Raw genomic sequence first — 139,564 nt, 5'->3', positions numbered from 1 at the left:
GACAGAGCTACACCCAGGATGGGCAGAGCATTGCCCCCTGGCGGGCGTGCCCGGTGGATCCCGGTCGGGCGCATGTGGGAGTCTGTCTGACTGTCTTTCCCCGTTTCCAGCTTCAGGAAAAAAAAAAAATTTTTTTTCAGGTGTACAACATTACAATATCTGTATACTGTATTGTGGTCACCACCAAAAGTCTAGTTTCCATCCCTTACTATATTTTTAATTCTCATTTTTAGTACTTGCTATGTAGCTGGCACTGGGGATAAAGTAAAAAGAAAACAGACAAAAATCTGTTTATGGTGGTGAAGAGTACCTGAAACCATTTTAGAAAAACTCAAAAGTGAATTGGTGTGACAGGAGGGTAGGGAGCAAAGAGGAGTGTGCATTTGGCCAGACAGTGAAGGGCTTTGGGGTAAAAGTAAGGAGCTTGGACTTTGTCCCCCCAGTAGTGGAGAGCCATGAATCAGTCTAGAGCAGCGGACAGACCAGGATGGGACGTCAAAAGGATGCGGGACGGCCCAGCCACCAGAGAATTTGCTGATGAGTCGAAGACTAAGGTGCGGGCAAGGTAAAGTGTTGGGCGGGGCAGGACAAGGGCAGTGAAAGGGTGGGCTGCGATCGCCCAGGCAACGTACGCTGCGCCAAACTACTGGCTGGCCTTCCGCGGCGTCACGCACCGCTCTGCAGCGTCCTCCTAGGAATCCCCGGGGCGCGGCCTCCGCAAGTGGTTCCGACCAGTCCTCCCGAAAAACGGGGTAAGGCCAAGTGTAACAGCCTGTCTTGCTCCGCGATGGGATCCAAGCCTGGTATAGAGGGTTCAGAAAACAATGCCGACGATCTTGGAGCGAAAACAGTAGCTGATTTGAAGGAAACAGTTTTCTGGCCCCGCCCCCTGGACAGTCAGAATCCTTTAAATGGTCCCGGGTGCAAGGATAGGGAAGGGGGGGGTCGGACGAAAGGCGTGGCCCCGCCCAGCCAATCCGCGCCCCGCGGCGGGCAGGATTCCAGCCAATCGCGGCTTGAGGCCCGGCTCCGGAGTGGAGCTGGGTGAGCCTGAGGCCAGACCAAGAGGCCGGAGGAAAGGCTAGGTAGGCCCCTATCCAGCACTGGAGGGTCGCAAAGTTGCAGACGTTTCCGGAGGTAGTCCTTGTGAATTTGGCAGCTAAGGTGAGAGGCCGCTGCCCGGTTTGATACTTGCATTGGGTTGGGGAGGTAAAGGCGCGCCCGAGAGTTGTGGAGGCGGGGTCTGGGTGGAAGTGGAGGACGCAGATTCAGGGTGACTGATAGGGTTTGGAAACCGGAGACTGAATTCGAGATCCTGGACCGGAGACGAAGTTGTTAGGGCAGGATCTTCAAGTGGAGAGAGTTTGAACCTAGGACCTGGGGTATTTGGAAAAGGGAGACAACCAGGGACGGAACTTTTGGGGCAGGGAATCTGGAGATTAGGACAGTTCGGGTCTCCCAGACGGGTTGAGTTTGGGGTTTTATGGTTCTGGAAAAGGTGAGAGGGTTGAAGCTGAAATCCCGGACATTTTGGAGAAGCGAGAGAACTAGGGCAGGCAATCTTGGTTTCCCAGACGCAGTGGCAGAGAGAGGGTGTTAGGGAAGAGTTCCTTGTTCAGGTCTTGGAGCCGGAGGGGGTAGTTTGGAAGTGAAGTCGAGAGACGTTTGAAAGACAGGAGGATAGAAGAAAGTTGGCGGGGAAAGGTCTCAAAATTGAGGTACCTGATGTCCGGAACAGAGCGGATCGGAGAGCATTTGTAATCTTTGAACGATGTGTTGAGGCTTGGGTCTCTGAACCCGAGAGCAGTTTAGGGAAATAATCCAGGACTTTCTGGGGTCCGAAGGACCCGGAGAAAGCAGAGTTAGAGCCGCAGTCTAGAGTGGGGGAGGGGTGTTCCGGGCTCGGAGCTCGGAGCAGCAGCAGCCCTGGTAGCAGCGGAGGGCGGGGCTCGGGGCTCGGCGGGCGCCTGGCAGCTGGACGTCCGGATTCCCTACCCCCACTCGCCCCGGGCGTTTGTGCGCATGCGGAGACGGAGGGTGGGGGAGGTTCCTCCTTGTGGTTTGCCGTGTTCTCCGGGGATTACAGTGCACGCTCAAGGTCTACGTGCGTACCTGGCGGCTCTTGGCCCACATTTCCCAGAAGCCCCTGGGCCAAATTGGGGAGTGCCTGGCTGCTGAAGGGAGATCCGTGCAGGGGGCGTAGCCTGTAGAGAGCCGAGGTCTGGTTGGGTGGATCGGAAGGGGGCGGGGCTTGGCGTGGGTCGACTTAGAGCAAGTTTTTCTGTGGGGCCTCGGTTTGGGGGAAGCGTGAGGCGCGAGCTAAGGTGATGTGGGAGGTCCTTCCCTGCTTTTGGGAGCGCTCCCAGTTAGGGAAAGAACGTGAACAGAAATATACTCTGAGCGCATGCGGGAGTCTGTCTGACTGCCTCCCCGTTTTCCAGCTTCGGAAAAATGCAAAAAAAAAAAATAAATAATAATAATAATATATATATATATATATATATATATATATATACTCTGAAAGGAGAGTCTCGACATATAGATTCCCTAACAAGGCTCCAGTCCAGGAATATATTAGGCACTTGAATATATTAGGTGCCTTGAATATATTAGGCACTCAAAAAAAAAATTATTGAAGGAATAATGGCAGTTAACTCTTGTTCAGTATTTCCTGTGTGATGAGCCCTGTACTGTAGGTGGGGTCTTCTTGACAATGTGGTGAGAATTTTTACAATCCCCATTTTATAGAAGAGGAAACTGAAGCCCAGAGAGTTAATGTCAGGTCACTTCCCAAGACCACATAGCTGAGCAGTGTGAAAGGCAAATTTCAAACCGGGCATTCCCTACTTCCAGTCTAGGTCTCTATATTCCACACCTGTCTTGTATGTGTCACATTTGAAGAAATGAGTGCTGTGGGAAGAATTGTTTTAAGGCTCAGAGGAGTTGAGTTAGGATCCCCTCTCACAGATGAGGAAATTGAGTCTCAAGGAGGAAAACTCACTATTCCAGGCGACCCAGGCAAATAAGTGGGATATAAATACAAATGTATCCAGGTCTTGTTTTCTTTGTTACATTTACTCTCCTCCTCAGCCTTTTAGGAGTCATATTATCTCTATTTTAAAGGTGGGAAAACTGAAGTTCAGATCATTAGAAATCACCAACAATCACAGTGGTCAGCAAACTCATTAGTCAACAGAGCCAAATATCAACAGTACAACGATTGAAATTTCTTTTGAGAGCCAAATGTTTTAAACTTAAACTATACAGTGGTACCTTGAGATACGAATTTAATTCGTTCTGTAACCTAGCTCGTAAATCAGTCAACTCGAAAATCAAACTGCTGATTCTGGACCCGTGCGCCAATGTGCCAACTAGCAGCAGCTTGCCGAATCATGACTCGTATCTCGGAATTTCGCTTGGATCTCGAACAAAAATACGGACAGAGTTGCAGCTCGTATCTTAAAATTTTTTTTTCGTATGTTGGTCTGTTCGTATCTCAAGGTACCACTGTATAAGAAGGTAATTCCTAAAAAAAAAAAAAAAAAAAAAAAAAAAAAAAGAAGGTAATTCCTTATCAAGGTAGCGCCTGCATGTGGTATTTTGTGGAAGAGCCACACTCAAGGGGCCAAAGAGCTGCATGTAGCTCTCGAGCCGCTGTTTGCCAACCATTGATATAGGACATTCAGGATTTGAACTAGCCTGACTATATCTGACTTGCTCCTCTTCTCTCTACAGGGCATCATGGTAGGAGGCTTGAAGAGGAAACACTCTGACTTGGAAGAGGGAGAGGAGGATGAGAAGTGGGGCTGGGGTCCAGCAGGCCTGCGAAGCTACCAGCAAGCCCTGCTCCGCATCTCCCTAGACAAAGTCCAGCGAAGCCTGGGCCCTCGAGCACCCAGCCTCCGCAGGCATGTCCTCATCCACAATACCCTACAGCAGCTCCAGGCCGCACTTTGCCTTGCTCCAGCACCCACCCTCCCTCCTGAGCCCCTCTTTTTGGGTGAGGAGGACTTCTCCTTGTCAACAACCATTGGCTCTATTCTCAGGGAGCTGGAGACTTCCATGGACGAGACGGAGACTCCTCAGAATCTAGTGGCTCCCCCAGGCCCTCAGAATGAAGTGCTACCCCAGCCTGATCCAGTCTTCTTAGAAGCTCTGAGCTCCCGGTACTTGGGGGACTCAAGTCTGGATGACTTCTTTCTGGACATTGACACATCCACAGTGGAGAAGGAGCCTGTGCTGGCCCCACCTGAGCCTCCTCACCTCTTCTGTGCCCCAGGGTCCTGGGAGTGGAATGAACTAGATCACATCATGGAAATAATTCTGGGATCCTAAAACTTTGATGATTAGGAGGTGCTCCTTCCATATCTCAGCCTTGGTGGGCTGGATCCTAGATGCAGTTTGTATGTGTGTGGGTTTTGGTGGGGGTTTTAAGCAGTGGCTGACCTCCTTTTGTCCCATTTCAAGGTTCCACAAACTGTCTTGCATGTGTGTGTGTGTCTGGTTACCTCAGCCTTCTGTGAAGGTGGGTCTTCCTGAATTAATTTATCTGTTCCAAATGCCTTAATGAGACTCCGTTTCTGGGAGTCTGATTTCCCACTTCCACATTTCTTCTGCCTTCACCTCCAGTTTCTACTCCTCTTATGAACACTGTGGCCTCAGGGAAGATAAGTTGGGCCTGTCAGAGGGTAACAGGGATGTGTTACCTGGTTGCTATGGAAACCCAGCCTCTGCCTTTTATGCCTGGAAGGAGTAGGAGGGGCTGGCCTCCTCCCCACAGGGTGAACCCCACCTTCTTAGCAGGACTCCAGTCCAAGCAGCCTCCTGATTCATAACCAGGCCGGACCACGTGCAATAGAGTGGAAACCAAACTGCTCCATGCCGCATTATTTAAAAGAAAGGCGGGTTTGTGGTGGTTTGGGTGGGGTTTGATTGTAATTTTTTTTTTTAATAAAAGTATTTTGGAAGGGATGGTGTTTTTTAAAATTTGTAAACTTTCCCTGAACACCTGTACCCTTTCCCTGTCAAAGGTGAGGTAGGTATACTATTTAAAAGTGACATTTATTGAGTACTTGTTAGAATACTGTTCTGCCCACTTTACTTGAATTAAGTTATTTAATCCTCAAGAAGTAGCTACTATAATCATATTTTATATAGGAGGAACCTTAGGTCAGAGAGTCACTTGTTCAAGGTCACCCAGCTAATAACTAGTAGTAGGGAGCTAGGACTCAACTCAATTTGCCTCTAGCCTGGTTCTCCTCCTTCATTGATTTAAGAGAGAAGGGAGGGAGAGAAAAACATCAACTTGGTTGTTCCACTTGTACACCCATTGGTTGCTTCACATACTTGCCCTGAGGGACTCAAACCAGTGACCTTGGGTCAAGCTTGTCTCCTTGGTGCTCTGGGACAATGCTCTATCCAATGTGCCACCAGCCAGGGCTCCAGAGCCTGATTCTTAACTGGCTTCCTGATAAATTTATATTCCCCAGCCACATAGGTAGACACAGGAGGGAGAAACTGAGTCACATGAATTACATGCCAAAGGATGTAATTGTGCTTTAAAAGGACTTTCTGGTGCTTAAAAGTCAACACTTTCAACCGTATGAAATGTGCTGCTGAGGCCAGAGGAGAATAAATAACATTAGCTAAAGTTCATAGTTCTCTGGATTTATTTGTGAGGTGCAAGCCCAGGCTGTTGAGAGTGAGGGTAAAAGAGAAGGGAGCCCAGGCCCTGGCCGGTTGGCTCAGCGGTAGAGCGTCGGCCTGGCGTGCGGGGGACCCGGGTTCGATTCCCAGCCAGGGCACATAGGAGAAGCGCCCATTTGCTTCTCCACCCCCACCCCCTCCTTCCTCTCTGTCTCTCTCTTCCCCTCCCGCAGCCAAGGCTCCGTTGGAGCAAAGATGACCCGGGCGCTGGGGATGGCTCCTTGGCCTCTGCCCCAGGTGCTAGAGTGGCTCTGGTCACGGCAGAGCAACACCCCGGAGGGGCAGAGCATCTGCCCCTGGTGGGCAGAGCGTCGCCCCTGGTGGGCGTGCTGGGTGGATCCCGGTCGGTCGCATGCGGGAGTCTGTCTGACTGTCTCTCCCCGTTTCCAGCTTCAGAAAAATACAAAAAAAAAAAAAAAAAAAGAGAAGGGAGCCTGACCTGTGGTGCCGCAGTGGATAAAGCATTGGCCTAGAATGCTGAGGTCGCCAGTTCAAAACCCTGGGCTTGCCTGGTCAAGGCACATAAGAGAGTTGATACTTCCTGCTCCTCCCTCCCTCCTCTCTTTTTCTGCTCTCTAAAATGAATAAACAAAAATTAAAAAATAAAGAGAAGGGAGACCAGGGAAGATACAATGTGATAATCTTGCTACTGTACTGCTTGTGTGTCCACACAGCCTTGAGGACATGTGGTAAGTGCTTTAAGGACGTTTCTGGAAGGGTTGCAGAGAGGAATCACACTTGGGCATAGTCCACAGGCAGGGAGAGGAGGGCGGTTTTGCTTGTGCTTCCCGGCTCAGCCAGATCCTTAACCTAAGGATCATTGCATCTACCGTATTTTTCACTCCATAAGATGCACCTGACCATCAGACACAACTAGGGTTTTAAGGAGGAAAATAAGAAAAATACTACTCTGAACCAAATGATGTTAAAATACTTAATAAAATGCCATATTTATCGCTCCATAAGACACACAGGCATTTCCCCCTCCACTTGGGGGGCTTGGAGGAGTGCGTCTTATGGAGCAAAAAATACGGTAAATCTAAGAGAGGGCATGGTCAAGAAGATCTCAAGAAGGCACTTTTTTTTTTTTTTCCTGAAGCTGGAAACGGGGAGACAGTCAGACAGACTCCCGCATGCTCCCGACGGGGATCCACCCGGCACGCCCACCAGGGGCGACGCTCTGCCCACCAGGGGGCGATGCTCTGCCCCTCTGGGGCATCGCTCTGCTGCGCCCAGAGCCACTCTAGCGCCTGGGGCAGAGGCCAAGGAGCCATCCCCAGCGCCTGGGCCATCTTTTGCTCCAATGGAGCCTTGGCTGTGGGAGGGGAAGAGAGAGACAGAGAGGAAGGAGGGGATGGGGGTGGAGAAGCAAATGGGCGCTTCTCCTATGTGCCCTGGCCGGGAATCGAACCCGGGTCCCCCGCACGCCAGGCCGACGCTCTACCGCTGAGCCAACCGGCCAGGGCCTTTTTTTTTTTTTTTTTTTTTTTTTTTTTTTTTTTTTTTTTTGTATTTTTCTGAAGCTGGAAACGGGGAGAGACAGTCAGACTCCCACATGCGCCCCACCGGGATCCACCCGGCATGCCCACCAGGGGGCGATGCTCTGCCCATCCTGGGCGTTGCTCTGTCGCACCAGAGCCACTCTAGCACCTGGGGCAGAGGCCAAGGAGCCATCCCCAGCGCCCCGGCCATCTTTGCTCCAATGGAGCCTCGGCTGCGGGAGGGGAGCCAGAGAGAGACAGAGAGGAAGGAGAGGGGGAGGGGTGGAGAAGCAGATGGGCGCTTCTTCTGTGTGCCCTGGCTGGGAATCGAACCCAGGACTTCCGCACGCCAGGCCGACGCTCTACCACTGAGCTAACCGGCCAGGGCCAAGAAGGCACTTTTGTTGTCCCCATCTCAATAGGAGTCTTCTTCCTACTTAAAACTTTCAGTGATTTCCAGTGCCCTGGTGGGATAGCTCAGTTGGTTAGAGCATCATCCCAAAGCTCTGAGGTTGCTGGTTCAATTTCTGGTGAGGGCACATACAGGAGCAGATTGATGTTCCTGTCTCCCTCTTTCTCTAAAGTTAATACAATAAACATTTTTTTTAAATAGTAAATTTTCAGTGATTTCTCACATAGAATAAAACTCCAACTTCACCAAATCCTGTGCGACCTGACAATCTTGTTCCTAATTTGCCCAGTTTAATCTCTCACTTTCCTCTCCCTCCCTCACTTCCAGCCACATTAGTCTCCTTTCATCCCAAACTTATTTTGGCCCTGGAGCCTTTGTACTTGCTATTAACTCCCCAGAAGACACTTCAGAGAGGCCTTCCCTGCATTTCCTAGCTCAAAGTGTCCAGATGCACCACCACCACATCATATTCTGTTTGATTTTCTTTCTTTTATTTTTTACAGAGACAGAGAGAGTCAGAGAGAGGAACAGATAGGGACAGACAGACAGGAAGGGAGAGAGATGAGAAGCATCAATTCTTCGTTGCGACACTTTAGTTGTTCATTGATTGCTTTCCCATATGTATGCCTTAACCGTGGGGCTACAGCAGACCGAGTGACCCCTTGCTCGAGCCAGCGACCTTGGGTCCAAGCTAGTGAGCTTTGCGCAAACCAGATGTGCCCGCACTCAAGCTGGCGACCTCGGGGTCTCAAACCTGGGTCCTCAGCAACCCAGTCCGAGGCTCTATCCATTGCGCCACCGCGTGGTCAGGATCTTTTTTTATTTATTTTTTAAATGAGAGGGGAGGCCTGACCAGGCGGTGGCACAGTGGATAGAGCATCGAACTGGGATGCTCATCTGGTTTGAGCAAAGCTCACCAGCTTGGACCCAAGGTCGCTGGCTCGAGCAACGGGTCACTCGGTCTGCTGTAGCCCCACGGTCAAGGCACATATGGGAAAGCAATCAATGAACAACTAAAGTGTCGCAACGAAGAATTAATGTATCTCATCTCTCTCCCTTCCTGTCTGTCTGTCCCTATCTGTCCCTCTCTCTGACTCTAATAAAAAATAAAATAAAAAATAAATGAGAGGGGAGATAGACTCCTGTATGCGCCCAGTCCAGGACCCATCTGAAACTGATGCTCTGCCCATCTGGGGCCATGCTCATAACCAAGCTATTGTTAGCACTTGAGGTGGAAGCTCCACAGAGCCATCCTCAGCTCTCAGTGCCTGGTGCTGGAACCAACCAGAGGGGAAGAGAGATAGAGAGAGAGAAGGAGGGATGGGGAAGGGAGGAGAAGCAGATGAGGTCACCTCTCCTGTGTGCCCTCATCAGGAATCGAACCCAGGACACCCACATGCCAGGTTGACACACTACCACTGAGCCAATCAGCCAGGGCCTGTTTGATTTTCTTAGTAGCACCTACACAATCTCAAGTTATTACCTATTTATGGTTAAGATCCTGGTCTATCAAAACTAGGAGGAAAGGGTTGTGTCTGCCTTAGCCCAGCTGTATACCCTGGGGCATGGAACTATGCTTGACATAGTGGGCGCTCAAAATAAATTACTTTTGCTATTGTTGAAAAAAAATGAACTCCTGACCTTGCTATGGGCAACCCTCCTTCCCACCTCTCCAGACTCACCTCCTCCAGCAGTCCCTCACTCCTATGCTCCAGCCATAGCATTGTCTGCCATTCTCCAAACTAGCAGCATGTCCCAACCTCAAGATTTGGAGTAGCTCTGGCTGGACTGCTTGGTTGGTTACAGTATCGTCCCAATATGCAAACGTAGCAGGTTGAACCCCGTCAGGGTACATACAGAAACAGACTGATGTTCTGTGTCTCTCTCCCTTCCTCTCTCTCTCTAAAATTAATTAATTAAAAAAAAACAAAAAAACACCTGCAGTAATAGCTGCCTCATTGAGTGATCCTGCAAAGTGTGTAAAAGGGGGCCTGATGCACAGCAAGGATTTCAGTAATTGCTCAAATTTATTGACTGCCTACTGAGGGCCTGGCACTCTTCCCGGCACAAGAGTAAAATAGTTTCTGTTTTCATAAAACATCTCAGTGTGTTTGGGGGAGCCCAAAATAAATACAATAAAAAAGTAACATGCAGTCTCAGGTGGTAAATGATGGGGGTATCACTGTATAGATGGAATGGGTAGTGAAGGCATCATTGGAAAGGTGCCATTTGAGTAAAGACCTGAAGGAGGAGAAATGAGCCAAGTGAAGCTGTGGGGGGCTGATCCTCTAGCAGAGGGAACAGCCAGTGCAAAGTCCCTGAGAACAGAGCATGTTGGAAAGTTTGGGGACTCTGAAGAGGTCAGGGTAGCTGAAGCAAGTGAGCAAGAGGGAGAGTTCTAGAAGATGAGGTGAAAAAGTTGAGAGAAACAAATTGTGTAGGGTCTGTGGGAGTCCTACAGCAAGGACCTGAGCTTTACCCTGAGTGAGATGGAAGTCATAGGAAGGTGTTGAGCAGAGAGGTAATAGACCTGACTCACTTTTTTTTTTTTTTTTTTTACAGAGACAGAGATAGAGTCAAAGAGAGGGATAGATAGGGACAGATAGACAGGAATGGAGAGATGAGAAGCATCAATCATTAGTTTTTCGTTGCGTATTGTGACACCTTAGTTGTTCATTGATTGCTTTCTCATATGTGCCTTGACTGTGGGGCTACAGCAGACCAAGTGACCTCCTGCTCGAGCCAGCGACCTTGGGTCCAAGCTGGTGAGCTCTTGCTCAAACCAGATGAGCCTGCACTCAAGCTGGCGACCTCGGGGTCTCAAACCTGGGTCCTCGGCATCCCAGTCTGATGCTCTATCCACTGAGTCACCACCTGGTCAGGCGACCTGACTCACTTTGAAGTAGGCGTGTGTGTGTGTGTGTGTGTGTGTGTGTGTGTGTGTGTGTGTGTGTTTCTGAAGTGAGAAGCGGGGATGCAGAGAGACAGACTCGCCCATGTGCCGGACTGGGATCCACCTGGCAAGTCGACTAAGGGGCGATGCTCTGTCCATCTGGGGTGTTGCTCCGTTGCAACCAGAGCCTTTCTAGCGCCTGAGGCGGAGCTCACGGAACCATCCTCAGTGCCTAGGCCTTGGCTGTGTGAAGGGAAGAGAGAGATAGAAATAAGAGGGGGAAGGGTGGAGAAGCAGATGGGCGCTTCGCTTGTGTGCCCTGGCTAGGAATTGAACCCGGGACCTTACACACGCCAGGCCGACACTCTAGGCCAGGGCTTTAAATAGGTTCTCTTTGCCCTGGCCGGTTGGCTCAGCGGTAGAGCATCGGCCTAGCGTGCGGAGGACCTGGGTTCGATTCCCAGCCAGGGTACACAGGAGAAGCGCCCATTTGCTTCTCCACCCCTCCGCCGCGCATTCCTCTCTGACTCTCTCTTCCCCTCCCGCAGCCAAGGCTCCATTGGCCCTGGCGCTGGGGATGGCTCTGTGGACTCTGCCTCAGGCGCTAGAGTGGCTCTGGTCGCAATATGGCGACGCCCAGGATGGGCAGAGCATCGCCCCCTGGTGGGCAGAGCTTCGCCCCATGGTGGGCGTGCCGGGTGGATCCCTGTCGGGCGCATGCGGGAGTCTGTCTGACTGTCTCTCCCTGTTTCCAGCTTCAGAAAAATGCAAAAAATTAAAAATAAATAAATAGGTTCTCTTTAACTGTCCTAAAGATAACCACAGTAAGGCCAGTATGAGAAGCACTCCCACTTTACAGATGAACAAACTGAGGCTTAGAGAGGCCCAGCTCCTGCCCTATTGAACTGGAGAAAAGTGGAAAGGCTGGCCCAGCAGAGGAAACCAGGACCCTGAGGGCAGAGTCCACATTTCCCAACCTGCCCTCCTGCGCTGTCCCTCGGTGGGGGATGGGCCGCGGGCCAAGGGTGGAATACTCAGAGACAGCGGCATCCTGGAGCCCGGCTGGCGCCTCCTCCCTCCCCAGAGGCCGGGTGGGGCGACCGGCTGGGGCGGGGCGCTATCCTTACACCGCTCCCTCCCCAGCTGGACTGGACTCCTCCCCGGGCCTCCTAGGCCCGGCGGCTTCGCTTCTGGTTTCATTTCTCAAGATCCAACCTCTTTCCTTCTCCCTTCCCCCAGCCCTTTGAATTCCTAGCGCTTTCTCCCTTAATGCCTCAGCTCCGAAGTCACCTTCCCACGGGGGCTTCCAGGACTGCCTGGCTACTGGCAGCTCTCCCCGAGCCTCTCTATTAAATCCCATCCTATTTTGTTTTCTTCAAGTCACTGAACAAGAAGCATCTTAATCATTTATTCATCATCTTCTAGGCCCTAGAATCTAGGGTCTTCTCATCCTACTCAGAATTAAAAAACAAAAGTCCACGGAGTGCTCTGAAGGGTCTGAAAACTTCTCTGACTTCCTCTTGACAGCATACAACCCAGCTACACTGGCGAGTCTGGCCCGCCCACTGCGAGCACACTCCAATTTCTGGGCCTTGGAACTAGCCCTTCCCTTTGGCTGGAACACTCTTCCAACAGCCTTTCTACCCATCTGTAAAGCCAGCAGCCACGGCCAGGGCCATTATCACAGCAGCCACCTGGCCCATGCAGGTTCGCATTGGATTCGGACAGTCGGTAAAGAAACCATGGAGCCAAAAACTGGTGGGCCATAGCCTTTAATCCTAGCTTGCACCCGGCGGGCAAGTAAAAATACACACTGGGCTCCAAAACCCAGTCACACTCAGTGCTCACAAAGCCACTGACTTATCCGAGTTTCCTAGAATCAAAGGTTTCTAGCTCACCAGCCTTATTTTCCTCAGTTCCCCATCTCCTTCCTTATCCCAGATACAAACTCTGTACAAACTGGCATCTCACTCAGCACTCCACCATCTTGGCTGCTTTTCCTGGCCTCCTCCACGTGGCCGCCTTCCGCTGCTGGCTCTACTTTCTCTGCTCTCTCATGCTAATCTCAGGATCCCAGAGTCAAGTCCCGTTCTGCCCCCATTTTATAGTGTAGCTTCACAACCTTTAATCCAATATACAAAATAGGGTAGTCTCTAATACAAAGTCACTTCTCTGAGGCATGATTGGATTGTACCGCCCTACAGCAAAAAGGGTGGGAAAGGCTTAATCCCAAAACCAAGCCCCAGGTTACAACGATCTCCAACACACATTAATATCACCTGGGCGATGGCCTCTTTAACAAAGTGAGCATAATACATTTTATCTGCCCAACACCATCTCATTTTACCAGGTCTCTACTCCATGTCACCTCTTTTCATATTTCTTTACTCTTTCTACCCCCTCTCCTAATCCATAAGAAATGAGACTATGTGAACCTTATCCAGTGCTGTACCCCATCATCTACAACAGTGCTCACCACATAGTAGGTGCTCAAGATACATGTTAATCAAATGACTCCTGTGAGCTCTTTATCAGTGTATAACCCGGAGTGAGCCTCTTGGAGACTCTGAGCTTCCTCCCCCCAGCCCCCACCAAAAAGATACGTTGTGGGGAAAATTGTATCATTTGCCTAGCAGGGTCTTGTATCTACTTTTACACTCTTTTTCATTTTTCTGAAGCTGGAAACAGGGAGAGACAGTCAGACAGACTCCCGCATGCGCCCGACCGGGATCCACCCGGCACGCCCACCATGGGGCGACGCTCTGCCCACCAGGGGGCGATGCTCTGCCCATCCTGGGCGTCGCCATATTGCGACCAGAGCCACTCTAGCGCCTGAGGCAGAGGCCACAGAGCCATCCCCAGCGCCCGGCCATCTTTGCTCCAATGGAGCCTTGGCTGCGGGAGGGGAAGAGAGAGACAGAGAGGAAAGCGCGGCGGAGGGGTGGAGAAGCAAATGGGCGCTTCTCCTATGTACCCTGGCCGGGAATCGAACCCGGGTCCTCCGCACGCTAGGCCGACGCTCTACCGCTGAGCCAACCGGCCAGGGCCTACACTCTTTTTATTATGAAAAATTTCAAGTACATAGATATTTTTAAAAGTATGTATTCGAGGCCCTGGCCGGTTGGCTCAGTGGTAGAGTGTCGGCCTGGCGTGCAGGAGTCCCGGGTTCAATTCCCGGCCAGGGCACACAGGAGAAGCGCCCATCTGCTTCTCCACCCCCTCCCCTCTTTCCTCTCTGTCTCTCTCTTCCCCTCCTGCAGCCAAGGCTCCATTGGAGCAAAGTTGGCCTGGGCGCTGAGGATGGCTCTGTGGCCTCTGCCTCAGGCACTAGAATGGCTCTGATTGCCGCAGAGCAACGCCCCAAGATGGGCAGAGCATCGCCCCCTGGTGGGCATGCTGGGTGGATCCCGGTCGGGTGCATGCGGGAGTCTGTCTGACTGCCTCCCCATTTCCAGCTTCGGAAAAAATAATAATAATAATAAATAAATAAATAAATAAATAAATAAAAGTATAATAAAAGTATGTATACGCTGCCTGACCAGTGGTAGCGCAGTGAATAGAGCCTGGGCCTGAGATGCTGAGGTCCCAGGTTCAAAACTTTGAGATTGCTGGCTTGAGCGTGGGATCATCGACATGACTCCATGGTTGCTGGCTTGAATCCAAGGTCGCTGGCTTGAACCTAAGGTCACTGGCTTGAGCAAGGGGTCATTGACTTGGCTGGAGCCCTCCTACTCCCCAGCAAGGCATGTATGAGAAATGAATCAATGAACAACTAAAGTGCCACAACTATGAATTGAAGCTTCTCATCTCTCTCCCTGTGTTTGTCCCTTTCTGTCCCTCTCTTTAAAAAAAAAAGTTTTTAAAATTTTTTGATGGAACAGCCCAGTTGTGCTATAGATGTCCCACATTCTGTATTTGTCTGATTATGTTTAATTTGTTCTTATTTCCCATAAGCTGAAGTTGGGGTGTATAGACTTGATGAGATTTCATTTATGCAATTTAACAGGGAGACTCTATAGAAAATGTTTGTTTGTTTTTGTTTTTGTTTTTTTTTCAGAGACAGAGAGTCAGAGAGAGGGATAGATAGGGACAGACAGACAGGAATGGAGAGAGATGAGAGGCATCAATCATTAATTTTTTGTTGTGACACCTTAGTTCATTGATTGCTTTCTCATATGTGCCTTGAATGTGGGCCTTCAGCAGACCGGGTAACCCCTTGCTCAAGCCAGTGACCTTGGGCTCAAGCTGGTGAGCTTTGCTCAAACCAGATGAGCCCACGCTCAAGCTGGCGGCCTCAGGGTCTCGAATCTGGGTCCTCCATATCCCAGTCCAATGCTCTATCCACTGCGCCAGGCGGCCACCGCCTGGTCAGGCAGAGAATGTTTTTATTTCTTATGCATCCTATCAGTTAGAACCGGTGTCTGGGTGTCCCAGTGTGGTGGATGCAGAGTTTCATTACCTGATTAGAGTAGTGAGTACCACAGCTTCACATTGTAAAAGGATGTTTCTTCCTTTGCAGTTAGCAATTAACCTGGGCAGTGATGCCTTAGAACAGTGATGGGCAATCTTTTGAGCTTGGTGTGTCAAAATTCACCAAAAAACCGAGCATAACTCAGGTGGTGTATCACTTCTAGAAAAACCACAATTTCGCGATATTTATAGTTTAAATAACAAAAATGTATAATTGTAATATATAACTGTATTTAATAAACCAAAAACTATTTAACTTACTTGCTTAGTGACTTCTTTGTTCATCTGTTAGTCAATTTCTTTTGTTGGTCTTGATATTATTTAACTTGTGTGGGGTGCCGTGAACTAAGATAAGTGAGGGGGAGGGGAATTCTTTAACTAACCTGCCTTTCAGTGACTTTTTTGTTGCTGAATTTCACTGGCTAAATCTTCAATTGAAGGTTGATATTTTGTATACTTCAAGCCCAAGCAAGTGCTACTAACTTCATCTGTCAATCTGTTTCTTTTGTTGGTTTTAATATTATTTAACGCTGAGAATAAGGTCTCACAAAAGTACGTAGAGGGAAAAATTATGAGTAAAGCCATTGCTATATTTTTCAGGGTGCTAAAAGTGTCTGGTAATCGGTTCCAGGCACTCCAAATTTCCTGTTCATAGTGGCACTCCTCTTGATTCTCCAAGCGGCACCTTTCCAGATTCTCAAGCTTTGACCTCAAGTGGACAAACACCTGAGCCCAGAAGCTGTCTTGAAATTCTGCAAGTTGCATCTTATGTAAATTAAGATGACCGCCGCTATTTCTAATGGTGGGAAATGGCACCCATTGCACAGGCCCTCGCCTCTCCCAGCCTCCCCCTCACTTATCTCAGTAATGATGGTCAATTAGAAATCCACGACACCCCAAAACAGTAGATTGGATGATGATTGCTGTGGTTATGTAGTTGCTGGTAATGGCAATTACAGGGCCCCCAGAGATGTGTCCCCCTCGGCATTCCACTGTTCCTTGCTCCGCTGGCCGGAAGTGAGGTCAAAGATCCCCTACCGGCCTAACCGGAAGTCCCAGAACTAGACTGCACCTGGCTGTGCAGAAGCTGAGAATGAAACGTCCTTCTTGGCATGCAGCCCCATAATTCTCTGGTATGCGGCCACGTGTCATCGAAAATGGCTACGCGTGTCAGTGCTGAGAACTGACATCATCATGGCCTTAGAACTTGCCAAGATCCTGTTTCCCCCTAACCTCTCACGCTAAGTTCTGACCATCCATTGATAACAATTGCCTGAATCAACTAGTACAGTTATTTTCTAATTTTTTTTCAATTACTCTTGATGTACAATATATTATTTCAAATGTACAACATAGTGATTAGATATTTATATACCTTACAAAATGATCACCACAATATGTATAGTACCCATCTGACCCCATACATAGTGATTACAGTATTATTGACTATATTCCATATTCTGTACTTCACATCCTGTGACTTATTTTAGAACTGGCATTTCGTACTTCTTAGTCTTCTTTACCTTTTTCACCCATCCCATCCTCCTCCTAGCTGACAACCATCAGTTTGTTCTCTGTATCTATGGGTTGTTTATTTTTTTATTTGTTTTGTTTTGAGATTCCACATATAAATGAAGTTATATGGTATTTGTTTTACTCTTATTTATTTTACTTAGCATGACACCTTCTAGGTGCACTTATGTTATTGCAAATTGCAAAATTTCCTTTCTTTTTTATGGCTGAGAAATATTCCATTGTATATATTGAGACAGCAAAACTCAGATCATTGTAGCTTACCAGATATAAATGATCCAATAACTTGTGCTGGTGTTTCAGATCTTGTAATGCCGAGCATGTTCTGTACTGGTACCAATGTCTAATATAATTTTTTTGTGTGTCTAATATAATTTTATATTCAAAAACACACCTGTTGGCCTGACCTGTGGTGGCGCAGTGGATAAAGTGTCAACCTGGAAACGCTGAGGTTGCCGGTTTAAAACCCTGGGCTTGCCTGGTCAAGGCACATATGGGAGTTGATGCTTCCTCCTCCTCCCCCCACTTCCCCTCTCTATAATGAATAAATAAAATCTTTAAAAAAAAAAAAAAAAACACACACACCTGCTGCCTGACCAGGCGGTGGCGCAGTGGATGGAGCGTTGGACTGGGATGCGGAAGGACCCAGGTTCGAGACCCCGAGCTCGCCAGCTTGGACCCAAGGTCTCTGGCTCGAGCAGAGGGTTACTCGGTCTGCTGAAGGCCTGTTGTCAAGGCACATATGAGATAGCAATCAATGAACAACTAAGGAGTCCCAACGAAAAACTGATGATTGATGCTTCTCATCCCTCTCCGTTCCGGTCTGTCTGTCCCTATCTATCCTTCTCTCTGTAAAAAATAAATAAATTAAAAAACACACACACACACCTGCTATCCAGCAGCAAATATTAATTTAGTCCATATGAACTATTAATCCCTCTTGAGATTGCAATATTTGTACTTCACAGCCAGTGTGTTTAGACTTTGAAGTACCTTAGCTCATTCCTGGACATGTAACATGTTCATAAACCTCTTGATTTCTAGCAACATACAGAAAACACCTGCTATATCTGACATGTTGCAAGCTTTTAAGATAGTCTGAACTTTTAAAAGTTGAGCCATTAGTTGTATCTGATGAATGTAAATTTGCTTCCTAGTTCACTTAGTGTTGAGATCTCAAATTTTCCCTGGCCAGCTATCTCAGTTGGTTAGAGCATCATCCAGTACGCCAAGGTTGTAGGTTTGATCCCTGGCCAGGGCACATACAAGGCACATACAGGGCACATGCGTAAGTAAGTGGAACAAATTGATGTTTTTCTCTCGCTCTTCCTGTCTCTCTCAAATCAATAAAATAATTTTTTAAATAGCTAAAACTCTGAACCTAAATAAATAATAACTCAAAATATTTTATTTTACACCAGAAAGACAAACAATCCAATCCAAAAATGGGCAAAAGAAATGAATAGACACTTCTCCAAGGGGGACATACAGATGACCAATAGACAGATGAAAAATGTTCAACATTACTAATCATTAGAGAAATGCAAATTAAAACCACAATGAGATACCACTTCGCACCAGTTAGAATGGTGCTCATTAATAAAACAACACATGATAGGCGCTGGCAAGGATGTGGAGAAAGGGGAACCCTCCTGCACTGCTGGTGAGAATGCAGACTGGTGCAGCCACTGTGGAAAACAGTATGGAGATTTCTCAAAAAATTAAAAATGGAACTGCCTTTTGACCCAGCCATCCTACTTTTAGGAATATATCCCAAGAACATTCAAAAAAAGAAATGCACCCCCATGTTTACGGCAGTGTTATTCACAATAGAGAAGATCTGGAAACAATCCAAGTGTCTGTCAGGGGACCAGTCGATTAAAAAACTGTGGTACAGGCCCTGGCCGGTTGGCTCAGCAGTAGAGCGTCGGCCTAGCGTGCGGAGGACCCGGGTTCGATTCCCGGCCAGGGCACACAGGAGAAGCGCCCATTTGCTTCTCCACCCCTCCGCCGCGCTTTCCTCTCTGTCTCTCTCTTCCCCTCCCGCAGCCAAGGCTCCATTGGAGCAAAGATGGCCTGGGCGCTGGGGATGGCTCTGTGGCCTCTGCCTCAGGCGCTAGAGTGGCTCTGGTCGCAACATGGCGACGCCCAGGATGGGCAGAGCATCGCCCCCTGGTGGGCAGAGCGTCGCCCCATGGTGGGCGTGCCGGGTGGATCCCGGTCGGGCGCATGCGGGAGTCTGTCTGACTGTCTCTCCCTGTTTCCAGCTTCAGAAAAATGAAAAAAACAAAACAAAAAAAAAAAACAAAAACAAAAAAAACTGTGGTACATATATACAATGGAATACTATGGGGCCATGAAAAAGAAGGAAATATTATCTTTTGCAACAACATGGATGGACCTGGAAACTATTATGTTGAGTGAAATAAGCCAGGCAGAGAAAGAAAAATATCATATGACCTCACTCATTTGAAGAATCCAAGGAACAATGTGAACTGAGAAACGGAATTGAGACAGAGGAGTGATCAAAGGGACCAGAGGAAAAGAGGACAGAGGGAAAGGGGATGATAGGATGGGATAAACCTGAAGGGAAGGGGGGGAGGGCAATGTTGGGAGGGGACAAGGGAGATGTTGAGGGGAATACAGGGGAAGGGGGATGCATTCGGGGCAACACTAGAATCTATGTAAGCACAATAAATTAAATTAAAAAATATTTTATTTTCATGCTAAAGAAAAACAGATAAAAGAAAAAATAAATGACCCAGAGTATATTTTATCATCAAAGCCTGTAAGATCTGACTGTCTTCTGTTTACCTGCCCCTTCCCTTTTGGGAAAATCAGCCTCAATTCACATCTCATAGTTACAGTATTGCCCTACCACCAAAGGTTCACCATTTCAACAATTTGACTTGAGTACTGAAACTACCTAGGAATGAGCCTTCCTTTATTTTATTTATTTTAGAGAGGGGAGGGAGAGAGAGGGAGAGAGAAAAGGGGAGGAGAAACAGGAAGCATCAACTGCCATATGTGCCTTGACAAGGCAAGCCCAGAAATGAACCTTCCTAAAGCTGTGAAACTAATGAGCAAAATGTTGCTCATTAGTGCATCTTTCAGATTGATTTATGGCAAAATGAGAGATTGAAAATGAAAAAGGACTATGTAGTAAATCTGACAAAGTTCAGTGACAGAAAGTAATCTCACAGGGTGTCAGATCACAAACGACTAAGTGTGTTTGTCATGGTGGGTAGTCACACCTGTGCTGTGCAGGAGGTGTGGTACAGAGTTGCAATTACTTGTGGATGGGTTTTGGGGGAAATTTATTATGATTAATAATTAAAAATAAGGCAAAATCAAAAGGGTTTTGAACTTATGTAACCCATAGGAGCATAAAGAAAAAGAATCAACACAATAATAAGCTACACAACATCACCAGATGAAGAAATATCAGCCTGGGCTCTAGAGTAATAGCTAGTTCAAGCAATAGACTAAGAAAAGTAGAATTATGAGTATGTACAACTCTTACCAAACCATGGAGGAACACATCACCAGACCTGGAAGTCTCAGCCTGGGCTCCAATGTCGGCCACCTGTCGGGTGCATTGACGAGGAAGAGTTCTCTAGAGCAGTGGTCCCCAACCCCCGGGCTGAGGACTGGTACCGGTCCGTGGGCCATTTGGTACCAGTCCACAGAGAAAGAATAACTTACATTATTTCCATTTTATTTATATTAAGTCTGAACGATGTTTTATTTTTTTAAAATGACCAGATTCCCTCTGTTACATCCATCTAAGACTCACTCCAGCCTGACCGGGAGGTGGCGCAGTGGATAGAGCGTCGGACTGGGATGCCGAGAACCCAGGTTCGATACCCTGAGATCGCCAGTTTGAGCGCGGGCTCATCTGGTTTGAGCAAAGCTCACCAGCTTGGACCTAAGGTCGCTAGCTCGAGCAAGGGGTTACTTGGTCTGCTGAAGGCCCATGGTCAAGGCACATATGAGAAAGCAATCAATGAACAACTAAGGTGTCACAACGAAAAACTGATGATTGATGCTTCTTATCTCTCTCTGTTCCAGTCTGTCTGTCCCTATCTATCCCTCTCTCTGTCTCTGTAAAAAAACAACAACAAACAAACAAAAAAAAAACACTCACTCTTGACCCTTGTCTCAGTCACATGATACATTTATCCGTCTCATCCTAAAGGCCTGTCGTGAAAATATTTTCTGACATTAAACTGGTCCGTGGCCCAAAAAAGGTTGGGGACCACTGCTCTAGAGCTTCAGGGACAGTCTGAGAGTCTACCTATATTTATAGGAAAATTTTGGTTGGAGGTTATTACACAAGTGCCCTTCATGCACAACCTCTAGGAGCAAAGAAAGGTCACAACATTCTGAAATAATTAACCTAGGCTGGCAATCAAGTGGTAAGACCATCCTCCCTGGCTTTGGGGAAACCTGTCTTAAGACCATTCTCCCTGGTGAAACTGCAGCAGGACATCTTATCCAATCTTTTTTTTTTTTTTTTTTTTTTTTTTTTTTTTTTACAGAGACAGAGTCAGAGAGAGGGATAGATAGGAACAGACAGACAGGAACAGAGAGAGATGAGAAACATCAGTCATTAGTTTTTCATTGCGTGTTGCAACACCTTAGTTGTTCATTGATTGCTTTCTCATATGTGCCTTGACCACGGGCCTTCAGCAGACCGAGTAACCCCTTGCTGGAGCCAGCGACTTTGGGTTCAAGCTGGTGGGCTTTTTTTTTTTTTTTTTTCTCAAACCAGATGAGCCCGCGCTCAAGCTGGCGACCTCGGGGTCTCGAACCTGGGTCCTCTGCATCCCAGTCTGACGCTCTATCCACTGCGCCATCGCCTGGGCAGGCTTATCCAATCTTGAGTAAATGACTCAGTTATTTCTGTAGCCATTTTTTGTGACCCTTTTTGTTTATGTTCAGTTGAATTCAAATTTATATATACTGTTCCTCCATAACACCCCAGGACTATAAAAGGTTTATCTTTGCCTTGAGCAAGCCCTATCCATTGACCTGTGCATTTAGGTTAATGCACCTTTGAAATGCGTCTTACCTGGACCCCACTGGAAGTGTAACCACCCTCAAGAAAGCACATTATTAACAACCTTGTAATCCAATTCTACCTTGCTTTCTCCCTCCTTAAATCCAAATGTATAATAGGATCTGCAAATAGCTCTGGCTGGGTAGCTCAGTTGGTTGGAGTGTCGTCCTGATATTCCAGAGTTGGAGGTTTGATCCCCAGTCAGGACACATACAAGAATCAATCAATGAATGCACAAATAAGTGGAACAAGTCGATGTTTCTCTTTCTCCTTCTCTCTCTTTGAAAAAAAGAAAATAAATTTAACAAACAATTATTTTTGGCTCTGGCTGGCTGGTTCAATGTATAAAGCATCTGCCCGGCCTGAGGATGTTCTGGGTTCAATGCCCAGTCAGGACACACATGAGGAGCCACCATCTGCTTCTCTTCTCCCCAGAGGCGGTTTTAACAGCAGGTGCACCAGGCACGCACCCTGGGCCCCAACTTCTGAAGGACCCTGCAAAAGCTTTTACACTTTTTTTTAATGACACCAAGTTTGGTTTCATATGTTAAGGTGACCAATCAGTCTGGCCTGTGGTGGCCCAGTGGATAAAGCGTTGACCTTGAATGCTGAGGTCGCTGGTTTGAAACCCTGGGTTTGCCTGGTTGGGACACATATGGGAGTTGATGCTTCCTGCTCTTCCCCACTCTTTCTCTCTCTAAAAATGAATAAATTTTTAAAAAAGGCAACAAATCATCTTCCTTTAGAGAGGACAGTCCTTCTTTTGTAAGTTCCATTCTCCCTCAAAAAGTGTCCTCCTGCTTGACCAAGCGGTGGTGCAGTGGATAGAGCATTGGACTGGGATGTGGAAGGACCCAGGTTCGAGACCCTGAGGTTGCCAGCTTGAGCACGGGCTCATCTGGCTTGAGCAAAAGCTCACCAGCTTGGACCCAGGGTCGCTGGCTCCAGCAAGGGGTTACTCAGTCTGCTGAAGGCCCACGGTCAAGGCACATATGAGAAAACAATCAATGAACAACTAAGAAGTTGCAACGTGCAACGAAAAACTAATGATTGATGCTTCTCATCTGTCTCCATTCCTGTCTGTCTGTCCCTGTCTATCCCTCTGACTCTCTCTCTGTCTCTGTAAAGAAAAAAAAAGTGTCCTCCTACATGTCCTCCTTTTTGATATTGGAAGACTAATCTGTAAATGTCCATATTTAATCAATGCAGAGTTGATCCATTGTGTGTGATGTGACATATTTGTATCTAAATGAGTACTTTTTTCTTACAATTATTAAAAATTAATAGGCATGTAAGCATAATTACAATATAAAATATTAAAAATGTTTTTATGCATTTATCATATTATAGTGCACTATTGTTGCAGTGAATAAAATGTTGCTTTTATTTATGATAGTTTTCTTCAATTTATTTTTGTCCTTTTCATTGTAAAAAAGTTGGTCACCTTATATATGTGCAATTTTAACATTAATAGTACATATTTTTTTATTTAAAAATATGGTTACAATGTATTTTTATTTTCCCTGTCTCTCTCTTTTTTTTTTTTTTTTTTTTGTATTTTTCTGAAGCTGGAAACAGGGAGAGACAGTCAGACAGACTCCCGCATGCGCCCGACCGGGATCCACCCGGCACGCCCGCCAGGGGCGAAGCTCTGCCCACCAGGGGGCGATGCTTTGCCCAGCCTGGGCATCGCTATGTTGCGACCAGAGCCACTCTAGCGCCTGAGGCAGAGGCCACAGAGCCATCCCCAGCGCCCGGGCCATCTTTGCTCCAACGGAGCCTTAGCTGCGGGAGGGGAAGAGAGAGACAGAGAGAAAGGAGGGGGGGGTGGAGAAGCAGATGGGCACCTCTCCTGTGTGCCCTGGCCAGGAATCAAACCCGGGACTTCTGCACGCCAGGCCGACTCTCTACCACTGAGCCAACCGGCCAGGGCCCTGTCTCTTTTTTTAAGGGGCCCAATATTTTCTTCTGTGTCTGGGCCTCAACTGACCTTAATCCGCCTCTGCTTCTTCCCCCTCTTCCCCTTCTCTCTCTCTTACCCTCTTGCACCCAGTGGCTCAGTTGGTTTGAGCATTGGCCCTGGGCACTGAGGATAGCTTGATTGATTTGAGCATCTGCCCCAGAGAGGGGTTGCAAGGTGGATCCTGGTCAGGGTGCATGTGAGAGTCTGTCTTGCTATCTACCCTTCTCTCACTTAAATATAAATAAATTATTTAATTTTTATTTTTTTTTTTGTAGTTAGAGAAATAGAGAGAGGGAGAGATAGGGACAGACAGGCAGGAAGAGAGATGAGAAGCATCAATTCTTTGTCGTGGCACCTTAGTTGCTCATTGATTGCTTTCTCATACGTACCTTGATGGGGGTGGGGGTAGGGGGGCTCCAGTTGAGCCAGTGACCCCTGGCTCAAGCCAGCAACCTTGGCTCAAGCCAGTACCCCTATGCTCAAGCTGGTGAACCCGTGCTCAAGTCAGCAACTTCAGGACTTCAAACATGGGTCCTCAGTATCCGAGGCCAATGCTCTATCCCAGGGGTCGGGAACCTTTTTGACTGAGAGAGCCATGAACGCCACATATTTAAAAATGTAATTCCATGAGAGCCGTACAACGACCCGTGTACCTTACGCATTATACAATAAAAATTTGGTGTTGTCCCGGAGGATAGCTGTGATTGGCTTCAGCTACCCGCAACCATGAACATGAATGGTGGGAAATGAATGGATTGTAATACATGAGAATGTTTTATATTTTTAACGTTATTATTTATTTTTATTAAAGATTTGTCTGTGAGCCAGATGCAGCCATCAAAAGAGCAGCATCTGGCTTGTGAGCCATAGGTTCCCAACCCCTGCTCTATCCACTGCACTACCACCTGGTCAGGAAAATACTATTATTTTTAAAGGAATTGAAAATTGTCATTTCCTGAAGCATTTGAGTACTGTATATGCTTCCTGGAATATGTCCTCAGTTTGGCTCAAATAAACTCTTTTGTTGTTGTTGTTTACAGAGACACAGAGAGAGAGGGGGGGGGGATAGATAGGGACAGACAGACAGGAATGGAGAGAGAGGAGAAGCATCAATCATTAGTTTTTTGTTGAGCATTGCGACACTTTAGTTGTTCATTGATTGCTTTCTCATATGTGCCTTGACCGTGGGCCTTCAGCAGACCGAGTAACCCCTTGCTCAAGCCAGCGACCTTGAGTCCAAGCTGGTGAGCTTTTTTTTTTTTTTTTTTTTTTTGCTCAAGCCAGATGAGCCCCGCGCTCAAGCTGGCGACCTCGAGGTCTTGAACCTTGGTCCTCCACATCCCAGTCTGACGCTCTATCCACTGCGCCACCATCTGGTCAGGGCTCAAATAAACTCTTAATAAAATTTCTCTACAGGTTTGGACATTTTTATGCCAACAATATGTACCACAATCCTCTTTATCCACTTGTCTCTCAATGGACACATAGATTGCTTCCATATCTTGGCAATTGTAAAAAATGTTGCATAGTATAATTAGCATATTTGAGAGCTTACTTTAGCCAGTAACATTATTCACAACTAACAGTTCTTCCCACAGCTCCAGTAGAGTTAACAAATGAGCTACTTGAAGAAGGTAAGTGCCATTGTCAGTTTACCTGACAAGTATTAAACTCCTGTCTACCTAGAGGCCACTTCGAGTGCCCCCACTTGCACTAAGCGTTCATGCTATAACCACAACAGCTATTACTAATAAAAGGATGGATAGATAGCCTGACCAGGCGGTGGCGCAGTGGATAGAGCGTCGGACTGGGATGCAGAGGACCCAGGTTCGAGACCCCGAGCTCACCAGCTTGAGCGCGGGCTCATCTGGTTTGAGCAAAAGCTCACCAACTTGAACCAGGTCGCTGGCTCCAGCAAGGGGCTACTCGGTCTGCTGAAGGCCCGCGGTCAAGGCACGTGTGGGAAGGCAATCAATGAACAACTAAGGTGTAGCAATGCGCAATGAAAAACTAATGACTGATGCTTCTCATCTCTCTCCGTTCCTGTCTGTCTGTCCCTGTCTATCCCTCTCTCTGACTCACTCTCTGTCTCTGTAAAAAATTTTAAAATAAATAAATAAAAGGATGGATAGATAAAATGGCTACTCAGCTACCATCTTTCTTAAGAACAATGCAGGCCTGAAGTAGGAAGAAGGACTTGCCTACTCAGTAATCCAGCTCATACCTCCCTTGTAGCTGGATGCTAATAAAGGACAATTGGATTAGGGTGCAGACAATTTTGAGGAACAGTGGTGTTACTTCCAACCACAAGCAGCAGTTATCTTGCAGCTACATTTTCCCAAGGCCCTTTGAGGAATCCATATAACCCCTGCCCCATACCTCCCTCAGAGCTGACATGGCTTGGTCTGTCTCAGCTCGCCTGCACCCAGGCATTTTAAAATAAATTTTCCTTTTGGAACACACTAGCCTCGTGTTTTTGGTTCAACCCATGGTTTCTGCCTTTCAAGAACATGTTGTGTACTACTCTGAGCACTTTGCACAAATTGTTTAATCCTCAAAACAACCCTTTGCCCAATGCTATTTCTCTCTCTCTCTTTTTTTAATTTACAGAGACAGAGTGAGAGTCAGAGAGAGGGATAGACCGGGACAGACAGACAGGATGGAGAGAGATGAGAAGCATCAGTTATCAGTTTTTCGTTGCGACACCTTAGTTGTTCATTGATTGCTTTCTCATATGTGCCTTGACCGTGGGGCTACAGCAGACCAAGTAACCTCTTACTCGAGCCAGCGACCTTGAGTCCAAGCTGGTGAGCTTTGCTCAAACCAGATGAATCCCTGCTCAAACTGGCGACCTCGGAGTCTCGAACCTGGGCCCTCCTCATCTCAGTCCGACGCTCTATCCACTGCGCCACCGCCTGGTCAGGCTATTTCCCTCTTTTTAACAAAGATGTGAAACCAAGTCTCTAAGGAATTAAATCCCTTGCCCAAGGTCACAGAGCTTACTTAGCGACTGGAGCGCATAGTATGTGACTCCAGTAGCATCCTCTCTTTTCCCCCCACTCCTGCTTTTTGAGTTCCACTATCAGCATTTGCAGAGTCTGGTATAGTGCTCTTATGGATACAATCTTATTTTAATTTTCCTAATCCAAGAGTTAAACAAAAAGATCCCTATTTATCATACTTTATGTGGCTTAGACGGTTAAGCATTTTTCCAAGGTCACACATCCAGTGGTGAGTCAGAACTTGAACCCAGGCCTAGCTGCCATAGAGTGTAGATCCCCTGTTGTTCTGGGTGCATAAGAAACTCAATTTCTGGGTTATAGGTGCATGAATAGGTGTCAGGGACCCGCACCCTGGAACGCAAAAATACCCTCCCTGCCACTGCCAGGGAAAGTAGGCAACCAGCCTTCTCCCCTTCCTTCATGCTGCAGCCAGGGCAGGCGTCCCGAAGCTATTCTCTCCTCCCTTCGAACCTGCCAACAGACCCGCCCATCACTGTCCAGGGCCAATCCCTTGGTGGAGGGCGGGTCTGCCACGGGAGTGGGCGGTAGCTAAGAGGAGTCAGGAGCCCGGAGTCGTGCACTGTAGTCAGAACTGCTCCTCGCAACCCAGGCGCCGGTTGCTGGAGAGAGCGCGAGAGATGCTGCCGCCGCCGCTGCTTCCTGATTGGCTGCAGACGACTCCCTTTTCGTTCTGATTGGCAGCCGGTGAGCTGGGTATGTAAATGAAGGGAAGGGGCCTAAGTAGGGGTACGGGTGGCGGGGTCGTTTGACAGGTTCGATCCCCTGGTCCGGCAGGTGTGCGCCGGGACCTCACGGGATCAAGACGTGCCGTCCTCTCACTGCCACTCGCTTCGGCGGGGCCGGGTGAATCACGCTGCAGCCCAAGAAGGGGGCGGAGGCGTCGGCTCCATGGCTCCGGCTGCGTGACTCACCCGCCCCCGCCGCCGCCGCCGCCGCTTCGGGAGGAGCCGCCTCCACTGCCTTCCGGTAGCGAGCGGAGGCCGAGGCGGCAGAACAGCCCGTCCGGGACCTCGGCCTGCACGGCCACCGGCGGCAGGCGGGAACGACAGCCTGGAACGCGGGGCGGTGTGATGGGTCCCGGGTCCCGAGGTGCCGGAATCCCCAGGGGAAGGCCTACCTGGCGCCGCTAGGGGTCGCGGGGACTGGGGGGCGGAGTCAGGGTAGGGGGCCGAATTCCTGCGATTTTGGACTCCCGAGTCTACAGGGAAGGGGTGAAGACCCACTGAGTGAAGTGTGAAAAGTTAGGGTCCTGCTGGGCAAGGGCTCTGGGACTGGACCCTGCCGGCTGCCTGGCTGCAAAAAGCGGCTTGGGCTAGAGGTCCAGAACTCCAGGGAACCCCCACTCCGGGGAAACTAGGGGTCCTCATTCTGCTCTCAGTGACCCCCATGCCCATTAGGACTTCCTGGCAAGCTCTATCTAATCTGCCTCCCAAATAAATCCTGGATCGACCAATTTCCTTCCATGTCCATTACCACCTTCTACTCCAAGCCACCATCATCGCCCGCCCTAAAGAGTGCAGTAACCTCCGAAGGAATCTCTTCTCCCCTTTTTTCGCACCCCCATTTCCTCGAAGTAACCAAGGAGGAGCTTCTGGAAACCTAATCAATTCACACCACCGCTCAAAATCTCTCAGTGACTTCCCACCACACTCAATAAAATCCAAACTTGCCACTGCTTACTCTCTACCTCCACCCTGGCCCTTGTCACTTTTGTGTGCTGACCGCACTGGTCTTTTTTTTTTTTTTTTTTTTTTTTTTTTTTTTAGTATAATTGACACACACTGGTCTTTTTTTCAGTTCAAGCTCATCCTGTCCACGTCGGGTCGTTCTTTGGTTTTGCTATTCTCTCTTCTGGATTGCTTTCCCCCGGTTTTCTTTTTCTTTTCTTTCTTTCTTTCTTTCTTTCTTTCTTTCTTTCTTTCTTTCTTTCTTTCTCTTTCTTTTTTTTTCTTTTTTTTTTTTTTTACGTTTTTAACAGCTTTATTGAGATAGATTACATTTCTTTTTTTGTATACCAAAAGGCTTTTTTTACACTTTTAATTTATTGTGTTGACATGGTTTCAAGTGTCCCACTCTGTATAACACCCTCAAACCCCCTCTTGTTGCCCCCCATGCCCTATGCAAAGTCTCTCCTCCTGGTTTTCTTCCTTGGTTGACTTCTCATGCTGGAGGGCTCAGATGTCACCTCCTCAGAGTGAGCCTGCCCCAACCACTCCCCAGGACCTTTTAGTATCTTCCTAACACCATCTGTACATTTCCTGTATTTGTTAGTTTACTGTCTGATGCGTGGTCAATCAATGTTAGGTTATGTGAAACAGCTGCTTTTGTAGGTTAAAAAAAGGATTATTTAATATTTCATATGGTTTGTTTGAATAAAAGAATTATAATAGTTAATAATAGTACTTTAAAAAGTAATTGCTATGGATTAGGCACTGTTGTAGTGGCCTTTTTTTTTTTTTTTTTACATTATCTAATATATTTCTCAAACAACTTTAGGAAGTATATACTATTATCTTTCTTTTTTTTTTTTTTCTTTTTGACAGAGACAGAGAGAGGGATAGACAAGGACAAACTGACAAGAAGGGAGAGAGATGAGAATCATCAATTCCTTGTTGCAGCATTTTAGTTGTTCATTGACTGTTTTCTCATTTGTGCCTTGACCAAGGGGCTACAACAGACCAAGTAACCCCTTGCTCAAGCCAGTGACCTTGGGCTCAAGCTGGTGAGCTTTGCTCAAACCGGATGAACCCACGCTCAAGTTGGCGACCTCAGGGTCTCAAACCTGGGTCCTCCGCATCACAGTCCGATACTCTATCCACTGTGCCACCGCCTGGTCAGGCTATACTATTATCTTTCATATCTTAAAGATTCCGTAAGAAAACTAGGCTCAGAGATGTTAAGTGACTTGCACAAGATCACAGAGACAGCAGGTAGCAGAACCAGGGTTTGAACTTAACATTGGCTTTCCATAACTCAGTGACTCCTCCCTCCCCACAGATGATGCTGAGCAAGGGCCTGAAGCGCAAGCGGGAGAAGGAGGAGGAGAAGGAAGCCCTGGAAGTGAATGCCTGGTGGCTGGATTCTGGCCACCCTGCAGTGGCACAGGCACCCCCAGCTGTGGCCTCCAGTTCCCTCTTTGACCTTTCAGTGCTCAAGCTTCACCACAGCCTGCGGCAGAGTGAGCCAGACCTACGGCACCTGGTACTGGTAGTGAACACACTGCGGCGCATCCAGGCATCCATGACACCCACAGCTGCCCTGCCATCTGTGCCCAGCCCACCGGCAGACCCTAGTGTGGCTGACAACCTGCTGGCCAGCTCAGATGCTGCCCTCTCAGCCTCCATGGCCAGTCTCCTGGAGGACCTCAGCCATATTGAGGGCTTGAGCCAGGCCTCCCAGCCCCTGGTGGATGAGGGACCACCAGGCTGCCCTGTGGGGGGAGCCCCACCCAGCCTGGGTGCCTTGGACTTGTTGGGACCAGCCACTGGCTGTCTGCTGGACGATGGGCTCGAGGGCCTGTTTGAGGACATTGACACTTCCATGTACGACATCGACACTTCCATGTACGACAGTGAACTTTGGGCACCAACCTCAGAGGGACTCAAACCTGGCCCTGAAGATGGGTCGGGCAAGGAGGAGGCTCCAGAGCTAGATGAGGCTCCAGAGCTAGATGAGGCTGAGCTGGACTACCTCATGGATGTTCTGGTGGGCACACAGGCACTAGAGCGGCCACCAGGGCCGGGGCACTGACCTCAGGGGTGGGAGGGCTGTCTAGGGACTAAACCGAGAGTTGGTGGCCGAACCAACTCTCCTTGGAAAGACACAGCTGGCTCCCTTAGAGCAGAGATAGGGGCTTTGGAGAGACAGAATCAGTCCTGGGCAGCTTCACCTCCATTCCCTTGTCTCAGGCTGATAGGGGAGTCTGGGATCGGCTCTCATGATGGAATGACAGGGCCTGGTGGCTAGAATGTGACTGGATCAGGCCTAGTGCTAGACTGACTCCCCTGAGGTCATAGTCTGGGATATGGCTCTCCCTCATGTGGAAAGAGCCCCCAACCAGTTTTTTGAAATTAAAACTCAGTCCTGGAAAATCTCAAGTCTGTATGCTTTGTCTCTGGGCTAAGGTGAAGGTGAGATAATAACTTCTAACATTTATTGACCATGGACTGTGTACCTGGCGCAGCACTTAACATACGTTAACTTATTTAATCCTCATAACAAGATGTGCATTTTTATTATCCCCATTTTACAATTGAGGAAACTAAGACTTCAGGAAGTCATCACTTGAGGAGGTGGGTTTCAAACCATGAGCTTTACTGTTTTATTGGTCTGAGAAGCAGACCAATTAGGTCTAGTAACTGGCCCTCTAGAAAACTCCCTGGAGTTTTATTAAAAAAAATTAATTTATTGATTTTTTAGAGAGGAGAGAAAAAGAGGGTGGGAGAAGCTGGAAGCATCAACTCGTAGTAGATGCTTCCTGCATGTGCCTTGACTGGGGCAAGACCTGGGCTTTGAACCCGCAACCTCAGTGTTCCAAGTCAACACTTTATCCACGGCAGCGCTACCCCAGGTTAGGCTAAAACTCCCTAGAGTTTTAACATTGTTTTTCCATATTCAGGAACCCCTTCCTCGGTCAGGTTTCCCTGGTGTTCCTGTACAGGAGTCTCAGGCCACTTTTTATTTTATTTTTTTTTAAGATTTCATGTATTGATTCTTTAGAGAGAGGAGAAAGAGAAAGGGGTGGGGGAAGGCCAGAGAAAGCTGGGATTTTGGATGCGCAACCTCAGTATTCCAGGTAGACACTTTACTCCCTGCACCAACACAGATCAGGCAAGGAAGGCCACTTTTTTTTTTTTTTTTTTTAAGATTTTATTTATTCATTATAGAGAGGGGAGAGAGAGAGAGAGAGAGAGAAGGGGGGAGGAGCAGAAAGCATCAACTCCCATATGTGCCTTGACCAGGCAAGCCCAGGGTTTTGAACCGGCAACTTCAGTGTGTCCAGGTTGACACTTTATCCACTGCGCCACCACAGGTCAGGCGGAAGGCCACTTTTTAATAATGAAATCTAGTCCTTACTTGTGTGTCTTGGAGGGCGGGGGGGGGGGCAAAATGGAACTTTCAGAAGGAGCCAGCAATAAAAGTGCAAAGCTGGAGGCTGGGTGGAGCCTCTCCAAGGAGCACTGAGAGGCACCTCTCCCGAAAAATGGTGACAGAAAGGGAGACTCCAGCGACTTCTAAAAATAAAATTCTAAGTCTCAAATCTCAATTTTGGCAGGGAACAGGCAGCTAGGAAGCTGACTGGAAAATAAAGCCACTAGGTTTGGTGGCTTGACTGAACAGGCAGGAGGTCCTGTTTTCCTTCTAGAAGAAACCCAGGCCCCAGTGAGCTGAGGCCACCTGCCTGACTGCCTGTGTGACAGGGCTGGCTGGCCCGAGCGCTGGGTGTCTGAGCCGCCCCCGCGGTCCAGCCGCATTCCTGGCCGGGCTGGGAGGGGCCGTACACTCAGAAGCCTGGCACGGGACCCAGGCGGCGTCCTTCCTGGCGGCCTTAGGGGCAGGGCAGCGCCCGGGGTGCGGGCGGGGCCGGGGTGGAGGGGGTGGGGGAGGAGCGCAGGGCCGGACGGAGAACTACGGACTGCCTGAGCCTCGGACCCGGCACCATCAGCAGAGGGACGCTAGGATCTTTGGGCACCTGCGCCTCTCCTCTGGCTAGTAGCTTCAGGGAGGCTGAAGCTGGGAGGGAACTGGGGGAGGTGGGCAGCTTCAGGCCGAACCCTTGGGCGGGGAAGGGGCGGGCAGAGTGGAGTTTCCTGGAGGAGCGGAGGAAGGCGTGCCCTTTTCTGGAAGTGGATGAGGCGGCCGGAGAGGGTAGTGGAAATGACCTAAAGGGAGCTTGTGCCCTCCCTGGCTGAAGGTCTTGGGTGCCTGACTCCAACCCCTGGGCAACCGGACTCAGACTCAGTATTGACCCAGACCTAGTCTTTGGGCCTTTAGGCAGAGCTCAGCAATGCCCCCTGGTGCCCAGTCTGGGGGGTTCTGTGATGCCGCTGCCTTAGGTTTTCTGGAGATCTGTTCACGGTGGTTCAGGAGTACCCCAGTGTGGGGTCAGGAATGCCCTCTGTTTGTCTATCTATCTATCCATCCATTCATTTATTTTTCTTTTCCAAGAGAGAGGATGGGAGATGGAGAGATAGACTCCTGCATGCACGCCTACCAGGATCCACCCAGCAACCCCCGTCTGGGGCAAATGCTCTCTGCCTATCTGGGGCCGCTCCTGGGCTACTTTTAGCGCCTGAGACCAGGCTCCACGGAACTCTCCTCAGCGCCTGGGGCTGATGTGCTGGAACCAACAGAGCCATGGTTGCAGGTGGGGAAGAGAGCGGGGGGGGGGGGGGGTGGAGAAGCAGATGATTGCTTCTCTTGTGGGACCTGACTGGGAATCGAATCTGGAACATCCAAACACCAAGCAGATGCTCTACCGCTGGGCAAACTGGCCAGGGCTAGCAATGCTCTGCTTAAAAAATCTTGGGGGCCTGTTCCTGATGTCTCCTGATGCCAAATTGGAGGATAATTTGTGATACCTACTGATGCAGACACCCAGTCCATCTGTCAATGCTTCTCCATCTGCTCCCGTGCCTGCTTGGCAAGTCATGCCCCTCTCTCCCCAGAGCCTCTGGCTACAGTTGCAGAGGTTGTGCACTGCATATAGGCTCCATATTGAAAAGACTACCACAAATGTCTTGGGCACCATACATTTACATATTTATTGTAACAATTTCCTAGCAGATGGCGGTCAAGTACCTTGGGGAAGGGGCATGTCTTTCAAATAAAAACACCATATGGGCTAGATCAGCTCTGGTTTCATTCTTCTGGTGCCCTCAGGTTTATGAACAGCTGGTGCCTGAGGAGCTACCTCAATCTTCCCATATCTGATCTCCAGATTATTATACAGGTTCTCTGGCTCTGGTGTGCCCCTCCACCCTCAGGCTCAATCAGGAGGCCACAGTACCTCAGCCAGCAGATTCCAGGGCCCACACCATTCCTCGCTAAGCTGCCAGCCCTGGCACTGCTGCTGCCTTTCACAGAGCCTCTGTGTGTTCCCACCACACACTCTCCAGGGCATTCACAGGGTCCCCCATCATACACTTATTTCCTACCCTTGATCTTCTCCCTCTCCCCCTCTTATTTCCTTCTCTCATCCAGCAAAGATTTATGAGTATCTACTATGTGCCTGGCCTTACCTAAAAAGAAAATCTAACCACATCCCCCCTTGTCCAGGTCCTCAGAATTTATCCCTGTCTTCAGGAATTTGAACCCTGCCCTTTCCGAGGCTCACCTTCCACCCCTGTCCAATTCACCCATTCAATGAATATTTACTAAGCAGTCCTGGCACAGAAATCTAGTGATGTTTAGTCAATGATTATTGATGCAATAAGCTGTAGAACAGTGGTTGTGTTGAGAGCCAGACCACCTGTGTTTTGCCATTCTGTGGCTGTGTGACCCTAGGCAAAGTATTTAACTTCTCTGGGCCTCAGGATCCTCATCTATAAGTTGGAACAGTAACAGTACCCACTTCAAAGGGCTGTTGTTCTGAAGGAAGAGTGTTCTAGAAAAAGGGAACAACATGCACAAGTGTTAGGAGGTGAGGTATCCTAACCCCTTTTCAGGGGCCTGTATGCTGCTGGGTTTGACTGGAATGAGGGGGAAAGTGGTAAGGTCAGTGATGGAGCTGGAGGGGTGAACAGGGATCAGATCACATAAGGCAGCGGATGAGGGGCTTCACTCTGAAGGCACTAGGGTGAAGGGGTCTAGAAGTAAAGGGATCTCTCTGGCTGCATGTGGATGTGGTGGTGAGATGAGACTAGAGGCCAGGAGCCCAGAGGAAAGGCTGGGAGTAGCCATGGGGAGAGGAGGGGAGAGATACTAGAAGGACAGGCTGTGGGACTGATAAGCTGTGATTGAGGAGGAGCCTAGGATGAGATCTAGAGATCTGGATAGGGGACTGGGAGATGGTGGGGCCATCCTGGAATGGTGACCAGGAGGAGGAGCAGGTCTGCTGTTGACACCAAGACCAGAGAGAGACATAGTGAGTGCAAAGCATCTAAGCAGTTGGGCCCTGAGATTGGAACTCATTTGAGAGGGCCAGGGGCAGAGCAGGCATTAAAGATGGAGGTGAAATAGACAGCAGTTTCCCTTAGCTGCAACAAGTGAGACCTGGCTCCTGCTCAACTCAGATTGGGTGGGGAAAGGGTGGTCCCCAAGCAGAAGCTTCCATCTTCTTCCCCAGCCCGGCAGGATGTCCTGTGTTTACTGAACCAGGACACTGGTGCCAACTCCGAAACTCAACTTCCCATGGCCACACCCTCTTGGGTGAGGGAAAGCAAGAGACCCAGAGAAAGAGAGAGGCAGAGATAACGAGACAAAGATATACAGAGAGACACAGACTCAAGGAATGAAAACAGAGACAAAGGGAGAAACAGAGACACAGAGGGGCACACAAAGACAATACCATTCATGACAAAACACACAGTAAACAGGGAAAAGAAGCTTTCTTCACCTGCTAAAGGGCAACTACACAAAACTGACAGCTAACAGCTTACTTAAGGTAATAGACCAAATACTTGATACCCTGAGATGGGAATAAACGAAGATATCTGCCCTTGAGACATGGAGAGACAGGACAGCATGCGCCAGACTCCCGTGTCTGACTCTCCTGAGCAGACAGTGGATTTTCTTCCCAACTCCAGCCTGGTCTGTAGTCAGACTCCACCCTCAACTACTTAAAACTCAGCTCTGACTTTGTCCCTCCGTAGGCACCCAGGGCTATCAGAACAAATTGTTAGCTCCTTCTCATGGCCCTGCTGACCATGGACCTCTCCTCAATGTCCCCTCACACTCTTTCTAATTTCTCAGAGGAGCCTTTTGCACATAGGCTGTTTCCTCTACCTGAAACCTACTCTCATTTATCTACCACCTGCAGCTCTGCATGAATTCCTATGTATCCAGGTGCCAGCTCAAATGTTACTTCCTCCAGAAAGCCCTTCCTGCCCTTTCTGATAACACCAGAGTGCCAGGCCTGTCATATAGACCTGGATCCATCTTTCATATAACTTAACTCAGTGTGTAAGAATATACTCATTCTGCAGGTCACTTCTTTAATGTCTGCTCCCTTTCAACTGTGAGTCCTATGAGGGCACAGTCACTGTCACTGCTGTGTCCCCAGTGCTGCCCAGTCCAGGGATGGATACAGAGGAAGTGTTTGCTAATAGCTGGTGAATAAGTATATACGTGAGATGGAGATGCTAAAGAAAGGGCATGTTTGGCCCTGGGAACACAGCTATGAACAAGGACACAGCTCTTGGACATTTCCTATGTGCTGAGCTCTTTTTAGATTTGGGTGCTTTGCACAGGCTGTACCTTTTGCCCATAAAACTATTCCCCTCCCGCCTGACCAGGCAGTGGTGCAGTGGATGGAGCATTGGACTGAGATGCAGAGGAACCAGGTTTGAGACCCCGAGGTCTGCAGCTTGAGCGCAGGTTCATCTGGTTTGAGCAAGGCTCGCCAGCTTGAGCCCAAGGTTGCTGGCTTGAGCAAGGGGTCACTCGCTCTGCTGTAGCCCCCCCCCATCAAGGCACATATGAGAAAGCAAACAATGAACAACTAAGTGCCACAACGAAGAATTGATGCTTCTCATTTCTCTCCCTTCCTCTCTGTCCCTATCTGTCCCTCTCTCTGTCTCTGTCACAAAAATGACAACAACAAAAAACTATTTCCCTCCCTCTTCACTTGCCTAGCTACAAGTCTCAGTTCACATGTCTACCCTCCCCCCTTCAGAAATCTCCCTGACCTTCCTTCCTACACTGGAGCAGGTATCTTTCCTGGGCTCCCCTAACAAAGCCCTGATTGGCTTCTCTGCCTGTGAGTCCCCATAACAACCCTGGCCATTCTGGGTCTGTCTCCCTGTTGGGCTGTGAACTCTGTGAAATCAGCCCCTGGCTATCTTGGTCACACAGTGTTCCCAGCACCACTCAGCATGGGGCTAGGCACAAGACCAGGTGCTCGCTGACTGCTGATATTGGATAAAGGACTGCTCCCATCTCCCCTCTGTCCCTCCACCTGAAGCCCTTTCCCCATGTTTTTACTTGGTTTCCTCCTCCCAACCCTTCAGTTTGATGTTAAATGTTTTCTCCTCTAGGAATCTTTGCCTGAGACTGCCCTCTCATCGTGAATTTAGGTCTGTCAGTGTCCCTGGTGCCCAGCAAAGGGCCTGCCACCAAGGGCTTGTGAATGTCTTTTGAATGAATACATGAACAGATGAATATTTGAATAGATCAATGAATGAGAAAGAGAGAGAAAGACAATAATGGAGTGAGGGTCTCCTCAGACCCACAGCAGCCCTGACCACACAGTCCCTTCCACCCCTCTTGGGAGGAGGGTTCTGAATGGTTCCAGCCACACCCCAACCCTTGCTGGCTGCCAGGCATGGAAGGCTTTTCCCAGAGCTCAGCACATTCCTGCCTTCTCCAGTGGCTGAGAGTGGGCAAGGGGCATTTCAGAGAGAAGAGGGGAGGCCCTGAGCATTCTTGGATCCTGCTAACCTGTTCCTGTTTTTTGCGCCCTCAGAAGCAGGCCCCAAACATGCAGTGTGGTCAATGGGATGATTCCTAGGTGGGACCACTGAGCTGGTGTGAGGGTCAAGGGTGCCGACTGAGGAGAGGGCCTGGTGGCCTCGCCTGGCCGGACAATAGAGTGGAAGCTGCTGATGTGCATTTTGGGAGTAATCCCCAGCCTCACAGCAGCCCTGGCTCCAGGCCTGGGCTCATAAAGCTGCAAACATCCGAGGCAGCAGCCGGGTGGGTGCGAGGGGCATGTGGGGGTCCTTGTGCTTCCTGTGCTGCCCCTCGGGGCCTGGTGAGTCAGAGAAGGCTGGAGGCTGGGACCAGGGTATCAGGGTGAGGCCTAATAGCCTTGGTTTGGGAGTTAGGCAGGTCTGAGTTCAAATTTCAGTACTACCAGCTACTTGCTGCGGATGATTTTGGGTGTCACTTACCTTCTCAGACACTACTTGTCTGTTATATGAAGGGGACAGAAGAGTATTGCAGCATGTTTGGGGTCCAGCAGAGCTGGAGGAGGACCCTAGTCCCACCACCTCCGGGAGTATAGCTACAAGTTGTTTATAACTTTTTTTTATTTTATTTTTTATTTTTATTTATTCGTTTTTTTTAGAGAGGAAAGGGAGAGAGAGAGAGAGAGAGAGGAGAGACAGAGAGAGAGAAGGTGGGGAGAAGCTGGAAGCATCAACTCCCATATGTGCCTTGACCAGGCAAGCCCAGGGTTTTGAACCGGCAACCTCAGCATTTCCAGGTCGATGCTTTATCCACTGCGCCACCACAGGTCAGGCGGTTATAACTTTTTTATACCCTTTACTCTAGGAACAGAGCTTTGGGTGCCCAGGGTAGTATTTAGGACAGGATAAGTTCTCCCCCAAATGGCAACTCCGTTAAGCAGAGAAGTGGGACTCCCCTGTGCCCAGTCTCAGGCCAAAAGCTCACTGACAAGTCCAGCAGGTACACTGATTTGTGTGGATAATAATGCCATTTACTTATATGTAGCATTCAGTCTGTGCCAGGCACTTTTAAACATTTTTAGCCTCTTTTAACTCATTTAATCTTCACAATACCCCATGAAATGAGCATGTTTACTATCTGTTTTAGACATGAAGAAACTGAAGCCCACAGAGATGCCGTGCCTTGCAAAGGTCACATTGCCAGGAAGTGGCTAAGCTGGGATTTGAACCCAAACTAAGTGGGAAGAGTGCAAGGAGTTTATTTTAGGGGCCCCAGGAACCTGCAGGACCATGCCTGTTTTCTGGAAGCCAGGAACTGGTGGGATGCATAGTCTCCAAGGGGCTGCAGCAACGTGTAAATCCCAAGAGCAGGGCTTTTGGTGGCAGTCTCACCCCAGACAAGGGAGACGCAGCTGTCTTCTGGCTCCCCACCCCCTTGCAAGCGAACTAGCTGGAAGAGGGGATGTTTGTTTCCCCACCACCCACCCCCTTGGTGACGTCATGCCTCCACAGCCAATGTCCAGGATCTCCCCCTCCTCCCCCTTTCCACTCCTTTTTCCCCTCCAGCCTGGGGCTGGGGCCGAGCAGACAGACTGGGAGCTCCTGAAGTGTCTGGAGGTTCGCTGGTAAGAGATCAGCCCGCCAGTTATCGCCCTGGCCAGGCTGCGAAGCCTTGGGAACAATCCCCAGGGCCCGGGGAGGTGCTGGGAGGGTGCCTGTGTCTCAGGAGGTATCAGGTTGTAGGAACTGAAGACACAGACTTTGGAGCCAGACCCTGGTTTCCATTCCCAATGTTCCCCCTTTCTGGCTGTGTGATCTTGGCTTCACCCTTTGTGCCTCTGCTTTACTGTCTCTGAAATGGGTTGCTGAAGGCCACCTCATAGGGCTGATGGGAGAGTTGTGCTTGTAAAACTTGGGGCAGGATGCTTGGGATGGAGCAGGCATTGTGGTCCCTGGAATAGTGTGCTACGGAGATAGTGCTGAACCTGTTGGTATGAGATTGTGTCCAAACTGGATTTTGTTCCTCACCCAAACTTCCCCATTGGTAGGGATGAGTGTGAAGCCACTGGTGAGCAAAGGCTGGATGAGATACTTTGAGTTGCACAGCTCACACCCCCACTTGCTGTCAGTGTTTAAGTTACATTACCTGACCACTTACTATATGCTGGGAATATTCTCAGGTCCTGCAGTTCTCTCACAAATCTTCGAAACCACCCTTTTGGGCTGCCATTTGACAGGTGAGGACACTGAGGCCCTGACAGGTGAAATACTGTGCCCCAGAGGTCCAACCTGAGAAATGCTGAAGCAGGTATTAACTGAGGCCACTGCCAGCATGCCTCCCTCCCCCCCCCCCCCCACTAGATGGCTTCAGATCATGTCTAGGGATCTGGATGGGTCAGGTCATCACCCCCACTCCACTTGCTGAGGGCACCAGATCGCTCGTATCTAGAAAATCTGAGGCTCCGAATGGGGAAAATTCCTAAATGGTGCCAGCCATAGGGGTAAGATGATGCACAGGGCAAAGCTGGGGACTCCTCAGCAAGCCCAGCTCAGCCAAAGGGCCCAGGACCCCTCACCCTAGCCATTCTGAGGGGCATGAGTGGCATCATACATGGCCATCTGGGTTGCACCTTCCCCAAGAAGGTATTGCAATGCTTTAATAAACCAAAGCAGGGAAAGATCTTTGCACATAGTAAGTGGTCAAGAAATGGGGACTCAGAATTCTGGAAGCTCAAGAATGTGACAGAGTAGGACCAGAGGACCTGCTCAAGAAAAAGCTGTTGACATCTAGAGGGTCCTGCCTTGCCTTGATTCACCATGGGATCCCCGTTAGATCTTCCTCTAACATAAGTCAGGGATGCCTCCAGGAGCCTCCCCACCCCCTCTTCCCTGCCTAGTAGGATGGGCAGAGCTGGGAACACAGAGCACCCGGGTGGGGTGGGCTTCCTTCCGAAACTGCCCCCTCCTTACCCCAAGGGCTGGGTACGTGGATCAGGAAGGGCACAGTTGGGCTAAATATAACCTGGGCTGGCAGTTGTCCTGGGCAGGGATGAAGGCATTCTCTTTTCACTACCCCTGCTGAGCTTGCTGTGCCGGCCTCTGGGTGTGACCCTTGCTGCCCTGCCTGGAACAGGGAGCTTGTGGCCCAGGAGACCCTTTTCTCCATTTCCAATACCACGCACAAGAACCGGGATTTTCCCACCTCCAGCTCAGGATGCTGTGTTGCATCAGGGACTCAGGTTAGCTTCTTAGACCTGGGCTCACATCCCAACTCCATCACCATGATATCCTCTCAACCCTCAGTTACTCATCAATAAAATGGGATAGCATGAAGCCATGTCTATAAAGTGCCTACCTGGCCCAGAGTTGGCACCACGGAGGTCCCTCTAAAAGTGCCTGTTTCTTGCACCTTCACAACCTCCCCCTGCCAGCTGTTTTACTCTTTGAGACTCCTCCAGTGCTCCAAGCCACCAATGCAAGTTAAGTGCAGAGTTAGGGTCAAGGGTGCACATCCTAGCTGTGAGACCCCAGACAGGTTACTTCCCCTCTCTGAGCTTCAGTTTCTAACCCTAAGACAGCCACCATATTCAGGGTGATTATGAGGTCTTTGGGTGCTAACACAGGGCCCAGTTTAGAGGAAATGCCCAGATGGAAGCCAATCCTATTTGGAAAGGCTGGGGACTCAGAGGGAAGGTCAGGGAAAGACATGGAGACCACGACCCTTAGCAGAGCCAGAGAGGAGCCCTCTGACATGGTGGGGGGCAAGCCAGTGGAGTGGGTACAGCTGGAGCATTGAGGGGGTTCCTGTGTCCTTTCCCCTGGCCACTGGTGGGCTATGAAGGGCCATTGTGTAGCTAGGGGTGGGTGGGCAGGGGCGGAATGTGACTGGGCATAGCAGATGGGCCATTGTTTGAGGGAATGTGCCGTATGAGGCCTGACCTTTCCCTTGGGAGTGGGGGTTGGCATGTAGGCATGTCAGGTGGGGGCTGGGAGGACAAGGCCAAAGTTGGGGAGCAGGACACATATCCACCCCTTTTTCCCCAGAAGGGCCTGTGGGGAGACTACAGGCTAATCCAGTTCTGCCTCCTTCTCGTTGTGCTGTGTGACTTAGAGTAAGGTTCTTGGCCTGAGGGGCTAGGGTTTTCTGTAGTGAAGTGGAAAGGAGATGTCTTAGCCCAGGACTGGCAAAGAATGACCACTCAATACCCATTAGTTATTATCAGTATAAGGGGCTGGAGCTTTCAGACAAGTTCAAGTCTATGATGAGGGCAAGTGACTTCCCTTCTGCCAGCCTCAGGTGTCTTCTTTGTAATAAACTCAATAATTGTATTGACCTCGTAACGGTGTTCTGAGATCCACATGCAACAACTCCTGTGGGACATTTGACACAAGATCACAACCACAGGAAGTTTTTAGTAATAACAGAAAATATTTATGAAGTCACTTCCATGGGCCTGAACTTTATATTTAGTAACTCATGATCCATCCAACAGCTCTGTGAGGGAGGTGCTCTTCTTCTCATCATTCTATAGATGAGGAAACTGAGGCACAGAGAGGTGAGGTGATTTGCCCACAGGGAGTTCTTGGGATTGTTATAATTATTTTTTAGTAAATTTGGTCCTGTTGGTCTGCTGAGGTGTTTGGCTCAGGGGTTCTGCTGTCAGGCTTAGGAGTTAGTGCCGGCTGTACTGTTTGTCGGCCAACTGTGTCACCTTGGACAAAGATCTTCTGAGTCTCAGTTTCCCCACCTGCACTATGAGGTTAGAGTATTGACATAGTGCAGGAAGGGTCAGGCACTCAGAAAGCAATCAGTGGGGTTAGCTAATAGTAATCCTCACATTCTTCTTCTTAGAGCCCGGGATCCAGGAGGCCCAAGGAGTTGGAGGTGTCCCTGAGGTGAGCACTGGCTGGTGCCACATGCCGTTCCCTGCCCCTCCCTCACCTGCTTGGAGCCTCATGCCCTTGTCTATCATTGACAGGCAGCAAGGCCTCAGAGGAAAAGTGTGAGCCCCGTAGACAACTGTACAGCACCCCAGGCTGAGCTCCTGTTAGGGGGTGCCTGTGCCCAGGCAACAGTGAAAGAACAGCTGGAGGGGGATCCTTCTCCCCTTATGATACCACCTTGACCTCTCCTTCTAAGCCCAGCCTCCTCCCCTGGCCTCAAGCCTTCATCCTCGTCCCCCACAGGCTCAGAGGCAGCTGCTCCATGCAGAACTGAAGCTCGTCCTGCAGCAGAAAGGAGAGAGGAAGCAGCTTGGGCCCAGGTGACTCCCAGCTGCACCATGGCAGTCAGGAGCCGGAGTGCTGAGGTGAGTACTCACGCATCTTCCAAGGAGCACTTGTGGGGACTGGGTGGGGGGCACAGACTAGGGGAGCAAGGAGACAGTTCTGGCTTCTCTGTGCCTCAGTCTCCCCATCTATGAAATGGAAATAGCAACAGGGCCTACTTTATAGGTTGCTGTGAGGGAAAAACTTTTTACGTATGTAAATTGCTTAACATAGTACCTGGCACAGACTAAAATTCAAAGCAGCTAATTCATTGGAGCAGAATGGAGTTATATTAATAATGAGCTAAAGAATATAAAGCAGAAACTCTTCATCAGAAGTGGCAGGATGGTGCAGAGGTCGAGGACATTGGCTTTGGACACACAGACTTAAATCCCAACCCTACCACTTCAGCTGTGCAGCCCCGAACATGTGATCTGATCTCTCTAATACTGTTTCTCCACTGGTGAAACGGGGCATGGTCCTCACCTCGGAAGATTGTGAGGATTCACACAAGCTATTTGTAAGGGCCTGGAGCCTAGGAAGTCCCTTGATGGTCAGCAGCTGTCACTGTTAAGGAGATAAAGCACTGGCATTGACTTCATTCTACCAGATGCCAGGCACAGAGAGGGTCTACTTTTACAGGAGCCAAGCTGGCTGGGGGATGGTAGGAGTGGGGAATAGTGCAAGGAGGTCACTGCCTACAGAACAGTCTATGGGCTCTGAGGTCATAGACCTGAGGTTGAGGCCCAGTGGCTTAACTGGCTGCGTGACATTAGGCAAGTCACTTCATCTCTCTGGACCTTTGTATCCCCCTCTGTGACTGCCCAAGCTGTGGAGAGGATGAAAGGAAATGCCATACATAAAGTGGTTGGCTCAGGGCCTAAGAAAGGACTGTAGTGATAGTCACAGTGCTCCCTGCCACTCCTACCACAACTCTTCTTACCCCTTTTCTGCCCAGTTCTCTTGTCCCAGGGCCACTGCTGTGGGGCATCTGGCCCAGACCTGCTTTCCCTTCTTCGCCCTGGGTTCAACTCCAGTCTGTGCCAGCCTAGATACCTTGACCAATACAGCATCCTCTCGATGCTTCAGGTCTCAGTTCACAACCAGAGACTCATTCCAGTAATCCATGTTACCCAACTTTACAGTAAGGCAACAAACCCAGAGAGGCAAAGGTCTCCCCCAGAGACACACAGCAGATTGGGTTCCTAGACATTTGTGGAACTGAGGTCTCCCCACTGCCTCTTCTGGGGAGCCCAAATGTGAATCCCACAGGTTGCTGCTGGGATTGGGCTATGTCAGCACCATTGACAGTAAATACCAGGAATACCACGTCTGTTGGTCCACCACTCATTACCCACCCACCCCCTTTCACTGAATTCATTCTCCCATGGGCGTTCGCAGGGCTTGGGGTCATAAAAGTCCACAATAGGGCACAGTCTCACACACATTCAAGCTTCCAAGGAGGCCAGTCCCACCCGCACCCCTCCATTCCGCACCAAGTAAGGGTCCAGCCCTTTATTCGGAATCCCAACCTCACCCCAACCCCATTCTGCTGTTATTAAAGCCCTTCCCCATAGCTCCTGAGCCTCTGAGTCCCCACCCTGCCGTCACCGAAATTCTAGCCACACCATATCTTGAGCCCCTCTGCTCTGCTCTATCCGTTAGTGCTCTTTAACGTACCTCCACTCCCCTAGCCCCGCCCCCAGAACTAGCCACGCCCCACGGAGAGCCCAGCCCCTTCCTACCGGACCGGCTTCTTAGCCACTACTCGGGTTTCCTCTAGCCTCCGCTCCGCAACCCGTCCGGTCCCTCCCCCAGGGGCTCCAAGAGAGCGGCGAGCCAGCTGAGCGGTTGAACCCTTCCACTGAGCGAGCGGCCCTCGCTCTTCCCTAAAGGGGAGATGCCGGAGTGGGTGGGCCCGCACGACCTGCCTGAGCCTTGCAGAGGGGCATGTGCCCTAAAGACTAATTTAAGAGACGCTTTTAAGCGCAATGGCAGGCTCTGTGCGAGATCTGGCCCTAGCGACCCCTGGCGACCATCGCCACCTTCCGCAGGAGCTAAGGCGGGCGGAGTTGGTGGAGATCATCGTGGAGACGGAGGCGCAGACTGGGGTTACTGGCATCAACGTAGCCGGCGGCGGAAAAGAAGGAATCTACATCCGCGAACTTCGCGAGGACTCGCCGGCTGCCAAGAGCCTCAGCCTGCAGGAAGGTGGGTGGGGCGAGAAATGGGGCGAGGCCTTCACGTGGGCGGGGCCTTCATGCGAAGGCTAGGTTAGGAATCCATCCTGGGACCCCAGCTTGGCCGGAGATCAATAGGCGGGGTTAAGGGCTTTGGGCCGGGCTTTTTGTGTTGGCTTTGCAGTTCCCCAGAGCAGGCTGTGGGGGTTCTTAGAGATGCAGTTTACTAGTTTGAGATTTTTTTTTTTAAGATTTTATTCATCCATTTTTATTGGAGAGAAAGAGAGAGAGAGAGAGAGAGAGAGAGGAAAGAGATAGAACAGGGGGAGGAACAGGAAGCATCAACTCCCATATGTGCCTTGACCAGGCAAGCCCAGGGATTTTTTGTTTTGTTTTTGTTTTGTTTTTTTAATTTATTTATTTTTTACAGAGACAGAGTCAGGGAGAGGGATAGACAGGGACAGACAGACGGGAACGGAGAGAGATGAGAAGCATCAATCATTAGTTTTTCATTGTGTGTTGCAACACCTTAATTGTTCATTGATTGCTTTCTCATATGTGCCTTGACCACCGGCCTTCAGCAGACCGAGTAACCCCTTGCTGGAGCCAGCGACCTTGGGTTCAAACTGGTGGGCTTTTGCTCAAACCAGATGAGCCCGTGACCTCGGGGTCTTGAACCTGGGTCCTCTGCATCCCAGTCCGACGCTCTATCCACTGCGCCACCACCTGGTCAGGCTAGTTTGAGATTTTTTTTTTTTTTTTAATTCTTTTAACCAGAGAGGAAGAGAGAGAGAGAGACAGAGAGATAGGAACATCAATCTGCTCCTGTATGTGCCCTGACTTGGGATCAAACTCATCAACCTCTGAACTTCAAGAAAATGCTCTAACCAACGGAACAATCCAGCCAGGGCTCTAAAAAATTTGATTGATTTTAGAGAAAGAGGAAAGGAAAGAGGGAAACATTGATTTGTTGTTCCACTTATTTATGCATTCAGTGGTTCTTTTTTAAAACTGATTTTCAGAGAGAAAGAGGGAGAAAGAGAGAGAAACACTGATTTATTTATTTTAGTTTTTTCTGAAGCTGGAAACGGGGAGAGACAGTCAGACAGACTCCCGCATGCGCCCAACCGGGATCCACCCGGCACGCCCACCATGGGCGATGCTCTGCCCACCAGGGGGCGATGCTCTGCCCCTCTGGGGGTGTCGCTCTGCCACAACCAGAGCCACTCTAGCACCTGGGGCAGAGGCCAAGGAGCCATCCCCAGCGCCTGGGCCATCTTTGCTCCAGTGGAGCCTTGGCTGCGGGAGGGGAAGAGAGAGACAGAGAGGAAGGAAGGGGCGGGGTGGAGAAGCAAATGGGCGCTTCTCCTATGTGCCCTGGCCGGGAATTGAACCCGGGTCCCCCGCACGCCAGGCCTACGCTCTACCGCTGAGCCAACCAGCCAGGGCCGAGAAACACTGATTTATTGTTCCACTTATTCATGCCTTCATTAGCTGATTCTTTTTTTTTTTTAATTTATTTTATTTTTTTTACAGGGACAGAGAGAGTCGGAGAGAGGGATAGACAGGGACAGACAGACAGGAACAGAGAGAGATGAGAAGCATCAATCATCAGTTTTTCGTTGTGAGACCTTAGTTGTTCATTGATTGCTTTCTCATATGTGCCTTGACCGCGGGCCTTCAACAGACCGAGTAACCCCTTGCTCGAGCCAGCGACCTTGGGTCCAAGCTGGTGAGCTTTTGCTCAAATCAAATGAGCCCACGCTCAAGCTGGTGAGCTCAGGGTCTCGAACCTGAGTCCTTTGCATCCCAGTCCGACGCTCTACCCATTGCTCCACTGCCTGGTCAGGCCATTGGCTGATTCTTGTATGTGCCCTGACTGAGGATGGAACCAGCACTCTCAGTATGTCAGGAAGACATCCTAACCAACTGAGTTATTTGGCCAGGGCTAGTTTGTGATCTTTCTATGCCTCGGTTTTCTCATCTCTAAAATCAGAATAATTCTAGTACTTACCTCATAGGGTTATTATGTGGATTAAATGAGTCAGCATTTGAAAACACTTAGCACATAGCTAAGTGGCACATATTAAGTCCTACATAAGTGCTAGTTATTGTTTTTGTTGTTTGGGCTGGAGAAAAGAGGTGGAGTTAACTTGGAGGAGATGGGGAAGGTAGCTTAGTAAGGGATGTCTTAGGTAACATGGATGAGACGAATGTGATTTATTCTATTACTGAGGGCCCTATTTCCAGATTCTAGTCTAAGTGCGCGGGCTACTGAGGTAAACAGAACAGATAATACTCTCTGCATTTATGGAGCTTACATTCTAGTGAGGAGAGACATAGGTAAGAGGGAGGGATGTTTTTAGAGGACTTTATAGGCCATGGTGAGGACTTTGGCTTTTTTTTTTTTTTATAGATTCTTTAAATTCACTTTTAGAGAGAGAAAGAGAAAGAGAGAGAGAGAGAGAGGAATGAGATAGAGAGAACAGAGGGAGGAGCAGGAAGCACCAACTCCTATATGTGCCTTGACCAGGCAAGCCTGGGGTTTCGAACGAGTGACCCCAGCACTCCAGGTTGACACTTTATCCACTCTGCCACCACAGGTCAGGCGATTTTGGCTTTTTTTTATTATTATTATTCATTATTTTATTTTATTTTAAATTTTATTTATTTATTTTAGAGAAGGGGGGAGAGAGGGAGGGGAGGAGCTGGAAGCTTCAACTCCCATGTGTGCCTTGACTGGGCAAGCCCAGGGTTTCGAACCGGCGACCTCAGCGTTCCAGGTCGACGCTTTATCCACTGCGCCACCACAGGTCAGGCCATTATTCATTATTTTAGAGAGGGGAGAGAAAGGGAGAGAGAGAGAGAGAGAAGGTGGGGAGGAGCTGGAAGTATCAACTCCCATATGTGCAAGCCCAGGGTTTCGAACCGGCGACCTCAGCATTTCCAGGTTGACGCTTTATCCACTGTGCCACCACAGGTCAGGCGATTTTGGCTTTTAATCTGGGAAAGTTGTTGAGTGGAGAGTTGACCGTGTTGAGCTAGTGTATTAGCAGTACACTGGTCATAGGGGGGCAGGATGAAGATTAGAGAGAGCTACAAAGAGGCTACTGTGATTATCCAGGTAAGAGATGGTAGTGCTTGGGGCCAAAATGATGTTATTGGAGGTGAAGAGAAGGGTTTGGATTCTGGATTTATTTTGAAGGAGATTTCAGGACTGGATATAGGTTGTAATGGAAAAAGAGTCAAGGAGGACGGTAGTCTCACAAATGGGGAATACTGTGGTTGGAGCTTGTTTGGAGGAAGACCAGGAGAACAGTTTGGATTTGTTAAATGAGAAGTGTCAGATATCAAGGTGGAGATCTGGAAGGTCAGTCAGATAAATCTAGGATGGAGGGGAGGGTACTGGGCTGGAAAGATACACTTGGGAGTTAAGCTTCACAAATGGGTGAGTAGAACATGTGAATGGAGAAGACAAGGGGTCTAAGGCCTGAGCGCTGGGTCAGTGTGTCTTTAAGAGGTCAGGAAGATGGGGAGGAACCATCCCAGAAGCCTGGGGCCTGACCATGGGAGTTAGCTACACAGAAGTCACTGCATGGGAACTTGAGAGAAGCAGTTCAGGGTTCCAGGATGGGTGTCAGAAATGTGATTGGAGAAGTAGAAATAATGCAGCTTGACACTCAATGCATTTTGCCATTAAGGTGAAGAGATAAATGGGGCAGGAGCGCCAGTTGGAGTGATGTCAAGACAACTTTTCATATGTAAGAAACAATGGTATGTTGTCTGTTGATGGGAGTAATGTAGAAGAGAGGGACAAATCAATGATGGGGGGGGGGGGAGGATGGGAGAATTGCTGGAGGAATGGACCTGAACCAGAGTGGAACAGTTCCTCCCTAGGAATAGGTAGAGAGAGTAGAGTAAATTGCCACAGGAGCATGGGGGTGAGTAATGGGGGAAAGCTCCTGGAATTTCTCTTCTGATTCTGTTCTTTCAGTAAAGGAAGCAAAGTCAGGGTCTGAACAGTTTCTCCCTAGGCTACCCATTCCCCTTCTCTGACTTGCCCCCTCTTCTCTCAGCTGCCAGAACTGAGGGAAGGGAATGGTGGACGGTGGAGGGGAGAAAGGTTTCATGGGACAGGTTGTTGAGAGATTGATGTCAGCTGTGCTGAGGAGCAGATGGAGAGGACAGTGGGGGACAGGACTAGCAGGAAGAATTTGAAAGGACACATGTATGGTGACTGCCTAGAGGGAACCTGAGCCTATAGGGAAAAGAACCATGACAAAAAGTTTTAAGTGGAGAGTGAGAGAATCCTCTACTGGCATTTTGTGGGTAGGGGGTGGGATAACTGTCTTCCACTGACAATCCAGATCCGGAATTCCTGGTCTTGGTTCCCCAGAACTTTGCCTCTTTTCTCTCTCTCTCTCTCTCTCTCTTTTTTTTTTTTAGAGAGAGAGTGTCAGATAGGGACAGACAGACCAGAACGGAGAGAGATGAGAAGCATCAATCATTAGTTTTTCGTTGCGACACCTTATTTGTTCATTGATTGCTTTCTCATATGTGCCTTGACCGTGGTGGCTGTAGCAGACCGAATAACCCCTTGCTCGAGCAAGGGGTCCAAGCTGGTGAGCTTTGCTCAAACCAGATGAGCCCGCACTTAAGCTGGCGACCTCGGGGTCTTGAACCTGGGTCCTCCGCATCCCAGTCTGACACTCTATCCACTGTGCCACCACCCGGTCAGGCCAGAACTTTGCCTCTTGACTGTTCCTTCTCCCACCCCACACATGGAAACTTCATTCTTTTCCTTCCCCTTTTCCTGCCTGATCTAGTTCCTCTCCAAACAGTCATGCCCTCTAAATGCTAGGAACCTGGGCCCTGAACCCTGGAGACATGTGACCCTCAAATAGGGCATGGGAGAGGAACTGGCAGACCCCATGATTCAGTCATGGGCTCCAATACCCAGCCTGCTCCCCAGACAGTTTCATGATACTCCCATGTCCCCACCCTTTGAAGCCCTATAAACATCTTCAAACTTGGCAAAAGATGAAGAGAGTATCGTAAAGTTTAACTGCTAACAAAAAACAAAGGACAACAAAAAACCCAGCCCTGGCCAGATAGCTTGAGAGTATCATTGTGAAGCACAGAGATTGCTGGTTTAATCCCCAGTCAGGGCACACACAGGAACAGATTGATGTTCCTATCTCTCTCTCTCTCTCTCTCTCTCTCTCCATTTTCTCTTGCTAAAATAAGTAAATAAATATTAAAACAAATAGCCTGACCAGGTGGTGATGCAGTGGATAGAGCGTTAGACTGGGATGCGGAGGACACAGGTTTGAGATTCCGAGGTCGCCAGTTTGAGCGCGGACTCATCTGGTTTGAGCAAAGCTCACCAGCTTGGACCCAAGGTTGCTGGCTTGAACAAGGGGATACTCAGTCTGCTGAAGGCCTGCGGTCAAGGCACATATGAGAAAGCAATCAATGAACAATTAAGGTGTCGCAACGAAAAACTGATGATTGATGCTTCTCATCTTTCTTCGTTCCGTCTGTCCCTATCTATCCTTCTGACTCTGTCTCTGTAAAAAAATTAAATAAATAAATAAATAAATAAATAAGTGAAACAAATAAACAAAAAACCCCAGCCTGTGGTGGTGGCAGAGTGGATAGAGCATTGACCTGGGATGCCGAGGTCCCAGATTTGAAACCTCAAGTTTGCTGGCTTGAGTGCAGGGTTACCAGCTTGAGTGTGGGGCCACTGTCTTGAGCATGGGATCATCTACATACATGATCCATAGTAGTGGTGGCTTGAGCCCAAAAGGTTGCTAGGTTGAAGCCCAAGGTCACTGGCTTGAGCTCAAGGTTTCTGGCTTGAGCAAGAGATCACTGCCTCAGCTTGAGCCCCTGGGTCAAGGCTGGTATGAGAAGCAATCAATGAACAACTAACGTGAGGCAACTACAAGTTGAAGGTTCACATCTCTCTCCCTTTGTGTCTCTCTTCCTTCCTCGCTGGCTCTCTAAGAAAAAAAAAAGCCAGGGTCTGAAATGTAAGGTTGGGGAAGGGGTGTGGAAAGGCTACAGCGAGGGTGTGGAGTGTGTGGATTGCACAGCGAGGAGGCAAAGCTAAAGCCAAAGGGCAGGGCTTTTCTTTTTTTTTTTTTTTTAATTCAGTGAGAGGAGGGGGAGGCAGAGAGACAGACTCTCGTGCTCTCAGTGCTCTCAGACCGGGATCCACCCAGCGAGCCCATTAAGTGGCGATGCTATGCCCAATCCAAGGAGGGGTTGCTCGGTGTCTCAGCAATTGAGCTCTTCTTAGCGCCCCTAAGGCAGAGGCTATGGAGCCATCCTCAGCGCCCCTGATTGGCCAACTCTCAATCTTGGGCTAGGAGATAGGCGGGGCCAATTTTGGGAGGAGCCTCGCTGTGCTGGCTCCAGGGAAGTGGGAGGAACCAGGCCTTGGTGGGAGCGGAATATGCCTCCTCTCTGCTCACCTTCACCTCCCCTGCAGGGGACCAGCTGCTGAGCGCCCGTGTGTTTTTTGAGAACTTCAAGTACGAGGACGCACTACGTCTGCTGCAATGCGCCGAGCCTTACAAGGTCTCCTTCTGCCTGAAGCGCACTGTGCCCACCGGGGACCTGGCGCTGAGGCCTGGGACCGTGTCTGGCTACGAGATCAAGGGCCCGCGGGCCAAGGTGGCCAAGCTGGTACGCGTGCTTAGCCCGGTCCTGGCTCTGGACTGTCCTAGAGATCCCATCTCTGCACCATGAACTCTCCTCCCTTACACCACGGGCCAGCCTTGCCCTCTGTCTTGTCACTAACCCAAAGCTAATCCCATCCTTGGCCTCCTGCTCTATGCCCCTAAACTCCTCTCTGGGGAGGAGGACCCACCTATCCCAGACCGGGGCCCTCACCCACTTTGGAGAGGTATCCTCACCTTCAGTTCTAGGCTTCCTAGGGGTCCTGAACCAGAGGACTCCAAATCTGGACGCCAGGTTTAAGCCTGATTGCTCCTCACTGCTGAGTGACTCTGGACAAGTTTGTTTCCTTCCTTAGGACTCAATTTCCCCATCTCTAGAATGAGGGTATTAAGGAAAATCCTGGATGAGGAACTAGAAGTGTTGGGTCTCAGTTTCTACATTCCTGTTGACTCACTGTAAGATTAGAAATGAATATCTTTGCCTTCAGGGGCAGTATGGTGGAATGACAGGCAGGAAGTGGAGATGATGTTTTGGGGATAAGATGTTCAATCCATCACATCCCCAGCCTAGTACAATACCAGTTTGGGACTGCCCCTGTCCACCCCAGACCTCCCACTGTCCCACCGCTCTCCGCTTCTCTCCTCTCTCCCCAGAACATCCAGAGTCTGTCCTCTGTGAAGAAGAAGAAGAAGATGGTGCCTGGGGTCCTGGGGGCCCCTGCAGATCTGGCCCCTGTTGACGTTGAATTCTCCTTTCCCAAGTTCTCCCGTCTGCGTCGGGGCCTCAAAGCCGAGGCCGGCAAGGGTCCTGTCCCAGCCCCGCCCACCCGCCGGCGCCTCCAGCTGCCTCGACTGCGTGTTCGAGAAGTGGCCGAAGAGGCCCAGGTAGCTCGGCTAGCTGCCGCTGCTCCTCCCCACAGAAAAGTGAAAGCGGAGGCTGAGGTGGCTGCAGGAGCCCATTTCACAGCACCCCAAGTGGAGCTGGTTGGGCTCGGGCTGCCAAGCACACAGGTCCCCCAGGTTCCAGCCCCTAAGGGACTGGGGGAGGGTCCTGCCGCAGAAGCAGCCACTGGGTTTGCCCTGCACCTGCCAACCTTTGGTCTAGGAGCTCCTGCTGTACCAGCTGTGGAGCCTGCAGCTACAGGGATTCAGGTTCCCCAAGTGGAGCTGCCCAGCTTGCCCTCACTACCCACTCTGCCCACACTACCTTGTCTGGAGACCCAGGAAAGGGCTACGGCGGCACTGGTGGTGCCCAGCCTGGATGTGGCAGCACCTACCGTGGAGGTGGACCTAGCCTTGCCAGGCACAGAGCTGGAGGCCCGAGAAGAGGTTCCTGAGGTGGCCCTGAAGATGCCTCACCTCAGTTTTCCCCGCTTTGGGGCTCGAGCAAAGGAAGTAGCTGAAGTCAAGGTGGCCAAGGGCAGCCCCGAGGCCAAGGTGAAGGGGTCCAGACTCCGAATGCCCACCTTCGGGCTTTCTCTCCTGGAGCCCCGGCCCACTGCCCCTGAAGCCACTGTTGAGAGCAAGCTGAAGCTGCCCACCATCAGGATGCCCTCCTTTGGCATTGGGGTCTCTGCGCCTGAGGTCAAGGTGCCCAAGGGGCCTGAAGTGAAATTCCCCAAGGCACCTGAGGTCAAGCTCCCAAAAGTGCCCAAGGCAGCCCTTCCAGAAATGCAACTCCAAGAGGTGGCACTTCCAAAAGTGTCAGAGATGAAACTTCCAAAGGTGCCCGAGATGGCTGTCCCAGAGGTGCGGCTCCCAGAGGTGCAGCTGCCCACAGTGTCGGAGATGAAGCTCCCGAAGGTGCCCGAGATGGCCGTGCCAGATGTGCGGCTCCCGGAGGTGCAGCTGCCGAAAGTGTCCGAGATGAAGCTCCCAAAGATGCCCGAGATGGCCGTGCCCGACGTGCGGCTCCCGGAGGTGCAGCTGCCGAAAGTCTCCGAGATGAAGCTCCCAAAGATGCCCGAGATGGCCGTGCCCGACGTGCGGCTCCCGGAGGTGCAGCTGCCGAAAGTGTCTGAGATGAAGCTCCCGAAGGTGCCCGAGATGGCCGTGCCCGACGTGCGGCTCCCGGAGGTGCAGCTGCCGAAAGTGTCGGAGATGAAGCTCCCAAAGGTGCCCGAGATGGCCGTGCCAGATGTGCGGCTCCCGGAGGTGCAGCTGCCGAAAGTCTCCGAGATGAAGCTGCCGAAGGTGCCTGAGATGGCCGTGCCAGATGTGCGGCTCCCGGAGGTGCAGCTGCCGAAAGTGTCGGAGATGAAGCTCCCAAAGATGCCCGAGATGGCCGTGCCCGACGTGCGGCTCCCGGAGGTGCAGCTGCCGAAAGTGTCGGAGATGAAGCTGCCAAAGGTGCCCGAGATGGCCGTGCCAGATGTGCGGCTCCCGGAGGTGCAGCTGCCGAAAGTGTCCGAGATGAAGCTCCCGAAGGTGCCCGAGATGGCCGTGCCTGACGTACACCTCCCAGAAGTGCAGCTGCCAGAAGTGCAGGCGCCAAAGGTCCCATGTGTGCAGCTTCCCAAGGCTCCAGAGATGCACCTTAAAGCTGCCAGGGCAGAGAAGGCAGAGGGGGTGGAATTTGGCTTCAAGATGCCCAAGATGGCCATGCCTAAGCTAGGGAGGGCAAGGTCACCATCACGAGGCAAGCCAGGGGAAACAGGGGCTGAGGTCTCAGGGAAGCTAGTGACACTTCCCTGTCTGCAGCCCGAGGTGGACAGTTATGCACGTGTGGGTGTCCCCTCTCTCACACTGCCCTCAGTGGAGCTAGACCTGCCAAGGGCACTAAGCCTGGAGCGGCAGGTTCCAGTGGCTGAAGTGGGCAAGGTGGAGCGGGCAGAAGGCAAGGTAGCACAGGCAGAGGGCAAGGTGGCAGTAGGCGTCGGGGAAGTGGCCATCCGGATGCCCTCTGTTGAGATTGTCACTCCACAGCTGCCCACAGCGGAAGTCAAGGAAGAGCGGGTGGAGGCGATAGAGATGAAAGTCAAACCCACCTCCAAGTTCTCTCTGCCAAAGTTTGGACTCTCAGGGCCAAAGGTGACCAAGGCAGAGGCTGAGGGGGCTGGGCGAGCCACCAAGCTGAAAGTGTCCAAGTTTGCCATCTCACTCCCCAAGGCTTGGGTAGGGACCGAGGCTGAAGCGAAAGGGGCCGGGGAGGCAGGGTTGCTCCCCGCTCTCGACCTGTCTATCCCTCAGCTCAGCCTCGATGCCCATCTGCCAACAGGCAAGGTGGAGATGGCAGGGGCCGACTTCAAGCTCAAGGGGCCCAGGTTCGCTCTGCCCAAGTTTGGGGCCAGAGTCCGGGACACCGAGGCCGGAGAACTGGTGCCAGGCATGGCTGAGTTGGAGGGCAAGGGCTGGGGTTGGGATGGGAGGGTGAAGATGCCCAAACTGAAAATGCCTTCCTTTGGGCTGGCTCGGGGGAAGGAGGTAGAAATTCAGGGTGGTGAAAAGCCAGAATTTATGGCTGGGCAGCTTAAAATCCCTGAGGTGGAGCTGGTCACACTGGGGGCCCAGGAGGAAATGGGGGCGGAAGAGATGATGGTTGTCAGTGGGGCACGGCTGTCAGGCCTACAAGTGTCCACAACAGGGCAGGCAGGCACTGAGGGCCATGAGGCAGGGCTGAGGTTGCCCCTGGGCATCTCCCTGCCCCAGGTGGAGCTGACTAGCTTCAGTGAGGCCAGCCTGGGTACTCCCTCGGGGCAGCATGTCAAGGGTGCAGCCCCTTCGGCAGAGGGCACGGCAGGCTACAGGGTTCCGGTGCCTCAGGTGACCTTATCTCGACCTGGAGCCCAAGTGGCAGGCGGTGAGCTCTTGGTGGGAGAGGGCGTCTTCAAGATGCCTGCTGTAACAGTGCCTCAGCTTGAGCTGGATGTGGGGCTGAGCAGAGAGGCACAGATGGGCGAGGCAGCCACAGGTGAGGGCGAGCTAAGGCTGAAGATGCCCATATTGGGGGCCAGAGCTGGGGCTGGGGTCAGAGAGCCTGGGGACCAGCCCCCAGGGGTCGGACAAACCTTCCATCTCTCATTTCCTGATGTGGAGCTCTCACCGCCCGCCATGGGCAGCCATGCCGAGTACCAGGTGGTAGAGGGCGAGGGAGACACTGGACACAAACTGAAGGTACGGCTGCCCCGGTTTGGCCTGGTGCGGGCCAAGGAGGGGGTTGAGGAGGGGGAGAAGGCCAGGAGTCTGAAACTCAGGCTGCCTCGCGTGGGCTTCAGTCAGAGCGAGGCTATCGCTGGGGAAGGCTCTCGGAGCCCTGAGGAGGAGGAGGAGAAGGAGGAGGAGGAAGAAAACGAGGGCAGCATGGAAGGGGCCTCTGGTCGCCGAGGTCGCCTCCGAGTTCGCTTGCCCCGTGTGGGCCTGGCTACTTCTTCCAAGGCCTCTCAGGGGCAGGAGGGTGAGGCAGCCTCCAAGTCCCCTGGTAGAGAGAAGTCCCCCAAGTTCCGCTTCCCCAGGGTGTCCCTAAGCCCCAAGGCCCGAAGTGGAAGCAGGGACCCAGAAGAGGGTGGATTCCGGGTCCGACTGCCCAGTGTGGGGTTCTCGGAGACAGGGGCTCCAGGCCCCACCAGGATGGAGGGGGCTCAGACTGTTGTCATCTGAAGCCCCTGGGCAAAGGGAGACTCCCCTCCCGTCTTCCCATCCCCTACCCTTTGTTTTGTGTGTGAGATAACCAGCACTAACCCTCAGAGGGCCGGGAGGTAGGTGACTGATGGGCATGACCAGGGAAGCCTTGTGCCCAGCTCATTGGCAAGATTGTCTGTATCTTGCCAAGATATGTAAATAAATAATCCAGAGGTAGCCTTGTGTCTGGTCTCTTCTGTGTGTATGAGGGGCATAAGAGAGGTACAGAGAGAGAAAGCCCGAAAAAGGAGGGAGGGGGGACTTGAGCCTGGCCTGAAGAGCCACAGGCCATCCCTGGTCTGAGGAGAGTCAGGGAGGCCTCGGGACAGGCCTAGTAGGAGGGGGACTTACCCTAAACGTTCAGAAATCCCAGGGGCCTCTGAGCAGGACTCTGGGAAGTTCCCCAGCAGAGCAGAGCAGCAGGACCCCTCTGCTGGGGACTTCACCTGTCCTGGGGAACTCCACACTGGCCAGGACAACCTCAGGGGCCCAAGGAGGGCAGACTGATTGCTCCCCACCTGCCCTCTGCTGGGGACTTCACCTGTCCTGGGGAGCTCCACACTGGCCAGGACAGCCTCAGGGGCCCAGAGGGCAGACTGCTCCCCACCTGCCCTCTGCTGGCTCCTCGCCCACAAGGGTGCTTCTGCGTCCTGGCTGGTCCTTTTCTGTCTATCTGGTTTGACTGCCTGGTCCACCCAGCCCCACCCTGGAAGGCCCCTCCTGGTCCTCTCCTGGCTCATAGGTTGAGAGCTTCCACTCCAGACACATGGCTGTCTCTTAGGACTAGATCCCCAGTGCTCATTCTCAGCTCCCAGGGACCCAATCTCTGGATTTAAGCCCCTAAATCCCCACCAGAGCCTCCGGATGCCCCCACATCTCTCTGCCATGCCCCAGACTGGACTAAGAAGATATGTCATCCAGTCCTAATCTCCCCCTGACACCCCCATATCCACCCCTCCACTCTTCTCTCATCCTAGAGAATGAAAGGCCATGCCCATGAATTGTCACCCCTTCCCTCTGCCTCACCACTTACTCCAGCACCTCCTTTCAATCCAGCCCCCTTTGGGTCACCACCTTGTCACATGCTTTCTCTCTCTCTCTCTCTCTCTCTCTCTCTCTCTCTCTCTCTCTCTGTCTCTCTCTCTTTAGAGACAGGCAGGAAGAGAGAGGGATGAGAAGCATCAGTTCTTCGTTGTAGCACCTTAGTTCATTGATTTACTTCTCACACGTGCCTTGACCAGGGGACTGCAGCTGAGCCAGTGACCCCATGCTCAAACCTGTGACCTTGGGCTCAAGCCAGCGACCATGGAGTCATGTCCATGATCCTACGCTCAAGTCAGATGATCCCACGCTTAAGCTGGTGCCCTTGGGGTTTTGAGCCTGGATCCTTAGCATTCCAGGCTGACGCTCTATCCATTGCACCACCATCTGGTCAGGCACATGCTTTCTCTTTGTCTCCAGCAAATATGGCAAGAATTATCTGCCCACTTGGTGCACACCCCTTGGGCATCACCCCAGCATTTGGGTTTTTCTCCCACCACAGCTACCCTGTCTAGTGTCCAAAGAGATCTCTCTATGACCATGCCAGGGCTTCCTCTGACTACCTTGTCCTGACTTTTCAGGGCATCTTTCTCCTTCCTGAATGCCTCCTTTCCTCCCTTCCACTCTCTCCTATGCCCCTTGGGCTCCTCCCAGACACTTAATCACCCCAACATCCACCCTGGGTTTGCTACCCTCCCCAAGACTTCCACTTCTCACCACTGGGTGACAATTCCCAAATTCTTCCTGAGTCCACGAGGGGATCCAGGAGTCTCTGCATGCCTCCCTGGCCATCTGAGCACTAGAAGAATGTGTGGGGTGGTGGTTCAGAGCTTGGCTTTATAGCCATACTTCTCAGTCAAAGCCGTTTCTGGCACCCAGCTATTTAAAAACTTCTGTGCCTTGATTTTTCTCTTCCATTAAATGGCTATTAAAATGTATGCTGTGCCCGAACTATGGTGGTGCAGTAGATAAAGCAGGGGTCCCCAAACTTTTTACACAGGGGGCCAGTTCACTTTCCCTCAGACTGTTGGAGGGCCGGACTATAAAAAAAACTATGAACAAATCCTTATGCACACTGCACATATCTTATTTTAAAGTAAAAAACAAAATGGGAACAAATACAATATTGAAAATAAAGAATAAGTAAATTTAAATCAACAATCTGACCAGTATTTCAATGGGAACTCTGACCACCAATGAAAGAGGTGCCTCTTCTGGAAGTGCGGCGGGGGCCGGATAAATGGCCTCAGGGGGCCGCATGCGGCCCGCGGGCCATAGTTTGGGGACCCCTGAGATAAAGAGTCGATCTGGCGTGCTGAGGTCACCTGTTCAAAATCCCAGGCTTGCCTAGTCAAGGCACATGTGAGAAGTAACTGCTACGAGTTGATGCTTCCTGCTCCTCCTCCCCACCTCTCTTTCTCCTCTCTGAAAAAATCAATCCATAAATGTTATAAGAATCAGATAGGGTTTCTAAAGCATTCACTATGAATTTAAATGTTCAGCATTAAATTTCCTAACCTGACCTCAGTATTGTCTTTCCCCAAAGTGCTCCTGTCCATGTCCCCATTTCAGGGACCATGCCACCTTGTCCTGTCCTGAACAGCTCCTCTACCCCTTGTCAGCCCCTTGGTCTGGCCTCTGGCCTCCTGAATGTCTCATCCAGTCTCTTCCTCTTCTCCCCAACCTCTCCCACCTGGGCCCTGCTCCAGGCTTATGGCTTCTACTCTCGCCCCCACTAATTCACCCTTCTTCACACAGTAGCTTTCTGACACTCATGTCTGACCCTTTCTTCCCTTGTTCAAAGCCCTTCTGTACTCCCCAGTACCCTCAGAACAATGCCCAAAGTCCTTAGCTTGGATTCCAGACCTTTTACAACCTGTTTCTGCCTAAACCATGCCTTCCCCCATGTCAGCCACCAGGCGGGGCAGGTGTTTTCTGGGAACACACACACACACACACACACACACACACACGTACCCCTAGTTTGGAAAGCCTGCCTTTTCTCATCTCTGACAATGTTCTATGCTTCTGCCTGAGGGTCTACCATCAGACTCCTCTCTAAGTGTGCCTGTCCGACCTCTTCAGGGTTCCGCCTCCGGGCGGGGGAGGGGGCTTGACCTGCCACCCCACCCCCCATTCCAGCCAAGGGCTCAGGTCTCCAACAACAGAACCAGAGCCACTCAGCAACGCTGGAACCCATTTAGGGGGGCCTGGGGCCCCTCGTCCCAAGCCAGGAGGGCTTTGGGGGAGGGGTGCAACCCCTGGCATATTCCCTGTGTGGCCCAGAGGGCTGGGGTGTGCCCAGAAGGTGAGGCCGAACCTCGCAGGGGTAGGCACGCGTGTGGTTCTCTTTTCCTCGCCGGGAGTACTGTGGGGCCGACAGTTGAGGGGGGCTGGGAGGCTGTGAAAGCAGAGCCTGTGGGGCAGAGGTGGTGCCAGGGTGGTGTCTGGGGGCAGAGGCACCATGGCCACCATCCAGTCAGAGACCGACTGTTATGACATCATTGAGGTGCTGGGCAAGGGCACCTTTGGGGAGGTGGCCAAGGGCTGGCGACGAAGCACGGGCGAGCTGGTGGCCATCAAGATCCTCAAGAATGACGCCTACCGCAACCGCATCATCAAGAACGAACTGAAGCTGCTCCGCTGCATGAGGGGCCTGGACCCCGAGGAGGCCCATGTCATCCGCTTCCTTGAGTTCTTCCATGATGCCCTCAAGTTCTACCTGGTGTTTGAGCTGCTGGAGCAAAATCTTTTTGAATTTCAGAAGGAGAACAACTTTGCTCCCCTCCCTGCCCGCCATATCCGCACAGTCACCCTGCAGGTGCTCAGAGCCCTGGCCCGGCTCAAGGAGCTGGCCATCATCCACGCTGACCTCAAGCCTGAGAACATTATGCTGGTGGATCAGACCCGCTGCCCCTTCAGGGTCAAGGTGAGGGGCCGCCCTGGGGTGGCGGCATCCCTTGTTCCTGTCTCCCCCTAGCTTTCTCCAGCCCTAGACACTGGCTGGGAGGGAAACAGGCTGTAACGGGGCAGGAGCGGGAAGACAGTGAAGGGTGACTGCACCCGTCAGTCCAGGGGTGAGAGAGGGGTGGGCAGGACTGGAGTAGGGTAGTGGGAGGAGGGGCAGGAGTGGGTCTGAGTAGATCTGGGAGCTGCAGACAACAGGACGGATCTTATATGAAGTGTAAGAGAGGTCTTGGGAGGGACAAAAGCCTGTTGGCCTGAGCAGCTGGAAGAATGGTAGTGCCATGCCTCATCACAGTGAGTTTGTTCAACAGACATTACTGACTGTCTGCTCTGGGTCTGACCCTGTGCTGGATACACAGAGGCATGGCCTCTGCACTGTCACAAGGCCCTGGGCTCCCCTATCCCACTCCTGACCCCTCTGTCTGCTTCTGGATTTGATACTGTCTGGTGATGATAGGAACTAGGAACACTGTGAGGGCAGGACCAAGGAAGTTTTGGTCACCACTGTGTCCTTGGCATCTCCCAGCACAGTGCTATTATGAAGTCAGTGCTAAATGAATGTCAGGCACAGAGCGATACAGAGACGGGAAGAGGCAGGGCATTCTGTTCTGAGAAGAGTATAGAGACCCAAGGAGGGAGAGACTCTCATAGACAGCAGGAGACAGTCAGGACAGATCCACACCTGGCCAGTGTTGGCACCCCTGCTATGTTTGTGGAATAAATGGATGGATGGGTGGATGGATGGGGGGGAGGGAGAGATCCCACTAATATCGACTGAGTGCCCAGGGTCATTCAGACTCTCTGAAATTCAGGCGTTCATTCAGATTAATGACCATTTTGTCCTACTGCCTTCTGCAAATAGAAGGTGAGGGATAGCAGAGAAACAGAAAGGGAAATTGAAGTACGGACCAAGATAGAGTCACAGGGATTCAGAGTGAAAATGGCAGGTAACTCCTCCCAGAGGCATCAGGAGAGACAAGACCTTTCAGCCCATTTGGTATTAGTTCAACAGGTGTTCATCAAGCGCCTGTGATGTACCAGTGCCTGTGTGGGTGTTAAGAGTGCTTGATGATGAGGAGGAGGACCTGGGCCTCCGGGAAGTGTCTTTCTAGTGAGTGACTCAGAGACAGAGATGAAGAGAGACACTGAGAGATAAGAGACACAGACAAGCAATGAAGAGGCAAAGAAAGAACAAGAAAGGTACAAACAAGAGACAGAAAGACAATGACGGGTAAAAAGCCCATTCATTCATTCATTTGCCCCTGCTCTGTGCCAGGCAGTGTTCTAGGCATCTAGAGACTTGGCAGTGAATGGACAAAATCCTGTCCCTGTGGGACTCACATTCTAGTTGGTTAGAGAAACAATGAACTCGATAAAAATGTAAAATATATAGTTTGTGAAGTGTTGTTAAAAGCTATGGAGAGGCCTGACCTGTGGTAGCGCAGTGGATAAAGCGTCGACCTGGAAATGTTGAGGTCGTCGGTTCGAAACCCTGGGCTTGCCTGGTCAAGGCACATATGGGAGTTGATGCTTCCAGCTCCTCCCCCCTTCTCTCTCTCAGTCTCTCTCCCTCCTCTCTAAAAAATTAAAAAAATAAATAAATAAATAAAAGCTATGGAGAAAAGCAGGGGCCAAGAAGGGGACTAGGAAGGGTAGGGGTACTGTTTTTTGATAGAATGGTCGGGGGAGGCTTCACTGAGGTGATAGGAGTTAAGGGGGGAGTGGTGTGGACACCCAGGGGAAGAGCATTCCAGGTAGAAGGAACAGCCAGTGCAAAGGCCCTGAGCTGGGAATGTGTTTGGCTTGTTCAAGGAATAGTGAGAGGCCTGTGTGGCTGCAGCAGGGTTAGCGAGGGAGAAAGTGGGAGGAGCTGAGGGCAGAGATGGGATAGGGCAGCTTGTAGGAGCCTTGGGGCCCGGGGTGAGAACTTTGGCTTTTATCACGGGATGTGGTAAAGCCACAAGAGGATGATGAGTAGGAGAGGGAAGCACAGTGAGAAGATTCTTAATCTGTTCAGAAGGTGGAACCAACAAGATTTGTTGATGGACAAGGTGTGGGGTAAAAGAGGGTTTCTAGATATATACTCTAGTCACTAGTGGAGAGAAATAGAGACAGTTACAGACATACAAAGCAGAGGCAAAACTGGAGGAGACAGTAAGGGCATAAGAGATAAGACTCAGGCATAGCGACAGTCAGATGGCAGATACAGACACACTGGGGAGAGGTGTCAGTTGAGGCCTAGATCCGCTGTTCCCTCTACTTGCCTTGCCCACTGGCCTCCCTCTCCCCACTCAGGTGATTGACTTTGGCTCCGCCAGCATTTTCAGTGAGGTGCGCTACGTGAAGGAGCCGTACATACAGTCGCGTTTCTACAGGGCCCCTGAGATTCTGCTGGGGCTGCCCTTCTGTGAGAAGGTTGACGTGTGGTCACTGGGCTGCGTCATGGCTGAGCTGCATCTGGGCTGGCCACTCTACCCAGGCAACAATGAGTATGACCAAGTGCGCTACATCTGTGAGACACAGGGCCTTCCCAAGCCCCACGTGCTGCATGCCGCCCGCAAGGCCCACCACTTCTTCAAGCGAAACCCCCACCCTGATTTCACCAACCCCTGGCAGCTCAAGTCTTCAGCTGACTACCTGGCAGAGACCAAGGTAGGGAGGCAGGTGGAGTGAGGGCAGTCAGTGTGAGGGCTGCCACATCAAGAAAAAAAATCTAGGTTAGATCTCAGGCAGGTCTGGAAGCTTGAGGGTCAGCTATGGGGGCTGTCACAATAAGAGATCTAAATATCAAAGGTGGGACTGGAAGTTTGAGGGTCACTGTGGGGGCTGGTGCAGCAAGAGGGATTGGGATTATAACACAAGTGTGACAGAGAGTGTAGGGTACCCCCTCTGCCAGCTGCAGATCTAGGGTCAGGCAAACTCAAGCAGTGTGAGGGACCTAAATGAGGCCCAGGTGGGACTGGAAGTCTAAGGCAGCCTGTCTGCCACCTCTGTGGCTGCAGTCATCACACCTGTGCAGCAAGAGTCTGGGTGAGACAGCAGAGGACTGGACATTTGGGCCAGCCGGGGGATCTGTCACAAGAGTAGTTTGAGTGAGACCAAAAGTAGGACTGAAAGAATATGGCAGCTCCTCTAATATCTCCTTGCCTGGGGGGTGTCACACTACTGTGGCAAAGAGGTTCAGCCACTGGAAGGCAGGGAGGACTGGGATTGGCTGGGATTGGGTGTGGCGGCAGTAGCAGCAAGGATCTGGGTTTGATTCCAAGGAGGACTAGAGGCTTAGGGCACTCCCTCTGCTAGCCTCTCACTGGTCGGGGCTGGACCTGCAGTTCTGGTGAGGACCAGGTCTGGGATGAGGTGTAAAATTTGAGTAATAACTCTGGGTTAGATGACAAGAGGACCAAAGAACACAGTCAGGTGTACTTCCAGGAGGAGGGCTCTGGATTTGACTAGAGGGAGCAGGTGTGGCCCTCCCAGCAGCAAGAGGGCTCCAAGTCAGATCACAGGCAGAACTGGAAGTCAGGATTCAGGTGTGGACTTCATAGCAACACGAAAGCTCTGGGCCAGACCGGAGAGCCTACTGGAAGCTGGGGGGGGGGGCAGTCATCTGTGGGTCCCACTGCAGGAGTGTCTGGGGCCCAAGGCCTGGGCTCGGTATCATTTCCTGCCCACATGTCCCATCAGGTGCGCCCACTGGAGCGCCGCAAGTACATGCTCAAGTCGCTGGACCAGATTGAGACAGTGAATGGTGATGGGGCAGCTGGTCGGCTGACCTTCCAAGACCGTGAGGCGCTGGCCGAGCATGCTGACATCAAGAGCATGGTGGAGCTGATCAAGCGCATGCTAACCTGGGAGTCGCACGAACGCATCAGCCCCAGCGCCGCCCTGCGTCACCCTTTCGTGTCCATGCAGCAGCTGCGCAGCACCCACGAAAGCACCCGCTACTACCAGCTGTCGCTGCGCAGCTGCTGTCTCTCACTACAGGTGGAGGGCAAGCCAGCCACACCCATTGTCGCTGCTTCGGAAAATGAACCACCCTACTACCGCCTGGCTGAGGAGGAGGAGGCTGTGGGTCTGGGCAGTGTAGTGAGCAGCGCGCCCTTTTTCTGTGAGAAGGCACCAGGCATGCAAAGGGCCATTGACCAGCTGGATGACTTGAGTCTGCAGGAGGCAGGCTGCGGGCTGTGGGGTGAGAACCCCAATGTGCTGGCCCCACTCAAGGCAGCTGTAGCTGGCCTTCGAGTGCCCGACTCGGGTCCCGAGCCCATCCTGGCTTTCTATGGCAGCCGCCTGGCCAGCCGCCACAAGGCCCGCAAGCCATCCGCAGGCTCCAAGTCCGATTCCAACTTCAGCAACCTCATCCAGCTGGGCCAGGCCTCACCCGAGGACGATGGGCCCTGCCGGGGCAGTGGCTGGGCAGAAGGAGAGCACTGTGGGGCCTCGGCTAAGCCGCCCACTCTCCCCAAGAGGGACGGGGATGGGCCGGACATCAAGGACATGACCCTGGATGCTGAGGTAAGTCAGATGGGAGGAAGGGTGCAGGTGGTTCTGGGGTCAGGGGCTCCCCCAGAGCTTCAGGAAGAGGGTACGGTGAACCTGGCCTTGGCTCCTCACACATATGCATTGTCTACAGCTGGCTCAGGGTCCAGATCACACTAGCCCACCCTCAGGATGTTACAAGACTCCATACACACTAATTCATACTCAGGATATAATTAGGATGTGATCAGTCTCTGCTGTATAAAAACTCAGAACACAGTAATCTCTACCTGTACGAAGTGATAGAGCCCCAACACCAAGAAGAGTTTTAGCACATGCTCACCTACCCTCAGGAAGATTTGAAAAAGCCTCAGCAGACACATACCCTCAGGACACACTGAGGTCTCGGCACACACTATTAAAGCCCCCAGGATGTGATAGGGTTCAGGTGGGACAGAGGGGAGTCCAGGCTGGTGGTTTCTTGTCTGATGCCTTCTCTCCTCCCCCACAGAGGCCAGGCCCTGAGCTCTTCGACCCCACCAGCTGTCCTGGGGAATGGCTGAGTGAGCCAGACTGGACCTTGGAGGGCATCAGGGGCCCACAGGCTCAGGGGCTACCACCTCGCCATGCCCACCCACATGGTCCACCCCGGGCCACCAGCTTTTTGCAGCATGTCAGTGGGCAGCATTGATGACGACCAACCTCTACCAATCACTGGTGGCCGAGCTAGCTGGGCTGGCATTCCTTCCTCAGAGTCATCCCTTGAACCCACAAATTCTTACAGAAAGATAGTTATCCAGAAATTCCCATTTCCCCACCCATAGTGCATACCTGCATACATACTCTGAACACAGGAGGGCCTTGGTGTCTAGCCTATGGCCACCTTGATCAGAGGGACACAGAAAGGTGGCTGCACCCTGTTGGCCCTGATCAAGTTCTCAGCCCTGTTGCCTCTGCCTATTTCAATAAAGAACTGTTCACAGCCCTGCCTCAAATCTGTCCTCCCTACCTGAGGGTGGTGGGGTTCAAACTGGTGCCCAGGCCCTGCTCTCTGATGCCACACTCAGCTGTGGCTTGGGCTGGAGGCTGGGCTGCCATGGCACTGGGATGTACAGGCTGTGCTTGGCACACTGACCCACCCCCTAAATATGCTGAGTGCTGGCCACATGAGAACCCACCCTCAGAATATTGTGTTCAGCAGGTGCCAACCCAAGCTTGCCAGATGCCAAGGTCTCATTGTCTGCTTACCTGTCCTTGTCACACATTACAGGTTTGCCGTGCACTTATTCGTGCTTGGGACATGCTAAGTATAAATTCGCTTGGCAGGTGCAAATGCATGCTTAGTGCATGCCCCAGTGTTCAGATATGTGAGTCTACCCTTGGGATATGGCAGTGGTTCAGTGCGTGCTCATCCGCTGTAAGCATGCCAAGTGCTCTACCGAGGGCACTACCCCATGCTGGCTACAGGAAGCTCAGCACACGCCAGCCACATGGTCACACAATGCATCTAGCACATGCCAGCTCATGTGCACTTCATGCTGAGGGCCTAGTACAAGCTAGTCACACATGCCAGCCTGTATGGTTACATGCTGAGGGCTCAGCACATACCACTTTATGCTATGTGCTCAGCACATGCCAAGCACATGCTAAGAGCTCAGTGTACATGCTCATGTCCCCAGAGGCCCATGCTAGCTGTCTCCTATCCCAACACCCCATTCCACTCAGTCAGGTAGAGGCTGTACAGACAAATTATTTACTTCTTATTATAACCTTGGGCCCTCTTTGCCCTGGGAAGGCAATGGGCTGGGGGGCTGGGCCCAGCATGCACCCCCACTTCTCCTAGGACTGATCCCTCCCCAAGCTTGGCTGGGACCTGAGGCCACAGCGTCAGGCCGGAGGGGGCGAGGTAGAGGTGGGAGAGCAAGGGGGCCTGTGGAGCCACAATGGGACAGACAGAAGCAGGGGCACGGGGGCAGGGACCATGACCCAGGACATCTGGGTCTGCAGGGGCCTTGAAGGCCTTGGCCTGTGTGTTGGGCTTCAGAGCAGGCGACAGGCATTGCCCACACTCTCGGCTGAGGTGTCGAGGTCATGGCTGTAAGGGGAGTCCCAGTCCCTCAGGAAAACAGCCTCCAGCTGGCTCCGTAGGCCGCCCTGCCCGTTCTGTGTCACCAGCAGTGAGGTACCCGTCGTCTCTGTGAAGTAGCTGCCAGACCAGTTGGAGGTTCCTACGGGGCAGGGGGCAGAGTCAGGGCCCACAGCAGTGCCTGACACCCTCTCCCATTCCCCTGGTGGTGCCTGGACACTCACCGATGTAGGCCGCACGTTCGGTCACCATATACTTGTTGTGGTTGACTCGAGCATATGGGATTCGAGCCTGGGCCTCGTCCGCAGGGACCACAAAGAGTTTCTGGGTGGAGGGGAGAAAGAGAAGCAGCGGGAGATGCAGTGGGGGTTAGAGAAGCCCCAAGGTTTGGGGTGTGGAATGGGGCTGTAGGACTGGGGAGTCCATAGAAACCTCAGGCCAGCACAGGGCCTAAAGGGTGGGCAGACTGGGAGCACCAAGTCGCTTCATTTGGCACCCATTCCTTCTAGAATGACTCCTAGAGACTCCTCTAGAATGGTTCCTTAGGTCTCACCTTAGATGCCCCCTTTCCCAGATAGTCCTCCATGATCCCTCAGGCTGGGCAGGTGCTTCTACTGGGAACCCCCATCCCACCCTGAGCCCTCTACCCTGTCCCCCCAAACCTGGGTCCTGACCTATGGTCTCTCCATCACTGCTCAGCTCACTCTGGGTCTTCCCCATCAGATGACTCCACAGCACTGTGTGCCCAGTCCTGCCTAGCACAGGGGCTGAGGAGCGGGCCTGTGGCAGGTGCTTACCACTTGGATGTCAGAGTGGGTGTGGTTGTCACGCAAGGCGGCCAGGGAGAGCAGGAAGGCCCGCATGGACGGCTCAGAGTGTCCCCAGCAGCTGACCAGCAGGCGCACCTTGATGCCCCGCTCGTAGGCAGCCCGCCGCAGCCCGTCGTCAATGGCAGGCCAGAACCTTGGGGTGGGAGTGCAGGGAACGGAGGGCCTTTTATCCACAAGCCTCACCCTCAGCTTTATGGAGCCAGACCTGGGCCCCGTTTCAGCTTCTGAGAGCCCCCAAACCCTAAGACTACCCCATCTCTGGCTCCCAGTACTCTTCCTGCCTCCTTAAACCCTATACCCTCTACTCCCCGAGTCTGGCTCCCATTCCTGCCCCCAAACCCAGTCTTTCCATCATTTTTTTCTGTTGCCCAGACTACTTTTTTCTGAGCCGCCATTCCCTAACTCCTCATCCGCCTCTAGGCATGCTACCTGCTTCCTACCTCCAGAAATCCCATATCCCTTACCTCAGGCCTCCAGTCTCCAAGCCCCAATATTCACCCTTTTCTCTGTCCCCTCTGCCCCTGGCTTAAGCACCCAGGCCCCCTCTCTCTGTTACCTCTGTCTTCCCTGCCTCTCCCCATCACTTCCCCTCCATCTGTCCCCTTGCCTTGGCTCTGCTGTCTGCTTTCTAGGTCCCCTCACTCCTCCTCTTCCTCTTCCACTCTCGGTGGCTCTCTGCCCCGAGCCCTGTCCACACACCGAGTGGTACCTGCGCGGGTGGGAGAACTCCATGGTGGGCAGATAGTTCATCACTGCAATGTAGATAAAACTCTGGGCATTGTCCACCACGTTGAGCAGAGCCTTCAAGTCTGGGGTGCGGCCGCTTGGACACAGTGGCGGGGGTGCACTCTGGGGGCGAGGGGACAGTCAAGACATGCGCTCTGCCAAGGGTGCCATCACAACAGACCCCAGGTACAGACAGCTCACCACTAGCCAGGTCCTGTGGGTCTCACTGAATCCTCAGCCTCCATGAAGAGAAGGAATGACTCCCCTGTCCATTTCACAGGGGAGGAAACTCAGGCTCACAGAGGGTAAGTGATTTGCCTGAGTCGCACAACTGATAAATGAAGCCAGGATTTGAACCTAGGTTGTCTGGTTCCAGAATTTATGCTCTAACCCAGAGCTTCATAACAAAGGTCCCTGACTCAGCACTAAGAACATCAGCTGGGATTCTGACCTGTGGTGGCGCAGTGGATAAAGCATCGACCTGGAATGCTGAGGTCGCTGGTTTGAAACCTTGGGCTTGCCTGGTCAAGGCACATATGGGAGTTGATGCTTCCTGCTCCTCCCCCTTCTCTTTCTCTCACACTATCTCTTCTCCTTCTCTAAAATGAATAAATAATTTAAAACATTGTTTTTAAAAAAGAGAAACCTGGGAACTTGTTAGAATTGTAAATTCTTGGACCTCACTATACATGGCATACTGAATGAGGGGATGAGGTGGGGCCCAGGAATCTGCATTTTATATGCCCCCTCGTGGTTCTGATGCACGCTCAAGTTTGATGACCTCTGCTCTAATTGTTTTATCCCTGACTCACTCACAAGCCACCTAACGCCATTCCTCAGGTGCCCATGCCACACCAGGCCCTTTACCCAGCTCTCCCCCATCCTCACGACAGGGGAGCAAACTCAAGTTAGAAGAGGGGAAGTGGTAATGGGGCAACCCTCAGTCCTCTGTGGGAGGGACCCCTGGAGCACAGGACCCCTGCATCCATGTGCCCCCTATGTGGCCCTCCACAATGACTGGGCTTGGCTAGGTGACTTGCTTGGGGGAACTGAAAGGAACAAGGTTGGCCACCCCAACTAGTGACAATATCAATAGCTAAAAATAGTAGTGCCTTATCTAGAGTGCTCAATACCTGCCACGGGCAACAGCTGGCGCTGTCCGATAGAACTTTCTGCACTGATGGAAACGTTTCGGTATCTGCACTGTCCAAAATGGTGGCCATTTGCTACATGTGACTGCTGAGTACTTGAAATATGGCTAGGTGACTGAGGAACTAATTTTCAACTGGATTTAGGGGAGGTACGGCTAGGTCCATGGAAGCCCTAAGAGGTTGAAACATAGCCCAGGCCCCCCCCCTCCCCACTGTCCCTAGGAAGGGCTGGAGGCAGTGAGTGAGGGCATGTGGTCAGGGTGTGACAGTATGACAGGCCCTATTCCTTCAGACTCACTGCCAGGTAGGCCAGAGCAGGGGTCCCGTTGAGGCAGATCTCCATTGGCGTCTCTTGATTGTAGCGGGTATCATAGGGCCGGGGCCAGGTTGACGGGATGGAGCTGCCCGCCTGGCCTAGGTACCAATAGGCCTCGAAGATCTTGGTCAGGTCTCGAGCTAGACAGCTGCAGTTGTACATGACCACGCCCAGCTCCTTGACCTGTGGAAGGGCAGTGCTGAGCCTGGGGTGGTGGCCTGGTGCCCATCAGTGACATGGACACCTGTAGCCCCTTCTCCTCGTCTCCTTGGCCCCCATTCCTACCCGTAACTCCTCCATTTCCCCTCTCTCTGTCCCTATCTCCCTTCCATTTGCCCCTCAACTCCACCCCAGCTCCCCATCTAAAGCCCTGCGATGGGCATGAATTTGACTCAAGACTAATTGTCTTCAGTCAAGTTTTTGTGAAAATCAACATCATTTCAAAGTTTTAGGTTTCCTGAACCTTTGCACATGCTATTGTTTCTACCCTCCAATGAGGGAGCTCCTACCCATTCTTATGTTTCTCGCTTTCTTTTTGAAACATTTATTTTCTTGATTTTAGACAGAGAGGAAAGAGAGAGAGAGAGAGAGAGAGAGAGAGAGAGAGACAGGAACATTATAGTTCCTGTCTGTGTCCTGAACAGGGATTGAACGGGGATCGAACTGGCAACGTTCACACTTTGGGACAATGCTCTAACCAACTGAACTATCTGGCCAGGGCAAAAAAAAATTTTTTTATGTTTATTTTCTTAGGTTTCAGCTGACAATTTCTTCCTCAAGGAAGCCTCCCTTGACTGCTCAGACTGCTTTAGGCACTCCTCTGAGCTCTCACAGTCTCTTGGGCTTCCCACATTACTCTCTCTGATGACAAATCCATCTCCCCATTGGACTGAAGGACAGGTAGCAGGGATGTCTCAGCCACAGCTTATGTTCAGCATCTTCCTGAGGAGTTGGTGAGATTAGGGGCTGAGCCAGTAATCAGTGCCTCAGCTGTACTCTTTCCTGTCTTGTACTGATTGCTACAGATCCTTCAGTTATCAGATTAGTTATTGCCTCCTTTGGGACCCCTTCCATGATACCCCAAGTTGGGGTCCCCATCCTGGCCTGGATCCCTCTGCTCGTGCTTCCGCCATCCCAGCCTTGACCTCTCTGGGCTGACACTACTGGTGACTGGCCTGTCTGCACTGGACTGAGAGTTCCGAGAGGCCCATCTTTAGCACTGTGTTCCCAGCATCACCCAGAACAGGGCTGGGCTTAGAGGGTGAACTTGGAGAATGAAAAACGAGGCTGGCAGTTGTCACTGGGGACAAAAGGGAGCCCTAGACTTCCATGAGCAAGTGGAGAGCAGTAAAGGGCTGGATTTGGAGACATTTCTGATAGGAGGTGGGAAGGAAGACATTGCAGACCGGGTAGAGAGCATCTGGGATTAAAGAGGGGCGTAGTTGGAGGCTGGGCAGGGAATGGCCTGGAAAAGTGGGTGGGCAGGGTATAAGCAGACCTGGGTTAGGGAGCGCCAGTCCATGTTGGCACTGCCGATATAGAAGTGAGTCTGGTCCACTACCCAGAACTTGGTGTGCAGGACGCCATGGGTCAGCTTCTGCATGTCTACCATGCGGACTTGGGCACCTGCAACCGACAGGGGTGGTGGTCAGAGGCCAGCTTGGACGGCCCCAGGCCCAGCCCACCCCCAGCTGTCCCCTGGCTCACCACTCTGCAGCAGAGCCTGCAGGTCTGCCTGGGGCTGGGGCCCGCTGGGTTTGCTTACAGCAATGCGGACCTTCACACCTCGAGGTGCCAGGGTGCGGAGCTGCCAGAGGACCTCCTCACCCTGGGGAGAGAGGAGAGCCTGAGGGGCTGGGCCAGCCAGCTCCCCAACCCCACACAGCACCCTTATGAGGCTGTTTTGAGATTGGGCTTCCATATGAGATCAAGAGTGAGCAAGCTCTACATTAGTTAGTAAGCCTAGGGATGGCTTTACACATTAAGATATTAAAACCTTTATCTGTTTTAGTAATTGGCCACTCTGAGCCTTGCCAGGGCCTCCCTGCCACTCTTTCCCTTCCAGGGACCTTCCCAAGATCCTGCCTAGGGAGTCTTAATGGGTGCTTGGTACCACAGGGGCCTCCAAGCACCTTACAGGATATTGGGGATCTGGGAAGGCACAGGTGAGGCTTGGTGATGCCAATAACAGTAACAGTAACAGCCCATGATTCTCTGGTTCTTACTGTGAGGGGAGCCTGTTCTAAGCCCCTTCACATCTGAACTCATGGAATCTCACCACTCGCATTGATAAGGGAGGTCTGAGTAAAACCCTTGAGGTGCAGATGGGGAAACTGAGTGCTGGTGAAGCAGGATTTGAACCCAGACTGTCTGCCTCCTATGCCTGTACTTTGAACCACTCCAGTGGGAACCAGCAGGGAGGTGAGCTCCTATCATTCATATTCTTTTCAAGCAGTGCTTAAGGAGCTGCACAATGTTAATAAATTTTAAGCCCACTTCTCACAGAAAGAGGCAGCAAAAAGAGGAAGAAAGAAGGGAAAACATCTGTGCTTTTCAGTGAAAGAGTGACCCACCGAAACTGTTCCTTTCCAAACCTTGAAGCTTTATGGGTTTTAAGTTTGTCAGCAGACCATAACAAGAATATAATAACAAATGCTTATAAAGGCTGACGGTGTCAGGCACAATGCTATAATTTGCATGGATTAGCCTGTTTCATCTGCACAAGAGGTGAGCGCTATATACTGGCCCCATTCCGCAGATGAGGACCTGAAGCCTGATAGGCAAAGTGACCTGCCAAGGTCACACAGCTGGGAAATGCCAGCCTGACTAGAGGCTGGGCTGTTTCTCACCCGGCTCTCCCATTTCTTGATGTGACGGTTGGGGCAGCTCGTGGGTGAGCGATATCTGCCAGCTTAATCCCTTGTAACCAAACCTACACTTGACATTCAGAGACTTACAGATACCTGTGACAAATACCCCTGGTCCAGAGGGCTGTGTGAAGACAGCTGCTTCCAAAAACCTGTGTCCTACCTGTCTCCTGGGCTGTGGGGGAAAGCCCTTTCACCCCCCTACCCCAATGCCTCCCACTGCCCTCATGCTATCCGCCATGGCCCAGGTTGCCAGGTACCTGCTGGGCAGAGGGTTCCTGAGTGTGGGTGTCATTGTTGGTGAGGGTCCAGTAGAAGGAGGCGATGTCCAGGCTGCTGTGGGCCCCAGTGAGCAGGCCCAGCCAAGCCTGGCTGATTGAGGGGTTGCTAGTGGAGGCATTGGGGAAGTCCAGGCCCTCGGGGATGCTCTCCACCAGCACTGCTCTGTGGGATGAAGGGGGCATGATATGAGCCACAGGGGGCCAGAGACCACTGGCTGGGGTGCACTCATCTGTGCCTACAGAGGATGGAAGACTGTGTATTGTGTGTGCCTGTATTCATGATTCTGAGTTCATGCATTTGTCTATCTAGAAGTGTGAAAGGAAAAGTGTATATGTGGATATCTGTGTGATGCCTGTCCACAGGTGTAGATGGAAGATGCTGTGAGTATCTATCTGTGTGTGCCTGTCTTCATAGACCTGGATAGAATATAATGCTATGGCTGCCATGGGACAGTATCGGGGAATAGGGGTGGGCATAGATGGAAGAACCTGTGATGGTGCACTTGGGAGTCTTTGATTACCTCACTGTCACGGGCATTGGGTGATGCCAAGTGCTGGCCCTGCCTGGTGTGTCTAAGTGTCCCTGGCCTGTCAGGGACCCTTCATTCCACCATCCACCATCCAAGGCTCCTCACTTACTCGCAGGGGTCATAGCAGGGGGCTGGGCGCTGGTTGGGCCCAAAGAGATGCAAATCACCATATTCCCATAAGAACAGCTGAGTCATCAGGGCACCAAAACCCACAACAGCCAGGATGAGGACCAACAGGACCCAGCGGGCTTTCTGTGGAGAGGAAGAGGCAGTCAGCCAGCCTAGGTCGGTGGTGGGGGTAGAAGGGGACCAGCAGCACAGCCCAGGCCTGAGACAGACTGAGGGTGGTGGTGGGCTATTACCTTCTCCGCAGCCTTCCATGCCTCGATCTCATTCATGGGCATCTCGTTGGCCGGCTCCTCAGTAGGCACTTTCAGCTGAGGGACAATGGGGATAGTTGGGGTGACAGAGGAACCCCTGCTCGCCACTGCACCCAGTCCCTCCCCACCGGGGCCACAGCCACCTACCTCCTGATACATCAGTTTAGGCTTCATCTTGCCAGGCAGCCAGGGGGTACGCGGAGTGCAAGTGGGGAAGTGGGTGTGCCAGGGTCTCCAAACTGTGGGAACAAAAGCTGGCACTGTGTGGGAGTGTTCTGGGCTTTTGGGCGACATCATAGAAGGCAGATCAGTTCTGGGGCTCACGAGACCCAGTGGGTCTCTTGTCCATGATCACGGGTGCCACAGGCACCGCGCCCGCCGCCCCAAAAGGAGGAAGCGGGCTGCTGGTCAGCAGGGATTTCGAAATCCCTCAAACTCATAGGCTTTCTTCCCTGGTAGCCACCCTGCCGCCCTTTTAGGGTTCACCCAGCCGCCCCTCAGCGCTCACCCTGCTCCCCATTAGCACTTTCCTGTCTCTGAGTTCTAATCTAGACATTCCAAAGAGACAGCCGGATGGGGTCAGTGGAGCCCCAAATCATTGTGCCTGGCTTTTCCCAGCCCTGCGACTATGCAGGGGGCATTTTCCAGGTGGTTCCTCTGTCTTCACTCTCCGGTACCCACCAGACAGCTCAAGCCGGGAGTCCAGGACCATCCGGGCGTCCCCACCAGCTCCTAGCCCATCCCCCACCAGCCATCCTCCCCGACCATACCCTGGAGGGGCCCCGGCTTTAGTCCTTAGTCGTCAAGCAGCAGCTGCTACCTCTGGGGGACCCCAGCTCCTGCCCCAACAGGCTGAGCAGGGTCTAGTGGAAGGAGGGGGCGTGGCCCTGAGAGGCCCTGCCCATTGCAGCAGGGAGTCTGCGCAGTGCCTTCACTCGCCCTGGCACTCTGCAGGGAGAAGGGAGCCTCCGCCTCTCAGGTACAGTCGCGTCGACCTAGCCCAATGGAGAGAGTGCAGGACTGCGGGGTGGGCTTTGCCACACCCCACCCCATAGCCACCGTGCTGGGTAGACAAGCCACAAGGAATGAAAAAAGGAACCCACATCTCTTCTCACCTACGAACCTTGTGAATTTTTGTACCACGGGCATAAATTAAATTAATGATTTATAAACTTATTTATACAATAAAATAGAGACATCAAGGTTGAGTAACAAGATTTCGAGGTGTAGCGATAAAATCAGCAGAAGACACAGCCCACGCTCTGGGAGGGGAAGAGCGAGGCAGAGGCAGAGGCAGAGTGGGGCGCGTTGGGGGTGGGTTTTCTGTTGGAGTCTGTGTTTGATTTCTTTTTAAAAAGCCAACTGATGCAGATTTAAAAAAAATTGTTTCTGAAACCCAGGCTCTGGGTGGGGGGATAGGCTGGGTTTCCCACCTCCTGTGTCTTATCTCACAAGCAGGATTTAAGGCCACAACTGCAGATATAGAGAACCCTTCCCTGTCTTAATGAAAGAGGGACGGGAGCTCCTTCCCCGAGCCAGGGAGGAAGTTAACGGATAAATGCAGAAAAGTTTTATTAAGAGAAGCAACAGCGTCAGAAGTGGTTGCCTTGAGAGTGGGACCTGGGAGTAGATCAGAATTACTTTCTATTATAGGTCTATTTTCAGGATCCCTGGTTTGGGAGGGCAGAGCTCAGCTAGACCCCCTCCTCTCACTGCAAGGTGACAAAGGAAGATGAGGCAAATGGATTCAGTGAGAAAAGGCAACAGAATATTATTTGGAATAGCAGAGGCCACTAAAAGCAGAAAACAGGAGGTAACAGTCTTAGAGGTGGTTGCCAGTAAGGTTTCAGGATGGTGGATGGGTGTGGGGCTGGAAACAACTTTTGCCTTTATTTGCAAAGGCCTTGGTGAGAAATGATATATTAAGACTAAGGGGTTGAAACAGCAGATATGAAATTAGGGAAGTTAAGATGGACAAGAGCAAAACTGAGGGAGCAGTGAGCCTTGGGAGAGGTGACAGATTGGACTGAGCACCCTGAGCCTGGGGAACTGGGAGGAGTGCTAATAAACCAAAATAGGAGGAAAATAGAAGGAGTTCATTGAAATGGTTAGTGACCTTTTGGCTTTCAAGTTGTATAGTGATTACAGGGTCTGTAATGAGGGGTTTAATTTTAACTTCTGTTGTATTTTCATCAAAGCAATACACCTTAGGTATTTAAAAAGAACAGCAGTACTGGAGAGGTGAGTTCCAGAGCCAGAGGTCTGAATTGAATGAGCCTCCACACTTATGTGAACATGTGACCTTGAAAAATGACAATGCATCTGTGCCTTAGTTTCTCCATCTGCAAAATAGGCATGGTAACAATGGCACTTGCTTTTCACAAGGCTGTTCATAAATTTTGCATATTTATTAAGTTCCTGTGTATTCGGTATTGTTTTAGGCACTGGGGGTACCACTGTGAGCAAAACAGACATGAGGAAAGAGACAAAAAACAAAATAATTATTTGTTAGAAGGTAATAAGTAGTATAGAGAATCGGGGAAAATGGGGTAAGGTAGGGAGTGGGGTTGTTTGTGATTTTAAAGTCAGGGAATCGCCTGACCAGGCGGTGGCGCAGTGGATAGAGCGGCAGACTGGGATGTGGAAGACCCAGGTTTGAGACCCTGAGGTCGCCAGCTTGAGCGCAGGCTCATCTGGTTTGAGCAAAAGCTCACCAGCTTGAGGCCAAGGTCTCTGGCTCCAGCAAGGGGTTATTCGGTCTACTGAAGGCCCGCAGTCAAGGCACATATGAGGAAGCAATCAATGAACAACTAAGGTGTTGCAACGCGCAATGAAAAACTAATGATTGATGCTTTTCATCTCTCCGTTCCTGTCTGTCTGTCTCTGTCTATCCCTCTCTCTGACTCTCTGTCTCTAGGAAAAAAAAAAAAAAGTCAGGGAATGCCTGGCTGAGAAGAGGATACTTGAGAAAACTTCAAGGAGGGGAAGGAGGGAGCTACATGGACTTCCTTAGAGAAGGTATTCCAAGTAGAGGGAAGGCCAGTGCAAAGGCCCTAAGGCAGGAGTGTGTCTGCTGTGGAAAGGGGAGAGCAAGGAGGCCAGTGTGTCTCTAGCAGAGAGGGAATACAGGAGAAGGAGATGAGTCTGGGCGGAGCAGACCATGCAGGGTTACCCAGACTATGGTGATCACAGGGCCTCTGGCAGTTACTGGGCAGAGGAGGGATGTGATCTGCCTTGAGTATTATAGTGGGTTGAATGGCAGCCTCAATAAAGATATGTCTGATGTGCGCCCTGGCCAGACGCTCCATTGGTTACAGCATCATCCTGAAGCACAGAGGTTTGTGGTTCGATCCTCGGCCAGGGCACATACAGGGACAGATCGATGTTCATGTCTCTCTCTCCCCTTCTCTCTCACTAAAATCAGTAAGTAAAATTTTTTTAAAAATTAAAAAACAGGCAGTGGCGCAGTGGATAGAGCGTCGGACTGGGATGCAGAGGACCCAGGTTTAAAACCCTGAAGTTGCCTGACCTGTGGTGGTACAGTGGATGGGGTGTCGACCTGGAAACGCTGAGGTCACTGGTTCAAAGCCCTGGGCTTGCCTGGTCAAGGCACATATGAGAGTTGATGCTTTCTGCTCCTCTCCCCTTCTCTCTCTCTCTCTCTCTCTCTCTCTCTCTCTCTCTCCCCTCTCTATAACGAATAAATAAAATCTAAAAAAAAAAAACAACAAAAGCCCTGAGGTTGCCTGACCAGGCGATGGCGCAGTAGATAGAGCATCGGACTGGAATGCGGAAGGACCCAGGTTTGAGACCCCGAGGTCACCAGCTTGAGCGCGAGCTCATCTGGCTTGAGCAAAAAGCTCACCAGCTTGGACCCAAGGTCGCTCGCTGGCTCAAGCAAAGGGTTGCTTGGTCTGCTGAAGGCCCACAGTCAAGGTACGTATGAGAAAGCAATCAATGAACAGCTAAGGTGTCGCAACGAAAAACTGATGATTGATGCTTCTCATCTCTCTCCATTCCTGTCTGTCTATCCCTATCTATCCCTCTCTCTATAAATAAATATAAATAAATAAATAAATAAAACCCCAAGGTTGCTGGCTTGAGCCCAAGGTCACTGGCATTAGCAAGGAGTCACTTGCTCTGCTGTAGCTCCCCCATCAAGGCACATATGAGAAAGCAATCAATGAACAACTAAGGCGCCACAATGAAGAATTGATGCTTCTCATCTCTCTGGCTTCCTGCCTGTCTGTCCCTATCTGTCCCTCTGACTCTCTCTCTGTCAAAAAAAAAAAAAAATTAAAAAACAACAAAAAAGATGTTTGATGTGGGTATTACCTCTGGAACTTGTGAATATGACATTTAGAAAAAGGGTCTTTACAGAGAACTGACTGATGGTTGCCAGAGGATTTGGGGTTGAGGGATTGGGTGAAACAGGCGAAGGGATTAAGTACAAATTGGTAGTTCCAAAAGAGTCACAGGGATGTAAAGTACAGCAATATAGTCAATAATAACATAATAACTGTATGGTACCAGGTGGGTACTGGAAATATCAGGGGGTACACTTTATTAAGTATATGATTGTTTAACCACTGTGTTGTGCAACTAATACAAAATAACATTGAATGTAAATTGTGATTGAAAAATAAAATTTAACTTAAGACAGAAAAAGGGTCTTTGCTGATATAATCGAATACTGTAAAGGATTTTGAGATAAGATCATTCTGGATTATCTGGGTGAACCCTAAATCCAAGAACAAGTGTCTTTAAGAGATGACTACATGGTCAGGAGGCAGAGATTAATGTGGCCACAAATGCAGATATGCACGGAGCCACCTGAGTCTTAGAGAGGCAGGGAACAGAATGTTTCCTAGAGCCTCTGGAGGGACCAGGCCCTGCCAACACCTTCATTTGGGAATTCTGGCTTCTAGAACTGTAAAAGAATAAACTTCTATTGTTTTCAACCAGTGGTCCCCACCCTTTTTTGGGCCATGGATTGGTTTAATGTCAAAAAATATTTTCACAGACTAGCCTTTAGGGTGGGACGGATAAATGTATCACGTGACCGAGACAAGCGTCAAGAGTGAGTCTTAGACAGATGTAACAGAGGGAATCTGGTCATTTAAAAAAAACAAAAACATTGTAGTGGTAGAGCGTTGGCCTGGCGTGCGGGGGACCTGGGTTCGATTCCCGGCCAGGGCACATAGGAGAAGCGCCCATTTGCTTCTCCACCCCCCCCTCCTTCCTCTCTGTCTCTCTCTTTCCCTTCTGCAGCCAAGGCTCCATTGGAGCAAAGATGGCCCGGGTGCTGGGGGTGGCTCCTTGGCCTCTGCCCCAGGTGCTAGAGTGGCTCTGGTCGCAAAAGAGCGACGCCCTGGAGGGGCAGAGCATCGCACCCCGGTGGGCAGAGCATCGCCCCTGGTGGGCGTGCCGGGTGGATCCTGGTCGGGCGCATGCGGGAGTCTGTCTGACTGTCTCTCCCCGTTTCCAGCTTCAGAAAAATACAAAAATAATAATAATAATAATAATAAATAAATAAATAAAACATTGTTCAGACTTAAATATAAATAAAACGGAAATAATGTAAGTTATTTATTCTTTCTCTGCAGACTGGTACCAAATGGCCCACGGACCGGTTGGGGACCACTGTTTTAAACCATCCAGGTTTGTGGTGACTTGTTACAGCAGCCATGGGAAACTAATACAGGTGTTCTGCAGGCTCCCCCTAGCTGCGGTGAACAGACTTGGGGAAGAGAACAGGGGCTGGGGCAGGGAGATCAAGGTGGAGACAGGGTGGACAGGCCTGGAATTGGAGCAGCTAAGGGGGGAAGACTGGATGGGGTCTAGTTACATTGTGCAGGTGGAGCTGTGTAGATAGGTATGAGCAGAGCAAGAACTACAGGCCAGACACAGAGGCCACCAGGGCAGAAAGCCCCACGTGCCTAGCAATGGCCAAAACTGGGAAAACAAGAACCTCACCCCCAGGATGACCTTTACTCCCTTTGCTGGTCATGGGATTCAGACCCTCCCCCAAACTTTCTTCCTCTGGCATATTGCTAGTCATGTGGTTTTAGACCCCCTCAGAGGAGGAACAAACAAGAAAGCCAGAGAATAGCAATTCAGCATTAACCCCTAGAGATAACATCTAGGCCTCAATTGTGTTTCTGCTCCAGGCCCAGGAAAGCAGCAAAACCAGACCAAGGAAAGCCACAGCTGATTTCAGGATCAGCTACAGTGACTAATGATCACTTGCCCTGGTGCTGACCAATCAATGAAACCTACGACCCTAAAAGACCCACCTGGAGCCCTGGCCGATTGGCTCAGCGGTAGAGCATCGGCCTGGCGTGCGGGGGACCCGGGTTCGATTCCCGGCCAGGGCACATAGGAGAAGCGCCCATTTGCTTCTCCACCCAGCCTCCTCCTTCCTCTCTGTCTCTCTCTTCCCCTCCTGCAGCCAAGGCTCCATTGGATCAAAGATGGCCCGGGCGCTGGGGATAGGCAGAGCATCTCCCCCTGGTGGGCAGAGCGTAGCCCCTGGGGGGCATGCTGGTTGGATCCCGGTCGGGCACATGCGGGAGTCTGTCTGACTGTCTCTCCCCGTTTCCAGCTTCAGAAAAATACAAAAATAAATAAATAAATTAAAAAAAAAAAAAAGACCCACCTGGAGAGCTGATGCATATTGAGACCCTTCCCTGGGACTTACCCTAAAATCCCTACCCTTAAAATCCCTTAGGACAGAGGTCCCAGGGTGCTCTCCCTTCCCCACCCCTTTTCTCTGCCCCCCCCCCCCAACGCACATTTTCCTTGCCCTTCTCTTTCTCCTAAGCAAGGGACCCTAAAAGATTTGCCATCAGGGGAGCAGTGGGCAGTGGCAGTTCATTTCAAAACCTGTCTCCAAGGTCCCCTTTCCTCTAACTTTCTTCCTTCAGGGCTAATAAATTCTTCCTTTACTGTTGCACTTGGTCTCTTGATTGAATTCTTTCTCTCAAGATTCTTGAGTCAAGAAGACAAGAATCAAGGTCTTGCTGCTGCTCCTCCTGTAACAGAGTTGATGGGATTTGTAATTGCTGGATGTGGAATCCAGATAAAGGAAGGAGTTGAGGATGACTCCAGGGGTTTGGGCCTAAGCAACTCAAGGATGGAAGTGCCAATAGTTGAGCTGGGGAAGACTAAGTCTAAGACTAAGGAGGAATGGAGCAAGTTTGGGGAAAAGAGCAGGAATGAAGAATAAACAAATACATAGATAATAAATAAATGGTGTTTTGAAAATAATAAAATTTGAGATGTCTAAAATCTATCCAGATGGGTGCTTCAAACTAAAGTATTAATACATATCACAGAATGGGCATACAAGAGGTTCTCAATAAATATGATTGTGTCGCCCTGGCTAAATAGCTTGGTTGGTTCGAGTATCGTCCGGATACACAAAGGTTGCCCATTCAATCTCTAGTCAGGGCATATACAGGAATAGATTGATGTTTCTGTCTCTTCCTTCCTCTCTCAAAAATCAATAACTAAAATTAAAATAAATAAATATGATTGTGTCAAGGCTAACAGCCAAAAAATAGAGAAAAAGGCATCATTACTGCCTGGAACCCCAGCCAAGATGGGTGCTCTTCAGTTACTATTTAATTTTTGAAATGTACGTAGGATTTCTCTATAAATTAAATCATGAGGCTCAGGCTCCCAGCTGGGGTGCCCCTTGCCCAACATCTCAGTCTCCAGCAAAGGACTGTGACTTCAGCTAGAGAAGTATCCAGCACTCCCCATTCCCAGACCCCTGGGGGGAGCTGGGCGGGGTGAAACTAAAGGTGGGCTGGAACAGCAGGGCTGACAAAGCCAGGCTGCCAGGGGCTGTCACTGTCCTTAGATCTATCCTGTATTCCCAGGCTCCTGGAAGTCCCCATGGGGCTCCAGGCTGGTCCTTAGGCTCTGCTTCCTTGCTCCTTAGTAGCAAGTGTTCCCCCTTCAGGCCACAGAATCATCCTGTCCCCTTGACCTGTGCTCTTCCTGCTTGTGTGACACCACAAACCACAGAAAAGGAGGAAGTGTAACCTACTGAGCTTTTGAGATATGTTGGAACAACTCACCGAACACCCCACTCCCGGGTGAGGAGGGAGTTATAATCCCTCCTCCACAGCAGTGCTTTGAATTGGAGAGTCCAGGGCACAAAGCCCACCTCAGGACACTCAGTCACGGGGCTTTACTTCTCTGAGCCCTGCTGGCCTCATCTATAACATGGGAATCATCTTACAGGGTTCCCCCCATCTTACAATTTTATACACTGTCTCAGGGACAGTGATGGGGGAATTGCTGAATGGTATATTGGGGTGGTTCTCAAAGTCACACAGCCCTGCATTCAGGTCTCAGCTCTGTGTGTCACTGGGAAAAGAGACTCCCTTCTGAGTCTGACTTTTATTCTCAAAACAACAGGAGACTTATATTTGCTGCGAAGTCAATGAAACCATCCATGGCAGGCAGGTAGCACAGTAAACTTTCAATACAAGCTGACTGGTGAGATCTGTATGTCCTCTAGTTTATAACAGATCATCTTCTATGTGTCCCTTGAAAAGCTAAGTCTGTGTCTAGTTTAGTCCTCTACTGCCCAGTGATCAGCACACTGCATACTCAAGAAATGTTTAAAACAGAAATGGAGTAGAATGGAAACTTTTGAGAAAAGACTTTCCTAGCTATCTCTCTAGACCTAAAGACACTTGTTTTATACACAATGATAACCTGTTCGTATTTTAAGCCCAGAGCATATGGGGTAGTAATGGCATCTCAGACTGAGAGTAAAATTCAAGGTTGATTTCTGATCAAGCAGTGGCGCAGTGAATAGAGTGTTGGCCTGGGACACTGAGGACCCAGGTTCAAAACCTTGAGGTAACCAGCTTGAGCACAGGCTCACCAGCTTGATTGAGTTTGGGATCATAGACATGACCCCATAGTCACTGGCTTGAGCCCAAAGGTCTCTGGCTTGAGCCCAAGGTTGCTAGCTTGAGCAAGAGGTCACTGGCTTGGTTGGGGACCCCTGGTCAAGGCACATATGAAAAAGCAATCAGCCTGACCAGGTGGTGGCACAGTGGAGAGAGCGTCGGACTGGGATGCAGAGGACCCGGGTTCGAAACCCAGAGGTCGCCAGCTTGAGTGCGGGCTCATCTGGTTTGAGGAAAAGCCCACCAGCTTGATCCCAAGGTCGCTGGCTCCAGCAAGGGGTTACTCGGTCTGCTGAAGGCCTGCGGTCAAGGCACGTATGAGAGAGCAATCAATGAACAACTAAGGTGTTGCAACGAAAAACTGATGATTGATGCTTCTCATCTCTCTTCGTTCCTGTCTGTCTGTCCCTGTCTAACCCTCTCTCTGACTCTCTCTCTGTCTCTGTAAAAAATAAATAAATAAATAAAAATTAAAAAAAAAAGAAAAAAAGAAAAAGCAATCAATGAACTAAGGTGCCACAACTATGAGTTGATGATTCTTATCTCTCTCCCTTCCTGTCTGTTTGCCCCCGTCTAGAAAAAAAAAATAAAATTCAAGGTTGATTTAAACCGCCTGCTCTAGAAGGCAGAGAATGTGGGGCCGAGTAGCTGCTGAAGCACATGAAGCACAGGCCACACCACAGGAAACAGTCACAAACCGTGGACTTTCCATATGGTTCCAAACTGAAATGTTCTCGTGTTTAAAGGAGCCAATTTTCCCTTGATTGTATAGATCCCTTTCGACTGAATAATCAATTGTCTGTGGTTAAGTTTGGAGAAAACACAACAGAGCACTGGTTTTGTAAACTATTTTTGTTTTTAGCAATAGAATCTTTATTTCAAAGGACACTCCCTAGAAGTGTTCTTTCTAGGAGAAAAGATGCTCGGTCTGAAAAACAATTAAATAGGTAAAAAAAAAAAACAACAAACACCAAACAAAAACATCATGAATGGTGAATACTTCTTATTTGGAACTCAAAAATCTAAGCTGTCCCTCTGTACTCAAAACGCTTCTATGGGTTTCCACTGCCTATAGAACAAAGTGCAATCTTCTTACCTTGTTCTCTAGGGCCTACACAGACAAGTCCTGAGGACCTTCCCCACCATTGCAGATTCAGTCCCCCTTTCTGACACTAAAGTCATCTCTAACTCCCACCTCTTCCCTGAACCCCAGCTCTGGGAGTCCCATGGCCTCTTAGACACCTCCCCCAGTTGTCCCTAATCTCTATATCCACTATGTCCCCAACTGTCCTTAGCATCTCTCCCAAATCTCCTTCCCCAGGTTCCCATTTCAAGGACAGCTATCCTACCTATCCTTCAGGTCTCAGCCTGTGTGCCACCTCCTCCAGAAAGCCCTCTCTGACTCCCCAGAGCCCTGGGCCTCATTCCGGGCTCCCCATATGTCCCGTTGGCCTTCTGAGGGTCTCCCCGCCTCCTGCTTTTCTCTTCCATGGCCTTAACCTGGACTTTCCAGCCAGCTCCTTGGGTCCCCAGCCTTCACTCAACACTCCCAACCCCCCCTCCTTCTGAGGTTGACGTGGCCTCCGCCCCCACTCAAAAACTCTCCATGGCCCCCCAGTGTCCTCAGGACAAAGTCTCAGCTCCTCACTGTGGATCCAAGCCCTGAATGATCTTCCCCTAATAACTTCCTCTTATCTTCCTTTATGTGCCAGCCATTCTTAATCTTTCAGTTCCTTGCACTGAAACCACATTTTCACACCAATCCTCCCACAGCTTCTCCTCTGACATACCTTTCTCTCCTCTTTATCTTGTTCATTCCTATCAGCTCATGAACCACTCACTCCATGAAACCCTCCCTCACCCTGTAGTTGGTTCAGGGACCCCTTTTGGGCTCTGATGGTCCCCTGAGTTTCTCCATCCCAGTCTTGACCACTCTGGGTTCTCACTGTATGATGGATGTTTCTCCCACTGGACACGTGAAACCTATGAGGGCAGGGCAGGGCTGTCTCAGTCACATCTATGTCCCCATTCCCAACCAGCATAGGGATAGTACATGGCAGGTGTTCAGTGGCCAGTTCATTTATCTAGTTATTCAGCTTGTATTGATTCAGTGACCACTTGCTGGCAAGCCCTGTCTAGAAACTGGAGATAAGCACAGAAGAAAAATCTCAGGTAAAGATAGCATACATGGCCCTGGCCGGTTGGCTCAGCGGTAGAGCGTCGGCCTAGCGTGCGGAGGACCCGGGTTCGATTCCTGGCCAGGGCACACAGGAGAGGCGCCCATTTGCTTCTCCACCCCTCTGCCGCACTTTCCTCTCTGTCTCTCTCTTCCCCTCCCGCAGCCAAGGCTCCATTGGAGCAAAGATGGCCCGGGCGCTGGGGATGGCTCTGTGGCCTCTGCCCCAGGCGCTAGAGTGGCTCTGGTCGCAATATGGCGACGCCCAGGATGGGCAGAGCATCGCCCCCTGATGGGCAGAGCGTCGCCCCATGGTGGGCGTGCCGGGTGGATCCCGGTCGGGCGCATGCGGGAGTCTGTCTGACTGTCTCTCCCCGTTTCCAGCTTCAGAAAAGTGAAAAAAAAAAAAAAAAAAATGAAAAAGATAGCATACATTTTTTTTTTCTTTTTGACAGAGACAGAGTCAGAGAGAGCAGACAGGCAGGAAGGGAGAGAGATGAGAAGCATCAATTCTTCATTGTGGCACCGTAGTTGTTCATTGATTGCTTTCTCATATGTGCCTTGACCAGGAGGCTACAGCAGAGCGAGTGACCCCAGTGACCTTTGGGCTCAAGCTAGCAACCATGGGTACATGTCTATGACCCCACGCTCAAGCCAGTGACCCCGTGCTCAAGCCAGCAACCTTGGGGTTTTGAACCTGCGTCCTCGTGTCCCAGTCCAATGCCCTATCCACTGCGTCACCGCCAGGTCAGGCAAAGATAGCATTATTTTTTGGGGGGGAGTGAGACAATAGATAAATGAGTGAAACATAGACTGTGCCTTGGAGAAAAAGAAAGCAGGGGAGAGGGATGGTGGCATTATAACTGAAAATGGTAGATGTCTGAATAAAAAAAACAACACAACATACCTGGGGCAAAAGAGCATTATATCCCTGTTTTTTATTTTTTATTATTTAAAAATATATTTTTTATTTATTGATTTTAGAGAGAGAATAGAGAGAGAAAGGCAAGAGGAGGACCGGGAAGCATCAACTCATAGTAGTTGCTTCTCATAAATGTCTTGACCGGGCCAGCCCAGGGTTTTGAACCAGTGACCTCAGCATTCCAGGTCGATGCTTTATCTACTGCACCGCCACAAGTCAGACTATATCCCTGTTTTTTAGACGTAGGGCAGGACTCAGGGAGATCACTGCCCAGGTTCCATAGTGTCAGTCTGTTGGCTGAAAGTTTGAACCCAGAGCTCAGTTCTGTTCAGAACACAACACAGATGAACCAACTCATAAACCCAGAATAAGGCAGACTGTCTTTTCCTGGCCGCTCTGAGGGAGGCCTGAGCCCATGAAAATGCGGGATGCAGGACCAGGGGATAGAGTGCCTTATTTTTATTGAACCAGGTGCCTAATCAAAGGACTTTATACATTTAATTCTCACAACAGTCTTGTTTTTCAAGCCCCACTTAACAGATAAGGGAGCTAAAGACTCCGAGAGGTTAAGTCATTGGCACAAAGGGACACAGCCAGGAAACAGTGGAGACAGGATTTGAACTTAAGCTTTCTCCGAGTCCCAGGGGTGGTCAGCTGCCTATCCTGTTATTATCTGTGGGTCTGTAGCTGCCCTCCCTTCCTCCCTCCCCAAACAGCACGTGAACCCAGAAGTGGCTTTGGCCTTTCAAAAACTACCAACATTCCCTTTTCCTCCCAATCTTTGAGAGGGGCATTTGAAGTTTTCTCCAAATAGAAAGGATATATGAGACAGCTTTAAGAAGAGGACTCGATCTCCTTCCAACCAAGCTGATCTTGCCAATCCATCGTTGGTAGTTCTGGAGTTGCCGCTGCTGCTTCAGGTCACATCGTATCACATCAGATGGTGTCCCTCTTCTCCTTCAAACCCTCCAGAGGTTTCCACCCACCTCACTCACAATGAAGCTTGTTTTCTCTGTGGCCCATGAGACCCCAGCTTATCTACCGCCATCAATTCTCTGACCTCATCCCCCAGCCTTCTCCTCCCTCACTGGTCTTGCTACCCTTAAATATTCCTAAATATTCCATGTTCCTCCTTCAGGGCCTTTGCATTTGCTGTTCCCACTGCCTAGGATGCTCTTCTCCCAGAGAGCCAGGTCATCCTTTCCCCTAATTTGGGTCTTTGCTCAAACGTCACCATCTCAAAAAAACCTTTTCTGACCACTTTATTTAAAATAACCTTTATTATGTGGTTCCCATCTCCCTAACATATCCTATAATCTACTTACCTGTTTGCTAATTGTCTCTTTCCCTTGCTACAGTGGAAACTTTATGAGGCTAGAGATCTGTGGGTTTGTTCACTGATGCATCCCCAGTGCCTAAGACAGGTTGGGCATGTAGAACATGCTTTCTACATACCTGCTGAATGAATAACTTGTGTTTTCATTCCCATGTTGCAGGTGCAGCAACTGAGGCACAGGCACACTAAGCCACCAGCCCAAGTTCATGCAACTATTTAAGTCCTCTAAGTGCTAGAATCAAGATCAGAACCAGGGTGTTCCAGCCTCCAGGGACACATTACTAACCACTGCCCTATACTGCATTGTGCAGGCAAGCTGAGTAAAGAGATACTTACCCTTCTACCTGGGGATTCAGGGCTGCTGAGGTTTGACTGAGGTGTAGTGGAACCTGCCTCATCTCTCTGACTTACAGATTGCCGTCAATTCTGTAAGTCAAGGAAGGTCTAGGGCAGGCATCCCCAAACTAAGGCCCACGGGCCACATGTGGCCCCCTGAGGCCATTTACCCCCCCCCCCCCCCCCGCCGCACTTCCAGAAGGGCCACCTCTTTCATTGGTGGTCAGTGAGAGGAGCACTGTATGTGGCGGCCCTGCAAGGGTCTGAGGGACAGTGAACTGGCCCCTTGTGTAAAAAGTTTGGGGACCCCTGGTCTAGGGTCTGGGTCTAAGCTATCTATGGCTTCACCCCCACCCCAAGACCTTCTGAATTCCCACCACAACACCAGGTAAGTACTCTCATTTTTGGGGTGAAGATCACTCAATCCAACAAGATAAAGAGATAGGGATTAACTATTTATATGAGCAATCCTGATGGCTAATAGGCCACCTCCTCAGGTGTGGTGAAGTGGCAGATATGAGGACAATATGGAGTTCGTGATCTAGGGTGGCTGCCATGGCGGAGGGTATCATGATACATGGAGTGTGACTGAAGCCACAGCAATGATAAAGAAAGGGTGGGGAAAGGGGGAGAGTGACAATGAGGAGGTGATGAAGGTGACTGGATGAGGGTGAGAATGACATGGTTAATAACAATATTAGCCCAAATCACCATGTCAACCTGGTCATAGCACAAGAATAAACTGGCAAAATCCTCACAAGTACCCGACTGTAGGTGTCCTGTGTGCATTTTATAGGTGAGGAAATTTAGATTGCAAAAGTGAGATTAGGTAGTCAAGGTTACCCAGAGGGTTAGCAGTGGAGCTGGGATTCTGGCACATTCCAGGTAATGGGCTCTACCCGGAGCAGTGGTGAGTTTGTGAGTGGTGACATGGGCAATGACAAAAACATGGACGGTGAAAAACCTATAAGGTAGTACGGTGGTTCCTGATGGGGAAAACTATATAGAAGCAGGAGGCATGGATGGTGACAGCCAGAGAAACAAAGGTGACATGAAAGAGACATAGATATAGGGATAAGTATAACATAAAGGGAGCATGGACAGAAAGGTAACAGGAAGCGTGCGAAGGTGACACAGATGTATGATGACAGTTTATGAGCAATGAGGATTTCATAACAGAGAAACAGCAACAACAACAAAAAACGGGTGCGGGCGACATACGAAGGCGATGGCGACTTAAAGGGGCAATTGCAACCTATGGTGGCAATGGGGGCTTAAAGGTGACAAAAGAGAGGTACGGGGGTTGATGGCGATAAAAGGTGGGGGATAGCGACAGGACAATGGTGATGATTTAAGCAAGATGCGACGTAAAGGGAGGAATAGCGACAGAAAGGGACCAAGAACGAAACAAGGATAGAGGTGCATTACAGACACGAGGTGACTACACGAGGAGGGCAGCCGAGGCGTCGGACCCCAGATTGCACAGTACCTGCACTCCACGTCTGTCACTCCGGGACCCAGCCCCGCGCGGACCTTCTATACTGGGGCTGGGCCCGACCACCCCCGCCGCGCGCAGGCGCACTCGGGCTGGACTGCGGACCTGTTGGGGCCGGGGTTCTGCCTTTCTGATTGGCGGTGCTCCTCGCTAGTGCGGGGCGGAGGGAAGCGCTCGGGAGACTGTAAACGATCACGTGACCGCTACCACCTCACTCTCTTTGGTGGCGGCGGGATGGCTAGAGCAGCCACGAGCGGGTCAATCGGCTTCCGGGGGAGGGAGCGGTGCTTCCGGGACGGGTCTCTGGGCCAAGGCGGGGGGAGGGGTGGGTGGTTCTGACAGTTGGTTCCGCCCGGAGGGCGGGCGGGCGGCGGGCGGCACGAGTGGGCGCGAGCCCACAGGGCCAGGTGAGGCGCGGGCCGGGGGAGGTGGGACGGGGCCACAAACGATGGGGGTGGATGGCACCCGGGTCTCCGGAATCAGTCCCAGCGCTGCTGTGCGGCCCCGGACAGGCGACTTCTTTCTCTGAACCTCAGTTTTCCTTCTCTGTACAGTGGGGGTCACAATCCAACTACAGCTCCTCCTTATGGGTTGGAGTGAGAAGTATGCTCGTGCATGTCGGAGTCCCTCGCTTAGCGCCTGGCACAGTGTTCTCATTATTATACTATTTATTATTAGTATTGATGGTGATGTCTGCGCTTGGAAGATCTGGGTGTGGGAGCATGAAAGATTGTTGGACTTGGAAGCCAAAAGATTTCAGTTCAAGTCTCAGCTCCGCTTTGTGGCAGTGGGCCTGTGTCTTCAGCTCTCTGAACCTCATTTTCCTTATTTATACAAGAAGAGCTAAAGTCCCTGCATTGTAGTAGGTCCTTGTGAGGATGCTGATGAAATGTGCGTTTAAATTCCTTGTACAGTATTGAGTAGGAACTCAATAGACTGACACTATTGTAATAATGATTCTGACAGTCAGGTCATTGGTGTAGCTGGGACTTCCAAGGGAGTAGAAGGAGGGAGGAAGCAATAGGAAGACAGCAATAGGAAAAACTTGGAATCGAGTCAGGGAAATCAACATCCTTTCACTTACTATTTGGCTAATTTTCCAAAGCCCATGATTTTTCTTTTTCTTTAAAATTACTGATACATTTTCCTTCAGTCAGTTAATTTGAAAAGAAAAATTATTTGCTATCCTCATGAAAATTGGCCTAGCTAGCCACAAGAAGGAACACTTATCCTGAAATAAAATGGAAACAGAACAGTCTATTTTTTGTCTATTACATTGTAGACAAAAACTGAAAAAGAATCAGAAGGGAACAACTTGTACAATGTTATTCCATATTTTCAGGTCCTATGGACTCCATTAACTAATCTTATACTTTGTTTCCCAGCTCACACTTTGTGTACGACTGACATAAGTCAGTGACTGTTCTACTCTTTCCCTGGCTCACTGAAGATTTATTTATTTTATTTAATGCACATGTATCACCTACGGAGCATTGTTCTAAGGGCTTGGTGTTTATGAACTCACTCCTTCTAAGCACTTTAAGAATAGATACTCCTAGTATCATTATTGTTTTATAACAGAGAACTAAAATCCAGAGAGGTTAAGCCACTTGCCTCAGAGTCAGGATTAAGAAGTGGTAAATTGGGACTTGGCTCCAGATCTAAGAGCTTAGCACAGGGCATCTTTACATGGTAATTACTTGAGTTTGGGGAGTGGTCAATTAATGTTATAATATTCACTGTTTAGAGTCAGTTCTGGAGATGGACTTTTTAATGGTGGAGAGAGGAAACTGAGTCCAGCAGAGAATTCTACAGCTGTAGGATACCAGTATTTAAAGGCTTCTGGTAAGCATTAACTAAAACCTTGTAAAGATAGATCACAGAGCCTGGCTTGTAGTAATCACTTGACCAGTGTTAATCATAGCTATTGGACTTACTTGGGTTCAAGTCCTGGCCCTGCAGTTATTTAGTATGTGACCTTAGACCTGTCACTCTCATTTGTAACATAGGGATCATTTTTACTTTCTTCCCCTATGGTTGTGTGGAGTCACTGAGATGTGTATATACTCAGTGTCTGGCATGTGAACATTCAATAGGAACTGCTGCATGGGCACTGGCATCAGAGAGAGAACTTGTTTTTCAATCCCAGTAAAGCCACTTGGTAGATGTGGCATTGGGTGAATGGCTACACCTCAATGACTTAATTATTTATTTATTTATTGACTTTTAGAGAGTGAGGGAGGGAGAGATAGAATGAGGAGCATCAACTCATAGCTGCTTCACTTTTTTTTTAATTTTTTATTTATTTATTTATTTTTTCTGAAGCTGGAAACGGGGAGAGACAGTCAGACAGACTCCCGCATGCGCCCAACCGGGATCCACCCAGCACGCCCACCAGGGGCGATGCTCTGCCCACCAGGGGGCAATGCTCTGCCCCTCCGGGGCATCGTTCTGCCGCGACCAGAGCCACTCTAGCGCCTGGGGCAGAGGCCAAGGAGCCATCCCCAGCGCCCGGGCCATCCTTGCTCCAATGGAGCCCTGGCTGCGGGAGGGGAAGAGAGAGACAAAGAGGAAGGAGGGGGGGTGGAGAAGCAAATGGGCGCTTCTCCTATGTGCCCTGGCCGGGAATCGAACACGGGACCTCTGCACGCCAGGCCGACGCTCTACCACTGAGTCAACCGGCCAGGGCCAGCTGCTTCACTTTAGTTGTTCATTGATTGCTTCTCGTTTGTGCCTTGACCAGGCGAGCCGAGGGTTTTGAACTGGTGACCTCAGCGTTCTGGGTCGATGCTCTGTCTCCTGCGCCACCACAGGTCAGGCTACATTGTTTTATTTCATTTATTAAAATGGGGCTAATAATAGTCCTCACTCAAGAGAAGGTTGTGAGGCATCAGCGTGATGCCTGACTGGTGCATAGTTAGTAGATAATTAGTGCTTGGTGCAAATGGTACACAGTTAGTACATGATATGTGAGATGTTGTTCTGTCTGACTTACTGAAGCCTCTTCATGCCCTACCCTTTGAGAGATGCAGTTATGTTGTCTTTGTCCAGCAGGAAAATCCAGGAGGGAAAGCGTGTTTTAGAGAGTCAAGTACAAGGCGGAATGATGTCTGTGGTCATGTCCATCAATAAGAGATGCAGCAGAAGCTGGGGAAAGGCAGGATGAATCCTAGCCAGGGGTAGAGGGAGAATCTCACATATGGGGACTTAGGGAAAGCTTCACAAAGCAGGTGGCAGCTAAGTAAAGTGAAGAAGGGCTTGCCAGATGGACAGGAGGAGATAAGCATTCCAGGCACAAGTGACATTCTTTGTGAAAACTGGGAGGCAGGCGAATCCCCTAGGTGATAGAGGGAAGGTTGGGGTGGGAGGCCTGGAGGGTAAGAATAGCCCAGTTGTAGAGTATTTGGTATGCTCCGGACACTCTCTTAGGTGCTTTGTACAAAGAAACTTACGTTACCCTCAGAGCATTTGTCTAAGGTAAGTAATGCTTGTATCATCCCCGTTTACAGATGGAGACTCTGAGGCTTGACTGGTGAAGTACAGTATTTCTCCATGTATAAGACGCTCCCATATATAAGACGCACCTTAATTTTGGGGCCCGAAATTTGAAAAAAAATGTATTACATTAAGTTATTGAACTCAAATTTTATTCATTAAATTCATACAATTCCTCATCACTGTCAAAACTCCCATCCATTAGCTTGTCCTTATCTGTGTCTGATGACAAATCACTGTCTTCAACAATGAGCGCAAAAACAAGCATGAAAAAGGAGGAAATGCAAGTATAAAAATCTACAATCACTGTATAAAACGCGCCCAGTTTTTAGACCTCAAAAATTTTTTTTAAAGTGTGTCTTATACATGGGGAAATATGGTATATTTGCTAAGGCCACAGAGCTAGTGAGTGGTAGAGCTGATCTGAACCCTGCAGTTGGTTCCAGAGTCCTTACTCTTAGAACTGTTTTTGTTTTACCATGAAAGTGGGGATGGAGTAGATTGTGTGTGCTGGACAGAGGGCTTCTGCACTTCAAAGAGTAGGCTGAGGAGGGGTGAGGGCAAAGGATCAGAATCAGGCTGGGATGGGGGGAAGGGAGCAGAGTGAAGGATGAGGGCAGAGGAAATGGAAGAGATGGTAGGGTCAGAGAAGAGACTGAGGGCTAGGTAGGAAGTTTGGGCCAGGGCAGTGTGGGACAGAGTCCTGAAGTCAGATAACATTGACTCATCAGGAGAGAAAGTTATTTTCTTTGGTTTCCTTTCAGTGTTGCTGTTCATGTCCAAGAGAAAGTCTTCATTGGTGCTAATGTGTCTTTTTTTCTTTTTCTTCCAAGTGAGAGGAGGAGAGATAGAGAGACACACTCCCATATGTGCCCCAACCAGGATCCACCTGGCAACCCCCATCTGGGGCTGATGCTCTGCCCATCTGGGGCCATGCTCACAGCTGAGCTAATTTTAGTGCCTGAGTGGAGGCTCCACAGAGCCATCCTTAGCACCTAGGGGTGATGAACTCAAACCAGTTGAGCCATGAGAGAGAGAGAAAGAGAGTGAGAGAGACAGAGAAAGAGGAGGCAGGAGGGGTAAAGAAGCAGATGGTTGCTTCTTCTGTGTGTCCTGACCAGGAATCAAACCTGGAACATCCATACACTGGGACATCCACACACCGGGCTGATGTTCTACCGCTGAGCCCACCAGCCAGGGCCACTAATATGTCTTTAACACCTTTCTAGTACCAGCTAATCTTATTGGTGAAAATTGTTTTTTCATTTTTTATCTGAGGCCCCTTGTGAGTTGGTGCCCCACCTCTTTACCCTTGTCTACCCTCACTCTCCTCACTTCACTGCAGCCATGCTGGCTCCTGCTGTCCCTCAAACATGCCAGATGGGCTCCTGGCTCAGGGCATTGGACTTGTACCTCCTCCTGGAACACTCTTCTGCAAAACCACATGGCTTATTCCCCAACCTGCATTGGGCCTCTGAATGTCACTTTAGAGTGGTCTTCCCTGATCACCCTATTTAGAATTGCAACCCCCTTCCTTCCCAAGCCCTTCATGTTTTCTCCATGATACTAAAGGCTTTCTGACACAGTATATCAGTAACTGTTCTTTCTGCTTGTTTATTCTATGTCCCTCTTACCCTGTCCTCTGTGTTTTTGTTTACCTTAGTGTCCTTAGCTCCTAGGAAAGTGCTTCACACATAGTATGTGTTCAATAAACAGTTTTTGAATGAATGAATAAATGAATAAGTATTTATGGTTGAAGTGTTGGGCAGGGGGTGTCTTTTTTCTGATCCTCTCTTATTCCTGCTAGAAATTTTTGAGGTGTGTGGGAATCAAGCTGTGGACATTTTCTGTCTCTGGGCCTTGTCCCAAGCAGAAGTGATAGTTGTGATGAGAGTTCTGTTCCAGGCTGACTTCCTGCCAGCTGCTCCAGGCTATTCCTGGGCTCTGAGCCCCTAGTCCAGGAACTCTCCCCTGACAAGCAGATAGATAGGCAGCAAGAAAGGGACGTACACTCACAGCTGGTGGCAACTCATGGGCCCTCTTCCCCTGTCCTCTCTTCCAGGCTCCAGGGAGCAGCATCAAGGCCAGGGCAAAGATGGTGTCAGTGACTATGGGTGAGTTTATGGCCTCCTCCTGGGACCCCCCTCTCCCTACTGCCCTTTTTGAGGTATGACCTTGGTGAGGGGAGACGGGATGGGGGAGGGAGGGACAGTCATAGACAGGAACAGCTGTACTCTGAGGATCGTGGAGCTGGGGCCGGGCCTGTTCGAGGCCTACCCGCCTCTGTATATCTTGATCTCCTGAGAGACTAGTCTAGCTGTCAAGAACTTGGGTATTGAAGTCTAGCGGATCTCCCACATGGCCTTTCAGAGCCTCAGTTTTCTCACCTATAAAATGTAGATACTAATACTCTCTATATGCTGGGATGTTATAAGGATCAAGGAGGTTATTACATGTAAAATCCTGGGCATAATTCTCTACAAATGTTAGCTATTATTATTCTTGTGAGCCTTATCACCCTATTTTCTTTAAATTCTCTAGTATGGAATTATTAAAGCACAGATATTAGGTAGTAGCTTTAAACATTTTTGAGACTTAATAGTATATATAGAAAAGTACATCAAATATTTGGTTATAAGAGCAATAAAAAGGCAAATCAAATCCTTTATGATTCTATTTATATACATATAATGCACAGAAGCAGGCAAAACAGTCCATGCTGTTAGAAGGCGCTGGTTGCCCTCATGCGGCAGTGAGATGTGATTACTTAGGGAAGCTGAGGGGTGGGAGGCTTCTGGCATATTGGAAATGTTTTAGTATTTCTTGATCTGGGTACTGGTTACATGGGTGTGTACATTTATGAAAATCTATTGACTTTTGTGGCCTTTTGCGTGTTTGTGTTATAGTTCAAGGAAAAGGTTTAAAAAAAACCAACCACCTCTAACCATCCAGGTTCAGAAGTGGAATATTGCCAGCCTCTGCGATAATCTGTCCTTACCTTTCTTTGTGGTCCACGGATTTTGGTTTTGAAGTTACATCAATGAAACATGCCATATATTCTTTTTTTTTTTTTTTCTGAAGCTGGAAACGGGGAGAGACAGACAGACTCCCGCATGCGCCCAACCGGGATCCACCTGGCACGCCCACCAGGGGCGAAGCTCTGCCCACCAGGGGGCGATGCTCTGCCCCTCCAGGGCGTCGCTCTGCCGCGACCAGAGCCACTCTAGCGCCTGGGGCAGAGGCCAAGGAGCCATCCCCAGCGCCCGGGCCATCTTTGCTACACTGGAGCCTCAGCTGCGGGAGGGGAAGAGAGAGAGACAGAGAGGAAGGAGGGGGGCGTGGAGAAGCAAATGGGCGCTTCTCCTATGTGCCCTGGCCAGGAATCGAACCCGGGTCCCCCGCACGCCAGGCCGAAGCTCTACCGCTGAGCCAACCGGCCAGGGCAACCATGTATTCTTTTATGTCTGGTGTCTTTTGCTGAATATGTCTGAGAGTCATGTGCGCTGACGGTTTGTTTGTTTTTTACAGGGACAGAGAGATAGTCAGAGAGAGAGATAGACAGGGACAGACAGACAGATAGGAATGGAGAGAGATGAGAAGTATCAACCTTCAGTTTTTCGTTGCGAGACCTTAGTTGTTCATTGATTGCTTTCTCATATGTGCTTTGACCGCGGGCCTTCAGCAGACTGAGTAACCCCTTGCTCAAGCAGTGACCTTGGGTCCAAGCTGGTGAGCTTTTGCTAAAACCAGATGAGCCCACACTCAAGCTGGTGACCTCAGGGTCTCGAACCTGGGCCCTCTGCATCCCAGTCCAACTCTCTATCCACTGCACCACCACCTGGTCAGGCGGTGTTCTTTTTGCTGCTGTAGAGTGTTGCACAACAAGAGTGACCATCATTTGTTTATTGATTTAGATTTTACAGTGTTTCTGGGTTGGGGTACTACAGTGAATACTCTAGTTCTTATCTCCTGGTGTGTACAGGAAGCCACACCTCACTGACTCCAAGATACACATTGTTGCCCATCTTATTTCTGAAATGGGGGTATGTCTTACAGCTGGTGGCTGATGATCATTTGATTGGCACCACAGTTTCCTTCTTAGCAGTACTGTGAGTCCTCACTTGACATTGCCAGTAGGTTCTGTGACTTTGAGCAAAACAGCATGTAATGAAACCAATTTTACTATAGGCCAACTGATATAAACAAGAGTTAAATTCATACAGCATCTCATCAATGTTATAACAACATGACATTGAACAAAATGATGTTATTCAAGGACTGCTGTGCATAAAATGATGGTGTGGCCTGGATGTGGGGATATTTGCAGTTCCTTGACTTTGCTTCAGGCAGGTAGCTACCCTCAACCTATGTGGGACTATTTTTCCCCTTAAGAGTTTGATTGATACACATTTTACATTTTGTACAAATCACCTATTTAAAGGATACAATTCAGTGATTTTTATAGTCTATATTTGCTATTCACAGAGTTGTGCAGCCATCACCACAATCAACTGCACAAAATTTCCATGTTCCCGCCAAAACTCAATTCCCATTAGCAGTCACTATGGATCTTTATAGATTTACCTGTTGGACATTTCATATGAATGGAATCATTACCTGGTGCTTTCTGATACGTAGACAAAGGTGCCTGCTTTTGGTTGATGGAAGCCAAGGTGCCTCGGCTTAGCAGGTGCCTAGTGCTGTGCAGAGTAGAAGAAGGCACCCCTTTCCTCTAAAAAAGCATGAATGCACCTTTCTCAGTTGTAGGTAGAGGCCAGTGGCCTGATGGGCAGGACCTCTTTGGGAAGGTGTGGCCCCTGGGCATATGCCCAAGCCCTGCACTGCCTCCTACAAAACATCTGACCCAGAGTGTGTCTCAGGCCAAAAAAAGCTTCAGTTATCTCAAGCAAACACAGCAATGCCAAATTTTTACAAATCTAAACTAGAATGAAAATAACAGATTAGCATGAAATGCTGGCTGTAATGTTATATACCATGAGAAAGAAAAATGTTGCCCAGAGAATTGATGCTTCTCATCTTTCTCCCTTTCAGCCTGTCTCTCTTTCTCTTGTGCGCACGCGCGCGCACACACACACACACACACACACACACACACACACATATATATACACACACACACACACAGAATATTACCAGTTAAACTGTGGCATATCATCAATTGTGAAATAGATCCTGGCTTCAGAGATACGAAAATGTGAGAAAAAAAAAAGTTGCACTTGAAATCAGTGATCTTATCTTTTTTTTTTTTTTTTACAGAGTCAGAGAGAGGGATAGATAGGGACAGACAGACAGGAATGGAGAGAGATGAGAAGCATCAATCATCAGTTTTTCGTTGCAACACCTTAGCTGTTCATTGATTGCTTTCTCATATGTGCCTTGACCGTGGCCCTTCAGCAGACCGAGTAACCCCTTGCTCAAGCCAGCGACCTTGGGTCCAAGCTGGTGAGCTTTGCTCAAACTAGATGAGCCTGCACTCAAGCTGGCGACCTCAGGGTCTCGAACCTGGGTCCTCCGCATCCCAGTCTGACACTCTATCCACTGCACCACCACCTGGTCAGGCAGTGATCTTATCTTAAAACCTGGCCTGACAGGTCAGGGTCAATTTGAAGATTACACCCAGGAAGAGGACAAGAAAGAAGTTTAGAAACAATAAAGCGGCCCTGGCCGGTTGACTCAGTGGTAGAGCGTCGGCCTGGCGTGCAGAAATCCCAGGTTCAATTCCCGGCCAGGGCACACAGGAGAGGTGCCCATCTGCTTCTCTGCCCCTCCCCCTCTCCTTCCTCTCTGTCTCTCTCTTCCCCTCCTGCAGCCAAGGCTCCATTGGAGCAGGGATGGCCCGGGCACTGGGGATGGCTCCTTGGCCTCTGCCCCGGGCGCTAGAGTGGCTCTGGTTGCGACGGAGCGACGCCCCGGAGGGGCAGAGCATCGCCCCCTGGTGGGCAGAGCATCGCCCCTGGTGGGCGTGCCGGGTGGATCCCAGTCGGGTGCATGTGGGAGTCTGTCTGACTGTCTCTCCCCGTTTCCAGCTTCAGAAAAATACAAAAAAAAAAAAAAAAAGAAAAAGAAACAATAAAGCAACATCGGTGGGGTCTGCCTGGCCTTGGCCTTGGCTCCGTGTGTAGAGATGACATCATCATTATCATCATCATCATCATCATCATCATCATCATCATCAGAGCTGCAGTGGGTTGAGCTTGTCCTCTGGGCCAGGCTTCATTTTAAAGCCCTTTATGTGGACTTTCTCACTGAGTCTGTACAGTGACCCAGGGACATTAGTGCTGTTATCTCTAGAATGTCAGCTCCATGAGGGAAGAGACTTTGTCTGTCCTGTGGCATCCCAAGTACCCTAGGACAGGACAGGACCTGGCCTGTGCCAAGTGCTCAGTACATACGTACTGAATTTTTTGCCCCAGATTTACAGTTGAGGAAACCAAAGCATCAAGCATTAACTTGCCCATAGTCCCTCAGCTGGGAAGTGGCAGAGCCAGGATTTGAACCTAAGCTCCAAAGCCTATGCTTGTAACCTTCATACCTCACTGTGAGGCAGGGCATTGCTGACACCCATGGGCCACCTCTGTAATCCTTCTCTATATCCACATGCAGATCCTGTCACCCTCAGGGACTGAGCCCACTGATGGGGACTGGGGCAGAGCAGCCAGAGTCCTGGCTCCCCTCAATCGGCCAGTGGCCAAGCCTGGGGGATGGTCTCTGCAGGTGACACTCCATGGCAGGGCAGAGCTATAAGGGTGGTATGGGATCACATGGGCTGGGGAACTCTGCTTCTTGTTAGTATGGCTGGGGGTGAGCTGTTCAACCTCCCCCTGCCTCAGTTTCCTCATTGGCAAAATGAGGGATTCAATGCTACTTAACCCATAGGGTTGTCAGGCAGCCTTAGTTCCATCATATGTGCAGAGCACTCAGCCTAGGACCTAGTATTTGATGAGCATTTAATTTGTGGGAGCCATTGCTGTTGTGGTTTTGCTGTGGCTGTTCTCTAGAATATAACGTGGATAATGAGCCCTGTTTACTCCCTCCAGCCACTTCCGAGTGGATCCAGTTCTTTAAGGAAGCTGGCATTCCTCCCGGACCTGCTGTTAATTACGCCGTGATGTTTGTGGATAATAGGTAAGGGCGTTCAGGGAGCAGACCTGAACTTGGGGAGAGGAGGGGAGAGGTGGAGGGAGACAAGGAGCTGGCTGGTCCATCCACCCTGGCCCACCTATCACCTCAGTGCTGACACTCCCCTATAGGATCCAGAAGAGCATGCTGCTGGATCTCAACAAAGAAATCATGAATGAGCTGGGCGTGACTGTGGTGGGCGACATCATTGCCATCCTCAAGCATGCCAAGGTGGTGTACCGCCAGGTGGGTACTCTGCTTCATTCCTGGGTTTAGGGTGGTGTGGAGGGGCAGTGACAGAGCCAAAAGGAGGCTTGGAAACAAAGGCAGGCAGACCTGGGTTCTAAGGCTAGCTCTGCATTTGCTGTGTGGCATTGGCCACATTTCCTAACCTCTCTGAGCCTTCCTTTCTCCATCTGTAGTGTGCACATAGGCAAAACTCTTGTAGGGTGGTTGTAAGTATTACATTATATAAAGTCCTAGTACAGTGTAAACAGTAGGACTTTAGTAAAGGCCCTCTGTAATTATTATTATTATTATTATTATTACTAGTTTTCATCTTACTAATGATAATTGATATTACCAGGATTCTTCTCTGTCCCCAGGACAAGAGCTTCCTATGTGAGACCCAGTTGGTGACTTGGCCAATAATATGGTTGTCCCAATTATTGGCCCCTCTCATTACAGTGTCCTTAGACTTGTGATTTCACCTCCCCGAGTCTTTCTGAAACAGGCTTTTATTCTTTCTTTCTTCTTTTTTTTTTTTTTTTTGTATTTTTCTGACGAAACGGGCTTTTCACACAACTCTGCTGCATATGGTGGCTGTGGATATCTACCAAATAGTGTATCTGGCAAGGAGTGCCAGGCCTGGAGTGAAGTGCTTGTGCAGTTACGTTCGCTAACACTTACCAAGGGCTTGCCGTGGCCTCCCAGGCAAGCCAGGCTGTCTGCGCTTTTTCTGCATATGAACTCACTTGCTCCTCCCTCTGCTTGACTGAGGAGGAAACCTGCTCCAGAGCTGCACTCTCAAGCACTCCACTTCACCCTATGGTGGCACTGGGTTATTCTCATTTCCGGTAGCTTCCTCCATCTCAGCGTCCTCATGCCGGACAAGAACCCACACTGAGGTCTTTCTCAAGCCAGGAACATTGTCTGAGTATCATGGTCACAGAGCAAAACTGCTTTTCCTTTTTTCTTTTTTAGCAAGAGAGAGAGACGGGCAGGAAGGAAAGAGATGAGAAGCATCAACTTGTAGTTGCATTGTCACTTTGGTTGTTCATTGATTGCTTCTCATACGTGCCTTGACCCCTTGCTCAAGCCAATGACCTTGGGCTTTAAGACAGCAACCTCTGGACCCAAACCAGTGACCTTGGGATCATGTTGATGATTCCCTTGTTCACGCCAGCCACCCATGCTCAAACCGACAAACCCATGTTCAAGCTGGCAATCTTATGGTTTCAAACCTGTGACCTCAGCATTCTGGGTCAATGCTCTATTCACTATGCTACCACTGGTCAAGCTATTGATTGATTTGAGAGAGAGAGAGAAAAAAACATTGATTTGTTGGTCCATTTATTTATATATTGATTGATTGATTCTTGTATGTGCCCTGACCAAGGATTCAACCCACAACCTTGGTGTGTTGGGACGATGCTCTATCCAGCTGAGCTACCTGGCTAGGGCACCTTTTTTTTTTTATTTAAACTTTTAAATTTGTGAATAATTTTTGATTTCTAGAAAAGTTCCAATAATAGTACAGAAAGTTACTGTGTATTCTTCACTTAGTTTTCCCTAATGTTAATAAACATCTTATGTAGTGATGGTACATTTGTTAAAACTAAGAAATGGCCCTGGCAGGATAGCTTGATTGGTTAGAGCATCATCTTCACATGCAGAGGTTGCCAGTTTGATCCCTGTTGGGACAGATGCAGGAACAGATTAATGTTTCTGTCTCTCTTTCTTTCCCCCCTCCCTAAAATCAATAAGCAAACTTTTTTAAAAACTAAGAAATGAACAGTAGTATGCTGTCATGAACAAAACTGCAGACAAAACTACAGACTTTGGATTTCATCTGTTTTTCCATTAATGTCCTTTTTCTGTTCCAGGAAGCCTGACTACATTGACTTATTGACTTGTCTCATTTGTTGTTTGATTTGTGACAGCTTTATAGTCTTCCTAGGTTTTTGATGACCAAGATAGTTTTTTTTTAAGTTATAGCTAATTGGCTTTATTAAGGTCATAATATTTTGCTGTATTTACTTTAGGTAGATATTTTTTAAAATTTATTTATTTATTTTTGACAGAGAGACAGGAAGGGCGAGAGAGAGTGAGAGAGGGAGAGAGCAGCTCATAGTTTCTACTTTAGCTGTACGTAAATTGAGCTTCTCGTATGTACCTTGACCTGGGCTATGCCAGCGACCTTCGACTTTTTGTGCCAGTGACCTTTGGACTACAGCTGGTGAGCCTTGGGACTGTGTACACAATTCCCACTCAAGCTGGCGACCCTCTACTGACAAGCCTACGCTCAGAGCCAGGGATCTCAGTGTTCCGGGCCAACATTTTATCCACTGTGCCACCATCAGGCAACTTTTAAAATGTATTTGTTTGTTTAGTTGTTTTAGCAACAGAGACAGAGACAGATAGAGAGAGGGACAGTTAGGGACAGACAGGCAGGAAGGGAGAGAGATGAGAAGCATCAGTTCTTCACTGAGAGGGATGAGAAGCATCAGTTCTTCATTGAATCTACCTAGTTGTTCACTGATTGCTTTCTCATATGTGCCTTGACTGGGAGACTACAGCAGAGTGACTGATCCTTTGCTCAAGCCAGCAACCTTGGGCTCAAGCCAGTGACCTTGGGCTTTAAGCCAGTGACCTTTGGGTTCAAGCCAGGGACCATGGGGTCATGTCTGTGATCCCACACTCAAGCCAGCAACCCCACACTCAAGCTGGTGATCCCGTGTTCAAGCCAGATGAGCCCATGCTCAAGCCAGTGACCTCGGAGTTTCGAACCTGGGTCCTCTGCATCCCAATCTGATTCTCTATCCACTGTGCCACTGCCTGGTCAAGCAAAAATTTATTTTTTGATTACAGTTGACATACACTATTATATTTGTTTCAGGTGTACAAAATAGTGATTTGACATGATTTTGACAGTTTTGAAGAGCACCGGTCAGGTGCTTTGTAGAATGACCTCTGAGTTTTTCTGATACTTTCTTTTGGTTAGGAGTGAAATGAGTAAAAATCTTTTTCTCTAGTAGCTCAGATTTGCTTAAATTTCTGGGTCCCCCACTCCCCCACCTCATGCCCTTGTCCCCGTGGTAACTCAGGTGCCTTTTTTTACAGGACATGTGCAAAGCTGCCACAGAGTCGGTGCCCTGCAGCCCTAGCCCCCTCCCAGGTGACATTCGTCGAGGTACTTCTAGCGGTGAGTCCCATCTGCTCAGGCCTCCTTTCTTTCATTCTTATGCTCCTGCAGTGAAGGGACATATCTGGAGTCTTCAGAGGTGGCAGCAAAGGCACCTGAGACCCTTTCTCTTAGGGAAAATACCCTGGGTAACAAGGGGCTGGTGGTAAGTTCTGTTCTGTAAAGTCACTGTGAACACTGAATTAGTGAACACTGAATCACTGCTCCTAGGGAAATAAAGGGTTAGGTTCCTACAAGCCTCTGATCATATTTTTTTTTTGTCATCTGATCAATACAGATCCTTCTTTTATGTGTGTTTTCGTTTAAAGATACCTTATTTAATATCTACTGTTGATTTATTAACATTGAACTTATGGCCAATAATACTATAAATCATTCCTAAACAGAGCTAATCTAACACATACATTTCTTTTCCTAAGTACTACATACATCACTGCTTTCTTGCACTTGGGAACACCAGACAGCACTTTAGTACTATGGTTAAGGGCCATTTTTTTTTTCTTTTTTTAAAAAATTATTTATTTATTCATTTTAGAGAGGAGAGGGAGAGACAGAGAGGAGAGACAGAGAGAGAGAAGGGGGGGGAGGAGCTGGAAGCATCAACTCCCATATGTGCCTTGACCAGGCAAGCCCAGGATTTCGAACCGGCGACCTCAGCATTTCCAGGTCGATGCTTTATCTACTGCGCCACCACAGGTCAGGCTTAAGGGCCATTTTAAAAATCAAAATCACTGACAGCACAAAAATATGAAAACGTGGCACTAAATAGACCATGAGAAGCATACTTGTTACTGTCTGAAAGCTGAAACAAGAACACAGTTTATGGCCTTGTTTGACTTCAGTTGGGAGCATGGGTGTTGGGCGACTCAAGTTTTCACCATTCTGTGCATGTTTGTGAATGACCACAAAAGCACCGTATCAGTTTGGGGGTTACAAATAAATTTTAGTGAAGAGATGGATTTGGAAATATGGAATCTGTGAGTGATGAGAACTGGCTCTATTTATACTTTTGTGTTTTTTTTTCTTTTTTAAATTTATTTTATTTTTTTATTTATTCATTTTAGAGAGGAGAGGGAGAGACAGAGAGAGAGAGAAAGGAGAGAGGGAGAGAGAGAAGGGGGGAGGAGCTGGAAGCATCAACTCCCATATGTGCCTTGACCAGGCAAGCCCAGGGTTTCGAACCGGCGACCTCAGCATTTCCAGGTCGACGCTTTATCCACTGCGCCACCACAAGTCAGCTATACTTTTGTTTTTTTAGCAGTATGATACATTAAAAAAAAAAACCTAAAAAATTTATTTATTTATTTTTTTGAGAAAAAACTACATTTTATTTAGGGCAATCTTATTACATATTTTTTTCATTTATTCCATTCCTGTTTAGCCCTACCCTTCACACACTCTTAATTTATGTCTCCTTAGATGCAGTTAGAATAAGATAATTGAACATTTTTTCAGCTTACTTGAGATACAATTAATATATAACATTGTATAAATTTTAGGTGTACAATGTGTTGATTTGATACATTTATAAATTGCAAAATGATTATTGTCATAGCATTAGTTACCACTCCCATCCCGTCACATAGTTACCATTTCTTTTTTTTTTTTTTTTTTTTACGGAGACAAAGAGAGAGAGAGGGATAGACAGGGACAGACAGACAGGAACGGAGAGAGAGGAGAAGCATCAATCATTAGTTTTTTGTTGCGCATTGCAACACCTTAGTTGTTCATTGATTGCTTTCTCATATGTGCCTTGACTGTGGGCCTTCAGCAGACCTAGTAATCCCTTGCTCGAGCCAGCGACCTTGGGTCCAAGCTGGTGAGCTTTTGCTCAAACCAGATGAACCTGCACTCAAGCTGGTGACCCTGAGGTCTCGAACCTGGGTCCTTGGCATCCCAGTCCAACACTCTATCCACTGCACCACCACCTGGTCAGGCTCATTTCTATTTTGTTGTGAGAACATTTGAGATTTACTCTCTTAGCAACCTTCAAGTAAATAATACAATATTGTTAGCTATAATCACCATGCTGCATGTTAGATCTTCATACTTGTTATTCTTATAACTGGAAGTTTGTGCCCTTTGTGCAATATTTCCCCATTTTCTCCATCACCAACATGATATCTGAACATTTTAATTGTAAATGGCTTTTTAACTATAAAAACCAAGCCTATACTTTAAAATTATCCGGCCCTGGCCGGTTGGCTCAGTGGTAGAGCGTCGGCCTGGCGTGCAGGAGTCCCGGGTTCGATTCCCGGCCAGGGCACACAGGAGAAGCGCCCATATGCTTCTCCACCCCTCCCCCTCTCCTTCCTCTCTGTCTCTCTCTTCCCCTCCCGCAGCCGAGGCTCCCCTGGAGCAAAGATGGCCCGGGCACTGAGGATGGCTCTGTGGCCTCTGCCTCAGGTGCTAGGATGGCTCTGGATGCAACAGAGCGACGCCCCAGAGGGGCAGAGCATCGCCCCCTGGTGGGCATGCCGGGTGGATCCCGGTCGGGCGCATGTGGGAGTCTGTCTGACTGCCTCCCTGTTTCCAGCTTCGGAAAAATGAAAAAAAAAAAAAAATTATCCTATGTATCCATCTACCTGTCTGTGTATATGCATAACATGAAGCATGGAGAACATGTAGCAACAACAAAAACAAGAATTGGACCACTTTTCACTTAACAATGAGGGTGGGTTTCTAAAGGTTGAAAGAAAAAAGGAACAATACAATTTATAGCACAAACCAGTATGAGAAAAAAATATACATAAAACATGCAATTTACAAGAGCACATATATTCAAAAAGGTGTATAATAAAAGCATTAGAATGGTTATCTGTGGCAGAGAGAGAGTGATGAATGTGCATTACAAAAACAAAAATAAATAAATTGGACAAGAAGGAAGCCTTTTAGAGACAAGGGATGATGCAGTCCCATGTTTGAAGATTTTTTTTTCCCCTGTATTTTTCTGAAGCCAGAAACTGGGAGAGACAGACAGACTCCCACATGCGCCCGACCGGGATCCACCCGGCACGCCCACCAGGGGGTGATGCTCTGCCCCTCCGGGGCGTCGCTCTGTTGTGACCAGAGCCACTCCAGCGCCTGGGGCAGAGGCCGAGGAGCCATCCCCAGCGCCCGGGCCATCTTTGCTCCAGCGGAGCCTCGGCTGCGGGAGGGGAAGAGAGAGACAGAGAGGAAGGAGAGGGGGAGGGGTGGAGAAGCAGATGGGCGCTTCTCCTGTGTGCCCTGGCCGGGAATTGAACCTGGACTTCTGCATGCCAGGCCGACGCTCTACCACTGAGCCAACCGGCCAGGGCGATTTTTTTTTTTTATGGCAGAGACAGAGAGAGTCAGAGAGAGGTACAGACAACAGGAAGGGAGAGAGATGAGAAACATCAATTCTTCGTTGTGGTTCCTTAGTTGTTCATTGATTGATTTCTCATATGTGCCTTTCCTTAGTTGTTTATTGATTGATTTTTCATATGTGCCTTGACTGGGGGGGCTACAGCAGACCGAGTGACCCCTTGCTCAAGCCAGCGATCCTGGGCTCAAGCTGATGAGCCCGTGCTCAAGCTGGTGACCTCAGGGTGTCAAACCTGGGTCCTCGGCATCCCAGTCTGATGCTCTATCCATTGCGCCACCACCTGGTCAGGCCCCATGTTTGAAGATATTAACTTACTCAACCTTCAACTTCTAGGTGCCCATGCCCTCTAATGATCTGCAGGACACGTTGTTTTGGTAAGCCTATCCAGTCATATTTAGGAGAAAAGACCCAAAATTAGTTGTGAAATATGGAATGGGGCTGGCTGGGAGATAACCTGTAGAAGGCTTGAAGAGTACACGCAAGATCAAGAAGAGCTTCCATATTCAGAACAAAAACAAGAACAAAAAACAATCTAGATCTGTTGGATGGGTTTTGACAAACCTAAAAAATTTAACATGCATATTAGTTAGCTTTTGCTGCTTAACAAGCCACTCCAAAACTGGTTTTAAATGTGGATTTGTATTTCTTATGACTTTATGACTTGGCTGGTCATTTCTGCCCTGGGCCAGCTCAGTTGGTCTCAGTGGTCACCTGGCAGCTCGGTTGAAGCTGGGTGATCTGGGCTCCTCACTCACACATCTGATGGTTGGTGTGTCATCTGGGCTAACGGGCAACTTGGCCACATATCTCTCCTTTCTTTTTCTTTTTTTTCTTTTTGAGAGAGAGAGAGAGAGAGAGGAAGGGAGAGAGATGATTCCCTCAATTCGTAGTTGCATCACTTTATTTTCTCATTGATTGCTTTCTCATATGTGCCTTGACGGGGGGGGGGGGGGCTCTAGCTAAGCCAGTGACCCCTTGCTTAAGGCGGCAACTTTGGGCTCAAGCCAGCGACCTTGGGGTCATGTCTGTGATCCCACACTCAAGCCAGCGACCTTGGGGGTTTTGAACCTGGGACCTCAGCATCCCAGGTTGACTCTCTGTCCACTGTGCCACTACTGGTCAGGCCACATGTGTCTCATTTTCTAGCAGGTCAGTCCAGGCTCATCCACACAGTGGTGGTTGTAGGGTTCCCAAAAGCAGCGTAAGAGGGCAGGCCTCATTTCTCAATTCACTCTTAAGCCTCTGCTTGTATAACATTTGCTCTTGTCCCATTGGCTAGAGCCAGTCACATGGATCACCCAAAAGCATAGATGAAGGGAGGATGAACAAATCGGGGTTTATTTCTGCAAACATGTCCCACAACTTATGTAACAGAAAAGGGTTCAGGTCTCAGTGGTATAGCTGAAAGACTTTTCTCAAATGAGATACCTGTGTAGGTGGCAGCAACCAAATCCAGAAACAGACACATGACCAGCATCACCACCCCATCTCTGGGGTGCCCACTACCCTGATTTCTAACAGCCTAGATTAGTTTAGTTAGTCTTTCAAGTCTATATAAATGAAATTGAGTAATATATGCTTTTTATACCGTTTTGAATGTCTTAGTTTTTGTTTTGTTTTTTTCTCTTTTTTACAGAGACAGAGGGTGAGTCAGAGAGATAGACAGGGACAGACAAGAACAGAGAGAGAGACGAGAAGCATCAATCATTAGTTTTTAAATTTTTATTTTTATTTATTTTTTTTATTCATTTTAATTTTTTTTTTTTCTGAAGTTGAAAACAGGGAGGCAGTCAGACAGACTCCCGCATGCGCCCAACCGGGATCCACCCGGCACGCCCACCAGGGGGCAATGCTCTGCCCATCTGGGGCATTGCTCTGTTGTAACCAGAGCCATTCTAGCGCCTGAGGCAGAGGCCATAGAGCCATCCTCAGCGCCCGGGCCAACTTTGCTCCAATGGAGCCTTGGCTGCGGGAGGGAAAGAGAGAGACAGAGAGGAAGGAGAGGGGGAGGGGTGGAGAAGCAGATGGGTGCTCCTCCTGTGTGCCCTGGCTGGGAATCGAACCCAGGACTCCTGCACACCAGGCCGACGCTCTACCACTGAGCCAACCGGCCAGGGCCTAATCATTAGTTTTTCATTGTGCGTTGCAACACCTTAGTTGTTCTTTGATTGCCCTCCCATATGTGCCTTGACCGCGGGCCTCCAGCAGACCGAGTAACCCCTTCCTGGAGCCAGCGACCTTGGGCCCAAGCTGGTGAGCTTTTGCTCAAACCAGATGAGCCCGCGCTCAAGCTGGCGACCTCGGGGTCTCGAACCTGGGTCCTCGGCATCCCAGTCCAACACTCTATCCACTGTACCACCACCTGGTCAGGCTGAATGTCTTAAATAGTTTAAAATAAAATTTAAAAATTAAACAAAAACACTAGAGGAGAAAACAGATAATTAAATAAAAAGGGGAAATAGGCAAAGAAGGAAAGGGGGCAGAGAATGCTGCAAAACAACACTCCTGATATGGTCACTCGTATACATTTCATAATATCGAATGTATGTCTGTGGGTGGCGTGGGGAGGACAGTTCTTTGCACTCCGACATCCTGACTGGCATTCACATTCAGCAGAGCAGACGGTGTTTTCCCTTTACCAAAATGGTGCTTACCTGTCATGGTCAAACATCATGTCCCTGAACATCTCCCCCCACAGTGGGTTGGCCCTCTGTCTATGTGCTGTAGCTCTCACCTGGGACATCCCTCCGGCTGCCAGAGACTGTCCCCCTACCATAGAGGGAGGTCTCCGCTTTTCTTGTCCAGCCCAACTTGAGCCAGACCTACATTGCTCAGGGACCTAGCTGAGTGACTCCCTCCCTGAGTCCCACTTTCCTTGTCTGTAAAGTTGGTTGACAGTAGAGCCTGTCTAGTTGGGATGTTGGGAGATTTGGTGATAGTGTTCATGCCAGAAATGTTGTAGGCACTGGGAATACAGCAGTCAACAGGTGGTGTCTTCTCATGGTCACTGCATTCTTATGGGAGAGTCCGCTAGTAAACAAAAAAAATAATTTAATGTCAAGCAGAATAAGAGCTATAAAGAAAAAGAAAGTGGGCCCTGGCCGGTTGGCTCAGAGGTAGAGCGTCGGCCTGGCGTGCAGGGGACTCGGGTTCGATTCCCGGCCAGGGCACATAGGAGAGGTGCCCATTTGCTTCTCCCCCCTCCCCTCCTCCTTCCTCTCTGTCTCTCTCTTCCCCTCCTGCAGCCAAGGCTCCATTGGAGCAAAGATGGCCCGGGTGCTGGGGATGGCTCCTTGGCCTCTGCCCCAGGCGCTAGAGTGGCTCTGGTCGCGACAGAGCGACGCCCCGGATGGGCAGAGCATCGCCCCCTGGTGGGCAGAGCATCGCCCCTGGTGGGCGTGCCGGGTGGATCCCGGTCCGGGGCATGCGGGAGTCTGTCTGTCTCTCCCCGTTTCCAGCTTCAGAAAAATACAAAAAAAAAAAAAAAAAAAAAGAAAGTGTAGTGTAGGGTAAGGGGCAGAGGTTGGAGGGGTGGTCTGGGAAGCTTTCTCTGAGGAGGCGCCGTCCGAGAGGAGACCTGCGTGAGGAGGCAGAGCCAAGCCAAAGGAACAGCATACACCCTCGCCCCCTGAGGAAGATCCAGGCACCAGCTTGGCTGAAGTGGAGCATGGAGGGGAGGGGCAAGGTCAGCGCAGGGCTGGTGACTGATAGGTGAAGTGCAATAGGAACCAATATGGTCTTGGGCCTCAGGACAGGCCCGCAGGGCAGGGAGGGGTAGGCTAGCTCCCTGGAAGACTGGCCTGCCCAACCCCCAAGCATCCCCACATGAGGACAGCCCAGTCCCAGTCCCAAGGCTGGCCTTCTCGATCCAGGCCCCCTTCCCAGAGCTTACTGGACTAGACTTCCCTCTCTCCTTTCTGTTGTGGTGACAGTGAACTACTTGGAGACCAGATGACATGCTCCAAGGGGCCAAGGGGAGGCAACAGCCCTGGATAGCAGATCCTGGGACTGAAGCCCCGTCTCCAGCCTTACTCGGATATTTATTAGCCAGTACAAATAACTCAAGGAAGTAGACAGCAGAAGTTTTTAAGGGGTGAAGTAAAAGACAAGGAACATGCTGACTTCTAGTCTCTGTTCTGAGAGCCTAAACATTTCTGTTACTGAGTCTTATCCTGCTGTTTTGCTGTTTCCAGCACAGGGTGAGAGGCCTCTGGATTCTGGTTTGCTCAGGGCTTTTGCCCTACGGTTGCCTTGCTGTCTCTAATTTGTTGTCCTAACTGCATTTTTTTTTTTTTTACAGAGACAGAGAGAGAGTCAGAGAGAGGGATAGATAGGGACAGACGGACAGGAATGGAGAGAGGTGAGAAGCATCAATCATCAGTTTTCATTGCAACACCTTAATTGTTCATTGATTGCTTTCTCATATGTGCCTTGACCGTGGGCCTTCAGCAGACTGAGTAACCCCTTGCTCGAGCCAGCAACCTTGGGTCCAAGCTGGTGAGCTTTGCTCAAACCAGATGAGCCCGCACTCAAGCTGGTGACCTCGGGGTCTCGACCCTGGGTCCTCTGCATCCCAGTTCGAAGCTCTGTCCACTGCGCCACTGCCTGGTCAGGCCTAACTGCATATTTTCTTAGCATATTCCCATTTTTTGTTTTAGTAAAGATTAACAGAGCAAGATGGTTGGGTGGTTGTAGTGGAAGGTGGAAGGCATTCATAAAAAGAAACAGATTTTAGGGGTACAAGTGTGTCTGTATTTTGCAAAACTTCTTCAGCACACCTGGTTAGATGTTTTAAAGTATCCCAGGTGATGTCAGGCTCTCCCTGAGTGCTTGGGAATGAGCCAGGTGTCCTTCTTTTTTCGGGTTCATTCCCAGAGGTGGATTCACTATCAGCTTCTGGATCCCTGGACCCAGGTTGCTTTCCAGGGGCTGATGCCAACTCATTATGGTGAGGCTTCATGTTTCTCATTGGTAGTCAAAGAGAACCTGTTGATGACAAACTTGCAACATACCCTCGCCCCCAGGTTAGTAATTTGACTGGACTCTGCCACTCAGGGTCAGCTAATACATCCTGGTACAACATGCTCGGCTGGTATAAAATGCCTCTCGGCTGCAGTGAGTCCAGATGAGGAAATGTTCAAAAAATTAAGAGTAAAAAGAGTCTTATACTACTGTTCTTGTGGGTTGAATGTCTCATCCTGACTCTCCCTTTGTTGTTTGTGTAATTGGGGCTTAAGAAGGCTATTGACTCCTTCTGTAACACCTGTAAGTTTGGGTGAATTCCTCAAACTTCTGAGGCCTTTAAGAATGTCCTAGTATTCTTTTAATTTTCCTTTAAGGACAATCCTTTTTCTAAAATCCTTCATTTCTCTCTTTTTCTTTTTTTTATCTTATTACATTTATCTACTTTTTTTTTAGTTCTTTCTCTTTTTTTTCTCTCTGCACAAACTTTCTGCAACTTACACAAACCTTCTGAAACTTTCATAAACTTTCTTATCTATTCAGAAATAACTAGCTTTTAGAACTTATTACTTTCTTCTTTTCCTTCCAAAAGTACCTCCGTGCCTTATACCTTTTATTATTAAAACCATACGATTTCTTTCTAATTAATCAAAATTCTCAACTTGTAAAAACCTTAACTTTCAGTGACAACTAAGTCAGTAATTAGCAATTTTAGGTTGATACTTTTATGAACATATTTCATGACCTTTAGAAACAGGTTCTTTCATTGGCAAACAAACATATTTTAGAAGACATAACAGCAATAACAGGAACCTTTTGTAAACCTAGGGAAAACAAACATAATGTTTTGTTAAGAACTTTAAAAGACATTAATTAAATTTAAACTGGTAGTAATATCAAGTGCTTTTCTAGACCACCTCGTTAAAAAAATTTGGCATAACTTTATATTTTACAGTATCATGAATAATTGCAGAGAAGACAAGACTGTATTTGTCCTTGGCAGCCTTCCAGAATGACTGAAAAGAAGGGAGGGGATGGGCTACTGAGCTGCTTGGATTTTAAAAGTATCCCTCCCCCCCTTTTTTTTCCTCTTTACATTGAGGTCCTGAAATGATCCTTCCCATTTTTATAGACTACCTTGAGTTTAAAGACACCCTAGACCCAAACCTAACATTACAGCCTTTTGTTTTTCAAGAAGAAGGGGTGAAGGTCTCATCTTCTGTAGCTACTTCCTGCTGGTTAGGGTTGGTGAAATATCTAGGAGGAGGGGCTGGTGTGAGCTTAGGGCTAGGTGGTGAGAACAGTTTTACAAGCCCTTTCCAATCCCAAGGGGTCATTTCATATTACATCTCAATTGCTTCAACCATCCCCTTGGTAAAAGTGCTTCCCAATCTTCTAAGTCTAAACAACCCTCCTTTGGATACCAAGGATTGTGAACGAGAGAGCAGTTAAATTCCTATACGACACCCTGCAGCTCTGAGGAGTCCCTGTAGCTGTAATTTATTTATTTATTTATTTATTTTTTGTATTTTTCTGAAGCTGGAAACGGGGAGAGACAGTCAGACAAACTCCCGCATGCGCCCAACCGGGATCCACCCGGCACGTCCACCAGGGGCGAGGCTCTGCCCACCAGGGGGCGATGCTCTGCCCCTCTGGGGCGTCGCTCTGCCACGACCAGATCCACTCTAGCGCCTGGGGCAGAGGCCAAGGAGCCATCCCCAGCGCCCGGGCCATCTTTGCTCCAATAGAGCCTTGGCTGTGGGAGGGGAAGAGAGAGACGGAGAGGAAGGAGGGGTTGGGGGTGGAGAAGCAAATGGGCGCTTCTCATATGTGCCCTGGCCGGGAATCGAACCCGGGTCCCCCACATGCCAGGCGACGCTCTACCACTGAGCCAACCGGCCAGGGCTGTAGCTGTAATTTATGACTGCGGCTCAGGGGAAAGGGAATTCCCTGTGATGAAGGAGAGATGAAGGGAAAGGGAAATCCCCTGGCCTGATCCCTAAAAATGACCTCTCAGCAAGCATTCAAAGGCTGTTCCCCTACTACTTGTGTCCCTTACCAAATGGATGAGCAGACGTCCTTTTCCTTTGTCAGGCTTTGGGAGGTTGTTTCGTCTGGTTCCTCACATGGGGTGCCACTTGTCACTGTGACAATGAACAACTCAAAGTAGCAAACCTTATGTTTGGTTCCAAATCCTCACATGGGCACCACTTGTCGTGCCGACAATGAACTACTGGGAGACCAGATGAAGTGCTCCGAGGGGTTGAGGGGAGGCAACAGCCCAGACAGCAGACTGAAGGACTGAAGCCCCATCCCCAGCCTTACTCAGATATTTATTAGCCGGTACAAATAACTCAAGGAAGCAGACGGCAGAAGTTTTCAGAGATGAACTAAAGAACAAGGAACATGTTGACTTCTAATCTCTGTTCAGAGAGCCTAAACACTTTTTGTTACTGAATCTTATCCTACTGTTTTGCTGTTTCCAGTATGGGTTAGAGAGGCTCCTGGACTCTCATCCACTTGGGTTTTGCTCTAGGGTGCTTTGCTGTCTCTAATTGTTGTCCTAATTCTACATATTTTTATAACATATTCTTACACCTCCTCACAGCTGCCTCCCGAATGATCACCAACAGCCTGAACCGCGACTCCCCACCTGGCACTCCCCCTAGGCGGCCAGATACCAGCACCTCTAAGATTTCCGTCACAGTGTCTAACAAGATGGCAGCAAAGAGTGCCAAGGCCACTGGTGAGGGGACTTGGGCCGGTGGCGGGAGGAGCTAGAGGTGAATGTGGGTTGGCAGATGATATTTGGGGAGCATGTTCCCAACATTGCAAGAGCTTTGAAGGCCACCAGGTGTTCAAAGTGTTCAGACTTGGGTCAAGTCACTGCACCTCTGTGGACCGTGCTTTTCATGTCTATAGAATGAGGCTGGTAGTACCCTACCCAGAGGACAGTCAGGAGCATTGGAGATGGTGTATTTAAGCACAGGTGCATTGTGATTCTCACTCAGTTATTCAGTCTTGTTAATTTTATTTTATTGTGGTAAGAACACTTAACATGAGATCTATCCTCTTAACAAAGTTTTAAATGCACACAACAGTATTGTTGATTCCACATGGTTCAGTCTTTTTTTTTTTTCCTTAGTGAGGGGGGGGGCAGAGATAGACTCCTGTATGTGTACTGATGGGGATCCACCTGGCAAGCCCACTAGGGGGCGATGCTCTGCCTTTCTGGGGCATTGCTCCATTGCTTAGCAACTGAGCTCTGCTTAGCACCTGAATTGTGGCCATGGACCCATCTTCAGCACCCAGGGCCAACTTGCTCCATTTGAGCCATGGCTGCAGGAAGGGAAGAAAGAGAGAAATGAGAGGGGGGAATGGGTGGAGAAGCAGATGGGTGCTTCTTCTGTGTGCCCTGACTGGGAATCAAACCCAGGACATCTATATGTGGGGCTGATGCTCTACTGTTGAGCCAACTGGCCAGGATCAGTTCAGTCTTTTTTTTTTTTTTGATGGGGGGGGTGGTAGGGATAGACAGACAGGAACGGAGAGAGATGAGAAGCATCAATCATCAGTTTTTCATTGCGACACCTTAGTTGTTCATTGATTGCTTTCTCATATGTGCCTTGACCGCGGGCCTTCAGCAGACCGAGTAACCCCTTGCTCGAGCCAGCGACCTTGGGTCCAAGCTGGTGAGCTTTTTTTTTGCTCAAGCCAGATAAGCCCGCGCTCAAGCTGACGAGCTCGGGGTCTCGAACCTGGGTCCTTCCGCATCCCAGTCCGACGCTCTATCCCAGGGGTCCCCAAACTATGGCCCGCGGGCCACATGCGGCCCCCTGAGGCCATTTATCTGGCCCCCGCCGCACTTCCGGAAGGGGCACCTCTTTCACTGGTGGTCAGTGAGAGGAGTACAGTTTGTGGTGGCGCTGCAAAGCGCAGCGTCACTCACATACAGTACTACTTCTGGTATACTGACGGGATGCATGCGTCAGGGCTTCGGAAGCACGTCATATCACTTGTTACGGCTAGCAGTGACAAATATGGAACCAGACACTGACCATCTCATTAGCCAAAAGCAGGCCCATAGTTCCCATTGAAATACTGGTCAGTTTGTTGATTTAAATTTACTTGTTCTTTATTTTAAATATTGTATTTGTTCCCGTTTTGTTTTTTTACTTTAAAATAAGATAGGTGCAGTGTGCATAGGGATTTGTTTATAGGTTTTTTTTATAGTCCGGCCCTCCAACGGTCTGAGGGACAGTGAACTGGCCCCCTGTGTAAAAAGTTTGGGGACCCCTGCTCTATCCACTGCACCACCGCCTGGTCAGGCAGTTCAGTCTTTTTTAACAGATGTTCACTGAGCCCTGCGCTGGTGCCTGGCCCTGTGCTTGATGTATGGGGTCAAAGATAAAGAAGCTACTGTTTCCCTTCAGCAACCAGAGGGATCATTTAGAACCCTCAACCTGATCCTTTCACATCCTTTTCTAGAACTTTCCAGGGCTCCCCGTTAGTCCAGTAATAAATCCAGTCCTAATGTGGATTCATCTCTCATGTCTCCCCCTTGCTTACTGCCTCAGGTTCCCTCCCGGCTCCTTTTCCTGTGGGCTCTGCCCTTCCTCTGCAGGCTCTTCTGTGGTCAGCCTCTGCTCCTCTCTGGGTCTCAGCTTGGAAGCTGGGAATGGGACTCTGGCCTCAGGCTTCCTAACCGGTTCTCTCTTACCACTTTCCTGCCTTTGTTGGACCCACCCTACAACAATGAGTTTCTTGGTGGTTCAGGGTCCGTGGTGATGGGGGTGATTGAGAAGAAAATGGATTCCAGTCATGTGAACTCATGGAGATAAAGGGCACATGTGTGCCCTTTGCAGGGCCTCTAGTCCCTGCCCTGGGAGAACATTCCTTACATTTCGGAAGGTGCTCACCCCCACCCTCTCCCCCAGCTGCCCTGGTCCGCGGGGAGGAGGAGGGCCTGGCTGCTCCCACCAAGCGACGCAGAGTCACTGCTGAGATGGAGGGGAAATACATCATTAACATGCCCAAAGGCACCACCCCCCGGACCCGCAAGATCCTCGAGCAGCAGCAGACGGCAAAAGGTACTGGCCTGGCAAGGATGTGCTTTGGCACAGAGACTGTCTTTCCCTTTTAGTTGTATCCCCCTGGCATTGGCCAGGAAGCAGGCTCTAATGGGAACCAGGGGGCCTTGGACCAAGAGGACAGTGATGGTAGCCATAGAGGAGGGGATAGGTCACCATCTCTACCCTCTTGTCCTGAGGTTAGTGTTATAGGCCTGCTCATCCCTCTGCTGGCACTCTTCCCCAGGACGCAGGGGCATAGATTTGGTGATGGCCTGCCTGTAAATTGTGTGACCATGCTTGGTTAAGGGCATGTGCCCAAAAACGTGGGAACTGTCATTATGAGCTGGAGGAGTCTTGTTGAGTTTCAGTCCTGGGTCTAGGGCTGGGGTTTATATCTGGTGGTATGGAGATGGCGCTCCTTAGACTCTTAGAATATAGTGTATGCTCTTATGGAAGAACATTCAGATGATGCAGAAGCATATGCAACAAAACAAACTCCCCTCCCTCCCATTTCTCACGCCTGTTGTGAACCTTCCCAGACTAGCGTCCATGAACTTCTTTGCATCTATATATATGTCTATACATATATAGGTGTGTTTTATTATGTTTATTTTTTATTGATTTTAGAGAGAGGAAGGGAGAGAGGGAGAGAGAGACAGGAACATCAAATCTGCTCCTGTACATGCCCTGACTGGGGATCAAACCAGCAACCTCCGTGTTCCGGGATGATGCTCCAACCAACTGAGCTATCTGGCCAGGGCTATAGGCAGTTTTTAAGCATATAAAATTACCCCGTAGGTATTATTTGCTAACTCTTGTTGAGATCTTTTCACATTAGTACATGCACATCTACAGTCAGCCTTTGTATCCATGGATTTCTCATCTGCGGAATCAACAGACTGCTGATTGAAAATATTCAGGGAAAAGATATCCTGGAAATTTCCCAAAAGCAAAACTTGAATTTGCCATGAGCTGAGCGTTACATATGAATGAAGTGATGAGTAAGCTTTAACCTCTATGGAAATACAGATTATATGCAAACACTGTGCCATTTTATATAAGGAAATTGAGCTTCGTGGAGTTTGGTATCCATAGGGGTCCTGGAACCAATCCCCCTCAGATACTGAGGGATGGCTGTACTCATTCTATTAATGGTTGTTTAATATTTCCACAGTATTTATATATCATAATATCAAGCATTCTGTTGGTGGCTATTTTTTTTTTAAGTGAGAGGAGGGAAGATAGTGAGACAGACTCCCCGCACGTGCCCTGACAGGGATCCACCTGGCAATCCCTGTCTGGGGCTGATGCTCCAATCAATTGATCTATTTTTAACACCTGAGGCTGACATACTCAGACCAACTAAGTGCCTGGGACCTATGCTTGAACCAGTCAAGCCACTGGTTATGTAGGTTGTTATTTAGGGAGAGGACTTATTACTATTCGTCAGCTTCTGTCAGAAGCCCATGACCCCCAAAAAGTGAAAGGCACGAGTAGTGATTAAGAAGTCTCCTGCACACACTGTGAACTGTTACTAGGTACAGGGAACATGTGTTAGTTTTAGTTGATTCTTCCCATATTTGACAGTAGCCAGAAGGGTGTGGGTTTCAGTCGTATCCAGCAAGTGCAGACACAGAACCTGGCTGGGCCCAGTCTGTGCCTGCTTGTACCATGGCTGCCTGAGGTCTGGGCTGCCAGGTCGTCCACGCCCTCGTCTGTCCAGTGCTCAGCCTGGTCTGGGCCCACAGGGGCCACTCAGCAGGTGCTGACTGATGGCCTCACTTCCCTCCCAGGTCTCCACAGGACGTCTGTGTTTGACCGCCTCGGCGCTGAGACCAAGGCAGATACAACAACGGGGAATAAAGTGAGTTGGAGATCGGGGAGCCACTTAGGGCTCCCCGGGTGTTTTCCCTGGGTGTTGTTCCTGACACTTGCTACGTCTTGCCCCTCGCATACCCTGCGACCACCTCACCTTTCCAGCCTCTGTTCCCTTCTTTGCACTGGTGGTTTCCCTGTCTGTCTTCTGCCTCGAACTTTCCCAATGACCAGCCCCAGGGTCTGGCTGACTCCTGGATGCCACCCTTGGACCCCTCCCACCACCATGTCCCAAACCAGCCTCAACATCACCCCCCAAAGCAAGTCCTGTCCTGTCTGTCTCAGGGATGCCCCACCTCCCTCATTCTAGGCAGTCACCAGTCTGATGGCACCATCTGTCTTGCCTGCTCTGCCACCTCTCCTTGTCTTTTTTTTTTTTTTAAGTGAGAGGAGGTGAGAGAGATAACTCCTGCATGTGCCCCGACCGGGATCCACCCGCAACCTCCGTCTGGGGCCGGTGCTCTAATCAGTCGAGCCATCCTCAGTGCCTAAGGCCAATGCTCGGACAAACTGAGTCACTGGCTGTGAGAGGAGAGGAGAGAGAGAAGGGGAAGAGAGCGGGGAAGAGAAGCAGATGGTTGCTTCTCCTGTGTGCCCGGACTTGGTATCGAACCTGGGACGTCTGCATGCTGGGCTGACGCTTTATCACTGAGCCAACCAACCAGGACCCACCTATTCCTGTCTTGATAGGGCAGTGGTCTCCTAGCTGGTCTCTGCATAGCTGCTGTGAACCCCTCAGTCCTTCTCCCACAGCAGCAGGTTGTGCCACCCCCTGGACAGGCCACCTGTTCCCTCACCACAAGGTTTTCACAGTGCTCTGGATGAAGCCTGCTCTTCTTGCCTTGGCCGGCAGTCCCGCAGGCCCCCGGCATGGTGTATGGTTAGGAGCACCGAGCCTGGGCCTGTTGTCCAGCATGAGTCCAGCTCTGCCACCTCCTGGCTGCATGGCCTTGCCCAAGTCAGTTATGCCCTTCCTCCCTTGGTTCTCTGATCTGTGTAGGTGACTACACAGTCAGCCTGGCCTGGATCCATAGGGGCCACTCAGCAGGTGCTTAGACTATAGGGACTAAACTGACTGAGGTGGTTTCCTCACCTCATTGGGTGATTGTGAAGATTAAGTGAGATATGCCTGGGACGTGGTAAACACCCTTTAAATGTCACCTTTTATTAACTATGGTGAGCTCCCCAGCTGCATTTCCTGCCTGCCAGTCCCTCACCCACCGGGCCTTACCCACTCTGGCCTTTTCTCACTTCCTAGAATCTTAGCATGAACATGATAATAACACTCAGGATCATGTGACTTGAAGATGCAGCCATGTCAAGAGCTTGGCACAAAGTGAGTGTTCCAGTGATTATCATTCCTGCCGTAGGGACTCAGCCCACACTTCTGTCACTGTGATTCAGCTGTGAGGGCCTGGCTGACGTGTGTGCTTCTGACAGCTTTCCTGTCCCCTGCTCTCTCCAACACCCCCTTGCCGCCACAGAACGCATTGTTCTTCTAATTAGACCATTACTCTGTCCTGTCCAATGGCAGGTCTGTCTTCTCCTCTGGACTGTGAGCCCCCTAAGGGCAGGGCCAGGCCTGTCTTGGTCACCACTGTGTCCCCTGCACCACCCAGCACAGGGTCAGGTACAGAACTGGGACTCAGAAAATACCTGTTGCCTGATGACCAAATTTGTCTTTTCTCTCCTTTCACCTGTAAATCTTAGCTGATGGTCTTACATCTTTACAGCACATGCTTTCTCCCCTTCTTACTAAACCCACTTCCAGTCAACTCTAATCTCATCTCAGATGTCCCTTCTCCCGGGAGCCTTCCTGAGCTTCCCGCAGGACAGAAGCCTCCTCTGGGCCCCCCAGCCCCCTGGCCTTTCCCTGCCATGGCTCTTGCCGTTATCTGGGTTTTCTCCTAACTGTGATCTGCATGAGTCCAGCACACGGGGCAGCTGTCCGTGAACACATGTTGATGAGTAGGTTACTCACTCGTCCTGTCTCTGACCTCTACAGCCCACGGGAGTCTTCAGCCGCCTGGGGGCTACCCCAGGGATGGACGAGGATCTGGCTTGGGACAGTGATAATGACAGCAGCAGCTCCGTCTTACAGTATGCTGGGGTTCTGAAGAAGCTAGGCCGGGGCCCAAACAAGGCCAGTCCCCAGCCGGCACTGCCTGTCAAAGCCAAGGCCACAAGCTCAGCGACCGCGGCCAACACCCCAGCACTGCGGCACCTGGCTCTTTGTTCTCACACAAGACTCGAGAGGAAGCCAGAGCCCCTGTCTAAAGTCAGCATCATCAAGAGACTGGGCAAGGCCGCCCTTGTGCCCGAGGCCCAGGACAGCCAGGTCACGAGCACCAAGAGTAAGTCCTCAGCCGAGGTCAAGGTCACCATTAAAAGGACTGTGGGTCCCCGGGGGAGCGGCTCCAGTGAGGGCCTGGGTGCCCAGATGGACCATGCAGGCACTGTGAGCGTATTCAAAAGACTGGGCCGCAGGACCTTCTAGCCCCCGGCCGGGGCACAGGCCCCTCTCCAAGCTCTTGGCTCCATCAGTCTTCAGCAGGGGCACGCCACCCCTTCTGGGTGGCACTGCTGGTCTCCCTCAGGCGTTCAGGCCAGGCCCGAGCTTTGTGGGGATACATCCCGTTTTACTGAGTCTGAGATGGTCTTGGTGCCTGGCCTTGCCACTCTGGGACTCTCCCTTCTCTCATGTCCTCTGTTCTGTCCTCTGACTGTGGCCTTGGCAGGGCCCCCTTTTCTACCTCTCCCAAGTGCCAAGTGCCCTTTTCCTCTCCTGCGTCTCACTCCATCCCTCTCAGCAGCAGCCGCTGCCTCACACCGCCGCTCCTCGGCCTCCTGGTCCCCCTGAGTGGTTGTCCATGGAAGGGTCTCCCTTACCCTCCACCCTACCCTTCCTGATGTTCTCCCCTCCCTCTCTGCCCCAGTCCCAGCTTTTACTGCTTTAACTTCTCTGCCTCTCCCTCTTTTCACTCTGTTCATTTCTCTTCTGTTTTCTGTCCCTGTGGCAAGGCCCGACTGTCCGCTGCGTCTTGCCTGACCCTCCTGCATCTGCGGCCTCCCAGCGGCCCCCTCGTCGACAGTGGCGTCGAGCCTGTAGAGACTGTTAGCAGCCCTCACTCCCAGGCTGGAGGGACCTCCCCAGACCCTGGGCTGCACTCGGGCACTTCCGTCTTCCTGCCCTGGGCATCTTTTCCTCTGAAAGGCCATGGTGGGTGGTGGGCAAGGGGCACTGGGAACGGAGGTCAGTGCCAAGAGAGAAGAAAACAGCTGCTTTAATATATTTTTGTGACTTTCAAATGTTGCTCTTCCCTCCTTCAAGGTGAGTCACAGGGTTGATTTTACACAAAGCACAATGTGATTGGGGTGTGGGGGGGCAATGTAGGGTGGGCCCTGCCTCTGAAGTTCAGGCTCCCTGCACACATGGGGGCTGGCTCTGCTGCAGGCCCCAAGTCCACGGGAGTGCTGGTCAGAGTCACCATTCAGTTGAGCCTGCTCCTCCCCTCAACAAACTGCCTCAGTTCCGTCAGTCTGCCCTCTCCCTTTCTAGTTACCACCTGTTTCTGTCACTCTACCTATTGGCAGCTTTCCAAATAGCAGGCTCCATTTGGAGGCGAGGGGTTCCCATGGATTTGATTTTCACCTGTTTGCTGCTACACAGTCCCTAATCTGTGCCAGGCCTGTTTGGGGAGCGAGGACCCCTCCGTGAACAAGGCAGACAAGCCCCATGAGGCTGATCACTCCAGCCAGGAAGTTGGGTGGAGAAGTGACCACGCTGTCCAAGGGATTGAGGGATGAGTGAAAGTGATCAGGGGTTTTTTAGATATTGGGGTAAGAAGGCCTTTTGGGGGCGGTGACAGGTGTGCCGAGCCAGGAATGAGAGACAGCAGCTCTGTGAAGTTCAGGCAGAGAAACGGCGGGCAGAGGCCTGATGTGGGACAAGGAACGGAGCAGGCCAGTGTGCCCGATGAGGAGTGAGGACCTGCCCTCTAGCAGGTGGGCATGAGTGGGCCAGGAGCACATGAGCTGTGGCTCTGTGACCCACGGTGGGGAATGTGGACATATCCCCAGGGCACTGAGGAGTCTGGGAGGGTCTGAAGCAGACAGTAATGATCTGAGTTGCCTTTTCTGAAGATGGCTGTGGCCCTGTGAGGAGGATAGATTGTGGAAGGGTAGGAATGGAGCATGGAGGCAGTAGTGCATAGAGGAAGGAAGGTTGGCCGTGGGGAGGACAGAGTGGGTGGCTGCGGGGGTGCTGTAGAGGGCCAGCAGGGTGCTGAGAGACTGGGAGCCAGGAGGGGAGCATGGGGAGCATGGGTCCCACCTGGACAGGAGACTCGAGCATAGAGGATGGTGCTGTTTATTGGAGCTGGGGGGCCATGGAGGAAGGAGCGGGTGGGGTGGGAGGAGGACACCGGCTTTTACTGTGTTGACTGAGAGGTGAGCAGGCCGCTGGGGCCCAGGGGCCACCTGGGCTGCAGGTCAACAGCCTCAGGAATGCTGAGGGTACTGCTGCGTTCAAAGCCAAGGGTCTGGCTGGAAAGGGCTATAGAGAGAGGAGAGGAACCAGAGGGACTTGGGGCCTTTTTCCCATTTAGAGGACAGATCTGATAAGGAGATGACCAAGGAGTGGTGGGGAGTTTGGAAGGCAATGTAGAGCAGGTGAAGATGTGAGTAGACCTCATCCATTTTTTTTTATTGTGGTAAAAAATACATAACAAAACTTACCATTTTTAAAAGGGTACTGTTCAGTGGTATTAAGTACATTCACATTGTTATATAATCACCACCATCCATCCATCCATTCATCTCCAGACCTGTTTTTGTGTTCCCAAACTGATTATCCATTTATTTTTAGTTTTTTTGTAATGTCATATTTGGAGGCTACTGTGTGTCAGGCAGTGTTACAAGAACTGGGCGTGGGTGTGAAGGGATGGATTGCAGTGTGAGGGACGGGTAGAGAGAGCGGCCATAGACCCGTATCCCGGTGAGGGCCCAGGCTAGACCCTCCTGGAACTGAGCTTGGACCTCAGAAGGACAGTAAATGATAGTGATGTCAAGACTCTAAAGTCCTCCCTTTCATGTCTGGGCCACAAGGAGGCGCTCACACACATATGCATTTCCCTTGTCGTTCTTTAACTCTTCCTTCTCCCCACTAGTAATTTCTTCTGGTTCCACTTCGTGAATAATTTTAGCAACTTCCAGGGTTAATTGGAAGTGTTTCAATTACTAAATTTAAGAGCACATGCCTGACTAGGTGGTGGCGCAGTAGATAGAGCGTCAACCTGGGACACAGAGGACCCAGGTTTGAAACCCTGAGGTTGCCGGCATGAGCATGGGCTCACCAGCTTGAGCATGGGATTGCTGGTTTGAGCATGGGATCATAGACGTGACCCCATGGTCACTGGCTTGAAGCCCAAGGTTACTGGTTTGAGCCCAAGGTCACTAGCTTGAGCAAGGGGTCACTCGCTCTGCTGTAACCCCCAGTCAAAGCACATAATCAGAAAGCAATCAATGAACAACTAAGGTGCCACAACAAAGAATTGATGCTTCTCATCTCTCTCCCTTCCTGTCTGTCTGTCCCTATCTGTCCCTCTCTCTGTCTCTGACATTAAAAAAAGAGCACAGGGTAATTTCTTGATGTGTAGTCAGAACTACAGTGATAGAAACACATATATAGTTCATTTACCATGAAAGACTTGCCTGTGTTGGGTAAGTCATGTCACATTTGCTTTTTACAGAGATTCAGGGGGAAGTAGACTGCCTAAGGCCTCACCCAGCTCACTAATGACAGGACAGGGCTGGACACCAGGGACCTGACCAGAATCCTGGCCCCTTATTCCCTACCCTGTGCTGCCTTAAGTGTAGATTTGAAATAGGGTCCTGTCTGACCTGTGGTGGCGCAGTGGATAAAGCGTCAACCTGGAAACGCTGAGGTTGCCGGTTCAAAACCATGGGCTTGCCTGGTCAAGGCACATATGGGAGTTGATGCTTCCTGCTCCTCCCCCCTTCTCTCTCTCTCTCTCTCTCTCTCTCTCTCTAATGAATAAATAAAATCTGTAAAAAAAATTAAAAAAGTATTTCTGGGGGAAATAGGGTCCTTTTGGAGAGGGGAGAGGTGGTCCTAGAAGAGTGGTTTTGGATTTCCTAGAGTTGTCTATGTTCCTCACCAAATCAACTTGCCCTCAGAAGCATTTGCAGCTCTGGGATGCTATGAGTCTTGAAAGTCGCACCCTATCCTGCTACCCTCTATCGGAGAGATCTGGAGCTGGATGCTTCCTCTGCCTCCAGCCACTCTAGATCCTTGGTGTCCCACCCATTTCATTTGGTGATTGCTCCCAAACCAACAGCTGTGACCCACAGGGGTACATTATTTTTTTCTCTGGTTCTCAAATATTTTTGAGCTTAAATAATACACATATGTGGTTCAAAATGCAAAAGATACTAAAGGCTTTACAGTGAAGTTTCTTCCTGAGTCTCTTGGCCCCTAAGTCCTCTTTTCAGAGACCACCAATGTCACCAATGTTTTTCTTTTAATGTTTATTTTATTGATTTTAGAGAAGAAGGGAGAAAGAGAGACAGGAACATCAATCTGTCCCTGTGTGTGTCCTGATGGGATCGAACTGGCAATCTCTGTGCTTCGGGATGATGCTCTAACCAACTGAGCTATCTGGCCAGGGCACCAATGTCTTGAGTGATATTTCCAGCCAGAGATGTGTATCTGCTGGCACACACACATAAATGCAGAGGACACAAGTGCACACGAACAAACGTGCATATCTTAACAGCCTAATTTACTTAACCAGTCCTTCTGGAAGGGAATTCAAGTTGCTTCCAGTCTCTTGCTGTTACAAGCAATGCTGCAGTGAATAGCCTTGTTCTCATGTGGGGTCCACTGAGTTCTAAATGATACCACTTCAGTGCAAATACTGATACTGGGTTAATAGCAAATCTGAACTGCACTCTCCCCCAAGACTATTGGCATTCTTCAGATGATTTATTTATACAGTTATCACCTCATTCACCAGAGGAATTAAGAGCAGTTGGATTTGTCTAATTGGAAAGTGCGGGAAGAATTGGGGCAGGGGACGCTAAGAGCTAACATTGACTTCTGCCAGGAAGTACTAAAATGCTTTGGTAAGTTGACAGACTCTTTGAATGCTGAGGGCCAGGACATCACCATGAAAGTCAGGATTTCCTATTCTCATTCTATAAACCAGGGATCACCAAACTTTTTACACAGGGGGCCAGTTCACTGTCCCTCAGACTGTTGGAGGGCCAGACTATTAAAAAAAACAACTATGAACAAATCCCTATGCACACTGCACATATCTTATTTTAAAGTAAAAAAAAAAAAGGCAGGAACAAATACAATATTTAAAATAAAGAACAAATAAATTTAAATCAACAAACTGACCAGTGTATCAATGGGAACTATGGGCCTACTTTTGGCTAATGAGATGGTCAATGTCCGGTTCCATATTTGTCACTGCTAGCCATAACAAGTGATATGACGCGCTTCCGGAGCCGTGATGCGTACGTCGTACTGTACGTGAGCGACGCCGCGCTTTGCACCGGCATGCTGTGCTCCTCTCACTGACCACCAATGAAAGAGGTGCCCCTTCTGGAAGTGCGGCGGGGGCGGATAAATGGCCTCAGGGGGCTGCATGCGGCCCGTGGGGCTGTAGTTTGCGGACTCCTGCTGTAAACAGACATGGAAATGGAGGGACATTGAGCCCGTGGCTCATGGTAAATCTCAAAGCCAGATCTGAGCCAGTCCAGGCAGATGATTCTGTTTGAATGTGGTCTTTGATGAGGTCACCTCGGGACACTTGACCTCTTCTGATAGCTTCCACCAGTGGATACAAAGCAAGATGGGAACCTGCAATGCCTGCAGCAGCTGTCAAGGTCCTGACCACCCCACACCCTACCTCTGGTCTGAGCCTGGTGTTATGAGATGGCGCAGCAGTTGGGTCACAGCAAACTTTACCCCTCTTCCCTCCTTTGTTATCTTTTTTTTTTTTTTAAGTGAGAGGGAGGCAGGCAGACAGACTCCCACATGCGCCCCACTGGGATCCCCCTTCTGGGGGGGGGGGGGTAATGCTCTGCCCATCTGGGGCCACAGCTCCGTTGCTCAGGCAACAGGGCTATTTTAGTGTCTGAGGCAAGACCATGGAGCCATCCTCAGTGCCTGGGGCCAACCCTTGGAATGATTCCAGCCATGGCTGTGGAAGGAGAAGGAAGAGAGAAAGGAAAAGGAGGGGGAAGGGTGGAGAAGCAGATGGGCACTTCTCCTGTGTGCCCTGGCCGGGAATCGAACCCGGGACTCCTGCACGCCAGGCCAACGCTCTACCACTGAGCCAACAGGCCAGGGCAAAGTCCATAATTTTTTAGATTTTCTTAGTTTTAACATCTTATTTCTGATACAGGATACTATATTACATTTGTGTTGTCAAACATTTATATTGACAAATGAGGAGTTGTCATGTCTCCTTAGGCCAGGGGTCGGGAACCTATGGCTCGCGAGCCAGATGTGGCTCTTTTGATGGCTGCATCTGGCTCGCAGACAAATCTTTAATAAAAAAAAATAACGTTAAAAATATAAAACATTCTCATGTATTACAATCCATTCATTTCCTCCCGCTCATGTTCATGGTTGCGGGTGGCTGGACCCAATCACAGCTGTCCTCCGGGACAACATCAAATTTTTATTGGATAATGCGTAAAGTTCATAGGTCATTGTATGGCCCTCACGGAATTACATTTTAAAATATGTGGCGTTCATGGCTCTCAGCCAAAAAGATTCCCGACCCCTGACTTAGGCTCTTCCTGGTTGAGGCGGTTTCTCAGACTTGTCCTTTTTTTTTACCCCCAAACTATAAGAGTTTATTTAGAAAGTCACAGAGGTAGAAGTGAGTAATAGGAAAAAATGGGCTCAGGAAATAAGTTACAGAGGCAAAAGAAGGGGCCCTTGGAGCTTAGGAGAAAGAAGGGTAAAGGTAACCTGCCGGGGGAAGGAGGAGGGGAAGTCCGGCCTGCTCCCAAGAGTGAGAGCGCTTCTCAGACTTGCTTTTGATGGCCTTGACATTTTGAATACTGGTTAGGTATACTATAGGACAGGGGTCCCCAAACTTTTTACACAGGGGGCCAGTTCACTGTCTGTCAGACCATTGGAGGGCCGGACTATAAAAAAAACTATGAACAAATCCCTATGCACACTGCACATATCTTATTTTAAAGTAAAAAAACAAAACGGGAACAAATACAATATTTAAAATAAAAAACAAGTAAATTTAAATCAACAAACTGACCAGTATTTCAATGGGAACTATGGGCCTGCTTTTGGCTAATGAGATGGCCAATGTGCTCCTCTCACTGACCACCAATGAAAGAGGTGCCCCTTCCAGAAGTGCGGTGGGGGCCGGATAAATGGCCTTGGGGGCCGCATGCAGCCCGCGGGCCGTAGTTTGGGGACCCCTGCTAAAGGATGTCCCTTAATTGGGATTTGTCTAATGTTTTCTCATGATCAGACTGTGGTTATGCGCTGTTCAGAGGAAGAGCTCAGAGGTATAGTACCATTTTGTCACATCGTATCTAGGGTGCACACTGTCAACATGGCTTATCATTGTTCATGTTAACCTTGATCACCTGGCTTGACTACCTACCATTTGTCAGGTTTTTCCACTGCAAAGTTGTTCTTTTTCCTTTTTCCATATTAGACTCTGAAAGGAAGTCACTCATTGGGGCCCACAGGTAAGGAGTTGAGGTAGGCTCATGCCCCTTCTCCTTAAGGGAAAGGTACTAATATGAAATATTTGAAATTCTTTTTTAAAAAAATTTTATTTATTAATTTTGGAGAGAGAGAGGAAGGCAGAGAGAGAGAGAGAAACATCGATTTGTTGTTCTACTTTTTATTCATTCATTGGTTAATTCTTGTACGTGCCCTGACCAGGGATTGATCCTGCAACCTTGGCATATCAGGACGATGCTCTAACCCACTGAGCTACCTGGCCAGGGTTATTTGGAATTTTTATGCAAGTGAGATTTGTCTCTTCTTCCTACTTAATAACTTAGTCATTTTTTATTAGTATGGACTCATGGATATTTATTTTAGACTTTGGTTTATAATCGAATGCTACATTACTTAAGATTTTGTTTACATAATTCTAGCTTTGGCCATTGGGAGCTCTTTCAGTTGGCTCCTGTGTCCCTTTGACATACCTCCATTACTGTGTAGGGATTTGGGGGGGGGGCGCAGGTATTGGGGGTTTGTTGGCACTTCCTTACTTCCTGGCACTACAGATAGTCCAGTTGTTCATATGGAAAATATATATATATAAGAATAAAAAAATAATAAGAGAATAAACTGGGCCCTGGCCAGTTTGCTTAGTGATAGAGTGTCAGCCCAGTGTGTGGATGTCCTGGGTTTGATTCCGGGTCAGGACACACAGGAGAAGCATCCATCTGCTTCTCCACCTCTCTCTCTTTCTCTTTCTCTCTCTCTCTCTTCTTTTTCTCTCTTTCCCCTCCCCTCCCCTCCCCTCCCCTCCTCTCTCATCTCTTCTCTCCCTCTCCCCTTCCTGCAGCCATGGATCAATTGGAGCGAGTTGGCCCCAGGCACTGAGGATGGCTCCATGGCCTCTGCCTCAGGCGCTAAGAAGAGCTGGGTGGAGCAATGGCCTAGATGGGCAGAGCATCGCCCCCTAGTGGGGCTTTCCGGGTAGATCCTGGTTCAGGTGCATGTGGGAGTGTGTCTCTCTGGCCTCCCTTCCTCTCACTAAATAAATAAATAAACAAACAAATAAATAAAAATTTGTATACTCACAACTGTAAATCTACTTTTGCGCACCCTGTATTTTCTGGTCTGGTTCAAAGGTCAGCCATTTCTCCAAGGAATCTTAGTGCTTTTTATTGTTAGAATTGTATTAGAAACCAAGATGTAGGTATGAGATGTGTTCCTTGCTACTGGAGCAACAGGGCAACATCTACTTTAAAAAAAAATGCAGTCTTGCCTGACTAGTGGTGGTGTAGTGGATAGAGCATTGACCTGGGACATTGAGGTCCCAGTTTCCAAACCCCGAGGTCGCCAGCTTGAGCACGGGGTTGCTGGCTTGAGCATAGAATCATCAACATGATCCCATGGTTGCTGACTGTTTCCCAAAAGTCACTGGCTTGAGCCCAAGGTTGCTGTCTTGAGCAAGGGGTCACTGGCTCACTGGAGCCTCCTCAACTCCGCCTCCTCCCCACCCCACGTCAAGGCATGTATGAGTAAGCAATCAACAAACAACTAAAGTGACAGCAACTATGAGTTGATGCTTCTCATCTCTCTCCCTGTCTCTCTCTCTGTCTTACTAAAAAATAAAATGCAATCTTTAAAACAATTTTTTTCAACTTATTGGTTTTTTTGTGTGTGACAGAGTCAGAGAGAGGGACAGATAGGTACAGACAGACAGGAAGGGAGAGAGATGAGAAGAGAAGCATCAATTCTTCATTGCGACACCCTAGTTGTTCATTGATTGCTTTCTCACATGTGCCTTGACTGGGGGGCTACAGCAGACTGAGTGACCCCTTGCTCAAGCCAGCGACCTTGGCTTCAAGCTGGTGAGCCTTGCTCAAACTAGATGAGACGGTGCTCAAGCTAGTGACCTCGAGGTCTCGAACCTGGGTCCTCCGCATCCCAGTTTGATGCTTTATCCACTGTACCACTGCCTGGTCAGGCAACTTATTGATTTTAGACAGAAAGAGAGGAACATTGACTTTTTGTTCCACTTATTTATGCATTCATTGGTTGAGTCTTTTTTTTATTCAGCAAGAGGAGGGGAGGCAGAGAGACAGACTCCCACCTGTGCCCCAACTGGGATCCACCTGGCAAACCCTCAAGGGGTCGATGCTCTGCCCATCTGGGGTGTTGCTCCGTTGCTCAGCAACCAGCTCTTCTTAGTGCCTGAGGCAAAGGCCATGGAGCCATCCTCAGCACCTATGACCAACTTACTCCAGTCAAACCATAGCTGCAGGAGGAGGAGAGAGAGGAGGGGATGGAGAAGCAAATGGGTGCTTCTCCTGTGTACCCTGACAGGGAATTGAACCCGGACATCCACATGCCGGGCCCACGTTCTACCACTGAGCCAATCAGCCAGGGCCTGGTTGATTTTTTTTCTTCTTCTGGTGACAGAGACAGAGAGAGGGACAGAGAGGGATAGATAGACAGGAAGAGAGAGAGATGAGAAGCATCAATTCTTCATTGTGGCACCTTAGTTGTTCATTGATTGCTTTCTCATATGTGCCTTGACCAGAGTACTAGAGCAGAGTGAGTGACCCCTTGCTCAATCCAGTGACCTTGGGCTCAAGCCAGCGACCTTGGGCTTCAAGCCACTGTGCCACAGCCTGGTCAGGCAGGCCTGGTTGATTCTTATATGTGCCCTGACTGGGGATCAACCTGCAACCTTAGTGTATTGGGATGATGGTTTAACCAACTGAGCTACTCAGCCAAGGGGGAAAAAAAATGCAATCTTAATATGGAACCTTAATACAGAAAGCATGTTTAAAGCAGAAAGGCAATCCTTTACTAGCATACATTTAAATGTTCTTTTAAAAATTAATTTATGCAAACAGCACAATGTTCAAAACTATAAAAGGTACATACAAAGAAGAATGTTTTGTGCCCAGTAGACTGGCAAAAAATTTTTCAAGTCTCAGTGTTGGAGATTTGGAATAATGGGAGTATGCACACTGCTATAGGAATGTCAGTTCCTATCAACCACATAAAGAGCTTTAAAAGAAAACACTTTATTGAGATGATTCACATACCAGACAATTCACCCACTAAAAGTGCACAATTCACATAGTTGTGCATCCATCAGTGTTTGTGTGTGTGTGTGTGTGTGTGTATTTAGATTTTTATTCATTCACTTTTAGAGAGAGAGAGAGAGAGAGAGAGAGAGAGAAGGGGGAAGGAGCAGGAAGCATCAACTCTTGTATGTGCCTTGACCAGGCAAGCCCAGGGTTTCAAACCAGCGACCTCAGCATTCCAGGTTGACACTTTATCTACTGCACCACCAAAGGTCAGGCCTCCATCACCATATTTAAGAACATTTTTATTATCCTGTAAAGAAACCCCACACCACTTAACCATCACTCCCGAAGTCTTCCTATCCTCTGCCCCTACTTCAGCCTCTTGGCAACCATGAACCTGCTGTCTATAGATTTGCCTCTTCTGGACATTGCACAAAAATGGAGGCATATAACATGTAGCCTTTTGTGTCACTGGCCTCTCTCACTTAGCATGTTTTCAAGATTCATGTTGTAGCATGTGTCAGTACTTTATTTACTTTTATTGATGAATAATATTGCATTGTATGGCTAGATCACATTTTGTTTATTTAGTTGCTGGACATTTGGGTTGGTTCTACTTTTGGGCTAGTATGAATAATACCTCCATGAACATTTGTTTACAAGTTTTCATGTGGACGTATGTTTTCAGTTCTTTTGGTACATAACTAGAAGTCCAATTGTTGGGTCATATGTTAATTCTGTTTTTAATCATTTGAGGAACTGTCGGACTGTTTTCCAAAGTGTCTGCACCATTTTACATTCCCACCAGCACTGTATGAGGGTTCCAGTTTCCCCACATCCTTGCCACCATATTACCTGTATTTTTATTGCCGTCCTAGTGGGTGTGAATTGATATCTTATCATTGTGGTTTTGATTTGCATTTCCCTGATGGCTAATGATGTTAAGCATTTTTTAATGGGCTTGTTGGAAAGAGCTTCCTTTTAAAGTAACTGCATGGTATTCCCTTGCGTGGATGTACCTTGATGTATAAAACTAGTCCCTTTTTGTGGACACTTAGGTGGATTTCAAGTCTTTTTCTCTCACAAACAGGGTCTTGTGTATAAACCACATTTTGCTCATGTATGAACATATCCATAGGGTAAATACCTAGGAGTTAAATTGCAGGGGCAAAGGGAATGTACCTATGTTTCATAAGTTTGAATTTATGCCACTTCTGTATTTCAAAGTAAATATTGAAAATAATCAGAGTCGTTTGAAGAACATTCTCTTTCTCCCTCCAATGTGAACATCTAGTAGGTGCAGTCACATCAGAATCAGTGGCCACTTTATTTCTCTATCTTGTTTTGGTTAAACCTTGCTTAATTCAAGACAAACTCTTGCATAGATTTGATGTTAGGCTGAGGCAGAGGTTCAGAGTAGATAAACCTACCTTCATTGTTCCAAAGTTTTCCCCTAAAGCTTTTTTCTGCCCCCTCCTATTTAGCACAGGGCTTGCTCCTAAGTGACCAGCATAGCATATCCTGGAGATCATTTGGCCTTCTGATGGTCTGGGCGGATTAAGGGCTTGGTCTCTTCAGCTGTGTGATGTTGGACACGTTAGCCTCTCTGTGCTTCAGTTTCTCTTCACTAAGATGGGAGTAATAGTAGCACCACCTCACAGGATGGTTGTGAGAATACATGAGTCAATTTATGTGAAGGGCTTAAAACAGTGTTATTTAATTTTATCTCTGAAAATGATGATTTTCAGGGAAGATATTCAGCACCAGCAGTAATTAGCACCACTATCTAAAGAACCCTTTAGGCCCTAGCTGGGTAGTTTAGTTGGTTGGAGCACTGTCCCCGATATGCCAGAGTTGTTGGTTCGATCCTCTGTCAGGGCACATACAAGAATCAACCAATGGTCCTGGCCAGTGGCTCAGTGGATGGAGCATTGGCCCCACATATGGATGTCCTGGATTTGATTCTCGGTCAGGCCACACATGAGAAGCAACCATCTTCTCCCCCCCCCCATCTTCCCCTTCTCCCTTTCTTCCCCTGCTGCAGCCAGTGGCTCGATTGGTTCGAGTGTCGGCCCCAGGTGTTGAGGATAGCTCTGTTGGAGCGCATCAACCTCAGGCACTAAAAAATAGTTCAGTACTCAAGCATTGGCCCCTGATGGGTTTGCCGAGTGGATCCCAGTCAGGGTGTATGCAGGAGTCTGCCTCACTATCTCACCTCCTCTCACCAAAAAAAAAAAAAAAAAAAGAATCAACCAATGAATGCATAAATAAGTGAAAACAAAGCAATGTTTCTCTCTCCCCCCATTCTCTCTCTTTAAAATAAATAAAATTTTAATAAAGAACCCTTTAATGACATTCTCTTTGGCTACAAAAAAGCTTTTTGAGTATGATATAATTTTGAGCTTATTTAAAAGAAGAATAGTACAAGCATTTTGCCTACTCTTTTGTGTGTGTGTGTGTGTGTGTGTGTGTGTGTGTGTGTGTGTGAGAGAGAGAGAGAGAGAGAGAGAGAGATACAGAGATACAGAGAGATACAGGATGGGAGAGAGATGAGAAGCATCAATTTATAGCTGTGTCACTTTAGTTGTTCATTGATTGCTTCTCATACATGCCTTGACCTTGGGGCTCAAGCTGAGCTACTGACCTCTTGCTCAAGCCAGCAACCTTGTGCTCAAGCCAGTGAACTTGGGATCATATTGATGATGATCCTGTGCTCAAGCTGGTGAGCCCTCATTCAGTCTGGTGACCTTGGGGTTTGGAACCTGGGACCTCAGTGTCCTAGTTTGATGCTCTACCCATTACATCACCACCAGTTAGTCTTTCTTTTTTGTTTTTGGTGGGGTTTTTGTTTGTTTGTTTGTTTTTTACAGAGACAGAGCAAGAGTCAGAGAGAGGGACAGACAGACAGGAACGCAGAGAGATGAGAAGCATCAATCATCAGTTTTTCATTGTGGCACTTTAGTTGTTCATTGATTACTTTCTCATATGTGCCTTGACCATGGGGCTACAGCAGACCGAGTGACCCCTTGCTCAAGCCAGTGACCTTGGGTCCAAGCTGGTGAGCTTTGCTCAAACCAGTTGAGCCCGTGCTCAAGCTGGCGACCTCGAGGTCTCGAACCTGTGTCCTCCGCATCCCAGTCCGACGCTCTATCCACTGCGCCACCGCCTGGTCAGGCTGTTTTTGTTTTTTTAATTGATTTTTAGCAAGTGAGAAAGGGAGATAGAGACAGGAACATAGGTCTGTTCCTGTATGTGCCCCAACCTGGGGTCGAACCGACAGCCTCTGTGGTTAGGTACAATGCTCTAACCAACCAAGCTATCCAGTCAGGGTGGCTTTCTTTTTTATTTGTATTTGAAAGAGAGAGAGACAGGAAGGGAGGCATATTATCTACTTTTTATTCAGAATTTGCCAATTGTTTTCTTATTTGTCTTTTCATTCCCTCCTCTTCCCTTCTCTTCTTTATAAGCATGCATACATACAAATATATGTACATATACATGTGTTGTGTTTTTGAGCCATTTGAGAGTTAGGCTGGAGAACATCCTGCCCCATTACTTCATAATATTTCAGTGAATATTTCCTAAGAATAAGCACATTCTCTTTCTTTTCTTTATTGAGAGCAGGGGAGGCAGAGAGACTCCTGCATGTGCTCCAACTGAACTGACTGACTGTGATCCACCTGGCAAGCCCCCTATGGGGTGATGCTCTGCCCATCTGGGGCGTTGCTCCGTTGCTCGGCAACTGAGTTTTTTTTCGCGCCCGGGGCAGAGGCCACAGAGCCAGGGGCCAACTTGCTGGAGCCAATGGAGCCATGGCTGCAGGAGGGGTGTGTGTGTGTGTGTGTGTGTGTGTGTGTGTGTGTGTGTGTGTGTTTGTCTGTCTGTCTGGATAGTTGCTTCTCCTGGGTGTCTTGACTAGGAATTGAACCCGCAACATCCACACGCCAGGCCAACATTCTACCACTGGACCAGCTGGCCAGGGCCATACAGTCTCTTTCATAAATACAGTATAACTATCAAAAGCAAGAAATTTAACATGGCTAAAATACTCTTATCTAAGCCCGTTTAATTAATTGTCCCAATAATGTTCCTTATTGCCAATTTCCCCCCAGCTCAGAATCTAATTGCAATCTCGTGTTGCTTTTGTTGTTGTTTTATTTTTAATTAAATTTATTGGGGTGACTGGTTAATTATATAGGTTGGATGGTTTCCATGTCTTGGCCACTGTTACTAATTCTGCAGTGAACATAGGGGTGTATATATTTTTGTGTGTAAATGTTTTCAAATTTTTCAGGTAGATTCCAGAAGAGAGATTGCTGGATCATGTGGTAACTATTTTTAATTTTCTGAGGAAACTCCATACTCTTTTCCATAGTGGCTGTACCAGTTTACATTCCTATCAGCAATGAATAAGGGTTCCTTTTTCTCCACAGCCTCTCCAGCACTTGTTATTACTTGTCTTATTGGTAGTAGCCATTCTAACAGGTGTGAGGTGGTATCTCGTTGTAGTTTTGATTTGCATTTTTCTCTAATAGCTAATGAAGATGAGCATCTTTTCATATATCTATTGGCCATTTGTACGTCTTCTTGGGCGAAGTGTCTGTCAGTTCCTCTGTCCACTTTTTAATTGGACTGTTTATTTGTTGTTGAGTTGTATGAGTTTTATATATCTCTATATTTTGGATATTAACACCTTGCCAGAGCTGTTTGTAAGTATCTTCTCCCATTAGGTTGGTTGCCTTTTTGCTTCCATTTTCATGGATTGAAAGAAACAACATAGTTAAAATGTCCATATTACCCAAAGCAATAAACAGATTTAATTCAGCCCCCATCAAAATCCCAATGACTTTTTAAAAGAAATAAAACATAAAACATCAGATTTATGTGGAACCACAAAAGACTGAATAGCCAAAGCAATCCTGAGGGAGAAAAAGAAGCCAAAGGTATCACACTAACTGAGTTTAATTTATACTGCAGAAAAGGATGGTTGATCTTGGCAGAAAAACAGACGCACAGACCAACAGAATAGAACTGAGAGCCAAGTAATAAAACAACATGTATATGGGCAAGTAATTTTTACAAAGGAGCCAAAAACATACAATGGAGAAAAGACAGCCTCTTCAATAGATGGTGCTGGGAAAATTGGAAAATATGAAGAAAAAAAAATGAAACTAGACTACAGTTTGTCCCCATGTACAAAAATGAATTCAAAATGGATCAAAGATCTAAACATAAGATCTGAAATAAGAAATTACATATAAGAAAACATAAGTACTAAACTTACATACCTCAGTCTTAGAGAAGATTTTAAATTTTTGACCCCAAATGCAAGGGAAGTAAATGCACAACAAAAGAAAACAGCAACAAAACATGTTGCTTTTAAGAGCAGTGTCAGTTTTAAGGAGTGACTTGAACAACTCAGAATCTTGATGCCAACTGCTCAGCAGGGTTCCAGCCAGAATGGCAAGCACATGTGGCGCCATCTTGTGGCAACAGTTCAAATAGCGTTTATAAATCACCTTGAACATCTATGAAATGATGCTCTTCTTGATGACTTAAAAATCTCAATTTTAAAAAATAATGTGGGGGCCCTGGCCGGTTGGCTCAGTGGTAGAGCATCGGCCTGGCATGCAGGAGTCCCAGGTTTGTTTCTCGGCCAGGGCACACAGGAGAAGTGCCCATCTGCTTCTCCACCCCTCCCCCTCTCCTTCCTCTCTATCTCTCTCTTCCCCTCCCGCAGCCGAGGCTCCATTGGAGCAAAGTTGGCCTGGGCGCTGAGGATGGCTCCATGGCCTCTACCTCAGGCGCTAGAACGGCTCTGGTCGCAACAGAGCAACGCCCCTGATGGGCAGAGCATCGCCCCCTGGTGGGCATGCCGGGTGGATCCCGGTCGGGCGCATGCGGGAGTCTGTCTGACTGCCTCCCCGTTTCCAACTTCAGAAAAATACAAAAAAAAAAAAAAGAAGAGAAAAAAAATAATGTGGGGATGCCTGACCAGGCGGTGGCGCAGTGGATAGAGCGTCAGACTGGGATGCGGTGAACCCAGGTTCGAGACCCCGAGGTCGCCAGCTTGAGCGCGGGCTCATCTGGTTTGAGCAAAGCTCACCAGCTTGGAACAAAGGTTGTTGGCTCGAGCAAGGGGTTACTCAGTCTGCTGAAGGCCCATGGTCAAGGCGCATATGAGAAAGCAATCAATGAACAACTAAAGTGCAACAACGAAAAACTGATGATTGATGCTTCTCATTTTTCTCTGTTCCTGTCTGTCTGTCCCTATCTATCCCTCTCTCTCTCTGTCTGTCCCTGTAAATAATAATAATAAAATAATAAAAAATAAAATAAAATAATGTGGGGAACTGTTTTAAGTATTTTTATGTTTCAAATATACATACTTTAACTTAGTATAAAATGATACTTTTCTTTATCTGAAATGTGGACACACACAGGTTAAGTTCAGTGCTGTGGGTAAAACTGTGGGCTTGATTTGAGGCATCTTTGGGAATGGATCCAGGCACCACAGTATGGCTCTGTGATATTTGGCCTCACTGGGCCTATGTTACTTCTGCAAAATAGGCTTTACAGAGACTTCTACCTGCAGGAATATTAAACAAGATCATGTATCGTTCCTAGCACTGTGTCTGATATGTGGGAGTTCTTCAATAAAGGTTAAGAAATTATTACTAGCCTGACCAGGCGGTGGCGCAGTGGATAGAGCATCGGACTGGGATGCCGAGGACCCAGGTTCGAGACCCCGAGGTCACCAGCTTGAGTGCGGGCTCATCTGGTTTGAGCAAAAGCTCACCAGCTTGGACCCAAGGTCACTGGCTCGAGCAAGGGGTTACTCGCTCTGCTGAAGGCCCGTGATCAAGGCACATATGAGAAAGCAATCAACGAACAACTAAGGTGCTGCAACGAAGAATTGATGTTTCTCATCTCTCTCCCTTCCTGTCTGTCCCTCTCTCTGTCTCTGTCACACACACACACACACACACACACACAAAATTAAATATGCATGGTGTCTTCTATTACAATTTTTGAAAGAGAAACATTTTTTATAAAAAGATAATATTAGGCCCTGGCCGGTTGGCTCAGTGGTAGAGCGTCGGCCTGGCATACGGAAGTCCTGGGTTCGATTCCCAGCCAGGGTACACAGGAGAGGCTCCCAACTGCCTCTCCACCCCTCCCCCTCTCCTTCCTCTCTGTCTCTCTCTTCCCCTCCCGTGGCAAGGCTCCATTGGAGCAAGGATGGCCCGGGTGCTGGGGATGGCTCCTTGGCCTCTGCCCCAGGTGCTGGAGTGGCTCTGGTCGCAACAGAGCGATGCCCCAGAGGGGCAGAGCATCACCCCCTGGTGGACAGAGCGTCGCCCCCTGGTGGGCGTGCCGGGTGGATTCCGGTCGGGCGCATGCGGGAGTCTGTCTGACTGTCTCTCCCCGTTTCCAGCTTCAGAAAAATACAAAAAAAAAAAAAAAAAAAAAAAGATAATTGGAAACAACATTTATAGAATCTCTGAGGCTTAATTGTACTTCTGCCAAACAGTTAAAATGACTCTAAAACGATCTTTCCAACACAGTAGCATCTAGGGTGGGGCTTAGTAACTTCTGGCTGGGGAGTTAAAGATAGTTCAACATTTCTGTATAACATGAGAAATGCTTTTAAATAAAAAGTTTTTCTTAACAGTGCCAGGCTTCTTTAAGAATTTGATGAATGCAATGGACTTTCTCTCCTGAAAAGCTCTGTCTAGGATGAAGAAAGGGGGAATTCTCATTCCTCTTGCTTTCATCTCCTGATTGCCCATGTGGCAGGGAGGACCCCATGACCACCTCCACTACTGCCAGGGATAGACCCCCAGATCCCCTGGGGATGGCGTAGAAGCGTCTTCACTTGGGGACCCTAAGAGCCGGTCCATGTAGCTTATGCAGTCACCACCAGGAGCCCATTCTTTGTGAGAAGGGTTGAAATGGATTTGAGGGCTGATGTCTGCTCCCTGGGGCTTTGCGGAGATGCCCTCTCCATCCCTCAAGGAAGGATCCTGAAATCATTTTTTTCTGAATCAAGAGGTGTAAAGCCAGCGGCCACCGCCATGGCCATGCAGATTCTCATTGGATTCGGGCAGACAGTAAAGGAACAGTGGAGCCAGAAAATGGTGGGCCATTCCGTTTATTAAAGTCTCACAAGGGCAGACGAGCAAACAGGCAGGGAATACCGCTTCTCTTTCCCTCAGGGCTCCCAAGCCCCTCAGCTCCCTCCCTCCCACCCCCCCCTCTCAATTCTTCAGCAAAACAAGAGGGGTGTGTGTGTGTGTGAATCCCTTCTCCAGCAAACAATCACCCCTCCCAAGCAGAAAGGCAATCCACATTTTGCAATCTGCTGCCCTGACGGCAAGCACCCACAACCTTCCATAGACTGTACACACATGGTGCTGTCCCAATACAAGCAGCAAACTTAAAAAACATTTGTTGACCCAACAAGAGGCCTCTGAGCAGACTTCAGATGACAAGTTACCGGACTTTTCCCCATAAGCATGCATGAGCAGCCCATATTTATAGTTATGGGAGGGGAGTTCACAGAACAGATTAGACAGTAGAGAACAACTTGGGGTTCTAGGGAATTTTCTCCTCAGTCACCCTTGATGTGGAAATTGAGAGACTGAGGCCCAGAACAATAATTAAGTGGTTTACTGAATAAGTGGGCCAGAATATGTGCAAAACTCTTCTTGCAGGGCGACTTTTAAGGC

The 139,564-nt window shown here is 49.4% G+C and overlaps 6 protein-coding genes across 18 annotated transcripts in view; 5 read left to right on the top strand and 1 right to left on the bottom strand.

Moving 5' to 3' along the window:
* SERTAD3 (SERTA domain containing 3) overlaps window positions 1-4,971 on the top strand; it is a 5,276-nt gene extending 305 nt beyond the window's left edge. The window contains exons 2-3 of one of the 2 annotated variants that reach the window (XM_066349297.1): window positions 141-565; window positions 3,736-4,971. In XM_066349297.1, coding sequence (XP_066205394.1) covers window positions 3,742-4,335 — 594 coding nt within the window. In that variant the 5' untranslated portion in view covers window positions 141-565; window positions 3,736-3,741 and the 3' untranslated portion in view covers window positions 4,336-4,971. Of the gene's footprint in view, window positions 1-140; window positions 566-797; window positions 1,165-3,735 lie in introns of those variants that run through there. The other variant, XM_066349295.1, reaches the window with a different exon arrangement.
* A 22,132-nt stretch (window positions 4,972-27,103) lies between these two features.
* On the top strand, window positions 27,104-30,640 carry SERTAD1 (SERTA domain containing 1). Of its 2 annotated transcripts, none has more exons than XM_066348554.1 (2): window positions 27,104-27,236; window positions 29,541-30,640. In XM_066348554.1, the coding sequence occupies exon 2, from the start codon at window positions 29,541-29,543 to the stop codon at window positions 30,291-30,293; it is 753 nt and encodes a 250-aa protein (XP_066204651.1). In that variant the 5' UTR covers window positions 27,104-27,236; the 3' UTR covers window positions 30,294-30,640. The 2 variants fall into 2 exon arrangements, with proteins under 2 accessions (XP_066204651.1, XP_066204652.1); XM_066348555.1 differs by lacking the exon at window positions 27,104-27,236 and adding an exon at window positions 27,359-27,632.
* An 8,046-nt stretch (window positions 30,641-38,686) lies between these two features.
* PRX (periaxin) lies at window positions 38,687-56,042 on the top strand. 4 transcript variants are annotated; one of them, XM_066348720.1, is made up of 6 exons: window positions 38,687-38,736; window positions 41,964-42,007; window positions 42,299-42,420; window positions 44,434-44,590; window positions 51,059-51,255; window positions 51,903-56,042. In XM_066348720.1, exons 3-6 carry the CDS (start codon window positions 42,394-42,396, stop codon window positions 55,842-55,844), a joined length of 4,323 nt encoding a protein of 1,440 aa, XP_066204817.1. In that variant the 5' UTR covers window positions 38,687-38,736; window positions 41,964-42,007; window positions 42,299-42,393; the 3' UTR covers window positions 55,845-56,042. The 4 variants fall into 4 exon arrangements, with proteins under 4 accessions (XP_066204817.1, XP_066204819.1, XP_066204818.1 ...); XM_066348722.1 differs by lacking the exons at window positions 38,687-38,736; window positions 41,964-42,007; window positions 42,299-42,420 and having other exon boundaries at window positions 44,167-44,590; window positions 51,903-53,441; window positions 53,661-56,042; XM_066348721.1 differs by lacking the exons at window positions 38,687-38,736; window positions 41,964-42,007; window positions 42,299-42,420 and having other exon boundaries at window positions 44,167-44,590; window positions 51,903-53,597; window positions 53,661-56,042.
* A 3,328-nt stretch (window positions 56,043-59,370) lies between these two features.
* Window positions 59,371-65,962, top strand: HIPK4 (homeodomain interacting protein kinase 4). The gene is made up of 4 exons (XM_066348543.1): window positions 59,371-59,835; window positions 62,169-62,525; window positions 63,558-64,388; window positions 64,864-65,962. Exons 1-4 carry the CDS (start codon window positions 59,371-59,373, stop codon window positions 65,041-65,043), a joined length of 1,833 nt encoding a protein of 610 aa, XP_066204640.1. The 3' UTR covers window positions 65,044-65,962.
* Window positions 65,963-66,091: 129 nt separating this feature from the next.
* Window positions 66,092-88,890, bottom strand: PLD3 (phospholipase D family member 3). 2 transcript variants are annotated; one of them, XM_066348544.1, is made up of 13 exons: window positions 88,712-88,889; window positions 74,290-74,514; window positions 73,667-73,758; window positions 73,502-73,576; window positions 73,249-73,391; window positions 72,589-72,772; window positions 71,169-71,289; window positions 70,960-71,087; window positions 69,444-69,644; window positions 67,978-68,117; window positions 67,236-67,401; window positions 66,663-66,762; window positions 66,092-66,580 (listed from the first exon to the last, which is right to left on the bottom strand). In XM_066348544.1, the coding sequence occupies exons 3-13, from the start codon at window positions 73,691-73,693 to the stop codon at window positions 66,393-66,395; spliced, it is 1,473 nt and encodes a 490-aa protein (XP_066204641.1). In that variant the 5' UTR covers window positions 73,694-73,758; window positions 74,290-74,514; window positions 88,712-88,889; the 3' UTR covers window positions 66,092-66,392. The 2 variants fall into 2 exon arrangements, with proteins under 2 accessions (XP_066204641.1, XP_066204642.1); XM_066348545.1 differs by lacking the exon at window positions 74,290-74,514 and having other exon boundaries at window positions 88,712-88,890.
* A 122-nt stretch (window positions 88,891-89,012) lies between these two features.
* C9H19orf47 (chromosome 9 C19orf47 homolog) lies at window positions 89,013-122,403 on the top strand. Of its 7 annotated transcripts, XM_066348549.1 has the most exons (12): window positions 89,028-89,124; window positions 90,465-90,562; window positions 91,461-91,530; window positions 94,275-94,326; window positions 99,271-99,358; window positions 99,484-99,598; window positions 102,695-102,776; window positions 110,423-110,482; window positions 113,693-113,830; window positions 116,022-116,174; window positions 117,950-118,020; window positions 120,037-122,402. In XM_066348549.1, exons 4-12 carry the CDS (start codon window positions 94,308-94,310, stop codon window positions 120,526-120,528), a joined length of 1,218 nt encoding a protein of 405 aa, XP_066204646.1. In that variant the 5' UTR covers window positions 89,028-89,124; window positions 90,465-90,562; window positions 91,461-91,530; window positions 94,275-94,307; the 3' UTR covers window positions 120,529-122,402. The 7 variants fall into 7 exon arrangements, with proteins under 7 accessions (XP_066204644.1, XP_066204646.1, XP_066204650.1 ...); XM_066348553.1 differs by lacking the exon at window positions 91,461-91,530 and having other exon boundaries at window positions 99,465-99,598; window positions 120,037-122,403; XM_066348548.1 differs by lacking the exon at window positions 91,461-91,530 and having other exon boundaries at window positions 89,029-89,124.
* The last annotated feature ends 17,161 nt before the right edge of the window (window positions 122,404-139,564 follow it).

The sequence above is a fragment of the Saccopteryx leptura genome, chromosome 9 (genome assembly GCF_036850995.1).
Source record: "Saccopteryx leptura isolate mSacLep1 chromosome 9, mSacLep1_pri_phased_curated, whole genome shotgun sequence".
Taxonomy (NCBI): domain Eukaryota; kingdom Metazoa; phylum Chordata; class Mammalia; order Chiroptera; family Emballonuridae; genus Saccopteryx; species Saccopteryx leptura.
This window is presented reverse-complemented; position numbering and strand designations above follow the sequence as displayed.

Coding starts and splice junctions, on each gene's coding strand:
- PRX (XM_066348719.1), top strand. CDS start 44,371: ATGGCAGGCTCTGTGCGAGATCTGGCCCTAGCGACCCCTGGCGACCAT. Junction 44,591..51,058: donor GAGCCTCAGCCTGCAGGAAG/GTGGGTGGGGCG, acceptor CCTCCCCTGCAG/GGGACCAGCTGCTGAGCGCC. Junction 51,256..51,902: donor GGGCCAAGGTGGCCAAGCTG/GTACGCGTGCTT, acceptor CTCTCTCCCCAG/AACATCCAGAGTCTGTCCTC.
- PLD3 (XM_066348545.1), bottom strand. CDS start 73,693: ATGAAGCCTAAACTGATGTATCAGGAG. Junction 71,290..72,588: donor AGGAACCCTCTGCCCAGCAG/GTACCTGGCAAC, acceptor CTCTCTCCCCAG/GGTGAGGAGGTCCTCTGGCA. Junction 66,581..66,662: donor CGAACGTGCGGCCTACATCG/GTGAGTGTCCAG, acceptor CCTGCCCCGTAG/GAACCTCCAACTGGTCTGGC.
- C9H19orf47 (XM_066348547.1), top strand. Junction 110,483..113,692: donor ACGGACAGGAATGGAGAGAG/GTGAGAAGCATC, acceptor ACCTCCTCACAG/CTGCCTCCCGAATGATCACC. Junction 116,175..117,949: donor GCAGCAGCAGACGGCAAAAG/GTACTGGCCTGG, acceptor CTTCCCTCCCAG/GTCTCCACAGGACGTCTGTG.
- HIPK4 (XM_066348543.1), top strand. CDS start 59,371: ATGGCCACCATCCAGTCAGAGACCGACTGTTATGACATCATTGAGGTG. Junction 59,836..62,168: donor GCTGCCCCTTCAGGGTCAAG/GTGAGGGGCCGC, acceptor CTCCCCACTCAG/GTGATTGACTTTGGCTCCGC. Junction 62,526..63,557: donor ACTACCTGGCAGAGACCAAG/GTAGGGAGGCAG, acceptor ATGTCCCATCAG/GTGCGCCCACTGGAGCGCCG.
- SERTAD1 (XM_066348554.1), top strand. CDS start 29,541: ATGATGCTGAGCAAGGGCCTGAAGCGCAAGCGGGAGAAGGAGGAGGAG.